The sequence below is a fragment of the Siphateles boraxobius genome, unplaced genomic scaffold (genome assembly GCF_051911475.1).
Source record: "Siphateles boraxobius isolate OS27281-9 unplaced genomic scaffold, OSU_SipBor_1 41, whole genome shotgun sequence".
Classification (NCBI taxonomy): Eukaryota; Metazoa; Chordata; class Actinopteri; order Cypriniformes; family Leuciscidae; genus Siphateles; species Siphateles boraxobius.
This window is the reverse complement of record NW_027509042.1, coordinates 5,630,977-5,735,840: the sequence shown is the minus strand read 5'-3', so window position 1 is coordinate 5,735,840 and position 104,864 is coordinate 5,630,977. Positions and strand designations below refer to the sequence as shown.

The window sequence follows — 104,864 nt, the reverse complement described above, 5'->3', positions numbered from 1 at the left end:
TAAATAAGTGGTATTCAAACAAAACGGATACTATGAAAATGTATCTCCTAATGTGCATATTTCATCTATTAATGATAGATTATTGGCAGGAAGCTAAAGGACAGTCTGAGCTAACGTGACCAGAAACATTCTTTCTGGAGCTCTTGGTTGTTTACTGTGCATTAAAACAGTTCCCCCTCCATTTAATACCAGTGCTGTATTATATGAGCAAGGTGGGGTTATTATATATACTTACAATGTCACGTCTCATATGAGCACTGGCTATTATCTTTGCTGAGAAGATATTCACTGTTATATATAGACTTGCATGGCATGTATGTTGATACCAACACAAACACTGGATGCCTGGCCTAATATTACATAATTATACTGTATACAGTATACTGAAGCATGTTATAAGGTGACAGACAGACAGACAGATAGACAGACATAGATAGATAGATAGATAGATAGATAGATAGATAGATAGATAGATAGATAGATAGATAGATAGATAGATAGATAGATAGATAGATAGATAGATGGATAGACTAAAATTCCAAACACTTTCGAACAATTAAGTGAAGTCACGGCGAGGTACAGCAATATTACATTACTAAATAAGACATACAATGATATTATTATGTTCATCCAAGGTACTACAAAAATGTCACGGTTTTACCATCATTGCAGTGTCCAAAAACGATAGTTCACTTCTTTGTAAGTTGTGGGAGTAACGCCTTTGCGCCTGACAGTGTGTTGAAAAGCGCGGCTGTTATCTGTGACAGCATCAGGAAATGTGTGTTGACGCGCGCTCATTCATCTCGTCTCCTCGTGCTGATTCCAGCCAATGAGCGCCAGCCAATGACACCCCCACCAACCAGAGATATTCCTCTGAATCTGATTCTGCGGGACAGATAGCCTACTGTACCTCACCCAAATGGACCGGTCCGGACGCAATTAGGAACCGTGATAACTATTTTAACATAGACATTTTCAGATTCCTCCTGCTGCTGCTCGAATGAAAGGAACTCACTTTTTTTTTCATTCACAGTACCTTTATCGATGTAAACTACATTGTTTTGAATGATGAGGAATAGAGCCGTAATGAACCTGTGACATTTCATTTTCTTTTTTGGATTATTTTTTTTCTTTACAAACTGCCCGTGTACAATATGCGAGAGTTTGATGGACTTGAATGCGCGTCGGCGGCGCGCAGGGACAGACAGCGCACACGTAACGGATTTCTGTCACACCGTGAACCGAGCGGCAGCGCTCATCGGATTTACCGGCTCTTTATCCTAATGCTGCTCATGTTTACTCCCAGTGTGGACTCGTCTTGGTGGTAGGTGTTTCTAATTGTTTATTTAAATTGGCACAAGAGCCAGGCAGTGGTTCATTTTCTTTTCGAAATCGAAAATTTTAAACACCTAAAAATAAAACTAATAGAACTTTTGCTGTCAGTTACGTATGCTAATATTAGGTTCACCGTAATTTACTTCATAGTGATAAACCAATCCCATCCAATCAAATCCTAAAAGTAGCTACGCTCACTGAATCTTTATTACAATTTGGGAACAATCATAACAAGAATCGTTAATTAAAACACTAAAAATAGGAATTTCCGTTTATCCGGTAGGATCTTTTGATCATATCAGGAATGTCTCCAAATTATGATGGAAATTCCTAGATTAGTATAAGGAAGTAAATGTAAAATTTAAATTAAGTGAAATTCAAAGAAACGAAAGAAATATTTAAATTTGTATTTACTTTTTTTTTTTTGTACTTTTGTATATCAGGGTGGAAAAACAGGTCATTTCACAGAATGCATTAACTGGGTTACATTTCTTTGCATTGCAGTTCAGTAAATTCCTCTTCCTGGCATTCTAATTCAAATTCCAACTCAAGTTCTTTCCATTTCTAGATATGACTCACGTCCCCTTTCAATACAATGTGATTTTGTGATTTTTCTGTTTTATGATCCACCCAACAGAAAGTCACAAGTTCCATCAACTAGAAAAGTACAAGAAATACAGTAGCATTTCTTTAGAATTTTGAGATTAAAAGTTACTCATAGTTCCAAAAATGTAAACCATGTCAAAATAATGATAATAATAATAAATAATTTTTTTACGCATAAAACCTGTTTTTCAGGGAACATAAATATACATTTATATTGAGTCTAAATTAATTAATTAAATTAGTCTAAATTGTCTTAAATATAATGTAAAATGCATAAGCATAAAAGCATTCATATGTGTGTGTGTGTGTGTGTGTGTGTGTGTGTTTCTATTCCGGTGAGGACTTCAACCTGAGAGCACACAGACTCATGGGGACTTGTGTCACCGTGAGGACCTAAATTGAGATACCCATGAGGAAACAAGCTTATAAATCATACAGAATGAGTTTTTTTGAAAATGTAAAAATGCAGAAAGTTTTGTGTGATGGGTAGGCTTAGGGGTAGGGTTTGTGTAAGGGGATATAATCTACAGTTTGTACAGTATAACAACCATTATGTATATGGAAAGTCCCCACATAGACAGTAAACCAAACATATAGCCTGTGTGTGCGTGTGTGTGTGTGTGTGTGTGTGTGTGTGTGTGTGTGTGTGTGTGTGTGTGTGTGTGTGTGTGTGTGTGTGTGTGTGTGTGTTCTTTAAATTGTTTTTATTTTTCAGTCTAGACAAATTCCATTCAAAGTGCAGAGCTAAACAAGGAAGAGTGATGTACAGTTAGTGATATATGAATGACAAATAAAAATTACTAGAATTTAAATAGTAAAAAGGTATCATACTAATATTAGTGAAAAAGTCAGATAAAATGAGACAACAAGAAGAAGAGAGAAAATTAGCTCTCGATGCCTGGCAAAAATGCACACAGTACTGTGTTTAATCATTTTCAAAGCAATTGTTAATTAAAGCAGAACTAAGTAACTTTTTTACCTTAACCAAACAGCTTTGGAGTCATTGTAATGTTTATATTACTGATTTCGTGTAGAATGGTGGTCGTCTCGCACCCCCCTGGTGCCTGTGAGCCGCAAAACCACCCTTGCAACTTTGGGCCTCAGTGTTAGGAAGTATCGTGTGATATCAGGTCTCGCGAGGTAACGAATTGCTTTACGGCACTGCACGCGTACACGCCCCCATCCAGGATACGGCTAGCTATAAGAACAACTATCTTCCCATGTCAAAGCTGGCATTTAAGAAGCAGAAAACTAGAAAAGCATTGTCGGAGGAACAGAGAAAGAGGAAATGGCAGACTGACCGAGCAAGGAGTCAGACACGAGTAAACATCGGACCTGCGTTTTCAGAATGGCGAAAAAAAACTAAGAAAGCGCGGTCGGAAGAGTCTAGAAAAGGGTAACGAGAATCTGACAGCACGAGGAACCGGACAAGAGTCCCACTCGCTCAGTCTTTCACTGTTAAAGTTGATTCCTGCGATTATCATGAGAACAGTTGTCAATATCTCACATAATTATCAGGACATAAATAAGCCAACATGTTGTAAATAGTGTAAATGAGCGCAATTTGCAAACTATTATGATAAATTGCAATAATCATGTCTAACAACATCATAACGGACATTGTTACGAAATCAGGGCTCTCAAGTGTCACGCATTGAGCGTGACAGTCACTCATTTCGGTCTTTTGTCACGCTCTCCCGCCACACATTGTATTTCTCACGCTGAAAAACTATTTGTAATATATTTAATATGCCAAAACTCTGGCCGCGCCGCTCTCACGGTGGAACCGGCAGGAATCAAGCGCGTCTCCTCTGGTTTTGTTCGTCGAGCTACACAATAGCCAATCAGAAAATAGCACTATTGTATCTGGGTAAGATTTAATGCAACAACCAATGACAAAAATGTATCTGTCGGCTGGATGTTACTCTTGCCTGTCTTCAAAACTTGAGAGCCCTGCGAAATAATGCGACGTACATGATACACTTTATTGGTGTCATCTGGCATTTAGGCTCAGGTAAGCCTGACGCGGTAGGCTACTTTATTATTATGAAGTGCAGAGGCCGTGAGTGCAGACACGCTCTGCGTGAGTGGTGTTTACGACAGTAACGTTACATACAAGTACTCTACAGCGACTCTAGGGATCGCTGTTTGACAAAAACAGAAATCCTGCATAGTGCCTCTTTAAGACAGAGGAGTCTGATGTCTTTACCTGACATTGATCAACACATTACAGACTGTTCTATAACAGGTCTTGGCTGAATCAGCAGACCTACTTGTGTGCTGCTAACACAGCATATAAACACACTTGCTAGGGGTGATATAGATCTTAAGTGACTTGGATCAGAAGTTATTACTTTTCATCTCAATTTCTTCATTGTATAACAGCAGACATGGTGACACAATGGCATACTTCGCCTTTAAAAACGTCTAATTGCAGCATTCAAAAGTTCCCCATCACGTCTCAGAGGTAGCAATGTCAACATAGTCAGCACACTGCCTAGTGCCCCACAGCTGAGTAAACAACATAATCTCAGTCCATGCTATTTTTTGATACTTTCAATTAAAACGAATGCTCGGCTTCTCTCAAACACGCACGATAAGACAATAATACAGTATTTCATGAATGGGAAAAGGAGGGTTATCATTTGTATAATCTCTGTTGAAATAACTATACGTATGGCCCCTTTTTCCCTCAATAAGGCAGCGGGGATTCGACGGCATGAGTCCGCAAGACAGCCATGGCGGCATGCCCAAATCCATGTGAGCCAGTGGTGATAAATATCTCTCAGTTCCTATGGTAATTTATACAGTTATGGGGATTGTTGTCATCGTTGCAATCAATTCACGCGTAGCGGTTTTCTGGCTTACGTGCAGCAGCTTTTCCCAATCCCAGCCGCATGCAGCTGATAAGTGTTCTGGAACAGAGAGGCAGAGCGAGATTGTGTTTCTGTGTGTCAAGGATCAACCGTGCAAAGCCGCCAATACCAGGCCCTCCCATGGATGCTATAGCGAGAGGAATAAGTCTTTCATTGGGTCTTATGTTTGCACTAGTATGTCAGTATGAGAGAGAGAGAGCGAGAGAGAGAGAGAGAGAGAGAGAGAGAGAGAGAGAGAAAGAGAGAGAGCGATAGGGACAGGGACAGCCATAAGAGGAGTGGAAATTGTTCAGTAGGTTTGTACGGTTAGTGCTGTCACACAAACCCAGACACGACTGACTGGAGAACGAGATCCGGGAAGGAGACAAGGGCGCGTGAGCACAGCGTAAACTTCGCTGAAGGAGTCTGTGTGGTGCGCTTCAACAGAAAGGGTAGAATAGGAAAATGCTACACCTGCAACACAAATATCAATACCAGAATGGCAAATGTGTTGCATTTTTTCAACAAAGGACAATAGGAAATAGGACATGCTGGATTGTCCTAAATTATGGAGTAAGATATAGTCCTTTAAGGGATAGTTTATCCAAAAATGATTTACTCACCTTCATGTTGTTCAAACCCTGTATGACTTCTTTCTTCTGTGGAACAAAAACATTGGACCCCATTGACTTTCTTTGCCTGGGACTTCTTTTGTGTTCCACAGCAGAAAGAAAGTCATACAGGTTTGGAACGACATGAGGGTTGAGTATGCGATGATAGAATTTTAGCATGGCAATTCGTAACTATTTTACATTTTGGTGAATTGGTAGCTAATTCATATGAATTCATACAATCTCATCATGTTATCCGATTTCGTCCCATTGATGGTTTAGATTAGAGACAGACCATTCATACGTTTAAAAAAAAAAGTTAAAATCTTACACTCCCGTACTAATCACTTCATTACATAATGCCCACGTTCTAATAGTTAAGTTTTATCATGAGATTGGCCTGGGAGTTTATTTTAGGTGAACTATCTCTTTAAGTCTCTTTGAGGAAAACATTTTGGCAGACAGTAAAATATCATAGGGGTATCATTATCACAAAATAGCTTAAATAAATTGGCATGAAATATTGATTTAAGTTGAAATTATTATATTATGTGAGAAGAAACAGACATGAAACTAAGTACAGCAGGAAATTGTTGCCTGGGAAAACAGATAGTTATTCAATTTATTGGTCTATACGCAAAAATATTTGACTGCTGAATGACTGACCAGTGAGAATCAAGCATTCCAAAGAACCGTGTATTAAAGTGTGGCTAACTAGTGGCTAACATGAACTTTGAAGGTTTGGTCTCTAATAAAGATGACCCAGAAGAGCAGGCTAAGTCTTTTTCTGATGTTCAAGTGGGATGGATTAAATTATTATGCATTACAAGATTATCTCTTATCACAAGCCTGCCAACTACTGCAATGGAAATTTACAATTACTCATTTCTCAGATGCTTAGTCAACAATGTATCTGTTTGTTTCTGCAGGTACATTGGCGCATTAGGTGCACGGGTTATATGTGACAACATTCCAGGGCTGGTGAACAAGCAGAGGCAGCTCTGCCAGAGACACCCAGACCTCATGCAATCCATCGGACAGGGAGCCAAAGAGTGGATCCGAGAATGCCAGCACCAGTTCCGACACCATCGCTGGAACTGCAGCACGCTGGAGCGGGACCACACTGTGTTCGGCCGTGTCATTTTGCGCAGTCAGTATTTATGCTACACTTCATCATCATCATGCAATAAGACATGAACTATGCAACCCTGTATCATGTTTAAAAACGCCATATTTCATAAAGTATCAAACTGTTAGTTCAAATAAAGCTGTGTGCGGAGGTAAATCTCACCAGACCTGTCATGAACATGTCAGAGCCACACCAAAATCAAAGGAAAGATATAAGAAAGCATATTTTGCATAAAGAACTAGCTGGTATAATGCCCAACACTATTACAGCTTTACATGCTGATCGGGACAAAAAGGTCTCCACTTCCCAAGAATAGGCGAAAGTCTGAGTGAAAGTGGATGTTCTCCAAATACAAGTGGCTAGTCGGAGGGGGTTCTCTACTGGCTGATGTATAAACAGTAATAGGAGATGTAAATATTTGTGCAGATGACTCTGGCAGACAGACAAAGCTGCTCTTTTTGACATATCACCCTCTGTTCTGGCTCAGTGCATGAGCTGGAGGAGGAAAATGAGCAAAATAGGGGTCATTTTGCGCTACTTTGGGAAAAAAAACACACCTCAAGGCTATCAGTGCAATCGACCAAAGAAACTAAAGGTGAAGGAGTGTCAGCTTGAATCAGTCGAATGTTAGAAAGCTGTAGGGTGGCCTCCCGCACTTAGTTCAGCCAAGGGGCTTAAATCTACAGATGATGTTAGAGAGTTGATATAACAAAAGCACAGTGCATTTAACATCATATTAATAGCATTACACGTTTGCTGCGGTCTGAGTGCGATTGTTGCGATTGTCTGGTTTCACACTCACTTGATTCTATTGAACCCTGGTGCATTTGAATTCATCTTGCATCATCAAAAACATGCACAGCGCACGATGGAAAGCAGAATGCGTGTCAATATATCGTGTTTTTGTATTAATTTGGTGCTATTATGCGCAGCAGAGTGAATGATGTTGGGTTTATAGCGAGCCATTCATTTGCTGCTCTGATTGCACCCGCTCTACATAATGACACTGCATGTGTAATGCACGCAGGCCAGTAAGAGCTGTGCATGTAAACCTCACTCCCCTGATCTCAAGAGGTGCAGTAGTGGCTTCTGTCTTTAGCGCTCCCGCCTCCCATGCCAGAGACGCTGGTTTGAGTCCCACTTGGAGTAGGACTGGTTACACATGCTCACTTTCACGCGTCTCCAGGGTAAATCATCACCACTGTCATCCCCTACATGTGTTTTGTTGAATTAATCCTCGACTAAAAACACATGCACAGGTTGCTTTACTTCCTGAACAAGTGCGCATCCCAGTGCGAGTTGCTTTCACATTCATGCAAATCACGCCACAGTTACAGTGCAAACCAACTCAGATCACCTCTTACGTTCATTACCCGGTGCGCTCATGTGTCCACATGACTGCTTTCACATTAACAATTTTTCATGCAAACCGTGACCCGTTTCAAACTAAACTGCCAGTGTGAAAGCACCCTGAAGTCAACATGAGACCGTGTGCATAACCCATTTGGCACTGAAATTATACACTAAAAATGAAATTCTTTCTGAAGCACAGAACTATACCCCATTTTTAACATGCTAATATGAAAACCTTTCTCCTCCATCAGGTAGCCGTGAAGCAGCATTCGTTTATGCAATTTCCTCTGCGGGCGTAGTTTATGCCATCACCAGGGCATGCAGTCAAGGAGAGCTGAAGATCTGCGGCTGCGACACACACAGGAGAGGGCGAGCCAGCGATAAAGAAGGGGACTTTGACTGGGGCGGCTGTAGCGACAACATTAACTACGGTATCAAGTTTGCCAAAGCTTTTGTGGATGCCAGAGAGAGGATGGTCAAAGATGCCAGAGCACTGATGAATCTGCACAACAACCGCTGTGGGAGAATGGTAAGTGTCAAGATTATCATTACAAAATAAATTCGAATTCAGCAAGCTAATTATAAAAACTTTAACTTTTTAATCTGGGTTATGGAGTGGTTCATAGGTCATTGGCTGAGTTTTGTTTTCTCTAGGCAGTCAAGCGTTTTATGAAGACTGAATGCAAGTGTCATGGAGTCAGTGGGTCATGTGCTCTCAGGACATGCTGGTTGGCTATGACTGATTTCCGGCGAACAGGGGACTACTTGAGAAAGAAGTACAATACTGCTGTGGAGGTCATGATGAACCAGGATGGTACAGGCTTCATGGTTGCAGACCGAGAAAACAAGAGAACAACCAAAAATGATCTAGTGTACGTTGAGAACTCTCCAGACTATTGCCTAATGGACCGATCGGCGGGTAAGCAACAAAGAGCTGAGTGTTGAGTGTTTTTGTTTGTAAACGTCCTTGCAAACGGTCCAAATTCTCGTCCGAAATTTCGGCACATTAAAAAATAAATATAACTTCACGTTTCTGTCAATCACGTTTACACACTGCCTCAGAAACATTCGTCCGTCATAAAAAAACAAATCTGCATTTTCTGCATTTTTCGCATCCGTAGCAAGCATTTTGAGAGGTGTTTTGACAATTCAGAGAATTGTAAATTCTTGAGAATTGTAACCTAAATAGAACCTAAATTTCGGACCCTGTGTGCAAGGACCTTAACCGGGCAAAATTTACAAAAAGAGTCATATTTCACCCCAAAGTCAAAAAAGAAAAATCAGAAATTATAACTTGCATTTTAAAGAAAATTAGACTATTTAGATTTTGCATTGTTACAGTATTAAGCACATTTCTCCAATTTTTAATACTGCAATGGAAAAAAAAATACACTAAATTCTAATTGTTACACTCATTTACATACAAATTATTGCATTTAAGTATTTTTTTTTTAGCATTTAAATCTATTAAAAATTATTATAGTAATGACAATCTAATGAGAACTACCAAAATAAAGACAATTATAAAATCCAAAAAGTCCAATATTTTAATGATGATTAAGCACATTTTTATTCCTCAGTTCCAATAAACGTAAAGTCATAATGCAAATTAAGTCTTAAAATAGGTCCTAAAATATGCTTGATTTTGCATGCTTTTATTACATATAAATAACGTTTAATTTTTTGGTTTTATTATAATTTGTTTCTTTTTTGGGTTTTTTTGGGCGGAATGTGACCTAGACTTGAAAATAGCGTGGTTGTCCCATGGCAAAAAAAAAACAAAAAAAAAACATGGTACATTTCTGCAAAGGTCCTGATCTCAGAAAACACGTTTGGCCTATTGACTCACAATGGAATAATTTTACCACTGTAACTGAAAAAAACCCTGTATTTATATTTCAGGTTCTCTGGGCACAGCAGGACGTGTGTGCAACAAGTCATCGAGAAGCATGGACGGCTGCGAGGTCATGTGCTGCGGCCGCGGGTACGACACCACCCGTGTAAAACGTGTGACCCAATGCGAGTGCAAGTTCAAATGGTGCTGCGCTGTCGAGTGCAGGGACTGTGAGGAAACTGTGGACGTCCACACCTGTAAACCACATAAGAAACCCGACTGGCTCGATTTGACTTGACTGCCGTGATCATAACCAATCAGCAGCTACTGGTGCTTTTCTGTTCTCAGGTTTTTAAAGTGGGCAAATGCATTGCAGGATGTGTAGTTTATGACTATATAACGCTCTGGTCTCCACTTGCAGAACCCTGAACTTTATTCGCCTTCAATGATGCAAGCGCAGAGATCACAGGCCAGTCTGGAGCACTGGTAGACGGTGGGTGTCATGGGGAAATTATACAATGGGCATTGTCTGGTGTTTATTGAACGAACTGTGATCAGGACACAATTCTTTCACTATTTACAAACTGTAAAACACCTTTAACTGATAATATGTGTGCCTATATATACATTGAATTATGTTTTTGGACAGCGGTGATAAATGCAATAATGCTAGGGAAAGAACAATGTACACAGCATCAAGCTTCCTAAATACCATAGCAATAAATCGTATTTCACGCCAAGAATAATGCCATTTAATTGTCCAAAATGATACTTTTAAGGGCGCTGTAAAAAAATATTGTTAAACAGTGATAACTGAGTAACCCTTCGTTCACTTTATGGACCATGATTTCTTTAATACTCAACTTGTGCACGAAAGAATAAGATCAACGATCAATGTATCATGACACATACGATTGTCATTGTATAACAGAGAAATATATTTCATCTCTAGTTATCTTTTTTAATACCCAAGCACTTAAACATCCCTTCAAATATGAGCATTTTTGTTTGGTTTGGTTCCAATGAACTTATCTACGATCAAGTCAATATTTTCCCTGATGGATTTCTCATTGAAATGTGATTTTTATTGAAATAAAAAGTCCAAACCATCAGACTATAAACTGTTCATGATGCACACAACATATGAAATTGTACGCTCAAATCTGATGGCTAAATTGGTATCTGAGAATAAAAGTACATACAATGAGCCCTCCAGGTTGCTGGATTAACCAGAGTTAACCAGAAACAAGATACCTTCAAGATGTTATGTGCATGAAATAATAGCTAATTTGAAAAATGACTGAAACCAAATGGCCACTCTGAATGTATTACTGCTTGCTTCATACTTATGTCCTCATGTAAAACCCACACTAAATGCCAAATCCTTGCTAAAATAAGACGGCAGCTTACTGAGATTGAGCAGTAAAAATAGTCAGGTTAGCATGACTCGCATTCTTCGCCATTTATTTTGTCGGTCTGAATGAAGCACCCTGGTTTGACAACACGGTTGTTTCTAAATTTGCTGTTTAGATGGATGAGTGAATGGCGCTCAGGTTGTCATCCTGGTTGGTAATGCGTGTCCAAAATGATGACCCCATTAATCTAAAGCAACCTGAAACTTTGTCAGGTAAAGGCCATGCAAGCTTATTTTGTCATTGTACAAAATGTCATTGGCGAAAGAGACCAAAAAGGAAAGCCGTTGCTATACAGTGTTCTTTTTTTGTGTGGCCACTAGGCTATATATAAAATTGCCACAAAATTCTTAAAAAATGAAAAAATGTATGCATATATTTATTTAATTCTTTAACTAACCTAAATAATGAATAATGAAATTAACTTAACCTTCACAATACAATTATTTTATTTTTCTAACATTAGTAGGATTTTTGATTGATGTCATTGATTAGAATTCCAAGTCACTTATATAATAAAAATTCAGATGATCATTCTCACTGCTTGAATTAAACCATGTATAATGTTGCAGTTCCTAAAAAAAAACTAACTTTTTTTTAGCTTTATTAACTAGCCAAAGCCATTGTTTACTGATTTTTGGCACTCAGCGTGTGTTAATTTTGGATCCTGTACAGAAGTGATTCTGATCTCAAGCCATTCTAATTGGTGCCATGTTGTAAGAGAGACGCTCAGATTTGTTTTTGGCTCTGTGATTCTTATATCTTAAAAGATTGAAGTCTCAAAGTGAGCCAATAGCTCTCTGTTGTTACTTTATTTTCAGCATTGCATCCAAAGATACATTTTTCCAAATGTGGAATGTCAGAAATTTCCCACAGCTAGTCTGATTATGTTTTCCGTTGTTCAACAGTTCCACCTCACACTTTGTCTTTGCCAGAAAAACTTCTGTGTTGAGAAAGACTTGTGGAAAACATGTCAGAGTATGTTTACTTTTGAACATTGTAAAATTACCCCCTTGGCAGTGTGTAACCACTATGTGGTTAGTGTTGAAATTTATGCATGTTCCTAAACAGAATCGGCTAACATTTTAATTAGCGCACTAATCCGTACAAGGACATATTGATAGAGTCAAGGCGCTGAAAGCTAAAATAGTATTCACAACTTTTTGTTCTTTGGAGAGGACTTTGTGTATATTCATCGAGTCACATGACCATGTCCTCAAAGCCCAATATGTGTGTGGTCCTTACAACTCCATTCATTTTCAGTCAATTGTCCAAGATAACGATCTTGTTATGGTGAAAACAAACCAGCTGTTTCAAAGTTGAAAAAACTTGAACAATTATATTCTTTAAAACTTTCATATTAGGATACAAGGTAAGGTTCAAATGACGCTTAAAAAATAAGTGATATAGGCAAAGGCATGCAATTATTAAGAATGAGTTTTTCAAACTCCATGACCCTAAATGTTACACTTCAGTGCATAACCTTTTGTGCTACGGACCTGAATGTTGCCTTAAATCACGAAAATGTGTTGAGGAGAGGTGTGCTATTTTTATTGCAATTTTCATATCACATGGCAAACAATACTGAATGTGGCATTCAGTGGATTCTTTAGTTGACAGCAACCACACACAGTGAAAACCCTTCAGAACACATTGGGAACTCCATAGAAATGTCTGGCAACCACCCGAAACACCCTAGAAACCTAGCAACACACTAAAAATGACTCGGAACACCTTAGCAAATATATAGCAACGCCCTGGCTACCATCCACAAGCTCTTAGCATAAAAGTGATGGGTTTTCTCACAAGCACAATATAAATAAATAATATTAGAAAATATATAAAATATACTTAAAATACTAGAGATGCACCGATTACAATTTTCTAGGCCGATTCCGATTTTTCATTGAGTTTGAGCTGCCGATACCGATTAGAGCTGATTCAGATTTAATTTTTTCTAACCACTTTACAGCACACACACACAAATATTTATTTTCTCTCTTTTCTTTAATAGAACATTTTTGAACAGATAATTGCTATAATAGCCTTTAGAACTATATAAAATTCTCCTGGTGTGGGAAATTCACACACATCTAAAGTGCAGTTATGGAAGAAACATTTCCTTTTCACATCCAATATCCACCTAAAAAAAATTATAAATTTAGCAAACTAAACTTCTGTATTAAAACAGGTACTGAAATAAAATAATATACAAATAACAAATAAAAATTAAATAAATATAGCTTTGCAGTATAAAGATATTTCTCAAAACACACACACACACACACACACACACACACACACACACACACACACACACACACACACACACAGGCCTATTGCAATCACTTGTTCAATAATGGCAAGTTTTTCATTGCAAACAGAAGCATTTCTACTTTGTCAACAGATAGTCTGTTTCTTCTCTAATCTGCCACATGTCCAGCCAGGCTAAACAAGCACTCACGGTCAACGCTTGTACATGGTGCAGAGAGGTAAACTCGGGCAAGTGCAGGGAAACAATTGGGAAATAATTAAAACAAGTATAAATTGGTAAACTTTCTATGAATATTTTTAATAAAAGTATATATTGTATACATAGTCTTCATTTTCATTTCTGACATAATCTACTCCAGTTCTTGTTAAAACACACCAGACATGCAAATTCTGTGCATTTTGGGCACTTTTTGGGTGAAATCATATTTATTTTGTCCATCAAAAGTGTGCTTTCACTTTAATTGAGTGTGAGCAGCGCCGCAAAAATAGACTCTGCGCCGAAACCCCGCTTCACCGCTGATCACGCGACGCTCCTGCTTGACGCTCACGCGACGCTTCTGCTCCCGGTGTGAATGCACTTATTGATTAACATGCACTGCACGTCCGCACTGTAGGCTTACCCCTAAAATCCACTGGATCCGTCTACGGCGCGGAACGTCAGTGCCACGTTTTTGATGCGTCCCTAGCTCGGCGTCAAAGTCCACTGGAAGCGTCTCAGACGCCTTTCAGCAGCGGAGCGTTGGTATCCACAGGGTGTTTTATTTTGAATATCTCTTATTTTGAAAGATCTTCTATGCCGTTCTGTGTCTGACTTCCTGCCCGGTACGATGTACTCTGTGCTGCTTGACGCGGCAAGCGGTGAAAATAGACCTGCTACCTATTCTCTGCGGAGCGGAGCGGAGAGACGCTTCTGGGGCGCTTCTGAGACGCGCTGCGTCCGCAGCTGGTGGACTTAAGAGCATTGACTATAATGGCCGCGATTAGCTCCGGCATCCGCGCCGTAGACGGATCCAGTGGATTTTAGGGGTTAAGTCCACAGATCCAGAGCAAGTGTTTGGTCTTGAGGGCAGATTTATAGGGGAGATAAGCATTATATATACGTGACCTTTGGGGACGAGTGTGGCTTGGCTCCCAGAAGCGAGTGGGTGTGAGCGTTAGCACGCTTGCTGTCAGACGGAGCTTACCAGGCCGCCGGCGTGGGATTAACACATAAAAACTCTTATCTTGTGAGTCAGCTGGCAAGAATGTAGCTCTTCTAAAACTTTAAATGCAAAACAGAGGCACAGCAGCACTCCTGTGAGGAGCACCTAAGGCTTTCATTTTTGTTTAAAGATATAAGGGCGAGTGCGATCCATAGATATTTATACATAGATTCCTCTTAGCGGCTGTTTCGATGGACACTATACGTTAGTCGTCCGCCATATTGGAACGGTCAAACCCGGTCTGTGAACTGTGCATCTGCATCCACAGTTAGGCACATGTATGAATATCTATATCTGCAACAGACTTCAGAAGATGATTTTGCTAAACTAACACATAACAACATGATGAAGCATCTGTTATTGTAGGGACATCGACATTATATTGGCACAAAGAAAACTTAAGTAAAGCGGCAGCCCCTCACGGACTCCTGCATATAAACATAATAAAACACAACGTTTCCTCTCTCGTCCTTCGCTGTCTTCACTCCTTTTATCCTTCCAGAGCTCCTGCGTGGGACTCGAGACCGGCACTGACCCCACCCCTCAACCTTAGCAATACCACCAGTGGGGCGTGAGCAGATCATATGAAAATGTACGAATGAGATCGCACAAATTCATACGAATTTGCCATCAATTCAACATACCACATAATTTGAGGTATCAGTCAAGTCCATCACCCAAATAGTGTGGGATGCGTTACATGGTTTAGTAGTTTACTACTTAGTGCTTTATAAGGCATTGACCAAACCATTAACCCTAAGGCAAGATCCATTTCTAAGAGTAGCATGATACGTTGTAATACACACAGCTTTAATTTAACAATGCAAAGATTTGTACAGGATCTCATGGGACAGTATTTGCTGTAAACATTATTTGCTTGGTTGTCACTAGGTTTTGTTACACTCTGTGGCTTAAGCCTGCAGTAAACTGCCAACCTGAACAAATCCAGAACCCCTGGAGAGCGCCAGTTGAAACGCCCCCAAATGTACTTAATCCAGCTGTAGGGCACCAGCTCTGTCAGCACTCAATAAACGTGACTGTGATGGTATCAAGCTAAATATATTCTCATCCTTCTCAGGCATTCACCAGGAGGTTTTCCTGAGACATTACCTTCTTTAAGCAGAATTTGTTTGCAAATATATGACTGAATAAGCATTCTCCTGTGTGGGATGAGATCGACAGTAGCCGTGCATCACACTGCCAGTCTTTGTGGCTCTTTTCTATTCTACATTCAGTACCATATGAAGCATTATTTTGACCCTGCACAACCCCGTCTGACTGTTGTATGGGTGACTGCCAAAGAAAACAGGTGGTAGTGGGACGTTTGATGATCAGACACCATGCTTTTGTCTCATATGTAGCTGTGAACATCCATGTCCATGCCAAATATGTTGAGAGGCATAGCTGTGCTTTAAAGACACGAGCGTAACCTGTGAAAGAATTTTGAACAATGCTTTGTAACTTTAGTAGCCCTCAGAGGTATAATACTATACATATGACTTTAAGAAACTTTGTAAATGACAAAAAAAATAATGAAAAAGTATATCAACGGAAATGTATATCTGCATTATAATTATTGTTTCAATATGTTAGTCATATTAAAGGGGTGGTAAAATGCCCTTTTCACAAGATGTAAAATAAATCTCTGATATCCCCAGAGTGTGAGTGTGTGTGTGTGAAGTTTTAGGACAAAATACCCCACAGATATTTTTATATAGCATGTTAAAGTTGTCACTTTTTGAGAGTTAGCAAAAACGCACCGTTTTGTGCCTGGTCCTTTAAATGCAAATGAGCTGCCTCAGAGGGCGGGGTTTCAAGAGCTCTGGTGTGTAGCAGCTGCGATTACACTAAAATGACAGAAACTGTTCTGCCTTTAATGTTAAAACAGAGTCAGACAAAGATGGAGAGACTTAAGAAGAAGTGACAACATGTAGAATGCAACAGGACGTCTCTGAATGGTTAGTTGATGAATTTATGTTGCTGATGTGGAGTTAACTATCTTCAATTAGCATATTCTGTCATGTTAATCTATAAATCGCTCGTATAGGAACTGTTGTGAGATGCACACAGAGTGACTTTTTATTGCATGTGAAAAGAAGGATGCTAAAGTTTGAGCTGACTCACAAATGTACTCTTATTCAACTTTTCTCGTGGTAGGGGTTTATGTACATTTTAGGGTTGCTGATGTCACTAACCCGGGAGGAATGTCGTGTAGTCCCTACCAGCCATTTGTTGTAGTCCTTTTCTTTAAAAGCAAACATCTCCCTTTGCTTTTAACTTTGAGCATTGTAACTTTGCAGATGTTGTTTAATGCTCAAACAGCAACATTTCACACTAGCTAAAGTTAGAAAAGTGAAATTGTGTTTTACCACCCCTTTAAATGTATACTGTACAAGCATTATCCTAGTATTCCATTCCAAATTGAGAAAATATTAATTACGAAAACTATGAATCCCGGTTTAGAAGACTCCGTCCCCACATCAGACAAGGTGGAAGCGCTCAGAGCGGGACAGGAAATGATGGAAGAGTGTGTTTATTTACAGGTTGGTAAAACCCACTTAGTGATGTTGACTATTTACAGTAGCTACATATACAGAAGGGAAAAAAACAATCTGAAAAGACGCTATTTACAAAACTCAAAGTGGCACATGGAAACATGGATATAAAAGTTAGACAAGCACACATAAATAATCCTCGCACATCAGAGGAACTTCTTACCTTTCAATCTATGGAAATTAAGGCTCAAATATAACGTGACAAAACGGTTAGCTGCTACTTCAGCAGCGGTCTGGATAATTTACACATGAATAATGACACTAAGAAAAATGTCAAACAGTAAAGAGTTCACCATTTGCACCTGACCAAATAGAGACAAAATCCAGACCTGTACAACCCTATTTGCTGCCATTTAAAGGGTCATTCCACCGGTGGAGACATGAATATGTATTGAAAGTGGGTCATATATGTAGTAGAATAGTATCATAAATTTCTTATTTAGGACCTTCTTGGCCGATAAAATGCAGAAAATGACTTTTTAGTGCTTTTGGATTGTAGACAACAATCCCCATAGTACATTGCAATGCTCAGCTCCGCAGACCACTCCCACTACAGTAGCTAGCTTAACTGCAAGATATTTGTGCAATGAACCTGCCACGTTAGCATGTTAACAAAATGAAAATAAACTTACTTTACAGAAAGACGACCATTTGACCCTGTAGGCTTTGGCTGACGTTGCCAGTTGAACTTAGGTACTCTAAAGTAGGTCTCCAGGACGCCGCTATCCGTATGGGGTACGAAACTCGGGTGAGCAACAACACACACGTCCGTGTCATCCTCCGATTCCGTAGCACCGCTGGAATTCTCGGCAGCAGACAGACTCTTGTTCTGTGTCCATTGGCGCACAGTGAGAGCACAGGCACCACCAATCTGCCCCAGCTCGAACCATTGCGGTGAAATCAAACGCACTGGCACTGATCTGATAGGTCTGTTAGCGCATTAGGTCCAACCCCCTATGGGCGGGTTTGAAAGGGTGGGAACTAGTGCTTGTAGCCTTCACAGAAATCCCCCCCTTTTACACTTCCTCCTACAATGACTTAAAATGACGATTTTTGCGTCATTGTAGGAGGAAGTGAAAAAGGTAAATAGAGGATTCCTCTCGTCTCAGGGGAAAATGAAAGAGTGTTGCACGACCATTCAATAGTATGACTGGATTTCTAACAATGGAAATCTTAATGCAAATGGGTGGAGTGACCCTTTAAGCCACCTATTTTATTTCTCTTCTGTTTTTTGTAAATTTTGCATATTTAAAATTTTTCAATCTTTTATCGCCTACAGCTATCCTATTTAACTTACATAAATACCATGAACATTCATGTTCACCTAATTACTTAATTAGCAAGTAAACTATTTCCTGTAAATGTGCAAGAGACCTTGCTATTCATTAGCTGCTAAATTAATAACTAGAATAACAGAAGAATTTAAAGGTGCAATAAAAGATAAAACTATTTTCTCTACAAACCAGTGTCTTTATGATTAAGATAACTAAAATACTATTTTAACAAGTACCAGTTTGCAACATCAGCAGCACAACGAACTGTTTTTGTACAGCTCAAATTACTGGACTCGTCTTAAAACGGAAGCCTTGTTTGTTCAAGTTAAAAACGCCCGCGCCTGCTCTTACGTTAAAAATAAGATGTATGTGAGACAAATTTAGCACCTTAAGTCTACAAATTAGATAAGGGTATTTATTTCATGGGGATGTTTTACTGACCTGCCTCCCGCGTGCGCCATACATTAGCCTCTGTCTCTGCTCGAAAGAACGTCATTTCTAAAGCCCGCCAATAAATCTACCTTTATTAAAGGGATAGTTCACACAAAAATGAAAATTCTGTCATGATTTACCCACTTCAATCTGTTCCAAACATGTATGAATTTCTTTCTTCTGCTGAACACAAAAGAAGTTATTTTGAAGAATATGGGTAGCCATATAATAATATTTATAAAATATATATTTTTTTAAATCATTTTTGAGTGGACCATAACAACAGAAAGGAAACGTTAGTAAAAACAGTATTTTGCATAAAATTGCATAAAATATTGTTGCATTTAAATATGATTTTGCTTATCTCCTGTAAGCCCTCTTGAATGTTAGAAAAGTTAAATAAAAACAGAATTTCTTATGTTTTTTGTACAATGTTAATGTTATACTTGTGTTTTGAAATCTGCCACCCATGTGAATGAAACATTTAATATTTTGTTGGTACATCTTAAGGCTTTTCTGCCTGACATTTATGTAAAGATGTGTAACCATATTTTGTCAGATTCACCAACCATTACCCAGATCTGCCTCATTTGTAGAACAGCACAATCACAAACTGAGTGACATTTATGACCATAGCCACAATGCCTGACAGTCTTGTCTAATTAAAATTTCAAGCCTTCATTCTATAAGGAAGACTATAGTATTTTGTGTGAACATACCGTTTCAAATGTGTAACCAACTCACCCTCATGCTGTGGATGTGAACATTGTGTTGTGAGATCTTCTAAAAACAGACACATGATTTACTGCCAAATCTTCAGGGTATAGACCTTATTCAGAGCAGCGTCATTACAGGTATGAAAGCTAGGCTGTGAGGGATAGACTTAACATTTTTTCAACGGCATTCGCTGTAAGATGCTCTTAGATCACTTATAATTTTACACAACTTGGAGTTTTTTGTCTACTGACAAATATACATTTTTATAGATATTTTTGCAGCGTTTCGTCAGCAGAACCTTACAAAAACACATTAAAATATAGCTGCAAGCAGCAATACGGGGCCAAGCCGCTGAAGGGGCTGTAGCGCAATACGGAGCCAGAAGAGCAAATACAGCAGAAATAGAATGTACATGAAGAACAGATAGGTTCAGAAGTACAGATAGGATGAAATCAAAATGAACAGAAGGTCTGATGAGAATGAACACAGAATGAAGTAAAAAAACAAGATTATTTCTAATACAAGAGTAAGAAAGATTAGTACAGCTCTTACCCGCATAATAAAGGAATATAAATGACAAGTTTATACACAATTTTAAAGTTGTCCCTCATAGGACTCGAACCCACTATTTATGGGTCAGGTGTCTGTCACTCATCTTGTTGTGCCACTTGGCAGACACGCATCTACAAAATTCAATAGTTTCAACAGAGAATCAAGTCAAAATTAAGAATTTTGAAGAAAATGAAGAGCATAGAACAATGAATTGTACATAAAAGCACTGCATGTTGTATGTGACAGCTTCAGATGAGACCATTCTTAGGCACAATGCCTGGAACAGATGCAACTTCTGCATCTTTTCCTGCCACAGTACCTCATGCGGTCTGGGCACGTGTCACACAGGATTCGAACCCACGACTGCAATGGTTCAGGATTCGTGACACGTGGTTTAGCAACTTGCGCCACTCAGAGGACGCAAATTACACAGCTGCAGAGGAGAGGCTTCAGTGTAAGAATAAGCACACAAAATCATGTTAACGAGATTAGCATGCTAAGATAGCTCAATGCTAATGTAGCTTATGTTTATCCTGATAGCTGAAGAGATGCATTAGAAAGGCATCTGGTTAGCATGCTGTTCAAAAGTTATTGGCCAAAATAGCAATTTTTCATATCTCATGACCCATAGGTGGCACTATTCCCAACTTTGGCATGGAACCTCAGAACATGTTTCAGATGAAGTGTACCAATTTTCGTTTCAATTGATCAATCTTTGGCCGAGATACAGCCTCTTAGCCAATTTTAGATGGACCTCGTTAAGTTTGCGACATCATAACATCAAAAAATCGGGAACAGTACTTTTATGCGGCTCAGTCCGAAGATCATTTGAGCACATGTTTGGAGAAAATTGGACAAAATTTGGAGGAGTAGCGAAAAAACTGAATACTGTACATTTCAAAATGGCCACTACTGTAATGGGCGGGGTCTTAATATAAGGGATTGGTTGTGATCAGCATGATGAGTGGAATCAGGTGGACTAAGTTTCATGTCTCTAGATCAAAGGGTTCAAAAGTTATAACCATTTCAATGTTGAATTTTTGAACTGGTGGTGGCGCTATAGAGTTGGTCCTAGAGGGTCAAAAATTGGTCCAATTACTATTCATTAGCATCACTACAAGTGTGCCAAATTTCATCATTTTCCTACTTACGGTTCATAGGGCTGCCATAGACTCCCATTTGCGGAATAATAATAATAAGAAAACTAACAGATACAATAGGTGGCTCAGCCCCTTCGGGGATTGGCCCCTAATAATAGTACAACCCACCGAAGAGATGTAAGTCTATCCCTCACAGCCTCGCTTTTATTCCAGTTAAAAATCAAAGATAACACTGCTGTGAATAAGGTCTATACAAATCCAGTCTCTTTCCTCAGTGATTGCATCAGCACTATATAACTGTGGCAACCTGCCCCGCAGCCATAGCAGGAATATTTAAGCGGGATTAGAGGCAGTCACGGCATAGAGGTTGACATATAATATACACAATAATGTCAGATGACAACAAATACTATAGCAAAAGAGAAGTGTGTCAAAGAGCCAAAACATTTTTATTGTCAGTACAGGTGGGGACCTTACACATAATACATGTACAGTAGTGTTTTTGAGTGCAAGTATGAACGAATTGGTGTACGTCAGACATTTGCAAGTTGATGCCACAGGCAGGAGGGCATAAAACTCTCCATCTTGTCTGCAAAAAAGCCCAGTGGTGCAAAGAGGGTGCTGAAGAACTGCAGAGAGAGAGAGAGCGAGAGGAGAGAAAACACTCAAGACGTGTGACGTAGCATTTACAAAGAACTTACTAATAACCATACACATCTTAAAGATTATGTGCAAGATATTTAAGACCTATAACTGTGTATGTTCAGGATTACTTTTATTTGTTATTAGTGACACCGGTGGGCATTAAGTGAACTGCAGCCAGCAACTTATTGCTTGTGCTCGAACACACTTAACGCACAAGAGACTGAACACGATTCAAGGCCCCGAGATATACTCAAGGTGAAGTTCTTTTTCATTGTTTGCTTAGAAGTAAAAAGAAGTTAGAAATACCTTTACAGGGATATACTATTAATGAAACATACTGACGCCTTCCATGCTGCTGAGAGCGACTTTATGAATATGTAAGCAGCGCGCTTTCCTCTCAATGACAAAATCAACATAATAAAAACGACAGCGGTCAACTATGAATTTTAGCCCTAAACTGAAGTATGATCATGGCCGATGTGAAATGTTGTTGACGTGAGGTCCATGATAAACACCTGTACAACCTCAAACTCAAAAAAGTAGTAGTGCTTTTACACACGTTTCTTGAGTTGTCGGGCTCAATCATGGACTATCCGAGTGTCTGAGCCACAAGCTGTCAGAAAGTTGCCTGAAGTGCTAGATGTAAGTATGATAGAGTTTATCCCTCTGGGATACTACATGGAGGTCCAGACAGACACAAACAAGAGGAGAAAAAAAAAGAATCTCTGGATGGCAACCAACTTTAAGACTGTTAAGTTTTTCCTTTGAAAAACACTGAAACCTCCACGGTTCTATCCACCATAAACAAGCCCCTAATGTGTTTATGAAGCGATACATTTTACGGATGAACAGATGTTTATGACGGAATATGGGAAAGGAAGCCTGGGGCCGCGCGTCGGATAGGGAGGGAAACTGGGCAGAGTGGAGGCTGGAGAGGCATCATCCATTTTAACGCAGATCCAGGAAATAGATAGTGCTAACGTAAATATGTGTTGTAAGATGACAAACGAGGTTGATAAAAAGATAAAGGCCATTGAAGCTGCATGTTGTCACATTCAGGAATTTATTGCGATTAAAAATTAGGGCAATGTTCCCCAAGGAGAACAAGATGTTTGGAGTGGACAGGGAACAAAGCATGAGTGCGCGCGGGCAAATAAGGGAGTATAGCGGAAACTAGAGCGAGTTTGAATGCATCTTGGATGTGAGGCCTTCCGTGGCGTCTAGCGCAACAACTCAAATGTGTTCTGAAATCAATCAATTAAAATATTGTTGGTGGTTCCACACCTATATATGTGACCCTGGACCACAAAACCAGTCATAAGTCGCACAGGGGATATTTGTGGCAATTGCCAACAAAACATTGTATGGGTCAAAATTATCGATTTTTCTTTTATGCCAAAAATCATCAGGATATTAAGTAAAGATCATGATCCATGAAGATATTTTGTAAATGTCTATTTTTGTGAGTGGATGCATCAAAATCGCCAACAGAAATGGACAAATTTAAAGGCGATTTTTTCAATATTTCGATTTTTTTGCACCCTCAGATTCCAGATTTTCAAATAGTTGCATCTCAGCCAAATATTGTCCTATCCTAACAAACCATACATCAATGGAAAGCTTATTTATTCAGCTTTCAGATGATGTATACATCTCAATTTATATGAGATGTATAAAAAAAATTTAAAAATACCCATAAGACTGGTTTTGTGGTCCAGGGTCACATATGTGTGGCCTGGTGGGCGCTCTTCACTAATTTTACATTCCATCACTAAGAGCAGAATGTGAAGGTTGAATTAGCAGAGCAAAACAGCTGTACATAAAATATTGTAAACCACACTACATAATGGGAGACATATTTAATTTTATATTTAACAATATTATTACAACATTATTTTCCTGTTATCTCTGTAAAGCTGCTATGAAACAATCTGCATTGTAAAAAGCGCTATATAAAAAAAGGTGACTTGACTTGACATATTAGAGTTCAAAAGAGGACAAATTGTTGGTGCACGTCTCGCTGGCTCATCTGTGACCAGGACAGCAAGTCTCTGTGGTGTATCGAGAGCCATGGTCTCCAGAATAATGTCGGCATACCACCACGCAGGACGACCCACATCCAACAGGAGAAACTGTCAACGCAGGAGGAAGCTGTCTGAAAGTACACCTCGACTCCACCAAAACTGTTCGTCAGGCGCCCCACAGAGTCAATTTTCATGGCTGGGCTGCTATATCCAAAACTTTGGTGCCAGTGCCAAATGTCCCAAGATGAATTGATGCTGCATTGGACATAAAAGGAGGCCTTACTCCATACTATTAAATGATTGTTATCTAAAACCACAGTTTCAGTATCATTGTCCAACTCGTGTGTGTGTATGTGTGTGTGTGTGTGTGTGTGTGTGTGTGTGTGTGTGTGTGTGTGTGTATGGATGTAATATATATATATACACACACACATACACACATACATGCATACATACACATACGTATATACAGATGCACCTGCTCGGACACAGTTGCCTCGAAGTCGTGTATCTTCGAAAGCGGAGCGGTTACAAAAAAGAAGTTACAAAAACGCTGTGCACACCACCACGCGAATGGGGTCTCGCGTGCTCAACCCGAAATACCACCCAAACGTGATGACGACATTTTCGCCGCTAATAGAACATCACAGACAGTTATTGGTCTCATACGGAGCCGTGGTTTATACTGTCTAGAGTGCCATTGACACAGACTTCATTCTTATATTGCAACACATTGAAATGTTTATCTTGGAAGTTCAGTGATTGTGTCTTTCTCTTCTAAACAAAAATAATAATAAAGGGCAAAGAGGGACGAGAGTAAAGGCAAAAACAAAACACTTTGGGGTTTGTTGAGGCGTGCAGATACTCACAGCTTTGACGAAGACCCCCATGAGCTCTGGAAACTGGTGTGTGAGCATGGCCAACATGGCACAGAAGGAGCAAAGGCCCGCTGTGAAGAGGATGAAGAAAGGAAGCTCTTTCTTTGGGTACACTGAGACCTCGTGAAATGCTGGAAGAAAAAGAAAGTCTTAAAGAAAGTCCTTAAAACATGTCTACAAATACTCTTTTTTCCCATTATTGTTAATAATTTCCACACCTCCAGACATTTAACACTATGCTTGTGCTAGCAGTTACTATTTGTATATAAATACAGGTATAAACAGAGAGAAGACTTACAAGGCAGAAGCTCTCTGTCTGCGGTCTCTGTGCATCCTGGGTAAGGATAGAAGAGATGACCCTTTTCCAGAGGGTACGGAATAATCCGGAAAGCTACGAGAGCCAAAAGATGTTGACTGACATCAGATGAAATCGTTTACGTTTTTTTTTTTTACAGTAAACAGCTTCATGGTAAATGAGAACGGTAATCATCTATTATACAAGAATGGGATGGTGTGTAAAAAAGAAAAGATGTGCACTGTACGCACTGCCTTCCCAGGTACAGTGTAGCAGGTTGAGCGCCCCCTCTGCCCGCTTCCAGTGCTGCAGGTGAAAGAAAGCATACGCCACCGCCTCACTGTCTCCCCTCTTCAAAATATGCTCAGGTGGCAAAATCAGACTCTTCATCTCTAATAAATACTGCAACGACACACAAAACACTTTCATTTACATTTTGAAAGGAAAGGACGATAAACATATTTACCCCAATTCTGAGTACCATAAAGCAAAAAGCCACTCTCATTAGTGAAATGAACAACATCAACAACAACAAAAAGGTATTATTTATTGTATAACCTCCCCCCTCTTGATCTTGGTGTGAAATGTGACCCAGACTTTCACCTATACATATGAGAGCTTTACACTTATATAGTCTGTTTGTTTTTAACACCATGCTGTGACTATTTTCATGGCGAGACCAGCACAATCTAATAAAACAAGCTTCAATGATTAAGAGTTTTGACAGAAATAACATGTTGGTGGATCTTTATACACAGCCTGTATGTGTGTGAGAGAGCAGTCAGTCCCCGGCTCCGGGCCCCAGGGTGAGAGTTGTAGAGGGCAATTATACAGAGGATAACCTTCCAAAATGCCCCTGGCTGTGATTATTGTACATTACAACTCGATTCGGCTGATTCTCTACAACGCGTCAAGCGCACCTTCTGCATTTTTGAACGAATATCCCAACATATCTTTCTGTAAAATCACCGCAGTGTACGTGTCAGAATGTACACAAACATGTGCTTCGCAGACATGGGTAATTTAGCTTTATGATCATGCTGACATTCGACAGGCAGCTGTCCTACGCAACATGCCTGCACACAAACACGGTCTTTTATGGCGGATCAAGTGTCAGTGATGGGTCTCTTTTATGTGGATGTTCCTCTTAAGCCCCTGCTGAACTCCCATAAGCCTCTGTCTCGGTCTGTCTCGTATCTCTTTTCACTTGACCGTACGGACCCTGAGCGATGACATCACACTACAGTGGTCTTGGATATTCCATGCAAAGGGGAGGTGCAGGTGTCCAGTGATGGATGACATCATGCATTATATTTTGCACATTTCTGGGATGTCGGTTAATGTGCTAGATATAAATTAAATGCGTTTAACAATAATTTAATGTCTTTAACAAATTATACTGCCTAATTTTTTATAAATTATACTAATAGTACCACTTTTGCCCACTGTAATAGTCAGAAACATACACTACTGTTCAAAAGTTTGAAGGGCAAATTTTTATTTGAAAAGAAATTAATACTTTTATTCAGCAAGGACACATTAAATTGATCAACAGTGACATAACACTTTCTATTCATCAAAGAATCCTAACAAAAATCAGAAATTTGACAAAACATTAAGTAGCACAATTAGCATATTGGAATAATTTTTGAAGGATCATGTGACACTGAAGACTGGAGTAATAATGCTGAAAATTCAGCTTTGCATCACAGGAATGAATTAAAATAATAATTTTAATAATTTATTAAAATAGAAAAGCTATTTATAAAATGTAATAATATTTCATAATATTACTGTTTTTATCAAATAAATGCAGCCTTGGGGAGCAGAAGAGACTTCTTTCAAAAACTTTTAAAAAATCTTACCTACCCCAAAATATTCAATGATTTATATATATATATATATATATATATATATATATATATATATATAATATTTTCCCATAAAATATTTTCTTTGGCGTCAGTACAATGAATTTAGGAAACAACTATGTCTTTATAATATAATACTTAATACGTTTCCTATATGGCTGTTTTTATATTTTAGCAAGGGGCTCATCGCCATCAAAATGTAAGCAATAAAGTCCAAAAGATCATGACATTCAGCATGTCATTAAGTGCCTTTTTGCTTTTATGAAGCCGTTCCTACGTAATAAAGATATGAAGGACCATTTTTCATTAATTTATTGTAAATACAGTCACGGTCTCTTGTACCTTATTGCTTAAGTAACAGTGTAAAATACTACTGCATTGCCCAAATTCTAGCTCATTATGGAGCGTCTTTTTTGTCTTAGGGCCAGATTAGGCATTTGAAATACCAGGTGTATGTGTGTGTGTTTATATTTGCTGCACATCTCAAACAGGTGCTCTTTGTAGTCTGATACAGCATGTCTGTGGTGCACAATGCCCTTTTGTCTGAGACTGTGTTTGGGTGTGAAGAGGTTGTGTACTTTGAAGTCGGATCTAGTGTTTTGGAAAGCGGCAAGTTGAAGCAAGGTACAAAGAAAGAAATATATGATGGGGGTCAAAACATCTTTAAAGGGCATAAAGAAAAATCAAAGGTGATATAACTTTCACGCTAAACACAGCTTACGGAAATATATGTTTGGCAGCCTTGGCTCGACAACCTCACCTGCAATTAAGTTCAATGCAAAACTGTGAACATTGCCTGTTGGAAAAGTTTCAGTTTAGTGCAGAGGATTACAATCTGCTTCACTGTAAATACTACAACAGCATCACCTTCTGGCCATGACAATAAGCCTGCACTCATGAATATCAGTGAGATAAATCCGATGTGTGGCCCAGTAACTTCAATATTTGCAATATAAACTAAAATAAGGTTGTTTTTTTGTTTTTAATTGGAGGTAAGCAAATCTAAATCCCCCAAAGGGGGAAATATATATATTTCGAACCTTTGGTACATGTGGGTTGAACTCCACAGCTCTGTGTATAGCCTCCACTGCGTTCATCTCTGCTGTGCTGAGACCTCGTCTAGACGCTGCCTCAGGTGAAAACCTGCCATACGACACACATACAGATTCATTCAGTAAACTATCATCCATAAACATTACCTATGCTATGATATGGTTAAATGCTGTTCATTAATAGACATAACAGACAATTGTTTGCATCATTTCATACTTTCCAGCACGCTTGAAGACTTACTTATCTGACACCGCTCTGGCTTTCAGTAAGGCGGATGTGTAGCATATAGTTGCTGATTTTGGCAAGCTGATATCTGAAGGAGAAAACATCAGATATATAGTGAAACATCGATAGTAGCATCACTTTCTGGTCCAGTTTGAAGAGAACAGTAATATGACAGTTGAATGAGCTCACCATCATATTTTGCGAGGACTGCTTGTACATCTGCGTAGGCCTGCAGCTCTAATAACGCTTCTAGAAGGTTCTCGTGAATGTTTAACATTCCCAGTAAAGGAAATTCTTTCATTAACTGTACAAGGAAACAGGAAACAGAGTTTAATTGAAGTATGATATGCCACTTACAAATTAAAATAAAAGTCCTTCCCAGTGATACGAGCATGTATACATTTCATGTAAAGGCTAAGTTCTAAATACATTCATAAAAAAAATATTAAAAATTTTAAGCATAAATTACTCTCTGATGATAACAGAATATATTCTAGAGTTACATGGATGACATCTTACATTGATGACTTATAACTATAACATCAATATTTTATGCCCGGTACACATTGTACGATTTTGGTCTGTCCAAGACGAAAGATGAGCAATTTCTGTGGTTTCTCTTCTGTGAGATTTCTGTGGTTGTGGCTCTAAAACTGTGTTTTTTTGACGATCTTTGACGATCCTTGAGACCAAAAATAGCCTGCAATAATTTTCTGAAAGTGTCAGAAATTTAGCATGATCATCTCATAGGGTGTTTGCTGCTACGAACTACGTCTACTGACTAGCCAATAAAAAAGCAACATGAAATGGATTATTGATAACATGACGCTAAAACTAAATCTACTTACCTAAAGCTCAATTTGCAAGATTGGCATGCCAAATTGCAATCTTTTTTCCCCTGCCATATTTTTCTCTTTCACTTTCTCCTCTTTTTTTCAGCGCACATAAAAAAAAACAATTGCTAATTTCTATACTAATCTGCGTCGTAGCCTACAATTCAATGCCATCATTGTACAGTCAACATATTTGTCGTACCCAAGTTTATTAGATCCATGTCGTACGGTGTGATTTGTAATGATCTTATAGGATTGCCGAAATCACAAGAGTCTGTAGCAGGCATTAGGCATAAATAATGAAATGAATAAAAAAAACAATTTCAAATACTTTGTTGTAAATTAAAGTTCCTCTTTAGACAGTTAAAATGTCTTAATAGAGCAGAATTGGAAAGGAACTCTTATGTTCAAAAATGTGAATGTTTTAGAAATGTGAATTCGCCCTGAAGATATTCAATGGATGTGACAACATCCTGCACTAAATTTGAATTTATGTACCTTCACTAAAGTTACAGGAATATGTTGCTGATTACCACAGTTTTTCTTTTTGACTCATCCCTCAGGTAAAAAAAAAACAAAACAATCAAATTTACACTAAAGCACTTACTTTAATAATCTATGGGGCAAGACTTTGCACTAGAATAATCATTAAAATATACAGACCTGAACATTATTTGTGTTATATTGCTTCACTCACATCTCTCATCATCTTTACAGCTTCTTTGATGCGACCCAGTTTTCTAGCACACATGGCCAGTCTGCGCTTGATGTAGACCACAAGATTGGTGTCTTTACCGGCTGTGAACGCAACGGTAGAAAACAACAGCGTGAGTTACTGTATGCTGAGTACATATGTGTGACCGTGTAAAAGTCTCATACCACTTTTAAGGGCTTGTTTGAATAGCCGTTCAGCTTCTGTGATGGTTGTGGCTTCCTCCTCGGCAAGGAGCACATATGCTGCAGCACATCTGCAATGAACAGAATCATATGCTGGAGAGTTAGAAAAAGGAAACTTCATGTTCACATTAGAGATGCAAAAAAAAAGACACATTTTGACTGCCTGTGTATGAACTGTAACATGAAAGTAATTACTGGCTTTTCAGTGTCAGAATTTTTTTTTTTACCATTTTAGAAGGATCATGTGAAGGGTAATGATGCTGAAGATTCATCACTACCATCACAGGAATAATTTACCTTTTAAAATACATTCACATAGAAATTTTTAATTAATCATAACATTTCTTTTTCTTGCAGGATTAACATTTATATGCTTTTGAAAACTAAATTTTCCCAATACTGAATATGTGTCTGAATACAACAAAAGAGGAAACAAAACTCGACTTATATATATATATATATATATATACATACATATATTTAACCTCATGACCCTCGCAACAAGCTGAAGTAAAGGAATCCAAATTTGCTTTTACCTAGTAACAGAGAACTATACATATCAAGAACCAATCATATTAGAGAAAAATTATGCAATGGATCATGTCATCTTTGTTATGCACTTTTTCTATATAAACTGTTGTCAGGGGGATTTCTCTATGAAATTAGTCAAAGATCCTCCGTGATTAAAGTATATTCATTTGTCTTTGAGGTTTTGTCTGGAGTCTGTCTGGTTACAGCAGGTTAGTGGAAAACTAGAGACCTTTATTCCAAAGTGGCGAGAAGTCGTCTGACTCAGTGAGGCTCTTATAATAATAATAATAATAAAATTTAATTTGAAAATAATATTATAATGTGGTGTAGTCTATCATAATATACACAGACAGTTTTACTCACTGAGAGATTTATTCGTGAGGGAATAATTATATAAGAATTTTATTGGAGTCTTAAACACATGATGTTAGTGGTTTGATGCAGTGCAGACTTGCAGTTAACTTGTGCTTTTTTTTTTTTTTTTACCAAAAGACAATGTAATAAATGATGTTACTTAACAAATCTGATTCACGGATAAAATTAAATGAATTGCTAATTACAACACTGAAATAAAATGGAAATAATGGAGGATCATGTAGCAAACTGGGCTGTTTCCTTATAAAGGTCCAGAGATTTTAATATGATGTCATTACGTTGCTGTCTTGCCGCCAGCCAACCGCTACATTGCTGATCATGGTTTCGAGTGTTGATATATCTGTCCTTTCCAATGAACACAAGAACGCGCAGTAATCTCAGACAACTTAATCCAGATATTTTGATTAAATCTGCAAATTCGTTTGAAGAACCAAATTAGCCAAATATCAGTTATCATGCTAAAGATCACTTTGAACAGTGTTATTAAATTATTATTAAAGATTAGCTTTAATGTGACAGAGAAAATTAGCATTAAATATCCAATACTATAAAATCAAAGAGGAATAATCAAAATGATACCCACATATTGTGCATCCCTAGCTCATGTATTTATTATTGCTTTTTATAATATATACCAATCCAGCTCTAAAATCTGACTGGATGAGTCACATCCGAAGATGTTAAATTGAATTCAACTCACTCGCGGTTCATTTCAATTGCCTGGTAAGCTGCTCGAATACGTGCCTGCGGGTTCCTCTCCCTCCAGGCCTTCTGCATTACTGCGGAACAAACAACAGATTACAGCCATGATTAAATGGCAGTTCTGATTAAATCTAGGCACTATAGTAGAGGAGCGTGAGACTAACCAGAGTCTTCTGGTCTGAGCTGCTGAGTGTCTCCCAAGAAGAAGGTCTGATGATCTTGTGCTGATAAATTCATGTCGTAATATGTCAGGGGCTCTTTACCCGTCACCCAAGTGTATCTGGAATGGAAGGATCATGAATATAATGTTTGGAATTCTGTCATTTATTACAAAAAGCTCATAAATTGAGGCAATTAACTGACAGCCTTTAAGAAATATACCTGCTGTACTCTGCACCTCTGAATAGGTTCAGTGGGTTCCTCCACACTTTACATTCTGAAAGAATTAGAACACAATAGCTCAAACATTACTACAATTACTTTGAAATTATTGGAAAGCTGCTAATAACTTAAAATAAAAACCTGCAACGTTGCTTCTCTGCTCTGTATCGCCGTTGACTGAAGAGAAGAGTCCCGCAGAGCTGCTGTTCTCCACTCCTCCCAGTAGAGGGCGCAAGTGACTGACAGAAACCTGCTCGATGAACGAAGTGCCATACTTTCTGAAGTACCACCACTCGAATATCTGAAGGACAAACGAGCGAGTGCGTTTTCACAAAGCTTTGTAACTGAAGTTTGTTATCTAGCATAATTAAGTTTACAACCAATAGGTAAAAGACTCACCAATATAAGGCCCGAGATGAGCGAGGAGGTTCCCGTGAGCGCAACATAGAATTTAGGCGTAAGAGTGTTTAAAAACACAGAGGCTGTGGATGAATTACACAAGATAATGAAACACAGAAATTTTTATTGTTTTAACTTTTTTTTTTTTTTTTTACGTAATTTTTTATTATACATGTACCAACACAACTTATAAAACATGGCCAAAAATGACTTATTTGCTTAAAATTTGTTTTTTTTTAAATGTAAAAAATTAGTTAACTTAACCCTTATCATGCATAAAATAATGGTTTTGAGTAATGAAACAGGCTGGGAGTTTTTAAAAGCCTCAGGAATCTTTTGCAGGTGTTTGAGTTAATTAGTTGATTCAGATGATTAGGTTAATAGCTCGTTTAGAGACCCTTTTCATGATATGCTAATTTTTTGAGATAGGAATTTTGGGTTTTCATGAGCTGTATGCCAAAATCATCAGTTTTAAAACAATAAAAGACCTGAAATATTTCAGTTGGTGTGCAATGAATCTAAAATATATGAAAGTTTAATTTTTATCATTACATTATGGAAAATAATGAACTTTATTACAATATGCTAATTTTTTGAGAAGGACCTATATTAGTGCTATCAATCGATTAAAAAAATGAACTAGATTAATCAAAAAAAATTCTGTGATTAATCACGATTAATCACACACATTTTTATTATATTTTGTAATGTAATAATTTCACAGTTAATTTTCAAATTAACATAGAAACAACAAAGACAGTATATTTGAAATACTTGTTTAATGGCATCTTTTTATAAATGAAGGCCAGTATCACTGATACTAATACAGCTATTGATGTCTCCATGAAAATGTACCCCCCCCCCCCCTTCAAAAAATATACCAACTTTTAAGTGAACCTTAAACAATCCTCACATAAACCCATAATACATTGTCATATTTAACTGTGCCCTGTGAAATATACAGAAACTGAAATAAAGTTATCAAAGTCTGCACTGCATAAATTATAAATTAAATATAGATTAATCCTTATTAAAGCTACAAAAGTTCTTTAGTCAAGAGCAGTGAGTAATTTTCTCTGTTACCTTTGTTCTTTGTTTAACATTACTGACAGACAGCATTAGTGGCTGCTGTCCCTTTAAGACCGGCCGCTGCTGACAGAGACTCGGATCTCACACGCGTCTCATTCTCTCACAAGTCTTTACGTTCATTTAAGACTTTATTTCTCGATTTCTAAGGCACCGAAATAACACCAGAGACACAGTGTAGTCACCATGGTAAATCTCAGGGTAAAACTGTGAGTTGTGAAAAATATGATACACCGGTGTTTTGCAAGATGAGAAGTTTATCTATTCACCATCCTTTAACTCTTTTAATTAATTTTATAACTGTATCATATATCTCTTTTAATTTCTTTTAGATCTGTTTTTAATTTTCCTTGCTTTTATTTTGTGATTTTTTTTATTCCTTTCTGTAAAGCACTTTGAATTGCCATAGTGTATGAAATGTGCTATATAAATAAACTTGCCTTGCCTATTTAACTCATTTATAATGAGTAATAGATTGCTCTTATGAGGATACTCGAAAAAACAGGCATTTTGACATAATTGTGTGAGTTATTATTGTTCTGTCAAGCGGCAGGTCTGTGCGTTATAGGCGTTCACAGCAAGCACGTTCTCTTTTGTCTTGTCACGCTTGAATGGTTTAAAAGCATTTGCATGAATAAGAGAGTAATAATTTAAATGTAACTAGCCAAAGGATAACAGAAAAAACGGATGCTGCGTTAATTGCGTAAATATTTAAAAATATAATTAATATATATATATATATAAAAAAATATATATTAATATAAAAAATGAATCGCATGTGTTAACGCGTTTAACGTTGACAGCACTAATATATATATATATATATATATATATATATATATATATTCGCAGACGCGGAACGTGCATGAAAGCAAGAGGCAGGATTTATCATGTGAACCAATCATATCCAATCATAGCGAGATGGAGGCATTGCCTCCTCTCACGTGACTTTCCCCCATTCATTCTCAATTACCCCCCACCAAACACACGCACGCTTTAGGGGGTCTCTTTAAAATCAATGGGCTCAGGGGAGGAAAGAAAATTCGGCGTTCCGCTGTAACTTTACCTGCGGGTGTTGCGGTTCTTACTTTAGAAAAATGAGAGATTTATACATTTTTTAATGTCACATTTTGTATTTATGCATTGCTTTATTTTTGAGCTATGGATTATATATACACACACACACACACAAATAAAACAATGCAAATATACAAAATGTGACAATTAAAAAGTGTAACTTTTGTGTTAAAGATGTGATTAATCATGATTAATCGATTTGACAGCACTAGTATATGTAAATATTCATACCCATAGCAAAATTTCTAAATAAAGAATTATGAGCAGACTTTATTTAAACCTTTAGCTGATGTCATTTGAAACTGAGATGCTGGAGGAGTTTCATTTGTGTCAGACTGACATTAATGTATAAAACATACATCATTTTCTAGACTTACATGAAGTTAACCCTCTGTTTTTTAAATTGTATGATCTTACATGAAAGTTTATTATAAATATATAATACTTTCTATTATAAATCTACGAACACAACTAATAATACATGACCACAAATTACTTGATTTGCGTACAACTTTTTAAAAACATCTTTAGTAAAAAAAAGAAAAAAAAAGTAAACAGAATAAAAAAAAAAAGATTAAACCTAACCCATATCTTGCATAAAAATATTTCCATTCTGTTTGTTGACAAATTCCTCTGAAAACTGCTATTACTCAAACGTCACATGCACACTGTACTGTGCAAATATATATATAGATATTAATTCCCATTACAAAAATAATGTGAAAATTATAATGGCATTTTATTTAAGTCTTTAGCTGATACCATTTGAAACTGAGATGATAAGAGTAAAACTTTGTCTCAGAGTCTGACATTAACGTACAAAACATTTTCTAGAATTGCATTTGACAGCTGCTTTTAACTAAAGTTCTTAACACGACACTGACTTAAATGCAGGTCTGTTTCTCTCACACTGCTACAATATGACTTCAAAGAAATTATAATTATGCACGAGTCATATTGGTTATAATACTTAATTGTCATTTTTAGTCCTTTTGGACGCTTGACATCTTCAGTCACCATTCATTGACATTGCATGGGAAACACCGACCAGCACTGACTTCAAAATTCCTGCTTTTATATTGCACAGAAATAGACAGCCGTATGGGTTTGCGTGGGGATGAGAGAAATAATGGTAGAATGTTCATATTTGTGTGAACTTCACCTTCAATGAACATAAATATACCCTGTGGTGAGCTGTAAACATACACACAGCTGATCATAAACACACACACCTGCGTTGACGGTCTCCTGCAGCTTCAGAGGGCTCCTCAGCACGTAAACCATCGTCAAGACCATGGCGAACCAAAGCGCACATATGTACGTCCACGACCAGCAGAGCCACGATTTTAATTTCTCCGTGAAACCGGGTGATTGAGGATTACTGCCACTGCTGTCCGCCATCTTTCACCGACGAGCCGTAAACATTAGAATTGTGGGATACTGGAGGAGAGAGCGCTGTAGCGATGCTCTCCACCAGATGGCGCAGCTCCTGTTTACTGTTTTATACCCACTGTTGTAAAACCTAATATAAGTACATATGGATTCTAGCAGTGTATACTGTTCACTACATACTACATTTAAAAAGCGAATAGTTAAATGGGATGTGTTCAGAAGAGCATGTTAACATACTATTAGTATTTTAGCAGTATATAGTATGCATACTGTGCACAGTATTTTCAAAACAATGCCCACATTTTATAAATTTGCCTTATTAATAGATTCAAGTTCAGTAATTGGCATTCTTGAATGACACTGTTATATGTTAGGGAGAAAAACTCTTATAAAGGCTGAATAAATGCTAAATTCTAAAGGAAAACATCACCATTCGCAACTTAATTTCTGAGGCTAATGTATTATTAGGAACAATTCACAAATGTTCTGTATGAACACAGCCAGATGATTGACTACATTTGCCAAAACGTAGTATGAAAACACTTCTTGTTGCATAATGATGCGTAGTCTTTCACTTGATATTTAAATTCCTTTTTATAGAAAGAATCAAAAACAAACATTTTAGCATTTTAAGCAGGTGTGTAGAAAAGAACCAATAAAAATATGCATCAATTACAGAAGTTATTATAATCTGATATAATATTTGTATATATTTTATAATTTTATATAATGTGTCAACAATATAGAAAATAAAACCTAGTATTTAAAAAAAAAAAAATTCCGAATACCAAAACAACTTACTCAAAGAGAACCGATTCAGTGCCAAATTTCGAAATTCATGAAGCATTACTAAACAATACAAATAATCAGAACAAATTTATACCCCATTTGAAGTAAAATAAATATTAATATTGTATATAATATATATGGCATTAAAATTGCATTACCGTATATTATAAAACAAAATAATGTAGTCAGTTTGGTGCAAATCATTTATTACTCTGGGATCATATTTGTTCTTACATTTTGTAAAAAATAGTTAGCAATAAAAGCTAGGGTAGGAGGCTGAAGTGAGGGGTAACAAATATTTCGCGTAACTGCATACAGTATATATACCATTCTTAGACACCAGAGTACGATGATGGGACCATTTCCACACAGAACAGTAACCTGAAACGACTTGCTGTACAAATACAATGCTCACTTTGGCACAACCCTCTCTGTGATCAATTGACAGCACATTCAAATGATGGCACCTAACAACAACAAGCTTTAAAAAAAAAAAGACCAATTATTATGTGATGCGTAACTGGTGTAAAGATATTCTTCACAACTAGCCAGGGCTACGTATGGTTCCATGATTCCTAATGACTAAACATGAAGCAAAACTTTGGAGTGTCGACTTTCTAAAAAAAGGAAACGAAATGGACTCAATTGATCATATGGGCTAAGTGCAAACTGTTCAGTGTGTGTCAAGCATTGGGAGCGCTGATCTAGGGGGCGACGTAAGTGATATTGGTGGGGTGGTGGGGGGGGGGGGGGTGAAGTATTTGTGACGCTGTACACTGGTGTCATGGGAGGTATTTGTTCAACAGCAAAAAATTTTGCTAAACCCATTAAAACAAGCTTGCAGCCCTCCTAAAATACAGAAAAGGAGGCAGTCTCTTCAGCTGAGGTCAAACCGTGGCTTCTGGAAAACAAATAAATGAAAAAAAAAAATGAAAAAAAAAAAGACAGACACATGTTTAGCACACTTCTCGAAGGACCTTCTCGCCTTGGCCCTCCCTTGATTCAGGTATAGGTTCAAGTTTAGATGTGGGCCCCTCGTAGCTTGTCTCTTGGCTTGTAACGCGAGCAGGAGCGGAGGCATGCCGTGTGTCTAAGCGTTTTGCATCTCTTTGCCGATCTTGTAGCTGAGGATCTTGTTCCAGTCGATCTTGGTACGGGTGACGGGAAGCTGCCGACGTAAGGCCTTGAAGGTGGTGTCAGACATGGTCTGGTAGTTCTCACTGATGGCCGTCTGGAAAGCATACGGCAGGGGAACATCACACTTTGCACATTATAGATTTTATCAGGTGCCATGTAAGAATTCATTATCCTCTATCAAGAGTAACATTCAATGACAGTAATGTAAAACAAGGACTAACCAATCAAAATCAACTGGAAAACTAACCTGATATTCATTCTCAGCATTCTCAATGATTTTGACAAATTCCTTGGCAGTCTGTACCTCATTCTGTTGAAATATAAGAACAAAAAAAAACAAAAAAGATCACTAAACCACAAAAACAAAAGCACCAAATTAGCTCAGTCATAATTCCCTATTTTTTAAATGGTATTTCATTTTTTAATTATGGTTTTATTTCATTTTGGTGATTTTGTTCAGAATTAAATGGATTTCCTGGGCAATTTCATATTTCTTTCCTCTCTTATTATCTTCTCAACAAAGAAAGGGAGCATGTGGCGCTAGTACAACTAAATGAAAAGCAAAAGGAATAAAACATCAGGTGTTTAACTGATGCTTTTTCTAATTTATCATTCTCGTGTTGCTATTGTGAGCATTCGGAAATTGAGATTTGCTGTGAAAGTTTGCGGCAGCAAGCGGTCTAAATGAATATTATATTCTGGCAAACTGTACATCCAACAATGACAATTAAAAGTTATTATAATTAATAGCAGTTAGCTTAAGCAAAGATTCTTTTACAGATGCTTATTCTAATTGTACAGGCTTAAACAAAATCCCAATTGCGGTGATGTTAAATATATACTACTATGAGTGTGACGATACACTTAGCTCACGAAACGAGATGATACACGATATTGGGTTCACAAGAACAATACGAATTTTTTTTTGTTGGTAAATGTTAGTTTAAAATGACTTTTCTATTTTAATATATTTTGAAAATGCCATTTATTTCTGTGATGCCAAAGCTGAATTTTCAGCATCAGTGTCACATGATCCTTCAGAAATTATTCTAATATGCTGATTTGCTGCTCAAGAAAACATTTCTGATTATTAACAGTGTTGAGAGTAGTTGTGCTGCTTCATATTTTTTTATAACAAATTCTTTGATGAACAGAAAGTAAAAAAAAAAAGCAATTATTTGAAATAGAAATAATTTGTAACATTCTAAATGTCTTACTGTCAGGCAGCAACAGAGCTAACTATCAAATCCAAGATCTCAACAAAGCTCAGGAAACAAACAGTATTAGCTAAAATGTACTAAAAAGACTTCATCTATCAATACAGCACAACACCTATTTTTCATTAGAAATGTCATTCTTTGGGCAGCCGGCTGTTCCCTTTATCAGGCAACGTGTTTGTGTTGTACTGACTCATTGACAGGAAGTCTTGAGTTCAAGGACTCCGGTTCAAATAACTTACGTTGATGATCAGAGACTCTTGCACGTCCTTGTGGCTGACCAGCTGCACGTTGCCATCCTCATAATAATGAACCTGGATCTTCAGCACTCCCACCACCTGAGCACTGGGCTGAGAAATGGAGAACTTCCATTCCGATCGGCAGCGCCCGTTCCTGTGCGCAGAGAAATGGAGGAAGTTTAAATGGTAATCAGTCTTACAGACAAGAACAACAAGACTGATGGTATTTCTGGTAGTTTGATTGTGGAAAGAAAGCAATGTTGCATGCAATCCTGTATAATGGTTCATAGAGGATTATTACTATACTAAAAAACATTCACTATTTAGTTCCTAAAAATCTGTTATGGATAGGATGTCTCAAAGAAAGATGTTATTTTGTGCCGTTAAGTCACGTGTTGTGCTGTCTGTATGTGTGAAAGAACAAAGCTAGTTTGTCAGTACAGTGTGTAGCTGACCTTCGCCGTCTAGTGCACCTGTTCCCCATTCAAAAGACACATAATTGTATCTAGATACAGTTAAGTCACGATCTGGGTGGGGCAGAGCTCATTCCACACATCTAAAGATCATATATCATAATTGGAACAAATATCTGCCGGTATCTGCATCAGGCATTGAGCCTCATTCAAAGCAAAGAGTGAACAACTCTTATGTTTTTTTTCACTCGTTATGGGCCATTCACACAGAACGCGTTTTTACTTTTTTTTTTTTAAGTTCTTGAAGTGTGTTCTTAAACTTCTTTAACTTGAGCGCAGTGTTTTTAGAACGCTGTGTCATGTGCGAGACGCTGCAAAAGACAAGAGATTCAACGGTCAGACACGTCAGTCTAGCTTGTTTACATAGAAAAGCAGTGCAAATATAGCAGTGGAATAGAATAACATGTTCTGTTTGAACAGGCCCTTAGAGTACCAATAAAAAGTCTAGACGCACCTATTCATTCTTTATTATTACTTTTTTACACAGTTTAGCACAATGGGCCTTCTCAACTAACTTGACATGGTGCATCCTGGGAATTTCATTCATGACCCCTATTCAAACTGTAATTGTTTTAAAGGGAATGCAAGGTATTTTCAACATTAACGGGTTAGTCTGTGATTTTATTTTTTCCCAATCAAGGATGTCGATTAATAAAAACGCAACATGAAATACTACTAGAAATAATTTTTAAAAAGTGTGTGTTGTGTTCTTTCTTCGTTGAACATCTCTGGACTGGAACTCTAGTTGTCAGATGACATTCAGAAATGGCCGCTTTAGCTGATGTGAATTCGATAACTTGTTGATGTTGCGACAAACACAACAGATATATTCGTCTCATGGAAGAAAGTACATGGATTGTATTTTGTCGCATTTTTATTAAACTTGATTTCTCACTACATGTGCTTTTTCTGGGCAAGTCGAAGTGAGCTGCAGTGCTAATAGAGTCTCATGAACAAGCAAAGAAAACAAACATTCAAGGTCAGGATTTTCATTAAATAATAATTACAATTTTGATTTGTTTTTCACCAAACCCGATCATACACCCCCAGAACATTTGGAATATACAGCACGTGTTTCATTGGATCGTTCTGTGATACTTTTGCCTTTTTTTTGTTGTTTTTTTTAAAGCTTGGTGGTGGTCGTTATTCACTGCCATTATATAGACAAGAGTAAGTGGAATTTTTTTTTTTTATTCTCCTTTTGTGGTCCGAAAATGAAAGAAGTGCATAGAGCATTAGAACAACACAAGGGTGAGTAAATAATGACTTAATTGTAATTTTTGGGTGTACTAAACCTTTAAAGCTCAAGTCATACTATTGAAAACCGGATAAACAATCAAGAAATTACCAGAAATTTTTGGGCTGAAACTGATGACCCTCGATACAGGCAATGATGGTTTGCTGTCCATCAATGGTTTTCGCATAAACCTAAAGACAACAATAAAAGAACTGTCGACAAACGTGTGGCACAAAACACACTCTCACTTACAAACTGCTTTATTAAACAAGCTATTCCTTTAACATAAACCAAAATGAGATCTAGTGAACTCACAGTGCAGACTCCAGTGGGGTAATGGTCTTTGACATACGCCCTCAGAGCTTCGTCACAAGCATCCCTCCACGGCCTGAGGGCTGCCTCACCCTCATAAGGCTGTAGGTCACTCGCCTCTTTCCTCAGTTGGTCAAACTTGAACGACTGTTTCTTACGGGGGTCAAAGAATCGGCCGTGGCCAAGGTCTCCATGCTCTGTGATCAAAACCTGCAGTTTGGAAGCAGTTTAAGTACAATTTAATACAATATTCAGTTTAAAATACACACTTTTTTCCTGCTGTAGATTTAAAGGGATAGTTCACCCTAAAATGAAAATTCTGTCATTAATTACTCGCCCTCATGCCGTTCCAAACCCGTAAGACTTTCGTTCATCTTCGGAACACAAATTAATATCTTTTTAATTAAATTTGAGAGCTTTCTGTCCTTCCATTGACAGCCTATGCAACTACCACTTTCAAGCCAAAGTAGTAGTAAAGACATTATAAAAGTAATCCATGTGACTCCTGTAATTTAACCTAAATTTTATGAAGCAATGCAAGTGCTTTGTTTGTGCTTTTTTTTTTACCACTTAAAAATATTAATCTCCAACACGTGTTCACGAGAGCACCACGACGCATGCGTGTTGTGTTTTGACGCAAGAGTAGATGTTGTAGCCTGAACGCATGTCGGAGATTTCAGATTTCATTAAAATGATCTTCATTTGTGTTCCAAAGATGAACGAAAGTCCTACAAATTACATGAAGGTGAGGAATTAATGACAGAATTGTCCTTTTTGGGTGAACTATCCCTTTAAGTGTTTTGTCTAGCAGCAGATTACAATAACAATTCAAACTGAACACACTGAAGGTGGCCTGAGAGCCGAAACGTGTACTTTCCGCTTGTGTAAAATAAAAAATTAAGTAAAAAAACCTGCTGAATTTTGAGTGCGAGTCACAGTTGATTTTTTTAAATTAAAATTCAAATAACATTAGTTGTTTTCTTATCAACAGAAAATGGCATTCATGACCCATTTTATTCCAGTAATGTGAAGTATTTTAGAGAACCAGGATATTCACTGAGAAAAAATAACAAACCATAAGGCAGGACCTGGTTTTATTCGTTGATATACTGGATAGTTGGTGACAATCCATATTTCATTCGTCTTAAATATGAGTTTGCTAAAACAATGTCTAAAAAATATTTGGCTATTGGTTAAATTTTAGGTGACCGTCTAGGTCAAAATCGTGCACAAAATGACCAAGAATGTGTGTTAAAGGGATAGTTCACACAAAAATGTAAATTCTCTCATCATTTACTCACCCTAATGCCATCCCTGATGTATATGACTTTATTTCTTCAATTAAACACAAACAAAGATTTTTAGGAAAATAATCCATAGTAAAATAATCCATTAAATGGGTGCCGATATGACAGTAGACCAGAGGCAATGATTTATAGTTTAAAAAGTTAAAAATATTAGTATTTTTCTTAAACACCTATTGCTTCGCTTCAGAAGACATTTGATTGATCCACTGGGGTCGTATGGATAATCATCACGATCGCTGCGTGTGGTTTTTCAAAGCATCAAACAAGCGCCAGCCTTTCAATGGCATTACATGGACTTGCAAAGATGGATTATTTTCAACAACAACAAAAAATCCTATACTTCGGGGATGGCATGAGGATGAGTAAATGATGAGAGAATTTCCAATTTTGGTTGAACCATCCCTTAAAGAAAGTAAATAGGGTCCATTTCACTTCCTGGTGAACGTTAGGCGAACGTTAATCACCTGATCTTCACTTGCATCAAGTTTAGCAGGTGTGAACTGATCCATGTTGTACTGGGCAAAGGCACTGTCCAAACAGAAAACAATGTTTAGTATCATATTAAAATTTGAAACATTAACAGATAATCTCTGATTAATGATTCACAAAATGTTATCAAGGACTTTTGATAAAGCCACTTCTGCATAGATATATTCATTTTGTGAAGGGGATTCTGAACTGAAAGAGGCACTGAAAACTGGTTTTGCACAAATGGCCTCTGTTAGACAAAATCTAGACTTCATTTTATAGTACCATAATAGTACAATAAAGACAGGCTACTCACTGAGCCGCCCCTTCCCTGAGCAAATTGTCATTATTGAGCAGTAGCCGCACATCTGAAACCAAAGAAAAGGCATCATGTGATATCATGTGAACATTATGATGTCAGCAAGTAACGTTGTGACTTAAATAATACTATTTATTCAGCAAGGATGCATTGAATTGATCAAAGTAACAGTATAATGTAAATTTATGATGTAACAAAAATATTTTTAATACATTGCCCTTTTGAACTTTCTATTCATCAAAGAATCCTGAAATAAATGTATCACGGATTCCACAAAATAAAACTGAGCAGCAGAACTGTTTTCAACATTGATAATGATAGAAAAAAATTTCCTGAGAAGAATGACTTCTGAAGGATCACGTGACACTGAAAACTGGAGTAATGATGCTGAAAATTCAGTTTTGCATCACAGGAATGAAATACATTTGAAAATATACTACAATAGAAAACCGTTATTTTTAAACTGCTATAACAACCTTGCTGAGCAAGAGAGACGTTTTTCAAAAATCTTAAGATCTTAAAATGCAGGAGGTACAAAATATACCAGGTGTGCTTCTATGTCTTTATGATATCTGTATACATTTTTAATGAACGTTTTACCATTGAAGACTTCATTGAACTCTCCAGGGGGAGCATGGATGACAAAATTTGCAGCAATGCGGACCTGTGGAAAAAGAAAAGTAAAACTTATGAAGAAAGTGCGAGCGCTGCATAGTGCATACACATGCAAAATTCATGTCAAGTGTTTGTTCAAAACCAACGCTTCCAGAAAACGTCTAAAACATTAAAAACTTTCGAGAATAGTTGGGGTATTATGCATATACAAACATTTCCATAGACTCTAAAGCCTGTTTTATGCTTCTGCGTCGAAACGACGGCGTACCCCCGCAGACCCCTCTGCGTCGCCGCGAACCCCTCCGCCGTAGCTCGACGTGCACCTCCAAAAAATTTTAACTCCGCATCGAGGCGACGCAGACCACAAGGGCTGTGATTGGTCAGATGCACCGCGATGCAGCTCAACCTGACGCAGAACCATAAAACGGCCACGACGCCGTAGGAGTGACGGCGTAGCTACGCCGTGGAGTTGACGCAGAAGCATAATGAGGCCTTAAGAGCCACAAGCAACACTTATCAGCTAAATGAAGCTAGTATCTTTGCATTTCCTTTGAAAACAGGTCAAATGGTGCCTTAGTTACACACTGTGCCCACATCGGGTCACTCCTTAGAAGGTGGCAGGGCTGAGGCTTTTCTTAGCAGTGCACATGTAAGCATTATGGGCCAGGCAGTGACACCGAGTCCTGCTCTGACTGCCATTCTGGACTCATTCCAGTGGAAACCACTACAAGATCTGTCTTCACTGACAAACCTAACAGACTAAAAAACAAATACTGTAAAAACCACCAGTTGAGTATATTTTGTCCACAATTAACTGAGAAAAAATACATTTGGTTATGTCATTTGGAAATGCAATGGTTCAAATCCAATTTGTAAGAATGATTAAACATATGCAAACCATCTAATAAAGAAAATATAAACTTACACATCGTATAATAACTTTCAATTCTATTGAAAGTTTAGAAGTTATCTAGGATGCCTAAAAAAAGTTTTGTTTCTCCAAAACATTCCTTGCATCAAAGCTAAAATATGTGCAACAAAATCATGCCTGATATTGACGTTTTTCTGATGGTTGTTCTGATTGGACCCTGGGGTGTTCTCTTGCATGACAGCATTTCTAAAACCTAAATTTGATCCGTATGTAGAAATAAAGCACACATGCACATTTTCTGACACAAAATAATTTGGTGTTTTTGGTTTTGTTGTCCAATCACATGATCAAAAAAGTTAACCTTTATTATTGATAGGCGCTGAGGTAAATTAATGCATTATTGTAGAGGAGTTAATAACTGGCCCACACAATATACAGAATTAATTAAGTATTTATATCACTTTATTATGTACTATTGTACACCCAAAGTGCTTTACAATCATATCAGAATTTTAATTTCCTGTCATTAATGGAAATCTACAAATTACTCATAACATAAAAAACAGCCTGTTTTCCACCGGTATACAACAATAAAAAAAATGTGTGGTTGAATTCTCCATCTTGCTCACACTTTTAGTTGGAAGAAGCAATCTGCTCAATTCCCGTACAACTGCTTTAATATAACAAAAATTTTAAAGGATTAGTTCACCCAAAAAATGAAAATGCTGTCATTAATAATTACTCACCTTCATGTTATTCCAAACCCGTTAGACTTTCTTTCATCTTCTGAACACAAATGAAGATCTTTTTAATGAAATCGGAGAGCTTTCTGTCCCTTTATAGAAAGCTACACAACTACCACTTTGACGCTTCAAAAAGTTCATAAAGAGACCGTAAAACTAATCCATATGATTTAAGCAGTTTAGTCAATTTTCTGAAAAGACTTGACCGCTTTATATAATAAACAGATTTAGGCTATTATTCACATATAAACATTGATCAGCAAACATAAACAGAAGCTCAACCGAACCTGCTTGATGCAGAAGAATGAACCTCATTGGCTCAATGAGCAGGTTGATTAAAATTTATATGTGAATAAAAGCCTAAACTCAATCTGTTTATTATATCACATATAGCGATCGAGTCTCTTCAGAAAAGTTGGACTAAACCACGTTTTACAATCTCTTTATGAACCTTTTGAAGCGTCAAAGTGGTAGTTGCCTAGCAGAAAGCTCTCAGATTTCATCAAAAAGATCTTCATTTGTGTTGAAGATGAACGAAAGAGTTTGGAACAACATGAGGGTGAGTAATTAATGACAGAATTTTCATTTTGGGGTGAACTATCCCTTTATGATTTCAAAGCATACTAAAATAGTGTGTTCAACATTATTATCCTATATGTATAACTTATAACATCTAAAAAAAAAAAACAAGAAAAACATTATTTTCTCTTTTTTTACATTAAAAAACTGTACCCTTAAGTACAGCATAAATTAGGCAATCTTTAGCTCTCACGGATGTTAGACAAACATATCAGGGGTATCTAAATATCACATCTACGCTACTCAAACTTCAGCAGTTTGCAGCTGCAACAACCTCTCCACATCTAAGCATTTCTGAAATGCTTCTTTTCTCCTTCAACTAGCCTCAACACGACCGCTTATCATTTGCAGAGTTAGAGGGGCGAGTTCGCAAATAAAAACAGCCCGTGACTCGCGTCGGCTGGGTGGGAGAGGGAGACCGGAAGAGCCGCGCGCATGTAAGAGCATGCAGAAAGAGGGCTGGGTCACCACCAACACTCAGCTGAGAATACAAACAAGACCAGCGCTGAGGTTGCGCCCCTGTTTCAGAGCAAGGAAAGAACTTCCTCTTGGCCTCGGTCAGCACATACATCCAAAACGGCAAATTAAATAAAGCCATTTATATATGCGATAAGATTAGAAACAAATACACATATATAGCAACAGTGATCTAAAATAAGTTTGTTATACGACACTCGACTGTCATAACATGCTAAGTTATATGACAGAGAATAAAAAGTGCATTACTTTAAATATACATGTTATATACTACAGATAAATTGTCAATCCTGATTAAGTTATTTTCCACCCTTATTTAGATACCTCAGCAATCAGCCTCTACTAATAGTCCGTATATTCAACAATTCTTCCAATCTTGATGTGAAACCGCTACTATTATGTAGTAGAATACATTTTCAACAAGTAAAAAAAGCATATTAATCGCTAATCTTAGTCACCATCTAACACAGGCTAGCGTCTCTGAGAGGTGCGATCTTCGATTAGATCGAGTTTCAGTTAACTGTTAGCCTGCTAGCTTCCTTAGCACACTCTTCATCGCGGATTTTATAGGCTTTAAAACATCCAATGTGCATAATAACATATATGACATGTTCATGAGAGTATAAAAGTTGTACATATACCAATAACAGACAAGGGAAGATAAATCAGGGAGCCTCGAAAGATAATCATATACCTTCTCCTCGTCGGAAAGCTGTTCCTCAAAGTCCGCCATCTTGGCTCAATTGGACCTGCCCTGTCAAAGTGCACCACGGGAAAACAATCGTAAACATGACAAAGAGTTCAAAATGCATATTTACCAAACGTTATGTTTAGCTATTAAAGTTTGTTTATTGCACTCTGTGACGCCTGTCACGTAAGCTTTAATGAAAAATATATTATCTATACGCAGAAACGTATTATTCTATTTAATTTTTTTCATAATGTTTTGATCATAGACTGTAAAAAAGTTTCGGTTCAGTAAATACTAAAAAAAGTTGTCATTCATGTTTTAAGCGAAATAGCCATTTACAGAATTATTCAAGCATATAACCTGTAGAATATTATTTAATTTTAATAGAAATAAACATTCGTTATTTTAATTTGTACGGAGGTGCTAGTATTATTACCTTACCTTGCTTTAATTGCACATATTCAATAATGTCTAAATTTCCATTATATATATATCGCTCTGCTCAATACAAATTGTATCAAGCCATATTTGGTTATGCATACACTAATGGCTACTGGAATATACATTTCCCTGATTTGACGGAAATGAAGACGCCTAGTTTCTAAAGTCAAGATCTACAAATCTTGATTGAGTTTTTAATTAAATAGCCCCATCCAGGTTATTAACTATCCATGAAAGGGTCGCTCCATTATGGATGTTATGTAACGTCACTGTTTTAGGGAGTGTCGCGAAAGAGTGTTTCTCATTATGGAATTTTATTTACACCTATATTGACCAGTAAATTCGAAATATAAGCAAAACAATGTGTCTCTCTTCGATATTTATGAAGTGGTTCCTTTTTTGAGTAGTCAATAGCATTACTTAAATAGTGAAGAAAATGTCAATGCTCCCTAGTGCGGTAATTTGTTGATGTACCCTTGCTTGGTTACCATTGCATACAGTCACTCCGTCAGTTTCGATTCCGGAATCAGCTAGACCAGACAACATCCCAAACATAAACTACTGACATATAAACAACAGCACAATGCCTTTTCTCAGAACATCATACGAAGTAGGGCTTGATTTTCTCGAGTTTCTGGGGCAGAGGATCTCGAAAACTGACATAAACGAACTTCGGGATATTTACAACTTTGAGTTTAAAAGGTTTGCAACAGTGACTCAGAGTCAACAGTTCAATGTCTGACTCATATATTTTATTCTATTATATTAATTGATGTCATCTTTTGCTTTATTTTGTCTTTGTAATAAGTGTGTTTTGTATATAATCCTATCGTGTATGGTAACTTTCCTTTGTCAGCATGCCTTTATTTACATTAAAGCAATAGCTTTGTTTTTCCAGGCTGAAATCAGTTGTATGTTATTGTTTGTTTTCAGAGATGGAAGAAAAGAACCCTCATTTTCCAATGTGATCAATGCCTTAAAAGTTTTCAACAAAGCTACTACAGGGCGTGGGAAAGTTGTGTTTCATGGAAAACCAAAGGTGAGAACTTAAATGATCATATTTTGTGTCTTTGGGTCCATTTCTGTAAGCTTTGAGATCTTCTACTGTACTCATAAATGTGACAAACTACTTAACTTCAGCATCAAGCCATTTCAATTAGATGTTTAAGCAAACAAGATAAATCATTGCGTTTTCATCTCTCTTCTCTTCTCCTCCTGACAGGTGCGCGTGTACTACTGCGATCAGTGGAAGTCCTTCACACAGCAGAACACCATGTCAGCCACAGATTCTGTCCCAGCATCCTCTTCCTCATCTCCTCCGACCACTAAGCCTGTCCTGACCCCTAAGAAGAAGCTCGCTTCAGAAATCCTCAACAAACTCAGAGTGAAACGGTGATCATCAGAGATATAATTCTACCTTTTTTTTTGTGGCTGTCTAGGAAAAATAAAATCAACTTTAACTATATAATTAATAATGTGAAAGTAATCACAGGCTTCCCTTCTCAATGGCACATTTTCCTTTTGAAACTCATTGTTAGATATGTCTTTGTTTTAGAGCTGAGCTCATCAAAGACAAAGGAGGTGTTGAAATAACCTCTGACCCCAAGGCCACCAAAGGGAAGGTTATGTTCATCATCAAGGAGCTAGGGAAGCTGTCCGTGGTGAAGTTTCACATCGTAAACCGGGCCGAGAGCTGTGTCTACTTCACATACTACACAGCCTTGCACAAGATGCGCTGCTTTACTCTCTTGGATACGAGGAGAGTGAACCGTGTTTCTCCTCTTCTCCTCTGTCCAGGTGAGAAAAACTTTGAGACCATAATTTAATAGATAGATAGATAAACAAATGAAAATGTATATAGGTTGTCTGATGTTCACAAAAATGTCACATTAATGTCTTCCTGCTAGGTGAGAGTTATGTTGTTGAAGTGCATTACAACGTCCACCATCACGGACACTTTCCAGCTACCATGTACTTTGAGTTCTGCCCAGAGACGGATCCTCCAGGTCCTGCTAAGCCCTTCTGCATAGTCCGTGAACTGGAGGCATTGGTTCAGACTGGACTAGCTGAAACATTGGGCCCAGAGAGCCCATATAACCCCAAACAGAACAGACGACTCCGCTCAGAGAACAGGATTGTGGAAGAAGGGGTCCAACCTGAGAGGTTAGATCTATCTATCTATCTATCTATCTATCTATCTATCTATCTATCTATCTATCTATCTATCTATCTATTAGTCTATATATGTGTCTGTCTGTCCATCCATCATCCATCTGTCTTCTATGTATCCGTCTACATATGTCTGTCTGTCTGTCTGTCCATCTATCTATCTATCCATCTATCTGTCTGTCTCTCTGTCTGTAGTATGTCTGTGTTCTATGTATCCGTCTATATATGTGTCCATCCTCCTAACTATCTATCTATCTATCTATCTATCTATCTATCTATATATCTATCGATCTATCTATTTATCTATTTATCTATTTATCTATCGATTCATCTATCCATCTGTCTGTCTGTCTGTAGTATGTCTGTGTTCTATGTATCCATCTATATATTTGTCTGTCTGTCATTTATCTTTTCTATCTACCTTTTAGCATACTAGCAGCTCACTTCCTAGAATGGTAAGCAGATTCTGTGTTGTTGAATCACTTTTATCCCCATTCTATTTTTATAGTTCCATCAAACATGATCTGGTGATTATGTTGAAGTTGAAAGCATATAAGTACCCAGCCTACTTGAAGGAGTTGGCCAAACACAAGCTGGAGGACTCCGAGCGCCTGTCACCCTCAGTAAGACAGCAACTTCCCAGAGTGAGGCAAGCATGGACTCTTTTAGAACAAAGAAATGGTGTTGAAAACACAGCTCTCTCTCTTTCTGAGTGTTCATTGGTCTTATTTGTATTTTCTCAGGCGAGTGCTGGACACTGCGCTTTGCATGAAGAACTACACTGAGCGCTTTCACCTCCTTCTATACCTGGAAGAGATTCAGATGGAGGTGGACATCAGGAAGTATGATCTCTCTGGCAAGACCATGACCCTCGACAAAGAAAACAAAAGGTTGCTCGTTCTCAAAGTGAGTGAGAAACAAAATGATCACCAAATGTGCTCTTGTTTATGTCAGATGTTACTACAGATATCATGATGTCAATCACAATCTTTTTAATGATTACTTTATGTCTTTAACTCAGGTACCAGGGGTGGCAGAGAACAGACCGTCCGTACTGCGAGGAGATAAACTGAACGCGTGTGTGTCAAAGGACAAGAACCAGCCCGTCACATTCTATGAAGGCTATGTCCATCGTGTAGAACTTGAGAGAGTTAAACTCGGCTTCTCAAAAAAGTATGAAATATGTACAATTACAAACAATGTTAACATAATACATAGCTTCCATAGATAGTAACTACACTGTGAAATATTTTTTAATGCACCGGTATTATGAATATGTGAAATAATAATATATAATTTCATAAAATATTGAATTACTAAATACTTTTACTAAATTACTAAATAAATCTCAAATCAATTGTATATATATATGCTACTGTTCAAAAGTTTGGGGTCAGTGAGATTTTTTTTTTAAAGAAATGTATACTTTTTAGCAAGGATGCAATAAATTTATGAAAAGTCATTGATGGACTTTTACATTGCTATAATACAAAAAACAATTTCAAAAAATGCTGTTCTTTTGAACTTTCTATTCAGCAAAGAATCCTGAAAAAAAGTGTATAATGGTTCCCACAAAAATATTAAGCAGCACAACTGTTTTTTGAAATGTTTCTTGAGCAGCAAAACAGCATATTAGAATGATTTCTGAAGGATCATGTGACACTGATGACTGGAGGAATGATCCTGAAAATGCAGCTTTTTTCATCAAAGGAATAAATTAAATTTAATATAATAATATAAATATAAATTATATCAAATATTTCTTTCAACAGTTTTTCAAACTTGACAGACAGTAATAGCCTTCATTAAGTCTTAAATAATAGTAGCCTTCATTAAAACCATGAATTGACATTTCTAAATAACACAGTGGTTAACAAATCCTTAGCTAGAATGTTACACATTTTTTAATAGATAAAAAGCCTTGTTTTAGACACATCCTATCTGAGCTGTAAAAAGCTATTCCTTTTTGGTATTGTGATTGTAGGCTTCTCCAGAAGTTTGTCAACAACATGAAGTTTGATGTGGAGTTCAACATCAATCGCTTCCCCTTGAATCTTCAGCACAGGGCGGTGGAGCTCGCTGCCAAGCACGAACTGGGCGATGTGTTGTTCCCCTCTGATAAGGGCATTGGACACACTGCACTACCAAACCTCAGGTCTGCACACTTACACACGACTGTTTATAGACAGCTACTGTATATCCACACATGTGCAAGGAATTTCCTCCCTGATTATGTCATTAGGAGAGGAACACAAACAAAATGGAACTTGAGCTATTTATATCTATGTAAAATTTAAAAAAAAGTATACTTTTGGCCCCCACTGTGTGTGTGTGTGTGTGTGTGTGTGTGTGTGTGTGTGCGCGTGCGCGCGCGTGCGTGCGTGCGTGCGTGTGTGTGTTTTTCTCATAAAATCTTATTGTGTTCATCCTCAAGGATGTTCAACAAAGATTTAGAGAACAACCCTGAGCAGAAGGCGGCAGTGCAACACATCCTGTCAGGCACATCCAAACCAGCACCTTACTTGATCTTTGGACCCCCAGGTACAGGCAAAACTGTCACAGTAGTGGAAGCCATAAAGCAGGTAAAGGCAATCATTAGGACTACTTCATGTGTTTATTGCAGTATTAAACATCTATGTGACTCATGTGTGTTTGTTTGTTGCATCAGGTGAATAAGTCAGAAGCCACGACCCATATCCTGGCCTGTGCTCCCTCAAACAGCGCCTGTGACCTCCTGTGTGAGAGGCTGTTAGGATATGTGGACGCACATCGCCTCTACCGACTTTATGCCCCCAGTAGAGACCCGCGCACTGTACCGCAGAAACTGCTGGTAAGACATATGCATGGGGTATGTCAGGAGTGGCATACTACCATTCTTCTCGTACTTTTTGAAGGCTGTATGTATCGTGCACAAATGTTCTCTATACTTGGAATATGCAGGTGGCAACTAAAGTACACTGTGCAGAATACAATAAAATGCAGTTTGTTTCAGGATTGACAAATGTTATTAATAATATTATTATTCCAAAAATATGAAACATATAATTTTTATAATTCTTAACTATATATAGTTAAGGAAATATATTATTTATATTAAAATGACTGATATAATATGTTTATGAAAAATGTAATCAGTACAGTATGCAATACAATATGCAATATACAATTCAGTATGTATATATATTTGTGTGTGTGTATGTGAATATTTATAATACTCTAACCTATAATATTTAACTATATATATATATATATATATATATATATATAATTTTAATATCTAATATAAATAAAATGTTAATTTATAATATATATATATATATATATATAGTTAAATATTATAGGTTAGAGTATTATAAATACTTACATACACACACACATATATATATATATATATATATATATATATATATATATATATATATATATACATACTGTATTGTATATTGCATATTGTATTGCATACTGTACTGAGTAACTTATTCCTAAATATCGATTCCTACAGAAACACAGTAACTGGAATAAAGATCAGGACAGCTTCCTGCTCCCATCTCAAAAGGTTTTGATGAACTACACTGTCATTGTTGTTACACTGGTCACCGCTGGAAGGTACTGTCACAGTCCTGTCATATTCTCTGTCACATTACCTTGTGCTAGCTAGGATGTTCTGCTGTGATGGCTAAAAATTCATATTTATTGGTGTTCTCTTCAGGCTCGTGTCAGGAGGTTTTGCTAAGGGTCACTTCACACACATTTTCATAGATGAGGCTGGACAAGCCGTGGAGCCTGAGTGTATCATCGGAATTGCGGGTAAAGGAGGAAGGGTTGGGAGAGGAGAATGAGAACATGAATTAGAACACAAACAGATAAACAGATTGTTCATTTCTACATTGCGCCCGCTTTCTGTGCCCAAGGTTTGCTCTACCCTGGGAAGGGCCAGCTGGTTTTGGCCGGAGACCCGCAGCAGTTGGGCCCTGTTTTGAGATCTCCACTGGCACAACTACACGGACTGGGTACTCAAAATATTTTTCATGGTTTCCTTCATATTTTTTCATTGGTTGTTTCTTCTTTAACTCAGTTAGATTTCAGTCCTAACATATATCGTTTGATATTAAACAGGTCAGTCCCTTCTGGAGAGGCTAATGAAACAGAACACTCTCTATCAGAAGAGCCAGGATGCTCATTCTGGATATGACAGCCGCTTCGTCACCAAACTTCTCCGCAACTACAGGTACCGATGGGGTATTTTTTTCTCTCATCGATTTTTGATGTCATAAGTGTTGACGGATGACTTACAGTTGAGGTATTCTCACCCCATCCCAGGTCTCATCCCGCCATCCTCAAGATCCCCAACGAGCTCTTCTATGAGAATGAGCTGCAGGTGTTTGCGAACCAGATGGAGCGTGAGGCCTTCTGTCGCTGTGAGCATCTCCCTAAAGAGGTACCAGACCGCTGTACAAAAGCTCATTTGAGTTTTTGTGTCTGACGAAGATGTAAGAAGCAAAGAAATGTGCTGTGCTTTCCCACAAGCACTCGTTTAGGGTAATGATCTTTCATGGTTTTATCTATAATATTTTATCTAGAGCCCAAAGTGCTTCATTCAAGCCCTTTCTGCTCCATGCGCGTTGCTTCTCTCTGTCCCTCGCTAAAAACGTAAAGCGCCACATTAAGCGCTGCAGACAATATGGTTATTTTTATAACAACAGAAGCAGAAACACGTTGAGCAGCAAAATAGACACTTTCACTAAAACACTGCAGAAAACGAGAATGCAGCTAATAAAATTTTTTGTATCTGTCATATGGATGACCGTTTAAAAATTCTTTGAAATCACTGTTTTGGCTCTCTGGACCCAAAATTCTCATCTTTGATTCATCTCTGAACTTTAATTGAAAACCCCTGGTATAGAACATTTTAATAATCTAAAGAACCCTTTTCCATTATAAAAAACCTTTAGTGCAATGGAAGGGTTCCATGGATGTTAAAGGTTCTTCATGGAACAATAAATGCCAACAAATGTTTATTTTAAACAACCTATATTTTTTAATGAGTGTTGTCGAGTTATCTATGTGTTAGAGTATGTGTCACTATTCAGGGGTGCATGTCCCGTACAATGACGTAACTCACTGCTTAACCACCATAGTATGAGGCATTGTTGTTTAAACTAATTAGCAAGTCACGACTGTTTACCGAAACCGGTCACACCTCTGTTGTCTGACCCATTTTATTCAACCATATAGGACAGTCAATAAAGGGATAGTTCACCCAAAAATGAAAATTCTGTCATCATTTACTCACCCTTATATTGTGCCAAACCTGAACACAAAAGAAAATATTTTGAAGAATATTGGTAATCAAAGAATTGACGGTAGCCATTGACTTTTATAGTAAGAAAAAAAAATACTACGGAAGTCAGTGGCTACCATCAAATGTCTGGTTACCAACATTCTTCAAAATATATTCTTTTTTCGTTTCGCAAGTAATGTATATAATATTATTATAGTTATTTGCATACACAACAGAAAGGCAGTATTTTTTACCACATTAACATGCAGTATTTGGCATACACTTTACTCCTGTATACATTCGCTACATTCAATCTCCACATAATGAAATTTTTCTGGCATGCTGCTTTTTCCCCGTTATATTAAGGGAACCTTAAGTATGATGTACTAGGGAACCTGCGATGAATCAAACATCAAATAAAACATATTTGATGTTTGATTCATCGCAGGTTCCCTCATACATCATACTTAAGGTTCCCCTATGCATTTATCCACATGCGCTATCCTCAAAAACAGCGCTGATTGTTGACATGCTAAAATATATAGATTAAGTATAAAAGATATAGAATGTACTGAATATTAGCTTGATTATTGTGGCCAAGAGTGGTTTGTTATGTTGTTTGCGTATGTTTGTTGGAACTATGGTTGGTAATGACAGAACTTGTGGACTCTTTCGGGAGATGCAGATAAGTATTTTTTTTAAAAAAGGTGAAAATAGGAAGCTACAAATATTGTACAATAAATGAATAAAGCACTTTTCTTGTTTCTGTGACGAACAGGGATTTCCTGTTGTGTTTCATGGAGTGATGGGGAAAGATGAAAGAGAGGCCAACAGCCCTTCATTCTTCAACGTGACAGAGATCGAGGTCATCGTCAGCTACCTCAACAAGCTCCTGGAAACGCAGGGCAAGAAGGGCCTGCCAAAACTCAGCGCCAATGACATTGGCATTATCGCTCCTTACAGGAAACAGGCAAGACTGAGAAAGTACTGTGTGGTAAAATTAGCTTAGAATAAAATGTAGGATTTTAAATCCTATTGGATAAAATATATTTTTTTTTTTAGAAAATGTATTATATTACTAAAGAAAAATGGCAACATTTGGAGCAAAAAAGAATCAAACCCATCTTTATTTTTTCCCCCATTAATTTAAGGTGGAAAAAATTCGGAAAGCTCTGAACACTGTGACGGAGTTACGCAAGTGGAAAGAAATCAAGGTTGGCATGTGAATTTCTTTTTTCTTTTCCCCTCAAATTGCCTCTCTGAACTCAGAATAAGTGATTTCTGCTGTTTGATTATTTGACTTTTGCAGGTGGGGTCAGTGGAAGAGTTTCAGGGACAAGAGAGAAAAGTTATCATAGTTTCTACTGTCCGTAGTAGCGTCAACTATGTCAAGATGGACCAAGACTTCAACATTGGCTTCCTCTCAAATGAGAAGGTGTATATAATTAATCTCTATTGGATAAGTAGCCATTTTTACTGCACTAAATCAATTATATATACATATACACAACCATACAAAAGTTTGATTTTGAAAGAGTCTCTTATATGCTCACTATGGATACAATTAATTTATCAAAATACAATAAAGGAGTAATATTGTGAAATATTACAATTTTTTTAGCTGCAAGAGTAAAAGTTAAAAAGTTTATCACAGAAGCTCGTAATCATAGAAAAATTAGGAAAAGAGGTCTAATGCATGTTTCTGACCATCTGTTTGGACTTAGTTCAGAGAAATTATGCCATCCTGTAGTAAACCTTTTCTGTTGCCCACAGAGGTTTAATGTGGCCATAACGAGAGCCAAAGCCCTACTCATTGTGGTGGGAAACCCAGTTATCCTAAGCAAGGATCCTACTTGGCAGAGGTAAGACCCTAGTTATGGTAACCCCGATGGCAACTAGTCCAAATCTTTAATGGCATGCCCGCATGAAGCGTGTAGCACTCAAAGAGCAAAATGCAAAATGAGCAAACAGCAAGCTTCAATCTGATTGGCTGCCAGCATTGTTTATAACATACCATATTAGCATTTCTTATGCAAAACAGCATGCCATTAATTACTCACCCTCATGTCGTTCCAAACCCGTAAGACTTTCGTTCATCTTCGGATCAAAAATGAAGATCTTTTTGATGAAATCTGAGAGCTTTCTGTCCCTCCATTGACAGTTACGCAACTACCACTTTGACGCTTCAAAAAGCTCATAAAGAGATCGTAAAACGAATCCATATGAATCAAGCCGTTTAGTCCAAATTTTCTGAAGAGACTCAATCGCTTTATATGATGAACAGAATGAATTTACTTTTATTCACATATAAACATTGATCAGCAAATATTAAACAGAAGCTCAAACGTGCTGCGCAACACGAGAATGAACCTCATTGGTTCTCGCACGTCAAACGAACATGTTTGAGCTTCTGTTTACCACAACTGATGTGTGAGTTGATGAATCTTTATATGTGAATAAAAACCTAAATTCAATCTGTTCATCATATAAAGTGATCGAGTCTCTTCAGAAGATTTGGACTAAACCGCTCGATTCACATGAATTAGTTTTAAGATCTCTTTATGAACTTTTTGAAGCGTCAAATTGGTAGTTGGGAAAGATCTTCATTTGTGTTCAGAAGATGAACGAAAGTCTTACGGGTTTGGAACAACATGAGGGTGAGGAATTAATGACAGAATTTTCATTTTGGGGTGAACTATCCCTTTAACTGATAATCTGTTCCACACTGTATGCAGTAGTTTATTAGTGTGCATTTATTTGTGTAGGTTTATCCGGTACTGTGAGCTTGAGCAGGGCAACACTGGCTTTGACTACAAAGATGCTGAAGGAGAGGCGGATGTGGTCAGCCGTCTGGCATCTTTAAAAATCAGCTCTGAAGGTACGCAGCCTTACATAACACATCCAGACGTGTATTGTGTGAGTGTGAGTGTATTATGTGCTGGTATGACTCATTGATTGTTCATGTCTAGATACGGACGAGAGTCCACTACAGCAGCATGTGCACCCGGAGTGGAGAGCTGAACAATGAGGACCAGATTCACAACAATCAAATGAGACCATCAGTGTACATCTCAAGAAAATGTGAAATCACTTTTTTATCAGTAAAGCAGTATTGATTTGTCACATGAACTCTCTCTAATGTTGATTGCAGCTGGTAAAACAATCCATATGACCGATTCATTTCATAATACAGCAAAACAGTCAATTTATTCAGTGGTGTAGTCTACGTGATACGCAGGTATACGCCGTATACCCACTAGAAAATGTCAAGGATTTCCGTATACCCACTTTAAAAAGCGTGAGGATTCATAACAACATCGTTTTGTGAAAGAACTTTCATTCATAAATTCACCCCCCGTGACGTCTGTGTTTGCGCAGCGACACGGATCGAATCGCGGAATCCAGCAACAAATGTAATTTAGCCTACTGTAAAGCGGAACGTCATGCAATTGAAATAAACTCTGAATGTTCTGCGTGTTTCTGTGAATGAGCGCTCAATGTGTGCTCTCCTACACACTGACGCGCGCGTGACACTCGTGGTGTTTCCAGCGTCTATGAGGAGGACATGCACACATTTGAACTTCATTGCAGAGCTTTTATGAGAGTCACTTCACAAGAATTTTACCATTTCATTTGATAAAACTATCGTCATTCATTCGTATCATACACACTCACAAACTTTAAAGTCTTCATGACAACCTGTCAAAATCAAAGTTTTGTATAACTTGAAGAAAATATAACAGAAATATATTGCTATTGCACAGTAGAGTATACTTCAAGTAGGCCTAATAATAATAATAATAATAGTTTATTAAAACACAGAAGCTCAAATGGCTTTAATTTACAACCCACCAAAATAAAAGTTTGTAGAGATAAAGAAATTGCATAGTGAGATGTACTTTTTAAAATAATTATAATCAAATCTATTAAAACATAATTTTAAAGGAATATCACACAAGTTTTTAAAAAGTAAATTTGTATCTGTGCTTATAATGTTTAAGTCTTTTAATTGTCAGCTGATAAAACATGTGCTTCAGGGACCATATTCATATAACATCTAAGGCTAAATGTAGCTCTTTAATGGCTGAGTTAGATGGCGAGTAGCACTAAACAGTATAAAATGGGTGGCGACGGCGGCGGCGGCAGCGGCGGGCGGGCGGGCATTTAGGCGAGGGGGGGTTTGGGCTGGTACATCACTACAAAAAACTAGACTACTACACCACTGTATACTACTGAGTTAATACTGGAGATTCTAGCACTTATGCAAACTGATGTAGATCAAAGATCAAACGCAATATCACTTTTACTAACTGTGCGTTCACACCGCCGCCGGCGAGAGCGGCAAAATTCGCTCGCGCCGCCCTGCCAACGACGCCGTAGAAATATTCATGGATGTTTTGGTGCTCTGACATAGATCGAATGCTTGGTCTTTTTTTAACTTTATTTAAAGGGGCCACAAAGCAAACAAGCATGTTGATCAGTATTTGTGCAGACTGGCCACACGTAGGGTACGAGTTAACCTCATGAAATCTTTTAAATGTGAAAAGAAAATGATCCATGGAAGGAACTTAACAATTACAGCAACTTTGCTAACAAAATAAACATATTCCATATGCGTGGTGTAACTTTTATGTTCATTATCAACCTCTAGTCTAATTTCAACATGCAGTTTATAGGAGATGTTTACTAGACTTGTTTTTTTATTTATGTCCCTGTACGTAAACAAGTCATACAGCAATGGGAAATGTGGTTGGAACCAAAGTTTACAGGATGGCATTCTCTGGAATCCTCTCAGACGGAGGACTTCTACATTCTGATTGGTTACAGCCGAACCGCGTTATAGCTTATTACCATAAAGTTGACCTGATTTAAACTCTCCTCGCCGTCCAAGACTCGGAGCTCCGGTCTCGCCGGCGGCGGTGTGTGAACGCACGGCAATCACCACTCTTTATTAATACTTAATTTCTTTCATTCAAACAGCAATATTTTATTGCAACAATGCACATTTACTCATTTCAAATTCATTGAAACAGTGTTTCCAGCAAGTACATTTTTAAAATGGCTATTAAAAACGATATAAACCAGTTCTGAAATGTATGTCAATATGTAATTGCAAATTATGGCAATATATATCTTGAACTTTTTTATTTTTAGAGAAACTTTCTGTTTTAAGAAATGGGTTTTATATTATGGCATTAAGAATATTTTCTGGAATGCATGACTTTATGGCTGCTATTTTGTTGTGGTATTGTTTTGTCTTATGATTGTACTTAAAAAGAAAAAAAAAGGCAGAAAATACTTGGAAAATTATTTTTCAACAGTAAATTACCCAACATTTGTAAACTGAATTACTTTTCATTGCATGTCATTTCACACAAAAGAAAGAAAAAGAGTGCAACATTATTTTGCTTCGAAAAAATAGTTTATTAACATAAGTTGGTTTCACTTCATTCAAACAATTACTACTAGTCCCGTTTACAAAGCATTGTTTCTATGAGCGCTCATATAAATCTGGATTAATAAATCAAATTGAATACTAACAGAAAAAAGGAGACCATATGAACACAGCAGGTTGATCTCAGAGGCCAGTGTGCTAAGACTGGTTGCTGTAGTATTTTCCTCATGCTGATAATGACTTCACAAAGATCATGGGTCTATTCTCACTCCTGCATCGAGGATTTCATCAAGGACTCCACAAATTAGTACATTAAAAAAAAGATAAAGAACAAGTTTCTCCTTTATTTGTGAGTAGAGTCTATTTTGTACGTAGTCTAATTGGATGTTCCTTGTGCATTCAGTCCATTGCAGTCAGTATTTCAATAATGCCCTGTTTAATAAATTAAAATCCATGGCATAGTGTTCCATAGTGTTATTATTTTAATGATCTGTGAGCTTTTGATGGACCTAAACATAAAATACCCCAAGGAAGATATCAAATTTTCTCACTCTTTTTGGATGAACCTCAAAAAGAAATGCCTGGGTCATATTTCACCTTAAAATAAACTAATATATATATATATACACATGTATATACATGTGTTTTTTATTTAATTTTTAGCTGATATATGACCCAGAACACATTCTTAATCGTTTTTTGTGATTTTCTTATTTTACAATATCAGACCAGATTGAAACAGAGCTCCACCATGCTAATGAATTAAACACTCGTTCAAAGTCAACCCAGAGAGGAAACATGGGGCTGGATTTATGTAGCATTGCTAATTTACCTCATGTCAGACATCTCATGGCACCAGCAGCAGACAGTAGTGGAAGTGACATGAGTATGGATTCTACACCAGCTAATAAAAGCTACAGCTCTTCTAGAAGCACAGCTCTGCGTGATTAGCTAAGGTTATTGTCAGAAACACGATGATCCGAACACCTCATGATTACTGGCATGCAACATTACAACACTGATCGTGACCAAACGCATGCATGGACATAACTGTTCATCTCGTCTCCACCCGAACGCATTACAGACTGATAACTAAAGGCACACAATTTTGTGGGAACTGGAAAGGCACTCAAGGCCTTTTCTAACTAATATACATTTATTAACAATCATCAGTTTATGAATTTATTTGATGTTTCGCAATGCTAGAAACCTTCAGAAGTGATCGCACCTTAAATGTAATATTTGCAGTAACAATACTCAAGCATGTGTTCCGGCTAATGTGAGGACAATACAGTCAGATTATGTGAGGCATGAGCTCAGCCTGGATATTTGAGGCAGGTTCAACCAGTTTAGTATCTATAGAGCTCATTCCATGTGTACATGTGTGTGTTTATCCCTGTGCGGGGGACAAAAACGACAGATGTTACGCTCCTGGTTGGTTTTTAGACTTGACTGAGCCTCCAAATTACATGACATTGATATTTATTTGTGGAATGAATGCTATATACTCAACATTACTGAAGAGTTAGCATTTTTAAATACATTTAATTGGCTCATAGGAGTTATTCACTACTATAAAATTGTGTAGAAGACACAGAGAAGCTCAAAACACACACTTTACATTCAAATTGTGGAGGGAATGATCATGAAGGCACTGGTTTTTATTACCAAATTCTGTGCTATTAAGAGATTTCTACGTGGTTAAATTAATTTCGATTACAATAACATGAAACATGAAGATGTTCTCACCAGATTATAATAGTCAACTGATAAATATGCAAAAATACAATAACGTGACTGACGTCATCCGTACAGTACAAACTGGAGAAAGAAAAGTGTATTTCTGAAAAACATTGTGCCATAGAGGAAAACTAAATCAAGATATATAGTGACATAGATATATTTTGATCTAACCTGCTTTTCTGCCCAGCCTCTGTCCATTTAATGCATATTTTTTGACTTTCCTCCATTTCCGACCTGTTTGCATGAAATGTGACATACAGTCCAGTGTATTTATGTTTGTTTGGTCAAAAAATGTATTTTTTTGTGGAGTTTGGTATTTCCTGGTCAGCGCGGGGAGATCTTTCTGGAAAAAGACCGGAAAGTTCTCTTACAACAGCAAGCACCCGCTCCTCTTCTTCCTCTTGCGGACTTGCAGCGCCGCCCTGGTGGCCATTTCGAATACTTCCCTCACGCCCTCCTTAGTCTTGGCTGAGCATTCCAGGTATCCAAAGGCGCTGATACGGTTGGCCATGTCTCTGCCCTCCTCAGGTTTAACCGGCTCCTGCAAAACAGATGAGTTGGAACTGAATCATCACATTCAATAAGATCTAGAACCAAATTACTGTTTGAACTGTGTGAACGATGGACGTCAGAATTGCGCGGCTGCAGCTAAAGCTAGACTTATGACATGCAATGTCAATTCAGCTCCCTAAATGAATAGATTAACATAGGCCATCTGCCTAGATAACCGAACACTATTGCTGACACATCATTTAAGGGGCGAGACATGAAAGCATCAGTCATTGGTTATTAGAGGTTGGACTGATTGCTGGAGTACGAGAGTTTTGACAAATGATAATGATCAGGCCTTCTGGAGTGACAGTAATGCTGGCTGCGAAGAGCTCTTTAATGGGACTCCCCATCGTGGTGATGCGGCAGGCCCCGGGAACACACCTGCTTCATCTTAGTCAGCTCTCTCCGTGTGTGCTCATCGTTCCGCAGATCCTTCTTATTGCCCACGAGGATTATGGGAACGTTGGGGCAGAAGTGCTTCACCTCTGGCGTCCACTTCTCTGGGATATTCTCTATGAGACCACACACATTCAAGATTGATATATCATTTGAACACAAATTTGAATTTTATAGTATAGTCATGCACATAAATAATTAAAGCTGCAGTCCATAAGTTTTTTGTTTTAAAAATTTACAAAATGTATATAATAAGCTAATACATCATGAATCCATTTTCCTAACCATGTTTTTGTCTTATCCTGAATCACTACGGTACACCTGTCCTATAATAAGAGTTTATATTGGGACTATTTTAGACTGGTACGGGTCATACTGCTGTGGAATAGCCCAGAAGTACCTGTAGCTCCGGCCACAATGTTCTTCCGCACAACACATGCAGTTCTGTTTATTAACCACTAGAGCGCCAAAAGTTTCGGATTGCAGCTTTAATTAAATAAAAAAAAATAAAAAAAGTAATATGCAATTATATAATATAAAAAAAGACTTTACAAAATTTCAAATATCCATTATAAATGATTTATTTATATATATATATATATATATACACACACACACACACACACAATATATACATGCATATGTATTTGTTTCCCTAAACTTTCAAATATACATTAATAAAATAATAATATATAAATATATCAAATACATACACGCATATGTAGGTACGCATGTATACAGAAAAAAATTTTCATGTATATTTAAATTTTTTTTATTATACTGTACAAATTACAGTATCCATAGTTTGTTTAAAAATATAGTGTTTCCAGACTTATTCAAGTAATACATAATATAATAAATATAATAAATATATAATTTATATAATATAATTAGTGGTCGACAGGCAGATATATCCGTGGATTTTTAGCATTTTTTAAATATCATCATCGACTGATACGTTTTTCTGTTTGGCCGGCCTGTTGAAGCAGGACTTTTATTTTGATGGTGCTGCCTAAACACACGGCGCTCCCACTATCCATATTCATTATTATGGTCTCTGTTTAACAGTTTTGTCTAATACGCTAGATAGAACTGTTAAACAAAAAAAGTAAACTATACGATAAAGAATTGTAGCGTTTGGTTTTATATTATTAGTAACAGACAGGCAAACACTGCAATACTTTCTCATTTACCATCAAGCATTCAGCAAATACGCATTTATATCATTTAAACAAATCTTTGTATATCTAACAAACATTTAGCTTCACAAACCTGATCGACAAACATTAAACCTTTGATTTCAATCTATGCTGCGCTATATTCAGTTGCCCACTATCATATTCATGTCATTTAATATAATATAATATAATATATATATTATATAAGAAAGTCTTTATAGGTACTGTTATTTGAAGGAAAAATATGGTGACCAAAAAGGTTAAATAATACTTGCATATAGTGTTATAAAACTTTGTTTTATTATGTTAATGTGACCTAAAGAAATTGTGAATGAAATAAGGGATTTGCCCCAACAAATCCAATCTTATTACTGATATTAAGTAATTCATGTTTGGTGGTTCCATTCCATTTCACTGCTGGGGGAATTATGTGACTGATTTTATATATATATAATATTGGTCTTTTGAACCCTGCTGAATCAAGTAGCTGAATTCTAAATAATCTCAGAACTGTCTGTGATAACAAACTTATATAATTTGTTCAAGCTTCCCGACATTAACTATAACAAGGAATAAAAACTGGGATGTTCCTACGGGAAGCTGGTGGAGATAAAGGACAGTGATGTCATGGACACAAGTGTTATCATCATGTGCCTCGACTCTTAGACAAAACACAGGAACTTCCTGCATAAACTGATGACTTAGTGAATTGTATTTCCAGTAAGAACGGCCTTGACACAAATAAGAATGACTCAAAATTAAAATATAAAGCAGATTTTTTGGACTCTTTGGAAAATATGATTACCTAAACTGTCCGGACTGTCTATGGAGAAACACATGAGGATGACATCTGTATCTGGGTAAGACAGAGGTCTCAGGCGATCATAGTCTTCCTGTCCTGCTGTGTCCCACAAAGCCAGCTCCACCTGTGGATCAAAAATTGGACAGGATGAGTCAGACCTCAGTTGAAACAGCTAGTCGAAGCCATTAATGATCTCAACAGCACCCTGGACTTCGCATCATGGGTTGTTTACAACCAGATAAGTTGGACAAAAGCAGAAGGGCACTTAAAGTAGTTGTTCACTTTAAAATGAAAATTACCCCATGATTTACTCACCCTCAAGCCATCCTAGGTGAATATGACTTTCTACTTTCAGACTATACAATTATGAGTGAGTTATATTAATAAACACTCAGACACTTCCCAGCTTTATAATGCCAGTGGATTGCAACCATCAGTTTGAAGCTCATAAAAAAGCTCAACACGGCTCCGGGGGGTTAATAAAGGCCTTCTGAAGCAAAGCGATGAGTTTGTGCAAGAAAAATATTAATATTTAACACGTTACAAAGTAAAATTCAAGCTTCTGGCCAAACAAAGTCTACTTGTGCCTAAAGTGCAACTTACGCAACTTATGACGTCAGAAGTAGTGCGTCATGGCGTAGCGTAAATATCAGCAGTACGTACGTTGCATTACTCGCATAAGTTGCGCTTTAGACTTACGTGGAATCTGTTTGGCCGCAAGCTAGTTATTTTACTTTGTAACGTGTTAAATATTAATATTTTTCTTACACAAACTCATCGCTTTGCTTCAGAAGGCCTTTACTAACCCCCCGGAGCCGTGTTGAGCACTTTTATGATGGATGGATGCATTTTTTAGCTTCAAACTGATGGTTGCAATCCACTGCCATTATAAAGCTCGGAAGCTTCTGGGTGTTTATTAATGTAACTTCGATTGTATTCGTCTGAAAGAAGAAAGTCATATACTCCTAGGATGGCTTGAGGGGGCAATTAAATCATGGGGTAGTTTTCATTTTAAAGTTAACTACTCCTTTAATACACACTTTAAGACCATGCAACCCTAGTCTCCCTTAGGAGTGTACAACCCACAATACAATAAGTGAGGCAAAAAAAAAAATAGAAAGAAAAAAAAAGAGCATTACACATTCCTAAAAGAAACAGTTCAGGCTTAAGTCAGCTTACGTGTGTAGCTCTCTGCTTCACACAAGCCCCTTCTATTTAGACCTATACAGACCAGATATATTCAGGTTATTATGATGCAATGACAAATGTATTTTTGCCTCTCTACACTAATGCAGATGCACCTATATAGAATTTTGTGGGTTTTTAATTGATTTATTTATTTGCACCCTGGCTCTTCCAAGCTTTATAATGGTAGTGAATGGTGGGCAAGATTTTGAAACCCCAAAAAATTCATCCATCCATCATAAAAAAGAATCCATATGGCTCCAGGGGGTTAATAAAGGCCTCCCATTATAAAGCTTGGAAGAGTTATGACATTTTAAATATATCTCCGATTTTGTTTGTCTGAAAGAAGATAGTCATAGACACCTAGGATGGCTTGAGCTTGAGTAAATCATGGGATAATTTTCATGTTTGGGTGAACTATCCCTTTAAGCAAACTAGATTTAAATATTAAAAAAATATTTATTTCAAATATTTAAATTTGAAATATTATTTATTTATTTTCAATTAATCATTTTAAAACCAAACTTAAATAAAACCACTGTTGTCTTTTAAATAGAAGACAACACCATAAAAAAAAAAAACATGGTCAACCACGGTCATTTTCAAGTCAATGTATGTATAAATTGCATTTGATGTTTTATGAATAAATTAATAGTGAAAAAAAATAATGTCTGAGTGAATGTAATGGTCAAAGTGGGTTAAAAGCATCTTTCTACACTGAAAAAGAAATTGATGTAGAAAGATTTTTCATTCAGAAATTAATAAATATAACAGCAATTACAAAAATTGTACAAGTAACACTTTGAATTAAATGTAAAATGTTGAAGTAGAAAATCTATAAAAAAAAAAAATCTTGTAAAACATACTCCAAATATCTTCATTTTATTTACAATTGTGTAAAATCATTTTTAGAGTTTACTTTCTACTTTCAATGTCAGAGCGATGCTGATTATTTTGAAAAACTTATCAGATTCAGCCAACACTGATATGGTGTCAAAAATATTGAAGATCCCTACTGTAAAAGCAAATGAACTATTAAGGTATCAATCCTTCACATATGTCTCTCTTCCCTCACATAATCTGTTCAGGGCAACAACAAGCCTTGGCTTATCCAATCACAAGCCGAGTTAAACGGGAGATTAGAGGGAATCAAACTACATCCCTTCTGCTCTGCTGTAGGACTGAAGCTTAGTTTCATATCGCCGCTGAGTCATACACCGAGCCTGATGCCACATCATTACACAACCTTTCCTCAATTCACTGAGAGAGGAGACTATTTTTCCCTCCGTGCTGCACTGATCTGAAGCTCTACATCAGAATAATCTGTTCAGTGCAGAGTAAAGAAGCCCATAATGCTTTGAATGGCTCATCATTTTTCAAAGAGCATGCATAGGTGGCATCAGCCAAAAATGAATGCCATATAAATTGCAGAGCGAGTCTCAGTGAAAGATTATGAAGATAAATGTATTTTTCCTCTTTAGAGAAACATGCCCTGCTGAATCAGGAATGTGTATTAAGTAAATAGAGCCAACTTTTATGTTGACTTTAAAATGTATGTTTATCCACCGTCGCAAATAAAGTAGAGAATGTTTCCGAAGGCCTGAAAGATTTATTCTCATTCGCCATTGGGAAGCTTCTATATTTTGAGAAACCTAGCAGCGTAACACTGCTGAGAGAGAGCGAGGGGTTTTAAAAGAGATGCCATCCTGCTCCTTGACTTCAACATTTCCTGTGCTGGAGAAACAGAATGAGCCCACCTTCCCAAAAAAAAAAAAACGTCTTCCATCACAGGAAATGAAGTGGTCGGTTTAATCATGCTATATAGGGTTGGCGAGTCACAGCAACAGGGGCGAGGATATCTTGAGTCCAGTCAGGAAACCAGAGAGAACAGACATTTCCTGTTTTGCCAAGTCCCCTTTAGATTTCGTAGTGGTCAGGGCTGCAAAACATCAGATCTATCAGACCCCTTCACGTCACCCATTCCAGTGCAGTGTTATTTATATACTATTATAGTGTTTATTCATATTTTGAATTGGCTTATTTTTATATTTCTAGCTAAAATTTTAGTCATTTTTATTATTATTTTTCCCTTTAAAGCTTTAATTTATTATTATTTTAAGTTAGTTACAGGCAACATTACTAATTTTCATTTAAGTTTTTAATCTAATATTTACATATTATTTTATTTCAGCTTAATTCAATTACTGAAAATTATTTTTCGGTATAGTTTTAGTCCACAATAAAAACTTTTCCAAATCAATGTCTAATCAACTAGTAATTGTGTTATGCATTTCTTTTCTCTTTTTTTATCAGTTTTGGTAATTGTATTACTTAAACCCATTTTATTTCAGTTTACCATAATTTTCAATTACAATTTTTACAAAAGTTTTTCATCTAATTTTTAAAAAATGGTTTTAGTTCTCACTATAACAACACTGTTCCAAAAAAATGCCTATTATTTTACAATTACTGGTGCAATTGTTTGGATAGTCTATAGAGGATATACTGATATATCAGACTAAAATAACAACAAGTGTTCACAGATTCTAAGCTGGTTTTAGGATGAACATGACATTTGGGTTACTTAAAGATCTCAGCCTGGGTTTCACAATTAGCAGTTTACAAAACCTCAAGGTCTGGAAATATTATTAAGATGTGTTGTATAAAAACAGGCTTTGGGGGGTTTGGAAGCGGCCAAGAATCAAAAACCACCTGTTTGCTGTCGACTTCGATATCTGCAATGTAGTTCTCGAACACAGTCGGGACGTAGACTTCTGGAAATTGATCTTTGCTGAACACTATGAGTAGACAGGTCTTCCCACATGCTCCATCTCCCACGATCACCAGCTTTTTCCTGATAGCAGCCATACCTGGAGAGGAAATATGAGATTTGCTTCAATCACAATCTGCTACATGTCATGAAAAGACTCTTTTGAAATCAGAGCTGAATACACTATGGGAACGTACTGTAAGTTTAGAATCACAATCTCAAACAGAGATCACAAATCTGATCAGACAACTAAACAAAATAACATGCAATTAAATTTACTAGAGGTTCAGTTTTAAAATGTTTAATTAATCTGAATGAATCATGTAAAAAAAAGTTTTGAATGAATGATTCAATGACTCATTGAATCAGTGTTTTGAATGAATCTCGAGTGAATGATTCAATGAGAATACATTTTTTGTAATAGTTTTTGTAGACATCAGTGTTTATCTGAACTATAAATTTTTTAATATGAATATTTGTAACACAGAAATAATGATAGGCTAGCAATTTCATACCTTTACATGACAAGTGCGCTCTCTAGCTCAGCGGCAACGCAAACGCATATTTGAATGTTCCGGTGTGATTTTGTCAAAGGTTTAATAGACAGGCAAATAGTGAGATTGTGTAGGGTGTTTGATTTGAGATCTCAATATTTTACCGATTAATCGTACAGCTCTAGCTCCAGTCCAAAAAGTCTGTCTTTGAGTGCAAATTGTTCTTGAGAGTCAGATCTTTTCCAAGAATCAGTTCACAAAACTGGCCTGAATGATTCGTTCATGAATAAGTCATCACTCTCATGAATGCACCAAACATATCAAGACATTTCCATGGTCACATCAATGCTCTTCAGAAGTCATATGGACCACTTTTAAAACACTTTTGTAAAGTTTTTTGTAATTTTGAAGCATGATAAACCTGCTATCATTCACTTTTATTATTTATTAGAGTGGCCAGGAAATTCTTTAGAATTCAACACTAAACAGCTCTTCAATTATTTCCATGCTTGGTCCTCCAGCGTGACATAAAACTACTTGTTTTGCTCTTTTTAAAGTATATCCCAATGTTATCTTTATCATTCAGCCATATGTTGTCCACCTTAACAAAACAACCAGAAGGCAAATGCAAGCCGCTGAATCAAGAGCAGAAGGGGAAAACGTGTACGCAAACATGAAATGAACATCTGTTTAATGTGAACCCGATGCAAAACTCAACCAGAGGACACAATCCTCCTGGGCAACAAAACACATCACAACGCACGCAAGGCTTCTGAACACAAATAGACGTCAAGATCATTTCATAGTGACGGCTATGGAAATTGTCTATTCATTTAAAGTTTAAACAATCAAATTCTACATCTTTTATTTTAACCACATACATAGTTCTAACAGATTGATTTAAACCTTGTATAATGAGGTTGCATTTTATTTACTCAGCAAACCCAATTTTTATTCACATCTGCCTCTTGGCGAGTGTTAATTCTGGACTCTGGCTACACAATTCAAATCAATTTGCATTATAAACTGCAAGATGTCAGTTGGGCGAAAGAGGAAAGCATTTACTCAATCAACTACGTGAGATCTCTGAGGAGAATGTGTTATTTCATTGATCTGTCCCACTTTTGATCACCAACACCATTTCTGAACTCACTCGCTTGCTTATTGGAGCTAGTGTTAGTGTGACTATTCTGAGGAAGACGCGAGCGAGGTTGAGCTCGGGTCTTTGTGTGGGCGATAAGGGAGATTTGTCCTGCATGATGAATATGTGCCAGTAGGGAAGCACAGCTGTGCATATCGTCGTTCCAAGCCTCCCAATACTCATCTATTCTTCCTTAGTATTCAAAGATTACAAACACAGATTAAACACACACTCTTCTACACTGTCTGGGCTTGTTTTAACACGACTACTTATCAACCGGCCTCCATCAGATTGAGCTTCCTTGGAGCAGAAAGTATTTTATTTTTAGTATGGCCAGGGTTTCTTTCTCTCTCACATGAAGCTCTATCCACCCACAGGAAACGCAGGGGCTTATTTCCTAGAAACAGAGAGGGAGGGAGCACAGAAACTAATGGAGAAAAGAAGTTGCAGTTTCTGTGAAGGAATAAATTGGACAAGTTTTGTTGCTCTTATGTGATGCTATACAGAATTTAATTGAGGAAAAGAGCTAAAGTTCTGTCTCAATTTTTGTGCAGGGACACTTCGGAAAATTAATACAAGATGCAACTTAAAGGTTTAGTTCACCTAAAAATTTAAATTCTGTCATTAATTACTCACCCTCATGTCGTTCCAAACCCGTAAGACTTTCGTCCATCTTCAGAACACAAATGAAGATCTTTTTAAAGAAATCTGAGAGCTTTCTGCTCCTCCATTGACAGCTATGCAACTACCACTTTGACGCTTCAAAAAGAGATCGTAAAACTAATCAATATGAATTGAGCGGTTTAGTCAGTGATCAGTGAACATAAACAGAAGCTTAACCGAACATGATTGATGCGCGAGAACAAACCTCATTGGTTCTTACTGAAGCTCAAACGTGCTGCGCAACACGAGAATGAACCTCATTGGTTCTCGCAGATCAAGCGAACATGTTTGAGCTTCTGTTTACCACAACTGATGTATGGGTTGATGAAAGTTTATATGTGAATAAAAGCTTAAATTCAATCTGTTCATCATAAAAAGCGATCAAGTCTCTTCAGAAAATTTGGACTAAACCGCTCAATTCATATGGATTAGTTTTACAATCTCTTTATGAACTTTTTGGGATGTCAAAATGGTAGTTACATAGCTGTCAATGGAGGGACAGAAAGCTCTCAGATTTCATCAAAAAGATCTTCATTTTTAAGATGAACGAAAGTCTTACGGGTTTGGAATGACATGAGGGTGAGTAATTAATGAAAGAATTTTCATTTTTAGGTAAACTTTCCCTTTAAGGGATACATTTTATTTAAATAATTAATAATACATATTATTTCTATATATCATAGAATAAATGTTGCAAGGAAGGAGAGATATTTCTTAGAGTTACATATATTTTCACAGAATAATTTGGTAATAATAAAAAATCAGTAAAAGTTAGATTGTTAATTCTTCATTATTGTGATGTTAACTTAGACAGCCAAACACCAGTAAGAATCATATATATATATTTTTTTTTTTTTTTTTTTTTTACAACTTTCTCTATTTGACAGTAAAGGTTTCGTTATTTTAAATGTTACGCAACACCTTCTAAAAAAAGTCCTGGTTGATCGGAGAAATCTCCGAGATATCAAAAGAGAAACAAAAGCTCAGAGGAAATTTGTTGATACTCAGGAACACTTTTATTTGAAAGCAAGCAACTGATCAGTATTGTAATTTTTACGTAGCAGAGTCTGAAATGCATGGAATTCCCTGCGGTTTTCCATTTTCCTGTGAATATGCCTTTAACTGAAGTCCTGATTCATGTGTTTAAAAACATGCTAAACCTTCAAATGAGTCATCTGAAAAATTTCTGTACAATTATTGACAAAAGAGAAGTACACAAATAAAGGAAAGCAGGTAATTCAGGTTACAAAAGCAAGCAGACTCTCTGCTCTTCACACAGTAAAAGAGAGAAACTCAAATCCATGTGAACAGCACCGGATTAAAATTCTTTCCTGTCACACATCTGGACAGAAGTCACAGGAACCATCTCAAAGTTCTTCTAAACAAACATTCTCTTTAAGGGTGAAGGAACTGTCCAACTAATCCCAAACACATCTATTTTGAGGTTCAAACTACTAGTAACTTGCAATAAGTTACAGTACGATATATTATTGCAGTTAAAGGGTTAGTTCACCAAAAAATTAAAAGGTTGTCATCGATTACTCTCCCTCGTTTTGTTCCAAACCAGTAAGACTTGCGTTCATCTTTGAAGCACAAAACGATGATATTTTTAATTAAATTTCTGTCACTCCATTCTAGGGTTGGGAATCAAAAATGGATTCCAATTCTGGAATCAGATACTTAGGTCAGTGTGCACATTTGAATGTGATTTTTAACCATATTCAAGCACAATAAGACACAAAAGAAAACTCAATTTGGTACTTGCACCGTGAGCTGTCTTCTTCGCCCATGGCCCTCCAGGGACGGATTTGAGGAACCCTGTCCTAAAGTAAGGTTATAAGGTTACACAACCAGAGCAATGTTCTCAAATACAAATGCCAACACTTGAAAGGTCTCCAAACAAAGTGTTTGTAGGAGTTTACCGTTCAAAGTCCAAAATTAAAGTGTGAATAGAATAAATAAACCTGAAGCACTTGACTGTTGGCCAAGAATTTTATTAGGAACATTTAAAGGTACAATATGTAGGATTTTTTCAGTAAAATATCCAAAAACCACTAGGCCAATGTTATATATTATGTTTAGTTGATTACTTACAATATCCCAAATGTTTCAAACTATTTGTAAATCGTGAGAAAATTGCGATTTTAACCAAGGAAACGGGACGTGCGAGTAGGGGTGAGGAGTCCCCAGTCAATGGCGTCATTGGCGCCAGTCAATCCGTGTTAGCCTCGGTTACGCCAGGTTTGCGCTCGTACTGCCATAGTAAACATGGCGACAGACGTTGACAACTGGGTTATGCCTGTTATGCCTAGCAGGACGCTCACGCTGTTGTTGTTTTGTTCAAACATTATGGACCATGGCAAGCAGACTTTGAGACAAAGAGAGGACTAAAACGAAGATCAAGATCTTTCAAGATGCCGAGAGCTCCACGTCCGCGACTAACTTCGACTTGACAGAGACCCGAGTGTTGCATGTACTTTATTAGACAGGTGAGCAAATGTACATAAAACTATCAATGTTATTTAGTTCAACATGATGAAATGTTAGAATATGATCTGTATGTTATTCTAATGTTGATCTAGCTTAACGTATTTAGTCTCATACAGCCAACACACAACCTAACTAACAACATTCAACACACTAAAATGCCGTTTAGTGTGATAGTGTAACTGTTAGAGCAATTGAAACAGCGCTGCGTTAGCTCAAGTTTAATTCGTCTAATAAACTGACCTGTTTGAGTAGCTATTAATTCAGCACTTGCGTGTAGTTCAGTAGAATGAAATGTCCTTATTCTTTTATATCCGCGGGACTCACGTTGTGTGTGGCGCTGGTATACGTCTAGCAATCGCGCCCTGCTTCACACCACAGTCATGTTAAAAACATCAATGTATTCACTCCATCAGCTTGATGACAAGATCCATAATTCAGCTTAATGTGGAATATACGTCATCAATATACGCCTTTGTTATTCTAAGAAGTTGGCGACCCCTGGTGCATATTGTACCTTTAATAGTACAGTAAGAATGACAATTTGACTCATGTACATAACGTACGTTGACTGGTGTAATGTAACAAAAGAGAAATTAACAAAATAATCACCTAAAAAAAAACATTTGCCATAACTCACACTTAAAATCACCATGAAATCAAAACTGGCAACTCTTGTTATTTTTATGGAATTTTGCAGTATTTATATAAATAATTTATGCATGCATGTCATTACTTTTTGTTTTAATTCATGTGCCCTCATAATCTTTAATCAAAGTAACTTCCCCTCCCTCTTACAACGACTTCTCTTCTCTGATGATGTTTACTGGCGCAAGGGCGGGGCAACCTGTCACTCACATGAGATCGACCAATGCCAAACCACAACCATCCCATCAAATTTCCAGTAGAAAAAATCAAGTGCCGTCCTACTTTTTTTTTCATCAAGAAGCTGTTTGACTCAGATATACATCACAATACGGAAGAAAAGACTATTGCAAATTCCGTTTCAAGCCAACTTTAACTTTAAAACATATTATCAAACTTTATATGCATACTAAGTAAAAAAAAAATCTCAAACTCAAAAATGTGCATCACATTAAGTTTATTAGTTTATGCTAAACTGTAATCCAATTGGATATAAAATTGTATATGCAATTCAAATATATAAATCCTTTTTTGAGAATGAAGCCACCAAAAGAAAATGGAATCACGTTTGTTTGTGACATGAGGGACAAAAACTGACTCATTTCATATGACGCTGCAAGTGATACAATGACCTCATGAACACCTCATCAATGCAGAAGATAATAAGCTGAAGAGATCTGGTTTAAGTAAACAGTGATAATGTCTTTGTCCTGGTTTGACTTCCTCTTGACCATCAGAGTGTGGAGAAGAACCTCTCTGTATTCACAGTTCAAGTTTTCAAATGTAAACCTTCTATACTTTGATTCATTTTGGGACTACTTAAGTCTAAGAACACTACTGTGTAATTTGGTCTAACTAGTGTCCGTCTTATCTTAAAAAGTTTTGACAATGTGTCCTGTCAGGTGACTCAAAGACGCCACATGGTCACTCAAAAAGAAAAAGAAAAACCCACAATGTCGTATGAGCCTTAGATGTCGAAGGCCTTAAATGCATTTCTGCTGCAGAAAAATATTTGAAAAGTATGGCAAAGATCACCAGATGGCAGGTTGACAAAGGCAGCCAGAGGCTTAATGCAACAGGAAGCACACTGAGGATTCTGGGAGCAGTTTGTAATGCTGAGCTGGTCTGAAACCAGTCAATTTTCATTTTCAGCATACCTAATCCATATTAGCTCATTTATCTTTGTCTGGGGTCAGACTCCAAGTGACATTAATGCACCAAACTATTACATGAGAAGGGTTCAAGATTTGGATTTATTTTCACAGAAAACAGCAACAAATTTTATCATCAAACCTGTGATTTTGAATGCATATATTTGATGGATTATAAGTCTTAAATCACTCAGTCTTCAATCAGTAGTTCAGCAGCATGATATAACTTCTTCCTCTCTCTTTAAATGCAAAATGCATTTAATAATCAGAAAAGCAATAAACAGACAGAAGGTGGAAACCAACAGTTAATAAGCTTTGGATTTAGGCGGCGCTCAGTTCTTGTAATTTCCCGACAGGCCTGGTTAATAGCCTTTTAATTCCACTTGTGGCAGACATTATGTCTTACATATGCGTCAATTGGCCTCCACATGTATAAAAGTATTTTAAGCAGCATTTTTTTAAAGGACCTGTTCAGTTCAATTTGTAATCTGTGTTCGGTTGAATTTGTTTACGTTGTCGAAATGGCATTTTTCAGTTTAGTTCTAAATTAAGGTCTGGACTTGACATTATTCGACGTTGACAGGACTTTGATGTTTTTGGTCCTACAACCTTAAATACAGCCAAAACCTAAACATTGATTTCAAAGCCATTGCATTTTTATTTTTTAACAAGTTAAATAAGGACAACAACTAACAAGGATGTGGGTTCCTTTACATGTTTGACTAGGACAACAATTAGCCTATATTAGCAATCTATTAGCAACTTACGTAAAAAAAAAGTTATGTATAACAAAATTTGTGTAAAATACACTTGTTTTAGAATCAACTTTTGAAATTTTAAAACATTAGTTCATGCCCATGCTATTTTGTTTACCCTTTGAAATATCATGGTAACACTTTGTATTAAGGTTTCATTAATTCACTTATTTTCATGAACTAAGAATTAACAATACTTCTACATGTTAATTTCAACCTTTACTAATACATTATTATAATCAGATGTAGGCTATTTGTTAACATTAGTTAATGCACTGTGAACTAAAACAAACTATCAATGAACAGCTGTATACTAAATGTATTGCTCATTGTTATTTCATGTTAGTTAATACTTAAACTAATGTTGATAAATGAGTCCTTATTGTTAAGTGTTACCAATATCATATTTCTGATAAAGTGAGATTACAACCCTCTTTCCGATCAAAGGATATCCTGATGATCTTTACAGATGACAAGATGATTATTAAAAAGTCATTTCTAGTCGAAAAACAAAACTGAGCATAGACTATTTAGAGATTTCCAAATCCTTTTATGACTTCACTAATTTCCATGAGAAATTTCCCAGGCCTGGAAGGAAAAAAACACACACTTTTTGACATTCCCTGACATTTCTAGGAATTCCACTTTCCGGAACCATGGGAACAGTCTATGCTATCACAAACAACAGTTTTCCCCTCATATCATACAAAATTCTGAAATCTGAGTCGACAACAATGCAATGTCTCTCAAAGGCTATCTGAACTCAAGGCTAGGAGTGTAAAATGGCCTACAACACCTCAAGGATTAGGCTAAAGATCAGGCCTGTCTTAAGTCTTATCCAAGCATTTGGTTGCCACAGAACAGCCTTTGGCCTAAGGCAAATTTGAAGACGGCAGTGCTTGTATCTTGATATCTTGATAAGCAGACATGGCATCTTGACGGACTCTCTTCGGTGTAACAACAGGTTAGGGAAAGTTTTTAACTCAACTGAAGCGCTGTCGACTGCAACGCCCTTGTATGACTGAAGGAAACTGATTTCCGCACGACTCGAATCGCGAGCAATTAATTAGTTCGCAAGAATATCCAAAACTCACGCGGAGCTTTACGATTCGCAAATGTGTTTTGTATAATGTTTAATACACTCTATAGAACTCTAAATGTGGATTCTCACTGTTTAGTATGGGTCAGTCAGTCATACTAGCCAATCTTTAAACTATAAATTTGACATAATTCCCACGTAACCGTGAGTGATTAAAAACATAAACGAGCTTGTATGAGAACTATTGCAGCTCGCAGTTCACGAGCCACCACCTACTTTACCACACCGCCTCAGCAAACTTGTTTTCTATCAAAATTCCTAAAGTCCGACAATGTCAAGTAAAGATGTCATGTAAGTTACACAAAATGGAAACCTAAATACCTTATATCTTCGCGGGGGTTATATTCCCTGTCGATAGCGTTTCCGAGTTTTAGGCGCAATGTGGAGAAATTTCACGTTGTTTTTGCTGAGAGACGAAGCTCGACTCACAGAAGACCCGCCCGCATTAATGTGAATCAGTGCCGAGCGCTGCGCTGCTGGATGTTGACTCTGGTGAAGGAGGCGTTCGGCTCTGAAGAATGAGGAGGATCACTGCGGTCCCTCCCTCCGACACCGAGAATAATGACATCATTCTTCTGAAGCTGTGGACTGGAGAGAAGCTGCCCGGTGTCGTTCACCACACAGACCACTAAATCAAGCTGCTGTGTTGCCTGGTTCCTATGCTATGATCAGCATATTTTATAAGTGAGCACAATAAAACCTCACTGACATTCACTGAGACAAGAACCGTATATAGGAAGTAATCGAAATGTAGAACTGTCTTGTTCTTTCCAGAACAAAAATACTTATTATGAAAGCAAAGGGAAGTTGTCACATGGGTTTTAAATGTGGTAAATGATTATATCAATATTTCATGACCAAATTGCTGTATGTCATAATTGTTTCACTGTTTAAATTGTGCTGAAAAGTCTATAATAGAGTAGACTGTTCCATTGTTACATAATTATTCCATTGTGACATATATTATAGAATATTTTATTTAAAATATCAAAAGTAACCATAAAAATACCTCAATAATGTTACACAAGATTTCTATTTCAAATAAATGCTGTTCTTTTCAACTTTGTATTCATCAATAGGTTTCCTTCATCAAGGTTTCTGCAAAAATATTAAGCATTGATAATTAAAAGAAATCCTGAGAAGCTAATCAGCATAAGAATGATTTCTGAAGGATCATGTGATTGTGACACCGATGATTGGAGGAATTATGCTGAAAATTCAGCTTTGCCTCAGAAATAAATTTCATTTTAAATTAAAATAGATTAATAGATTAAATATAAAATATCTTAAACAGTTATATTAAAATAGAAAGTTATTTTCACCTGTAATAATATTTCTAAATATTATTGTTTTGACTGTACTTTTGACCAAAAACATTATGTTTTTATATGTCTGAATTAGATGACAGTGGTCACTAGGTCACAGTGAATTTGCCAATTAAGACATGTTCCTGGATCAACATATTTTGTTGACCCTGGAACAACATTCCTATCCGAAAATGTAATAACACTGATGTAGAAGCACCTAACCGATTGTAAACATGTCCCAAATCTGATTGGTTGATTAAAGAGTTTGACCCAGGAACACTTTGTAGACTTGGTGAAATCATGTTCACCCATGGTCACTATCTGGAACAGCATGTTTTATAATCCTTATTATAGTCTTAATAAGTATCTGTAAATAGCTGCAATTGTCCTGCCACAGCAGGGTGCAGTGGTAGCCCAAATAACAAGCACATCATGAACCATTAACACCAGTAACACTCATTTCCCATGCACAATAGAGCAAATTAATGTAGCACAAAAAAACAACAAAAACACCACAGGGTCATTATAAAAAGGATATATTTATTTAGAATTAGTCACATAATTTGCAAAGATAGCTCCTTTGACAATGAATCATCATTTGAAAGGCAGAAATCAATTTATATATGTAATATACTACACAGACACAACACTGACATCAAGTAAAGGAAATAAGGTACATTCAAGGTGTACAAAAAGACCAATGACTAAGTTCAGGTTTCTCAGTTTCAGGTTTGGATCCACATGGTTGTTTGAATTGCGATTTTTTACTGACACAGTTTCGGACCAAACTAGAATTTATCTACAGCAAAATAAACAGGTCATTCAGCAGTTCAAGCAATCAGTTCATTTGGGTATAGAAAGCCTGGTGCATGTCAATGATGTTTTAGGTTATTTGTACATATTATTATTTTGTACATGTACATATTTGTACCGATGTAGGGAAAATGAGCTTGGTTCAACTAGTTTTACAGAAGTGTGATTAATACATGTTCCAGATTATAGACATTTGCATTGAGTCCATTTAAAACTATGCCTGACTGAACCCGAAACAGCTGAGATGAACAAAAAAAACTATGCATTCACAGGAAATGCCCACTGTTTTTTTTAGTTTGATTGCATCTTGCTATAGAAAACCTTAAAGCAATAGTTCGCCCAAAAATGAAAATTCTGTTATTAATTTCTCACCCATGTCATTCCAAAGCCGTACGAGTTTCTTTCATCTTCAGAAAACAAATGAAGATCTTTTTAATGAAATTTGAGAGCTTTTCTGTCCGTCAATTGACCATTTCATCAAAAAGATCTTCATTTGTGTTCCGAAGATGAACGAAAGTCTTACAGGTTTGGAACGACATGAGGGTGAGTAATTAATAACAGAATTTTCTTTTTTGGGTGAACTAACCCTTTAAATTCAGCCAACAGAAACATTCTTTGGAGACAGAACAGTTAGGAAATATAACCAGCAGTTTAAATTACAGCTCAAATGGATTCTGCTACATATAAAGTGCTTCGTTTTTATTTCCCTTGCCATCAGGGTGTCGATGTTTAAGCAGTATTGGCTTATTCCTTTGCCACACTGAGATTCAGATTCAAATGACCCACTGGTGTTAAAGAATACCCAAACATTATGAGCCCTCCAGTCCCGTACTGACTTGCGGAGGTTGCGTTCGACAAATCAGAAAGGAGATTGAGAGCGAGAGGAATGGCACTTGATGACTTCACCTCACGCCTGACATGGGCATGACGATATTCATGGTACGACTCGGAGAAGGAGAAGGAGGACATGGGAAAGTTGCATTTAACGTCTCTCGCATCCGAGCCATCTGACAGATTGAAAATGGATTTCTTGGTTTTCCTAGCCCTTTCTCTGGGATGGAGCCAAGGACGTGTCCTGCTGTGCTTGTCCAGTGAAGGTGGACCAACCTGGTCATGTTTCTAACTCTGCCCCGGCCAATGGAATGACAAACGAGGTGATGTCATCACCCGAGCCAAGTCTTTCATTGGGTAGCCGCCAACCTCGCTCCTTCAGGACTCCACGTGACCGCATCAGGAGGTCTTGTGCCGCTAGAGTGTACCTTTAAAAGCATAAAATGACAAACATGACATCATCATTTGAACATTAAAGTAAATGAAAATGACCATAGAGGGCCTTAGTCATGACAAACTGTATACTGACATCTGCTGGTGTAACTACTACAACACAACTGATATACACTACCATTTCTTGAGCAGCAGATCAGCATAATTAGAATGATTTCTGAAGGATCATGTGACACTGAAGACTGGAGTAATGATGCTGAAAATTCAGCTTTACATCACAGGAATAAATTACATTTGAAGTTATATTAAAATAGAAAACAGCTATTTTAAATAGTAATAATATTTCACAATATTACGTTTTTTACCATGTTTTTGATCAAATAAATGCAGCCTTGGTGAGCATAAGAGACTTCTTTCAAAAGCATTAAAATATTACTAACCTCAAACCTTTTGAACAGTGGTGTTAGTTGCATTTTATTATTTGCCTTTAGCGTTTCAATTTTGTGAATGTGTGGGAAAATGTGTGCGCTTCATTATGGCGAAATGAAGTGATCTCCAGGAGCTCTACATGTGATCAGGTCAGTTATGATGTAAAGACCACACGCTCACCTCATGGGATCATTGGGCTCACGGCCAGACAGGAAAGTTGATACTGCGTCCGCAACCTCTCTATCAGTTGTAACGTCCCACAGTCCATCAGTACCCATGACCAGGACATCATTAGACCCATGTTTGTGCTCAGAGATGTTGTACACCTTGACCTAGATAAGAGCATGATATTGTACTATTTTCATGCAGTTATGCTTTATATGCCGTATTTTTGGAGGGTGTACAGTCCACTTAAAACAAGAAGAATAAATGGCTTTGCAAATATTTCAACATAAATACCCATTTATATACTCACTTCTGGGCAACAGGATAGGAAGGGTTTTATATGAATGTTGGAGTTGTACACTTTCAAGTCGTGATCCCCTAAACCACGCGTTACTCCAATAGTAGCCATGACTCGAGCCTACGAGCACACACACACACACACACACACACACACACACACACACACACACACACACACACACACACACACACACACACACACACACACACACACACACACACACACACACACACACACACACAGTTGGAAGTTTATGTGCCATTACAGCAAAAGGGTTATTTTATATACTTACAAACTTTATCAAACAAGACATTATTCTGCCCTACATCTGGCAGAACATTATGGCAATTCCCATTTGCAACACCTCACTACTCCTGCTTTGTAATAAATAGCTGTACAAACTGTGTGGAAAAAGCTTCAGACACCGTCATTAGATTATATGTTAGGTCTGTAACAAATGTTACTGTTATGCAGCTTAAAATAAAATCCATTTACAGAACCTTTCAAGTTAAATAAAAGCTAAATAGAAAAGAAGCAGAATTATTCGCTTACCTTTTTCCCCTCCCCATAAATCAACGGGAACTTGAGATCATCTTCTACAATTGTCTTATATGCCCTGAAATAAAAACAGGTAATGGTTATGAATGCAATAAAGTAAAAGAATTGAATATATACAGTATATATCAAAATATAGTTTGGTATAATAGCTGCTGCTGTAATTCATCCTCATCCTCATATGTGTGGTACATAATTACCAGCCAGTCATAGTGTGGTCTCTGTAGAGCATTTTCTTGCCGAGTTCCTTGTGTTGGATGCGTCTGGGGAATTCAATATGTGTAAACTCGTTCCCAAGCAGCTCCGGTTTGAGGAAGCCCTAGACAAAAGCAACACAAACATGATGGAAATGTTACATAACTGAAGATCTAAAATAGTAATGGAGCAATCACGCAGGATAATGAATTAACAGGAATTCTATTGGGACAATAACACAGGTGACTCACCAGGTACTGTAGCCGCTGTCTTTCACTTTCCGGTGTGAATTCATTGGACATGGGGATGACCTCATTGTTATGGACAATTATGGCTCTGTGGGGAAATAATATTATTTTAGGTTATTGTATTATGTATTATACCACCTACAGAAACACTGGATGGTAAATAGCAAGAAATATATGTATGCAGTGATTGGAATTATTTCGATATTTCTCATTGATTGCTTAAATCCCCAAGATGATCATGATGGGTAACTGTCACAGTAATTCTAATTTGGAAACATCCAAGGTAACATCTTTGTAAAATTAACATTTTTCTCCTTAGAGACAAATTTATGTAATCTTTTCATTTTAAAATTATAACAATTTCATCCAACTTTCATTATAAAAATCAGTTTACTGCAGAAAATATAATAAATGGCCTTTTATAAAAAATACAAAAATTATTTTACACTCACTAAACTCTTATGAAATGAAAGTTAACAGCTTTAAAGTCAATGCATCTTGTCAAGATTAGGGTCGATGTTTAAAACCGAATTATTTTGTATAATTAAGTTTTTGATTGTACATTTCCTTCTTTTATCTAAAGATAAAGACCATCTTCTGTTAGCCTGCTAATATAACATGCACATTTAATCACTGTATCTTTTTTAAAGGCATCTTACCTGCTGTCTCCTGCGTTTGCTACATAGAGTTTCCCCATCAAGTGAATTGCAATCAAGGCACAACAGCCACCAGAGATACTGTAAGATTCTCTCTCCTTCTCGATCAGGTCGTCCTGTTGAAATATTTTTTTTTGGGGGGGTAAAGGCATTATATTTTATTTTGTTGTAAATTAATCACATAATGCTAAACTGTGCATACTGTAAACCACTGGGAGATCACAGGGTTGTCATAACCTGTACTGTATTCATAGAAAAACAGTTCTATTCATTTTTTAATATAAAGTATTTTTCAAATTATAATTTTATTCGTATTTTTTTGAGTCGTGACCACGGGGCGGAAACATTTATGACGTAGCCCTGCACACTTACTAAACCTTCTCATTCTAGTATTTAATGCTGAGGAGGTCTGCAAGCCTCTGAAGGACTGGACTAGGAAGGACACAGCCTCACTGGATGCAGCCTACCGTTTGAAAAGCACCCATTGTTGCAGCGCCTCTCCTCCTAATCTGTCAGTAACTCTGATTAGTTCCTGTCTCAATGAAGCCCCTCCTTCTGAAAAGCACAATGTGCTCTGATTGGTCGGCTGGACCAGTGCATTGTGATTGGTCAACTGCTTTGAGTGTGTTTCGGAAATGTCACAGCCCTTACCATAACCGCAAGTTTCAACGCACTACTAACGCAACTCAGAAAAATAAAGGCCCCCAACCCCTTATATTTTAGGGAGGTCAGAAACAGTGCTTATTGATATATATAATAACTCCATTTGAAGTGACTGTATTTTATAAGACATTTTTCATGTTTAAACAGCAGGATCACACACTAAAAGAAAGCTGAACATGTAAAAAGGCATAACAGGACCCCTTTAAAAATTAATTGGCTGCTCACAAGTTTGAACTGTCCAATAGCATTATCTCAACTAGCAAAAGGATAAAGAAAAATAGTTGCCAAATGCTTTATAATAATGAAAAATTTGCAGATAAAATTATATATAAATGTAACATTTGTTACATCTAAAAAAGATGCATTTAAGCATCATTAAATAAATAGTTTTAAATATTTGTCAATTTGTAAACTGATTTATCTATTTACATTTGAATTTTTGAATACATTGATAATTCTTTTCTTTTTAAGTGGCTCACCTAGTCCTCCACATGCAAAAAAGACTAAAACCACAGGTCTATCTTTTACAGTTCTCACCATCTGTTTGAAGGCAGTCTCTATGATGCCCATGACCAGGCTCTCCACACTGATGTCTTTCTCCATGTGGAACCGCGGCTCATCCGGGGGCCCGTCCTGGTCCTCTCCATCTAGGCAAGCCCCTTTCTTCGCCTCAGCCTGGAAGGGGCTCCCGTTCTTGGCCAGGCAGATAGGTGGAGGGATGTTTTGATATTCTAGAAGATGGGCGACATCGCAAAGCCGATCGCGGATGATACGGTGGAGAAGTTTGGACGCCATGAGAGCAGCACCAGAGCCAGCGTGTCCATCAAACACTCCCCAGAAGTGCATGGGAATGCCTGAGGTGTCCTGAAGGGATGAGGAAGAGGAGAAGGTGTGTGATTTCTGCATCATTTGTGGCATAAAATAGAATTGCAAAAACAATATCTTCTCTCCTACACTGTATGTCATTGGTCAATTGATCAGGTAGCTTCGCCCCAAACTTATGCAATTGGGTGAGCCACGTTGACCTGTTGAAACACAGATTTTTAATTTATAATATTTAATATATTATAATAAATATTGTTTAAAATACTGGCACTTTACAATAAGGTTTCATTTGTTAACATTAGTTAATGCATTAACTAACACAAACTAACAATGAACAATATATTCTTATACGATTTATTAACCTTTGTTAATGTTAGTTAATAACAATATTCATGTTCATGTTAGAAGACATACACATGTATTAGTACATTTTGAGATTAACATAAACCAAGATTCTGTACAAGTATCGTTCATTGTTAGTTCATTTCAACTAATGTAGTTAAATAATGTTGACAAGTGAAACCTTTTTGTAAAGCAACCAAAATGTTTTACATTAAACATTTTATATAAATATGTATGAATACTTTATTCTTATTTAGTTTAATCTCATTAACTATATAATACAAATAGTTAATTATTTAAAAATAATTAGTTAAAATTATTTATTTTGTCAGAATAAATAAACAGCTACTTTTGAAAGTGTCAGTTAAGAAAGATGCTCTTTATTTGAATGCTTTTTAATATGCTCCATTATGTTGCAGTATCAGCTTCTACCAGTAGGTTTAAACGGGATCATGCCAACTAGCTGAACCTTGACCTCTTAGTTCAAACAATTGGGGCAATGTTTTCAAATAGCCAAACTGTTTACACATTTCAGGAACTCAAACTACTAGTGGCTTACTTAAAGATATCTCATCACATCATGCTGGAATAGGAGAGACTGTATTGTACATTGCAAAAAAAAAAAAAAAAAAAATGATACGCTTCCCCTTTAATTGTTGACTAGTGAAAAAAAAGTGGTTTTAAATCAATAATACTAGCAGATTAATCAGGTTTCTGGGACATAGGTCATTTACACAATTTAGAAAATGTTCTACAAAAACATCTGATTGTAGAATGCCACAATGGACCAATCAGTATAAAGTATTTCAGTCACATAAGACGGCACAATAACATGCAAAGCCTTTTTAAAACCACAGGGGGGCATCTCTGGGACACTTTACACAGCTTTTCTAGAAATACTCTCCAATCTCAATTTCCTGTCATTACCTGTTGACAAGATTACACCCGCTCAATCATGTCAGATCAGCCAGTAAAGCCTGTGGCAGCAGAAAATGTTTTTGGCTGGATCTCTGTTTCTAAAGAGCAAGAGGTCCACGTCAAGTGAATATGTGTTCTTGATATCTTTTTTAGACAGGCAACACAGCAGATGATAGGATGATGTAATTGATTTAGAGGAGTTGAGAGAGGGTATTAAGTGGGGGAGGGCAACGTCACGTGATTTAAGCAGAGGCGAAAGAGAGACAGAAGTCACTGTCCTGGTTAATAACCTCTCGTGAGTAAAAACTGTTGGAGATTACCAGTCCATTTCTGACTGTTTGAATCCACCTACGCAAAAGAAATAATACGAGAAAATAATTGTTTCTCGTAAACATCAATTAGATTAAATAGGGAGCAAATTGAGGTAAATAATGTCCTAGCAACCATATAGCAACATGAAAAAACAAAACAAAACAAAAAAACACTGGATAGAAATGTCCTGGAAACCCATTACACTAGCAACCATATAGTAATGCTCAGGCAACTATCCACAACTCCTTCCCTTAATCAAATTCATTTGAACTATATATATTTTTTCCAAGTATACTTAAGTACATTTTTATACTTAAGTATACTTTTAAAAAAAATGTGTATACTTTACATAGTAAGTATACCAATATCAATGTACTAGTAGTCTACTTCTAAGTGTACTATTTCAATACTTCTTAGGACTAAATTGGCTCACTTTTAGAGTATAAATGTATACTAAAGTGTGATGCTGTGCCCGAAATTGCATACTCTCTTGAGTAGGTCCTTATTTTGAATAACTAATTAATTATTATTCCTCACCTGATAAAAAAAAGTATGTTCTATATAGTATGAGTCTGTGTAGTATGAACCTACTCTTTTATGAATACTGTGAATGCGGACATACTTCTAGGGAAGTATGCAATTTCGGATGCAGCCTAAGAGTAGTAACTAGTTTACAACTACGTTTTTCATTTGTACTGCAACTATACTACAAATTACCTTATAGGTATACTGATAGTTTATACTTAAATACTTGTTGCACATTTTTTAGTTTATGAAAGTAACATCATACTTAAAGTGCAAAAAAAATTATATATAAATAGTAAACTATAAGTATTATGTTCCTATTTAGGTATTCATTTTTATACATGAAATATACCTTTAACTGTACCTTAACTATTTCCTCGCCAACATATTTAAAAAAAAAAACATTCTCATCCAGTGGATAATACTTAATTATACTTTTAAGTATATCTTGATCAAAAGATTGAGAAAGTATAGGCCAAATTGTACAATTGTAATTTTAAGTATATTTCTGAGATGTACATACAGTATATTTTTGAGAAGTACATAAAAAGTAGACTGAAAGTATGCTTTCTTGTTTTTAGTTTAAAAAAAGCATACTAATAGCACACTTGAATAAACATTTTCTACGGGTTGGAAACCAGCAACTTGCTAAAAACACTTGAACTGCATAGAAATGCCATTGCAACTACCCATTACACCCTTGCAAACATACAGCAACATGCTAAAAAAAACTAACTCAAAATACTTTAAAAAGTGCGTAGCAACGCCCTGGCAACAAAACACATTTATTTAGTATTTTCCTAGAATACGATTATTTCACGCAGCCGTTATTTTGAAAACGAAAGCGAGGCTCCGGTGGGAAGAAAACCGGAAGTGTCGCCTTTAATCATACGAGAGTTGCGAATGCGATGGCGTATTGTTGTGTTTAATGTAGAAATTAGTTATTCTAAAAATGTACATACATTCCTTTCATACTTTAGACTATATACAGTGAAAATCATTTATAATATTTTTTTCAGAAAGTAAAAAAATAAGCAGGAACGAACTATATCTACATATCCTATATTGGATATTAACATCCAATAGTGTAAATCGCGGAAGCAGCTTCAGGTTGGTAGTCCAAGGCATTGTTGTTTATCTTTACTTCCCGGAGCCTCGCTTTCGATTTCAAAATAACGGCTACGTGAAATAAGCGTATTGTGGTGGTACGTTTTATATTTTTTTCTCCAGAAAAATATGTAAAATGTAAATCTAGTTCTGAATCTGTACGCTTTACTGTCAACAACTGTGCAATTTTAGGAGAAACATGAGATACTTGAAAATAAGTGAGAATGGCAAAGAGAGAGGAATGTAACAGAGGGATCAAGAGAGAAATACATCAGTTTGCACAATACCAAAGCCTCCCTTGAACAGATGTCACAACCCTTCTTTGTCAATGCAATATTATCTAAGAAGACGTTTTAATCAATCAGACTTGAACAGCTTTCCACTTTGGATTACGTGTCATTTTGAGGTAAGACGGAGGTGACATAAGGGTTACTGCAGATGAGCATCAGAGAGATCAGACTTATGCCTGCATACAAACACAAACGCACACTTTGAAGGTCATAAGTCCAGGATAGGTGAAAATACTGCCTGGACCACATCACATTATCAAAACTCTCACACAGAAAAAAAAAGAAAGAAGAAGTTTCACTTCAACATGTTCACCAAGACAACTTTAGCTTTATAAATATATCTAGACAAGCAGTTATGCAATGAGGCTGTTCTTTATTTTGATTCAGTTTTCAATAACTGAGTTATTATCAACATAATCTGTAAAATGTATTTAGCTGATGTTTATTGGTGGATTTAAAGGGGACTTATGCAAAATTCACTTTTACATTGTATTTGAACATAAATGTGTGTCGGCAGTGTGTGTACACAACCACCCTATAATGGTAAAGATCCACACACTCCTGTTTTTAATCCCCATAAATCATAAGCAATGTCTCAGAATAAGCCGTTTGCAGTTTCTATGCAATATGATGTCACACTGCACAGGCCCCACCCACGACTGCTGATAGACTCTGCCATATTAGCATTGACCCGTCCTGAGTGATCTGTACACAGTCCGCCATGTTTATCTCCTCGCCAGAGCATTTAACAGCAGCATTCAACTAAGAAATGTATTCTTATTAAAGATAGTAAAGTTATTCAATCAATAGCAGTGAGTGATTTTCTGTTTTTCTTTTGTTGTTTGATTCATATTAAAGTAACACTATGTAGTTTTTCAACCTTCAGAATATTTTTCGAAGACCCTTGTGATGGTACATCGACTTACAATAGGTTGAATGACACGTCTGCTATAGCCTGACGTGGTCTGTATCTCTTTTATGGCACTATGTAACTTCGGGTTTCGGGTAGTAACCGGAGCACAAAAAGAACGACAAAATTCGACTGCTTTACGCCATACATAGTTTTTCTTCGTTTGTGATGTCTTTCATAAAATCATGCATCATACTCGACCTTGTCAGTGGCCATTGTTGATTCCAAAGCCGGTGCTGGATAAACAGCGAGCGTGCGCGTGTGACAGTAGGCTGCGGTAGGCTAAATTATTTACGACAGCGGTAATGGACAATTGCGCTTCCAACCTGTAGGGCGACCGCAGAGGAAAAGTTCCTTGGTGTTGCTTTAACAGCATATATAGCAGTAGGTACTGTATACTACACTGCTTTCACTCTAATACTTATATCTAATATACACATACGATTTCTTTACTTGCTGTTTAGGTTCACAGACATAACCGACTATTAATGAGAACGTCCTGGTTGCGTATGCAACCCACCGTTCCCTGAAGGAGGGAACGGAGGACGTAGTCGACGTCGACTGAATTGGGATCACGCTAGAGAGCCTATCATCTTCGATTACAATTGAACGAGCCAATGGAATTTGGCGTGCGTGATTTGCATCACACACTCCGCCCCCGCGGTGCGGGTATAAATACGGAAGTGGATGCACGCACTAGTTGCTTTTCGCTGAGGAGCCGAGAGTAACCCGGGGTCAGCGGTGGTCCAGCGGTAGTGGCAAGGGGACTACGTCCTCCGTTCCCTCCTTCAGGGAACGGTGGGTTGCATATGCAACCAGGACGTTCCCTTTCAGTCGATAACGTCAGACGTAGTCGACGTCGACTGAATTGGGATCACCCTTTGAACGCGCCACTAACGCTGCCACCTTCCAGTGCCTAAACCAAAGCCTCCTGATGCCCCCGCAAATTTAAGGCGGGGAAGGACAGGGGTTAGGCCAGGGAAATCACTGCTGTTCCTACAGGACCACTGGGAAAGCGTTCCCCGTACATTGGAAGGAAGGGACGCTGCGGAAGCCACGTCCAACCCAGAGGGAGGTAACGTGGAAAATACACATATGAACTGGGTGGAAACCGGGCAGTCTAACATATGGAATGACACTGGGGTGGCTCCAGCCTAAGACGGGGGGAGACACACCGGACAGTGACAGCAGAGAGACTCTGCCGAGGGAAGACACGGGCTCACCGCAGGGAGCCGTATCGTGGAAGAATACACATATGGTGTCGCCGAAGGGACCGCAACATGTGGACCCAGCCTAACACAGGTTCCACACTGCTTACGAGTGGTAGGCCTAACACCAGACGTTCCGCACGTCCGACGTCGGAGGGGTGTGGAGGAACTCAACAGGGTTCAATTTTAAGGGAACACAACTGGAGTAGAAAGGCGCACGTATCCAGTCCATAGGAGGGGAATGGCGCAGCAAGCCGACACTTGAACCGGGCTCACGGTGAAACTGGCTTCATGAGAAGGGAGCCCACGGGAAGCAGCGGTTCAACTAGGTGTCGTCCAGCCCCCAACTCTAGAATCTGTTTTAGCAAAGCATATCGTCAACGCCCAGGCAGAGCACTTTACACTCATCATAGAGGAGCTCAACACCTAAGTGGACAAGTTGCATCTCGGATCTTTACCGAAATGAAGGCAAGCACTAAGTGCAACTTTGCATGGAAACAGCCTTCTCTCTCTGCTGAATTCCAACAGATATTTGTAGAGCTGGTCTGAGGTCTATGACTTGCATTCTGTACACGTCCAAGCGAACGGACAGAGAAGCCAGGGCTGGATCTGCCACCTCCAGGGCAGCGCTTGCAGGCTCACCACCTGCTCCTATTACGGGAGAGGTAGGAACCTTGGGCACAATCCGAGCCGGGGTCTCAGCTTGTGAGAGTTAGCCGGCCCAGACTCCAGGCACAATACGTTGACCGAAAGCGAGCAAGTCCCTACCCTCTAGTAGAGACCACGCGAGCAGGAGAACTGATATAACAGATTTTTTAACTCACTGCCTGCAGTGGCTCAGGGGCGGTCTCTGCAGTGCAGTCGCACCAGGGACAAGGCCCAAGAGGATAAAGAGGAACACAAGGATTTACAAGACCTTGCTCCTCAGGAACCTGACGATCAGAACGTGCTTCTGCATACTTCTGCAACACGATGAGCGTCGTTTAAACACCGAGGCAACATCATCTTGAGGGTGAAGGAAAACAGCCTACTGCAACCCATTTTGCAGGAAAGAGAGCACTGAAGTGATCGAAACGTTTCAGGATCTCCTCTGGAGAGAAGACGCACTCAACGACTAGGTTCCACTTCTAAAGGCGTAAGCACGCTACCCAATTCTAGGGGGTGCTCGCAGAAGTGATGGTAACTATCACCTGTTCTTGTGACAGCCACCTGAACCTCTGCGTTCAGATGTAAGACCGCCCGGAATCTCAGGGGGCAGACGCGTGTGCCATCGTGCCCCGTCCCCGAAAGAGTTTTCAGGGGAAGTCAGGAAGGCTGTTGATGGGAACCAGGTCTAGTTGGGCCAATAAGGGGCAACTATGAAGACCTGCTCCTCTCCTGACTTGGCACGTAGGTGCACGCGACGCGCAAAAGACAGGAGCATTGCTCAACACAACATGTGAAGATCACTGGGCTTCAGGAGCATTTTCTGCTCAGCACTTGGGTGTGACAAGTTCACTGAGCTTCAGGAGCATTCCTGCTCAACACCTGAGTGTGATAAACTCACCGAGCTTCAGGAGCATTTCTGCTCAACACTTGAGTGCGAAGAACTTCACTGAGCGACAGGAGCATTTCTGCTCAGCACTTGAGTGTGACAAGTTCACTGAGCTTCAGGAGCATTCCGGCTCAACACCTGAGTGTGATAAAGTCACTGAGCTTCAGGAGCATTTCTGCTCAACACTTGAGTGCGAAGAACTTCACTGAGCACCAGGAGCCTTTCTGCTCAGCACTGCGTGTGACGAATTCACTGAGCTACGTGTGATGAACTCACTGAGCTACAGGAGCATTGCTGCTCAACACCTGAGTGCGATGAACTTCACTGAGTTTCAGGAGCAATTCTGCTCAACACGAAGCGTGATGATTTCACTGACTTGAGCAGGCGCAAGGCGACCATGAGTCGCAGTCACCTTTAGAAGCTCACTGGGGTTAAACGCATTTCTGCGGGCCCCTGGGGCAGCTGAGACACAGTGTTTGTCCAAGGGTAGTCCGCTCGGCCAGGGGACGGAGTCTCCACTTGTCCTGGCTATAACTGTCGTGAGGCTCGATGGCGGCACGATTGAGTAAGCGGGAGGAGTGGAGCGAGGCGCCCTCAGAAGCGTCTGACTCCAAGGAGGAGGTGACGGGTGAGTTGTGACCTGCAGGGGAAGCTTGCGCAACGGTCGCAATGTCTAACAACTCGAGGCACGAATGCCCGTGTAGTAGGGGGTTGCCCAGGCCCCCGTTAAAACACACCCTTTGTACATGGCCCCTCTGTTGAAGAGGGTTTGGCAGCAGACCGGGATGAACTATAGTCACACAGGGTGAGCTGCTCTGCCACGGTCACCTCGGGACTCGATCGTGAAGCTAGCGCTGAAGCGGGCACCCCAGGAGCCTCTGAAAGTTCCTCAGTGGGACCCTTTCTCACTTCAACACCAGCTGAACACCTTTCCACTGGAGAGACGTGTTAGACCGAGTACCTCTCCAAAACTGAAAAAGAGATACTCACCCCGTGGGCGAGATTACTCTCTTCCAGTTGACCTGAAGACCCAACGGGCTCTGGAGCACTCGAGGGGAAGGACACTGTACTGATACTCCACCCTTAGACGCAACCCCCAGGATGGCCCGCGGTGCGGGAGGTAGAGATCTGAAGCACATGTCTTTCAGGTCAAAGCTGCAGACCAATCCTGGGCCAAGATGGTCACGACTCACCACCTAGTAGCACGAAGGCGAGTTTGCGACTGGCCTTCGTACCGGCTGGAGGAGCGGCTATATCAAATCCTTCGCCAGCAGGATAAGATAAACACGCACAAGTCAGGAGCACTCTTGCTCCACACTCGGTGTGATGAATATCACTGAATTTTCAGGAGCACGTCTGCTCAACACCTAATGTGATGATCATCACTGACTTGCGCGGGGTAGCCGAGCCTGAGGTGGGGCAGCAAAGTAGAGATAGTGGTGTTAGTGTGCAGTGCAACACTTACCTGTCTCCACTAGCGGCAGGGGACGTGAGAAGGCGGATGACCGGGTCCTCGAACGCCCCAAGCTGCCTGCTGGCGACCAAGGGAAGCTGGGGGATGTAAGGCTAATACAGGGTCACACCCGCCAGACTAGTCCACTTGGGACTCAGGAATAGAAAATCTGCTCTTTTTCTGAAAATGTGGGTACCGCTGACCCCGTTTTTATAGGGGCCAGCGGCGGAACAGACACACACATAACAAAAAACTCCAGCCGGCCCTCCAACCAGCCAGAGGGAGTGGATCGGCGACCACTCCACGAGCAACTCTTCCATCCCTGAGAGCCCGACCAGGTTCAGCGTTTTCTTTTGCGCTGATGCTTACCACCTGGCTTGGCAGCGCCTGGAGCAGCCTGGGCGCCCCCTCCGCGGCCGGCTCCACGCCGGAACCTGGGTGAAGGCTGCTGCGATGGTCCGGCGGGAGCTGAGGCGGCTGCGGGCGGACGCCCTCTGCGACGAGCAGGCGGAGGATCTGACCTCGGTGGGCGGGTGTAGGCAGCAGCGTCCCTCCGAGGCAGGATGTGCCGGATGGCCTCCGTCTGTTTCTGAGCTGTAGAGAACTGTTGGGCAAAGTTCTCCACAGCGTCGCCGAATAACCCAACCTGGGAAATGGGAGAGTCCAGGAACCGAACCTTGTCCGCTTCTCTCATATCGGCCAGGTTGAGCCAGAGATGGCGCTCCTGGACCACCAGTGTGGACATCGCCGAACCGACCGCGCGAGCTGCAACCTTCGCCGCCCGGAGGGCGAGGTCAGTTGCAGTGCGGAGCTCACCCATGAGCTCACGGTCCGAACTACCCTCGTGCATGTTCATGAGTGCCTGGGCCTGGTGGACCTGGAGCAACACCATGGCATGCAAGGAGGAAGCGGCTTGCCCACAAGCTTTGTAAGCCTTGCCCGTAAGAGTGGACGAGAACTTACAGGCTTTAGAGGGGTGACGAGGATCACCTCTCCAGGAAGCGGCCGCCGTTGGGCATAACTGCATCGCAACGGCCCGCTCCACCGGAGGGATAGCCTCGTAACCCTTCACCGCTCCCCCATCAAGGGTAGTGAGGGGGGAGGAGCTACTCAGGCGGTTTCTGGCAGAGAAAGGTGCGATCCATGCCCTCGTCAGCTCCTCATGCACTTCAGGAAAGAAAGGAACCGGGGCGGCGGACTGAGAACCAGTACGGCCCGCCCCAATATACCAATCATCCAACCGAGACGGCTCGGGACACGGTGGAGGGTTCCACACGAGACCTACCGCCTCGGCGGCCTTTTTCAGCATAGCTGACATCTCTGGATCTGGCTCGGGCAACACTGGTCTCCCGGAGGGAGGCAGTGCAGCCGAGTCATCATCTCCAGAGTTCAGCTCCCCCTCCGATGCTGCGATTGACATCGTATCCCCTGGAGGGGCCCCAAATGATACGGCTGGCCTGTCCATTACAGAGGGACCAGCGGGACCAATGGGGAGCTCCACCGGTTGCGGTGTGAAAGAGGAGTGACGGACCCACGGGGCCTGGCCGGGCGGATTACCCCTCACTGTGATCCTCAGATCACCCAGCTTGGACGGCGCCCCAGTCCTCCTCTGGGAAGGTAACCCAGAGGAAGAACAAGGGCGGGGCCCAGAGGTGGGGACTGCACCAACGCTTTTGACGAAGGCGAGTCTAGATCTCAACACCGAGATGGTCATGTTCCCGCAGTGAGAACATGACTCATCCACGAAAGCTGCCTCAGCATGCTGTAAGCCCAAACATGCGACACAACTTTCGTGACCATCAGAGGGGGATAGTGCCAGACCGCACCCAGAAACGCACGGATGGAATGGCATCTTGAAAAAGACGCACTCACACCCGTGTTGCTCTTTTAGGAAATGGGACCGTCACCAGTGCCGGAGCACACAGGGAATGACCGCGGCCAACACTGAATAGTCTTTCAACTAACAGTGAAGCACTCACTTCTCGCCCTCTAACCAACCGTCAACACACAAACAAACAATAGAAATTTGATGCTGTTAAAACAGCAGTTGAGAGCTGAGAAGCTCGCGATCACCGCTGCACCACGCTGTAGAACACCAACACTGGAGAGGTCTTCCCGAAAGAACACCGACACACTCGCTCGTTGAACACAACAGCACTCTTCCGAGACATCAAAGACGAACGGCTCCGAAGCGAAAGGCAACTAGTGCGTGCATCCACTTCCGTATTTATACCCGCGCCGCGGGGGTGGAGTGTGTGATGCAAATCACGCACGCCAAATTCCATTGGCTCATTCAATAGTAATCGAAGATGATAGGCTCCCTAGCGTGATCCCAATTCAGTCGACGTCGACTACGTCTGACGTTATCGACTGAAAGGGAACTTTGTGTGTTTTTGACATAACCTTGTGTGTATTTGACAGTTTAAACACAATAAGTGAAAGAGAACTTAGTTTAATACTCACAGGACATCTGTGCACACAGAAACCATTTATCAGAAGTTTAGACTGATATGGCTTTAAAACGCATGCAAATAAACATTTATGATGATGAAGACCTGCAATGTCACGTGAGCGTGACCGCAATAGAGATGATAATCAAAACCAAACAGATGTTTTAGTTTTTCGGCAGAGTGTCTGAGGCAAAAGCTGTAAAGGCTCCGCCCTCTTCTGGAAAGCAGGGTGGGCAGCAGCAGCTCATTTGCATTTAAAGATACATGCACGAAAACAGCATGTTTTACCTTCCTCTAAAAAATGGGCATTTACAACATGGTATAATAAATTATCTGTGGGGTATTTTGAGCTGAAACTTACACCTGCGACTAAAAAGTGAAGCCAAAGTGTCTAGATCGCACCCAGGTGGTTGGTCCCAGTTTAGCTCATAAACCCTGCCCTCCCCATGAAGTCTAATGGGACGAGATGGAAACTAAACAATCAAATTACAATGGCCAAAACGCATTAAAAAAAAACTGTTTTTAATTGAAACTGTGTTGTGTAAACGGCCCCTTATTTATCAAGCAGTAAAAACACCCCTTCCTGAGCCTAGGCGCCTGAAACAAGGCGTCTGTGGATGAATGTTTGAAGCAAGGACTGGTGGGACATTGTCCTGCACCCCTTTAAAGATGATGAAGGGAAGGAGAATTTTAGAATGACACAAAAGTCACTATTATGACACTTTATTCAACAACAACAGCAGCTCGATCCGTGTGTAATACATCATTACCCCATTTCTACATCATTCCACATGCAAAGTACTTTACAGGTTCAGTTTTCAATTGCAAGTGTTTCCGAGCAAGTGTTTACATATCCTGTTGAATGGATTAGAAAATGTTTAAACCATCCCTTATAATCCGAATGAAATTATAACAGCATTAGGCCAATTCATTCAGACGGACATAGCTACATATGACTTTTCTATTCCGAATACGCAACTAGTCCGATTAAAATTATGGTCCATGTAAATTCAAGTACTACCAGCTTCTGTAAGCAGCTGCTCTATGTCTGACTTAGAAAAGAGTAGTATGATTGTGGTTGAAAGTTATTTCATAACTCTAAATAAAGTTATTTTATAATGATGGCTAGGTTATGCTTGGCCTGACATTTTAAAGTCAGCAAGATGGCCTTTTCTTCCCTATTGTGACATATATCCGAGTGACATATATCTAAAAATGTAGGGCGGGACTTAATTTTGTCCACCAAGAATTGATTGGATGGTTGTAGTTTGCTATTGGTTGATGTAATTTGTGTGACCGCCCTCACACCAGTAAACACATCATCAGAGAATTGAGATGTCGCGGCAAGAGGGAGGGAAAGCTATTTTGATGAAAGATAACGAAGGCACATGAAATAAAAATAAATAAATAAATTATGTTCATGGACAAATTAACATTCCGTAAAAAAAAAAAAAAAGATTTGTCAATTTTGATTTCATGGTGACTTTCATTTGGTTAGCTTCAGAATCTTGGTAAATTTCATGAACTTTAGCTGAAAATAGAAAAATATTTCAATTATATGTGGCTTTTCTTTAAGTTTAGTTTGGATTTCATACGAATGTGCTCAGCAACAGATGCCAGAGCTCAATGGGATCGCCGGGGTCAGCGAGCTGAGCGTCCCTCAGCAAGCTAAATCTTTCATAATCTTACCTGAGACCAGTTTTGTCCAGTTCAATTGATCCACAACAACTGCATTGCAAAAGCAGATCAGGGATCTTTTTTATATAAATGTTCATAAGTATTGATACCAAGAATTGAAGCGCACTGGAGACTCACCTCACTATTGAGTTTGGCACTAGAATGTATCTTGCAGTATTCAAACGCATTTTTTTTTTATACAAACAAAAAATGATGTCAGTGACACAGCCACAAAACTATTTGGCTGCATCTTGTTGTTTTTTAGGATGTGTCATAGACCAACTTACCACACCGTCCTCCAGTAACATGACGCTGCGCTGATGCTTGCTACTTATCTTCTTGACATACATCAGCTCACAGGAAGCCTGGTCTTCATTCAGCATGCTCTTCCCAGCATTTATCACCCTGAGAGAGAGACAAAATCATTGGTGTCATTTATTGCTTAAATTAAAATATATATGTGTGTGTGTGTGTGTGTGTGTGTGTGTGTGTGTGTGTGTGTGTGTGTGTGTGTGTGTGTGCGCGCGCGCGCGCGTGTGTGTGTGTGTGTGTGTGTGTGTGTGTGTGTGTGTGTGTGTGTGTGTGTGTGTGTGTGTGTGTGTGTGTGTGTGTGTGTGTGTGTGTGTGTGTGTACAAATAGGAGAACACCTATTATACAGCTAAATATAATTTCTAGTATTATGGCAGTCTAATGAAGAGAAACATAAAGCCATTATTTCCCAAATCTGGATTATAAAAAGCCATACTCTTCCTAATCTGCTGAGAGCACTAAGATGCTTCAGAGGCCATAGACATGATCCAGCAGATCTGATGAGATATTTATATAAATGTTAGGGGTTTCTCTTCAAAAGTTTGGGACCCTTATTCAATATTTCTTCAACAAATCCCTACGCATTAAAGAAAAGAAAAAAAGAAATAAGATTATGGACTACTGTATGAGAACATCAGAAACTGTACGGGAAACAGGCAAGTCTCTGTTTTATTTATAATTATGTATATTTGTCTGTCAAATCATATATATATAATTTTTTTTTTTTTTTTTTTTTATAAGCAGATTTTAAGAGAAAAAATGGTAGCAAAGATGCATTTCAACCAACTTACTTTATGCATATTTAAAATTGGGATGTTAGAGACATACTACTTCAAAAGATTTTTAATCAATATGCCCATAATAATAATCCCAGCATAATAGTACATCATTATGCTATGCATGTATATATTTTTTTTCTTTATTCTGCGGTTTTCATTTAGAATCAGCTGACAAAGCCGCACTGTAGCTACTCTCAAAAGAGGAAGTGTATAATTGTAGCAAGTTCCTTCTTCTGAAGTTACAATTTCTTTACTTTACTTCTGCCACATTAGGTTTCAAAATAGTGTGATTTCTTTAAATGAAAGTAACACACATTAATTGGAAAATTGTGATTTTAAGAGAAGCACAACCATTGTGCGTGCAAAAGAAAAAGAAAGCAGAACTAACTTCATTATCTGTGGAAAATACAGAGTACAGCAATGAGCTACAGTAATGCCACAAAACTGAGCCTTTATTAGAAAGGCTTACCACCACTAGTGTTATTCTCTCAGACAAAAAAAAGTGTCAACTAGACACTGGTTAAGGGACTGGTTAGTTACCTGACAATGGTTTTCTTTTTTGGAGCAGAACAGTCATGCTAAGCCCCTCTGTCATTTTATCTATCCTCCTGACGAATCCCAAATCCAACATTAGAAAAGAGGGGCTGAAGTGATTTTTAACAATGTTCTTGATCATTTCAGCCTGATGTTAACAGTTTGTGCAAAACATTTTAGTGCAGGATAAATCTGTCAAAATCAAAAGGTCAAGGTTTAGCTGATTAGCATGAGCCAGTTTTCTGTTGGTGGAATAGCAGAACTACACCATTCTGTAGGAAAAAGTGTTTCTCTTTATTGACTGTGTATTCCAAAAAAACATGTTCTAAGAAACATAAAATATTTCATTTATAAGCTGTTTTACCAGTGAATATAGACCATTCCATGTTACAATCATGTTCTGAGCCCTAAATTGGTCAAACATACACAGAGTTTAAAACATACTCTGGGATCAAATATCCTTCCTCAAGCAATAACCTTCAACAACCTTTTTTTTTTTAAAAAATCAATATTTGCATTTCTAAATGTGTATAGCTGTATCTTAGCATTGCTGTGAGCTCAAAAGAGAGATGTAGTTTCAATACCTCGAAAAACCTGATGAGCAATTCTTCACCTCCACCCACTGTGCTTAATAATAGAGAATAAATGGGCACTTTTTATGGCACTGTTTATCTTGAATCATGCCGCCTGTCTTAGTTGTCAAGTAGATTAAGAAATATGAAAAGCAAAGAAATAAATGAGTATCCTATTTGACTGATTAATACTGTTTACTTTGCACTGACCCATCCTTCAATATCCACACAGAAATGTGCCACACAAACGGTTTAGGTCAAACTGAAATGACAATGAGATTCTTAATGCAAAAGTGCATTTTTTTTTATTGACCAGGTTTTACCGTACAAATTAGGCAAAGTGCAGTGTCAGCAAGAAGTCACCCAAGATATCGAAACTGAAACATGACTAGTTCATCTAGAAAAAATCTCACTAAAAGACTAGCTGGTTGTTGGGCAACTAAAAAATGACTAGTGTCGACCTATCCCTACAGAGAACAAATGATTATAGTTCACTTGCACTCATACATGTATTGACAGGAATTCATTTATTGTGGCGTGGGTGAATGCTGGATCTGTTTGACTTTGCCAGCTAAGCAACACCATGTTCATAGAAAGCCAATCTCCATGAGCCACAGTGGATGACTCAGTAATATCTTATAGAGAATGAGTGTGTGTTGGGGAATCTGAAGAGTCTTTAGCTGCCATTAATCTACAGCCCACAATGTGTATTTGAGGGGCCATCAGAGTTTTAAAGTCAACATAAAACAGAAGTTATGATCATCTTTCTTTTCTTATTGTCATGTATATCCAAGTAAAATGGCGTCTTGTACAAGAAAAAATGTAGGGCGGGACTTGATTTTGACCATGGGGAATTAATCGGATGGTTGCGGTTTGCTATTGGTCGATCTTAAGTGGGTGACAGGTTGCCCCGCCCTCAGGCCAATAGAGAAGAGAAAAGATGCAAGTGGAAGGGGAAGTACTTTTGATTAAAGGTTATGAGGGCACATGATAATGAAAATGATGTGCGTGGATAAATGAGTAATTAATGACAGAATCTTTATTTTTGCAAGAACTGTCCCTTAAGACTGTGTTTCAAGAGTTTCACTAGTCTGACCAACTAGAAGTTAGCTGTAATCAGTCATATTTTTCGGATTCAAATGTAACTGACTTAAATTTATGACCTTTCTTAAAGCCTAAAGAAAATGAGATGACTAACTTGTAAGACTAGTCTAAGCGTTTTATGCAACCGGCCACAGCAGAAAAGGAAACATTCTGAAGAATTGTGCTGGCCGCTTTTTCCATGCAATTTCAATAAAACTTCAAAAGCACTATAAATGTATTCTAAAATATTCTTGTGTGCTGTAGTCGTCTGAAGCCTTACTGGGAACCTTATTTTGACTATTTTGAATCTAAAGAATCAGTCGTTCAAGTTTACAAAACCTATTTGAATGATTCATTTATGAATCAAACTGATACGGCTCCATGATTCAATGATCTGGTTAACAGCTCCCTGCAGGAAAAGGTTATCAATGAAGATTAACTTCAATTTTGGTGTATTTGGTCTATCTTTAGAACATATCACACACGACATATTGAAGACCTCCATGATACTTGAATGGTGCTTTTGCATCCTCCTCTCAGCTTGAAACCTTTAGTCTTCAATTACCTGTAGGCTAATTGCATGGAAAACAGCAACTATACAATCTTCTCTTTTTGTGTTTGGCTAGTAGCACATTTTACTCACATTTTACTCAATACATCACGTTAGAAGTAAAATGGATTGTGAAGACTGTTTCATGTTGACTTGTTGAAAATTAAGGACTATAAAAACGTTTCATGTTTGTTAGCCTGTGTATGTGAGCAGCACATGCTAAAGCTAACAGCTAAAAAGTATTTTTGTTTCCACATTTAAGAGAATAAGCTCAGTTTCAAATTCTGTCATCACGCAGCCCCAGACAAAGTTCTCCTCTTGTACTGTAGTTAATAATAGATGAAATAACCAGAGGCTAACTGGGCATATTTCAGTATCAGGGCCTGTTTTCTCTCCAACTCTTCTTCACACTGGACTCTCTAGGTCTGAGTCACAGAAATATGATAATTTTTCCAAAACCACCTAACATTATAATCATTAATTTGATGGCATGACTCAAGACTGCATAATCTCACTGGCTTTGATCTTAGGCCACTTTGTGCAAGTATGGTCTTGATCTTCACTCAACAGACCATGCCTGATGAAAGTCAAGATTCCCATCCCTTTTTACCAATACATTTCCATGACTTTTCTATTTGCTTAAAATATGCTCCAGTTTCTAAAATGTACACTGATAATGCAGTTGTTTTTTTACTAGAAATGTTTTATGAAAAAAAAGTCCTTTATCACCCATCACTAACATCCTTCTCCTGTACCAATGGGTGATGTTACTGCAACATTTTTGTTTATATTTTATTATTTTTTGTTTATTTATTTTTCTGAATTTTTCTGTTTTGTTTATATTTAATTCATTATTATTTAAGATTTTATTATTAAATATACATAAAATCTAAAATGTATAATAAATCTAAAAAAATGTGATCAAATAGATTATAAAATCTTATAAGATTACCATTTATTTTACAGCAAACATTGGCAAAGAGTGGATAGGTAACATTCACAATTACTTATGTTATTACCTTGATGTTTTTAATGCCACCAACTGAGAAAGTCATAAATCCTATAAGATCCCCCCTGAAAATTAGGACTTTAAACGAACTTAACTCTTAAAGGGATAGTTCACCCAAAAATGAAAATTCTCAACCACACCATTTAGTCATCCTTATGTTGTTCCAAACCTGTATGAATTTCTTTCTTCTGCTAAACAGAAGGTATTTGAAGAATGTGGGTAGCCAAACAGTTGACGGTAGCCATTGACTTACATTGTATTTATTTCCCTCCATACAATGGAAGTCAATGGCCACTGTCAAATGTTTGGGTACCCACATTCTTCAAAATATCTACTTATTATTTTGGGGTGAACTATCCCTTTAAATATACCATCATTTGGACATGACTTGAATGCACCAATATGATGCCCTAATGCATCAATGGAGCTCGGGACAATGTTCCCAGGTTTCTTCCATGACAGCAGCCCATTAAACAGAGAAATTAATTTTTGATCTTATTCATTTTCATGACTCTTTTAGGCCTGGAAATCAGGTAGCTCTGAAATTTTAAAGCTGTATGCTATCTCAGATGCACAGGTAGCGAGAATACACTGTCCTGTGGTAAAAAGTACTCACTGTACTGTGGTAAAGATGCATTCAATGACTACTATAGGATATTCATTAGTAAAGCTATACGTGTATAACCTGACACATGCAGCATTTTTATATTTAAATGCAACGATTAATTCATGTGAACTGTAAGCTGCGTCATCATCAGTGCAGTTACAACACATTTCAGTGAAAACATTCCAACATTCCAGCTGACTCTAGAGCGCTTAGAGGATGATGATGATGGTGAGCCATTGCCCTTGGTTAGGTGTGACATATAACCTTCCTCAGTAATGACGTCACTTCAACCGTATCATTTTAAACCAACAATTCATATTATGCGCATCTTAGACAATAAAAAACACGACTCACTCCGCGTATCCAGTTCGCCACTGCAGCCTGCTGTCTCTCTTGAGCGTGATCACCGGTCTGGACGCGTGTTCGGTGGAGTACTGCAGCAGCTCCGGGGTCAGGTCCAGAAACTCGGGGCGGCTGTAGAGGAAGCGCGGCGGGAGCCCGTCCGTGCCGCCGTTCTGCGCGGATCCGTGCTGCTGGTGGTGGTGGCCGTGCGGGATCATTCCGCCCACCAGCGAGGACATGGCATTTTTAACTTTGCTTATCATCGCAATGAAATATGTGACATCAGCGGCGCGCGAGAAACGGTGATCTTAACGGTATAATAACACTCTAGCTGCTATTCGTATACGATCCAAGCGGCAAAAACGAAGTAGTTCAGTCGCGATGCAGGAAGCGATTGACCCCATGTGACGATTTGACAGAGAATGTTTTCCTCGTCGAAAAAAATTCTCTCCCTGCAGAGTGTGTATCATCACCCGAGAGGCTTATATCCGCCTATGGCACGGAAGATGTAAGCGCTGCCTATACTATAGCACTCTCAGCCGACCAGCCTGTGAATGTACACTACACACCGACCGAATTATACAATGACTACCGAGGGGCCAACTATTATAAAGGAATTTCGTCTTTTTAATGATTTTTTAATAATAATAATATTAATAGTAAAAAATAAAAAATGTAAAATGTAAATTTAAAGGTAATTTCACGAAGCAATCTCCGAGGTTCATCGGCGAAACGAAAATTGTCATTATTAACACAATAAAAATAAAATATTAATTTAAAATGTTAATTTAACAAACAGTTTATTATTATGATTAGAATTAATTTATTATATATATATATATATATATATATATATATTGATATGCAAGTTTTCTTTTCATTTACTCACCCTTATGTTGTTCCAAACCTGCATGAGTGTATTTCTTTATTTGAACACATATATATATATATATATATATATATATATATATATATATATATATATATATATATATATATATATATATTTTAAAGAATGTTGGTAACTAACCAGACAGTTGGCGGTAGCCATTGACTTCCATAGTCAACTGCTTGACTCCCAACATTCTTCAAAATATCTTTTTTGTGTTCAACAGAAGAAATAAACTCATACAGGACAAAAATTTCATTTTTGAGTGAACTATCCCTTTAAAGGGGCATTCGGCAACTATTTCAACTTAATAAAACCGTTTAGAGATCATTTGGATGGTTTAATAACCTGTTCTA

The 104,864-nt window shown here is 38.0% G+C and overlaps 6 protein-coding genes across 6 annotated transcripts; 2 read left to right on the top strand and 4 right to left on the bottom strand.

Annotated features, from left to right (window-relative positions):
* The first annotated feature begins 890 nt into the window (after positions 1–890).
* Positions 891–11,501, top strand: wnt2ba (wingless-type MMTV integration site family, member 2Ba). Its single transcript, XM_077197980.1, has 5 exons — positions 891–1,324; positions 6,337–6,557; positions 8,141–8,418; positions 8,544–8,808; positions 9,792–11,501. Exons 1-5 carry the CDS (start codon positions 1,155–1,157, stop codon positions 10,019–10,021), a joined length of 1,164 nt encoding a protein of 387 aa, XP_077054095.1. The 5' UTR covers positions 891–1,154; the 3' UTR covers positions 10,022–11,501.
* A 10,166-nt stretch (positions 11,502–21,667) lies between these two features.
* st7l (suppression of tumorigenicity 7 like) lies at positions 21,668–35,961 on the bottom strand. The gene is made up of 15 exons (XM_077197977.1): positions 35,746–35,961; positions 32,351–32,433; positions 32,093–32,252; positions 31,952–32,006; positions 31,735–31,850; positions 31,569–31,647; positions 29,945–30,033; positions 29,763–29,863; positions 28,422–28,536; positions 28,248–28,320; positions 27,995–28,097; positions 25,335–25,485; positions 25,087–25,179; positions 24,780–24,919; positions 21,668–21,870 (listed from the first exon to the last, which is right to left on the bottom strand). The coding sequence occupies exons 1-15, from the start codon at positions 35,912–35,914 to the stop codon at positions 21,775–21,777; spliced, it is 1,623 nt and encodes a 540-aa protein (XP_077054092.1). The 5' UTR covers positions 35,915–35,961; the 3' UTR covers positions 21,668–21,774.
* A 922-nt stretch (positions 35,962–36,883) lies between these two features.
* On the bottom strand, positions 36,884–48,061 carry capza1a (capping actin protein of muscle Z-line subunit alpha 1a). Its single transcript, XM_077197981.1, has 10 exons — positions 47,821–48,061; positions 47,383–47,442; positions 44,004–44,067; positions 43,401–43,452; positions 43,081–43,144; positions 41,313–41,519; positions 41,109–41,188; positions 39,291–39,441; positions 38,079–38,141; positions 36,884–37,925 (listed from the first exon to the last, which is right to left on the bottom strand). Exons 2-10 carry the CDS (start codon positions 47,419–47,421, stop codon positions 37,785–37,787), a joined length of 861 nt encoding a protein of 286 aa, XP_077054096.1. The 5' UTR covers positions 47,422–47,442; positions 47,821–48,061; the 3' UTR covers positions 36,884–37,784.
* On the top strand, positions 47,434–58,399 carry mov10a (Mov10 RNA helicase a). The gene is made up of 22 exons (XM_077197951.1): positions 47,434–48,522; positions 48,754–48,859; positions 49,043–49,212; positions 49,376–49,617; positions 49,728–49,983; positions 50,498–50,638; positions 50,733–50,895; positions 51,011–51,162; positions 51,974–52,144; positions 52,424–52,571; positions 52,658–52,819; positions 53,492–53,595; positions 53,699–53,796; positions 53,901–53,999; positions 54,106–54,217; positions 54,310–54,427; positions 56,049–56,240; positions 56,422–56,484; positions 56,580–56,705; positions 57,044–57,132; positions 58,036–58,148; positions 58,240–58,399. Exons 1-22 carry the CDS (start codon positions 48,404–48,406, stop codon positions 58,296–58,298), a joined length of 3,003 nt encoding a protein of 1,000 aa, XP_077054066.1. The 5' UTR covers positions 47,434–48,403; the 3' UTR covers positions 58,299–58,399.
* Positions 58,400–60,673: 2,274 nt separating this feature from the next.
* Positions 60,674–78,452, bottom strand: rhoca (ras homolog family member Ca). Its single transcript, XM_077197982.1, has 5 exons — positions 78,048–78,452; positions 69,234–69,391; positions 65,340–65,460; positions 63,342–63,472; positions 60,674–62,949 (listed from the first exon to the last, which is right to left on the bottom strand). Exons 2-5 carry the CDS (start codon positions 69,387–69,389, stop codon positions 62,776–62,778), a joined length of 582 nt encoding a protein of 193 aa, XP_077054097.1. The 5' UTR covers positions 69,390–69,391; positions 78,048–78,452; the 3' UTR covers positions 60,674–62,775.
* A 1,101-nt stretch (positions 78,453–79,553) lies between these two features.
* On the bottom strand, positions 79,554–104,220 carry ppm1j (protein phosphatase, Mg2+/Mn2+ dependent, 1J). Its single transcript, XM_077197950.1, has 10 exons — positions 103,632–104,220; positions 98,121–98,238; positions 84,820–85,146; positions 83,623–83,735; positions 82,967–83,051; positions 82,721–82,839; positions 82,518–82,581; positions 81,975–82,082; positions 81,680–81,831; positions 79,554–81,105 (listed from the first exon to the last, which is right to left on the bottom strand). The coding sequence occupies exons 1-10, from the start codon at positions 103,880–103,882 to the stop codon at positions 80,958–80,960; spliced, it is 1,485 nt and encodes a 494-aa protein (XP_077054065.1). The 5' UTR covers positions 103,883–104,220; the 3' UTR covers positions 79,554–80,957.
* Positions 104,221–104,864: the final 644 nt, after the last annotated feature.

What these genes read in the sequence shown, in the direction of transcription:
- mov10a (XM_077197951.1), top strand. Translation starts at nt 48,404, where the DNA reads ATGCCTTTTCTCAGAACATCATACGAAGTAGGGCTTGATTTTCTCGAG. An exon ending in TACAACTTTGAGTTTAAAAG is followed by an intron (nt 48,523 to 48,753) that starts GTTTGCAACAGT and finishes GTTTGTTTTCAG; the next exon opens with AGATGGAAGAAAAGAACCCT. An exon ending in CTGTACCGCAGAAACTGCTG is followed by an intron (nt 52,820 to 53,491) that starts GTAAGACATATG and finishes CGATTCCTACAG; the next exon opens with AAACACAGTAACTGGAATAA.
- wnt2ba (XM_077197980.1), top strand. Translation starts at nt 1,155, where the DNA reads ATGCGAGAGTTTGATGGACTTGAATGCGCGTCGGCGGCGCGCAGGGAC. An exon ending in ACAACCGCTGTGGGAGAATG is followed by an intron (nt 8,419 to 8,543) that starts GTAAGTGTCAAG and finishes TGTTTTCTCTAG; the next exon opens with GCAGTCAAGCGTTTTATGAA. An exon ending in CCTAATGGACCGATCGGCGG is followed by an intron (nt 8,809 to 9,791) that starts GTAAGCAACAAA and finishes TTTATATTTCAG; the next exon opens with GTTCTCTGGGCACAGCAGGA.
- capza1a (XM_077197981.1), bottom strand. Translation starts at nt 47,421, where the DNA reads ATGGCGGACTTTGAGGAACAGCTTTCCGACGAGGAGAAG. An exon ending in AGCTTTCCGACGAGGAGAAG is followed by an intron (nt 44,068 to 47,382) that starts GTATATGATTAT and finishes CTTTTTCCACAG; the next exon opens with GTCCGCATTGCTGCAAATTT. An exon ending in TTTCAGCCCAAAAATTTCTG is followed by an intron (nt 39,442 to 41,108) that starts GTAATTTCTTGA and finishes CTCTGCGCACAG; the next exon opens with GAACGGGCGCTGCCGATCGG.
- ppm1j (XM_077197950.1), bottom strand. Translation starts at nt 103,882, where the DNA reads ATGATAAGCAAAGTTAAAAATGCCATGTCCTCGCTGGTGGGCGGAATG. An exon ending in GCAAACGCAGGAGACAGCAG is followed by an intron (nt 83,052 to 83,622) that starts GTAAGATGCCTT and finishes ATTTCCCCACAG; the next exon opens with AGCCATAATTGTCCATAACA. An exon ending in TCCTATCCTGTTGCCCAGAA is followed by an intron (nt 81,832 to 81,974) that starts GTGAGTATATAA and finishes GCTCTTATCTAG; the next exon opens with GTCAAGGTGTACAACATCTC.
- rhoca (XM_077197982.1), bottom strand. Translation starts at nt 69,389, where the DNA reads ATGGCTGCTATCAGGAAAAAGCTGGTGATCGTGGGAGATGGAGCATGT. An exon ending in TCGAAGTCGACAGCAAACAG is followed by an intron (nt 65,461 to 69,233) that starts GTGGTTTTTGAT and finishes TTTGATCCACAG; the next exon opens with GTGGAGCTGGCTTTGTGGGA. An exon ending in AGCTGACTAAGATGAAGCAG is followed by an intron (nt 62,950 to 63,341) that starts GTGTGTTCCCGG and finishes TCTGTTTTGCAG; the next exon opens with GAGCCGGTTAAACCTGAGGA.
- st7l (XM_077197977.1), bottom strand. Translation starts at nt 35,914, where the DNA reads ATGGCGGACAGCAGTGGCAGTAATCCTCAATCACCCGGTTTCACGGAG. An exon ending in GCAGAGAAGCAACGTTGCAG is followed by an intron (nt 32,007 to 32,092) that starts GTTTTTATTTTA and finishes TAATTCTTTCAG; the next exon opens with AATGTAAAGTGTGGAGGAAC. An exon ending in GCCAGAGCGGTGTCAGATAA is followed by an intron (nt 28,098 to 28,247) that starts GTAAGTCTTCAA and finishes GTCGTATGGCAG; the next exon opens with GTTTTCACCTGAGGCAGCGT.